At 34.3% G+C, this 144,179-nt stretch overlaps 6 protein-coding genes across 13 annotated transcripts; 2 read left to right on the forward strand and 4 right to left on the reverse strand.

The window, feature by feature from the left end:
• The first annotated feature begins 4,004 nt into the window (after positions 1-4,004).
• On the forward strand, positions 4,005-30,980 carry LOC121419086 (centrosomal protein CCDC61-like). 3 transcript variants are annotated; one of them, XM_041613387.1, is made up of 17 exons: positions 4,027-4,097; positions 20,038-20,041; positions 20,246-20,431; positions 20,819-20,901; positions 21,376-21,536; positions 22,149-22,254; positions 22,908-22,954; positions 23,395-23,611; positions 24,178-24,260; positions 24,783-24,997; positions 25,327-25,405; positions 25,798-25,901; positions 26,577-26,676; positions 27,272-27,338; positions 27,991-28,025; positions 28,383-28,474; positions 29,466-30,980. In XM_041613387.1, the coding sequence occupies exons 3-17, from the start codon at positions 20,275-20,277 to the stop codon at positions 29,558-29,560; spliced, it is 1,641 nt and encodes a 546-aa protein (XP_041469321.1). In that variant the 5' UTR covers positions 4,027-4,097; positions 20,038-20,041; positions 20,246-20,274; the 3' UTR covers positions 29,561-30,980. The 3 variants fall into 3 exon arrangements, with proteins under 3 accessions (XP_041469320.1, XP_041469322.1, XP_041469321.1); XM_041613386.1 differs by lacking the exon at positions 20,038-20,041 and having other exon boundaries at positions 4,005-4,097; XM_041613388.1 differs by lacking the exon at positions 20,038-20,041 and having other exon boundaries at positions 4,014-4,092.
• A 3,301-nt stretch (positions 30,981-34,281) lies between these two features.
• LOC121419087 (putative OPA3-like protein CG13603) lies at positions 34,282-37,060 on the reverse strand. The gene is made up of 2 exons (XM_041613389.1): positions 36,726-37,060; positions 34,282-35,654 (listed from the first exon to the last, which is right to left on the reverse strand). The coding sequence occupies exons 1-2, from the start codon at positions 36,856-36,858 to the stop codon at positions 35,320-35,322; spliced, it is 468 nt and encodes a 155-aa protein (XP_041469323.1). The 5' UTR covers positions 36,859-37,060; the 3' UTR covers positions 34,282-35,319.
• Positions 37,061-37,120: 60 nt separating this feature from the next.
• Positions 37,121-39,481, forward strand: LOC121419088 (glutaredoxin-related protein 5, mitochondrial-like). The gene is made up of 2 exons (XM_041613391.1): positions 37,121-37,546; positions 38,155-39,481. The coding sequence occupies exons 1-2, from the start codon at positions 37,270-37,272 to the stop codon at positions 38,334-38,336; spliced, it is 459 nt and encodes a 152-aa protein (XP_041469325.1). The 5' UTR covers positions 37,121-37,269; the 3' UTR covers positions 38,337-39,481.
• A 3,318-nt stretch (positions 39,482-42,799) lies between these two features.
• Positions 42,800-72,907, reverse strand: LOC121419089 (exocyst complex component 5-like). Its single transcript, XM_041613392.1, has 19 exons — positions 72,469-72,907; positions 53,397-53,642; positions 52,663-52,860; positions 52,269-52,333; positions 52,026-52,054; positions 50,931-51,040; positions 50,524-50,568; positions 50,149-50,202; positions 49,493-49,579; positions 48,982-49,058; positions 48,160-48,369; positions 47,428-47,584; positions 46,827-47,059; positions 46,339-46,425; positions 46,072-46,180; positions 45,330-45,486; positions 44,960-45,018; positions 44,526-44,627; positions 42,800-44,192 (listed from the first exon to the last, which is right to left on the reverse strand). Exons 1-19 carry the CDS (start codon positions 72,490-72,492, stop codon positions 44,106-44,108), a joined length of 2,136 nt encoding a protein of 711 aa, XP_041469326.1. The 5' UTR covers positions 72,493-72,907; the 3' UTR covers positions 42,800-44,105.
• A 1,155-nt stretch (positions 72,908-74,062) lies between these two features.
• Positions 74,063-94,593, reverse strand: LOC121419090. Its single transcript, XM_041613393.1, has 18 exons — positions 93,763-94,593; positions 87,915-87,995; positions 87,183-87,310; positions 86,700-86,808; positions 85,455-85,592; positions 84,903-84,986; positions 84,158-84,259; positions 83,120-83,198; positions 82,631-82,725; positions 81,935-82,048; positions 81,443-81,499; positions 80,523-80,636; positions 79,894-80,064; positions 78,597-78,672; positions 78,051-78,160; positions 77,423-77,569; positions 76,728-76,952; positions 74,063-76,371 (listed from the first exon to the last, which is right to left on the reverse strand). Exons 1-18 carry the CDS (start codon positions 93,853-93,855, stop codon positions 75,811-75,813), a joined length of 2,484 nt encoding a protein of 827 aa, XP_041469327.1. The 5' UTR covers positions 93,856-94,593; the 3' UTR covers positions 74,063-75,810.
• Positions 94,594-99,602: 5,009 nt separating this feature from the next.
• Positions 99,603-118,057, reverse strand: LOC121419091 (fibropellin-1-like). Of its 6 annotated transcripts, none has more exons than XM_041613395.1 (19): positions 117,872-118,057; positions 116,834-116,971; positions 115,794-115,994; positions 115,082-115,207; positions 113,891-114,016; positions 112,563-112,682; positions 111,638-111,718; positions 108,791-108,913; positions 108,305-108,430; positions 107,852-107,977; positions 107,386-107,511; positions 106,917-106,980; positions 106,288-106,332; positions 105,817-105,891; positions 105,193-105,256; positions 104,236-104,331; positions 103,512-103,730; positions 103,172-103,234; positions 99,603-102,595 (listed from the first exon to the last, which is right to left on the reverse strand). In XM_041613395.1, the coding sequence occupies exons 1-19, from the start codon at positions 117,954-117,956 to the stop codon at positions 102,431-102,433; spliced, it is 2,169 nt and encodes a 722-aa protein (XP_041469329.1). In that variant the 5' UTR covers positions 117,957-118,057; the 3' UTR covers positions 99,603-102,430. The 6 variants fall into 6 exon arrangements, with proteins under 6 accessions (XP_041469329.1, XP_041469328.1, XP_041469331.1 ...); XM_041613394.1 differs by having other exon boundaries at positions 106,917-106,983; XM_041613397.1 differs by lacking the exon at positions 113,891-114,016 and having other exon boundaries at positions 106,917-106,983.
• Positions 118,058-144,179: the final 26,122 nt, after the last annotated feature.

Consider the following 144,179-nt stretch of genomic DNA (forward strand, 5'->3'; position numbering starts at 1 on the left):
GTAAAAAAAAAATAATAATAGCTGGGAGAATAGTTTTCAGAACTGAAGTGGCTGGGTAAATGATATTTATATCAATATTATCATTCTAGGCCCACATGAAATTTCCAAAAGTTTGAGCACGTGATTCGCTCGCAACATCTCACAAGGATGCCCTTTTAACAGTATTGACCAAAAAGGTGAATTTTACATCTTCAGATTTGACTTTTCCCCCAAACCGCTTGCTCTCTACGCTCGCAGAAATGAAACGTAAATATATAACTTTAGTGATCACTTAAAAAATGGTGCTCAATTTAGTTACTACAAAACACACAACCTCTTTACACAGATGATAATCTAATGGTGAAAATATCCGTTTGCACCAAATTGCCCCTATTGGCCCCTTTTTTTTGCTTTGCCCCCCCCCAAAAAAAAATACGTTCCGCCGCCATTGGCTAAAACACGCATCGTCTTCATGGCTAACTGCAAAAAGTTCTTAAAATGTCCCCTTTAGATCAGGTCAGAGCTTATATATTTAAAAATTCTCTTCGCGCTTCTTGCTAGCAGTTATTATCTAATTTTAGTTACATAGGCATCTCGCTTTGAAGATCACAAACATATTGCTCATCATATTAACAAAAATATATAGCTCGCGCTCGCATTATTTAAAAAGGGTTTATCATGTTATCACATAATTATTTACTTTATTTTATAAGGATAAAGCTAATTATTGACTGTTAGGACTACCCTTTCAAAGAAACAAACAAAAATCAACTTTAAACTGCCGATCAAGGAAAATATGGCTTAAAAAATTGCCCCCCCCCCCTATTTGACGAAAGTTGGATCCACCGGGAGGGAGGCAGGGGGCATCAAAAATGGAATAAAAAACAGGGGAATTAATATTTTCCAAAATGGGAAAGTTCCTTTTTCAAAAATAAATATGCCGTTTTTCATGTTTTTTTCGAAATAAAATACTCTTTTTAAAGTATACAAGTTAAGTTAAGTTTTCAGGCTGGAATATTGAAAAATTTCAGCTTGCGCTTCGCACTCTCATTCGATTGGTGAAATATTCATCCTAAAGAGGTCACTAAATGCTTTCTTTAACAGGTTCCTTTTCTGGTCAGTATGTTCAAGCTCGCGTTTTGCGCTCGTGTTAATTCTTCAGTTAGATGCACATCTTTTTTAATGACAGCAGAAATCTGCTCGGATTTTTAAAAACTAATTTTCATTTTTTATTGAAATAACCTAAGGTTTAGCTTGTGATTCACGCTCGCAACACCTCGCAATAATGCCATTTTAAGAATAATTGACCACAAAAAACGTTATACAACTTCACCTTTGAATTTGTTTTACCAAGCCGCTCGCTCATTATACTCTCTCCCGAAAAATAAAGCCTAAATATACATTTTGCCATAATAAGAAGTCACTTCAAAAAAGTTTTTCTCTTCTTAATCACTATCAAACACACAATGACTTCAAGCAGATGATAATCTTAAGGTGAAAATATCACCAAAGTGCCAATTTCGTTCGTTCGGCCGCCCTTGCCTTCCCATCCTCATATGATAATTAAACGGCAACAGTGTCCCCCGCCCCCTCCCCTTGCCTCTGCCTCTGCTTTCCCGGTTTTCATTTTTCGGATTAACGAACCTTATTTTGTTTTCGGATTAACGAACCTTATTTCGTTTTCGGATTAACGAACCTTCGGAAAAACGAACCTTATTTCGTTTTCGGATTAACGAACCTTCGGAAAACCGAACCTTATTTCGTTTTCGGATCAACGAACCTTCGGAATAACGAACCTTTTTTCGTTTTCGGATTAACGAACCTTCGGAACAACGAACCTTATTTCGTTTTCGGATTAACGAACCTTCGGAACAACGAACCTTATTTCGTTTTCGGATTATCGAACCTTCGGAATAACGAATCGTCGGAATTACGCCACAAATGTTCGGATTAACGAACCCTTTTTCGTTTTCGGATTAACGAACATCGAGGTATAGGCAATTTACGTGTTTCGGAATTACGAACCTTCGGAATAAAGAACCTTCGGAATTACGAAGCTTCGGAATTACGAAGTGTAACCAGAATATCAACCCTTACCTAACTTAATAGTTTTGATAACATATCAGTATATATACATCGTCTCATTTATAGACCTACATTATTTAATAAAAATTAGGCAATACAATTGATTTATAATACAGTGCAATTAAACTCAATTCATTAATTTTCCTCTTTCAGCATTTTCATATTTACAATGATCTATATATTGATTCTTCGATCATACTCCAAAAATGTTGAAAATGGAGGGGAATGCTGAGAAGTAAAGCTTGTAGTTTCCATTCCCCTCTAAACAGAGAATAGATTAATTAGTCATTGAATAAATGAATGAATACATAAATTAACATGTAAACAAATAATATATGTATTATATACAGGTATATAATGTATAGGCATATGACATAATGAAAAGATGAAATCAACACAATTTTCTTTCATTTTATTATTATTCTTTTTCATGTATACAGCATAAAACGGATATATTTGCAAAATTTTCATGAAAAATGTCATTATTGAAAAATATTCATGAGTTCATAAAATACAATGCAAAATTGAAAATGGAGGGAAATTCTGAGAAGCAATGCTTGTAGCTTGTATATAAAAACAAATTGAAAAACGTATAAATAATATATGAATAAAGAGTTTGCAATATATATTACATTTGTGTAGAAAAGTCAACAAAAATTCTTCGTCATGAAACTTATATTATTGTTTGAAACTTATGAATATTTTGTTGACGTTTTTTCATTACAAAGACACTATTTATGATAATTTTGTAAATGTATCTGCACAAGCATTATATGTAAATTTGTTTTGAGTGCTATAAGATGAAGTATCTCGAAATCAAACATGACAAGTCATCGTCCCACTACAACCTTTTTGTCATTGTTTAATCAATTTCTGATGATGTTGATGAAAATTGTTATTTTGACGTGCTGATTTTGCTTTGATCATTGCATCTTTTATTTTTTTTCTTAATGTCTTTTAATTATGCAACAATAAAGGAAAAAAACTGACTGGTTATGAATTTTTAAGAATGTATATATTTATAATAATGTATTTTGCGCAGCACGACTTCCAGTTACCCTACACCTTAAAAAAAAAGGAGAATTGTATGAGATAACAAAATTTGGTAGGCACTGTCCCATCATATAGCTCGGTGTCAATCCAGAGAGTGATACATGTAGGCCTTATGGGCCTACAATATTTATACCTCACTCAAATTTGCTCTTTACTAACGGCCGCTATACTATACGGAGAGTCGAAAACGGCTGTTCAATTTTATTCAAACCACCTATTCGGCCGCCGTAGAGAAAACGTGACTGGGGTATATAGACCGTCACTGTACAAACGCTGTTTAAAATTGTAAGCACGTTGATTAAACCCATCACAATAACTAACAACTACTGTTTAAACTTTGTAAACAACTGTTTAAACTTTTTAAACAAGTTGTTTAAACCTTTTAAACAAGTTTTTAAACTTTTTAAACAATTGCAATAGAGTGACATGCTTTAAACAACGCCTTATTTTTTCATATGCCCATCGGTTCTATTCGAGTGTTTCAAATCACTCCTCCGGGGATATCAATTTTTACGAGGATGATGAAAGACTTAATTTGAATTGGAGTATTCGTTTTGAAATCTATAATTTTCTAATAAAACAATCGAAAACATAAAATTCATGATTATAAAACCCTACTATATCTGACGCGGTTCCGACGCGGTTATAGCGGTTCAAGGCCTAATTCATACGTTGAAATTTGAAGTTCTGCTATTTTTTTTAAATTCGTATTGATTGCAAACAAAACAGTTTACCTAATTTCTGTTTGCCAAAAATAGGAAATATAATACGCAGACCGTCTAGACGGTAGATCTATACAATAATTTGATTTTTTTACGAAAGAGTTCATTTTTCATTTTTGGCAATTTTTTTTAATAGAACGTCCGACTTTTTTAAAGAAACGAAATTATATTGGCTTCCTCTTAAACCCCATAACATTATCGGGACCAGAAATTCTGACTCTGATTTCAGGAATTTGGCGGCCAATTTAAACGGGTAAAGTGAGTAAAACTTGAATTAACTGAGTTTCTCAGTTATGAACTGGTTGTATTTTTATGATATGATATATTTTCTGTAAGTCCTGTTAATATGTGAGAAGTAATGATAATTGGATAATGTGAATGCGCGATGCACGTCTGTCCTCAGCCGCCCGCAAGCGCGAGCGTGATCCCAAGGAAGTTTGTCCCCGGAGCTCCGGCGCAGGTAGCCTACCGTTACCGTGCGGTGTTATCGTAGTTGGGAGGAAGCTCCCTTGCCTTGACAGTTGAAGTTGAACTTTGAGTGATCCCTTTCAGCAGCTTCAAACCTATCCCGTGTCAAGACCAAGAATGGAGGAAAGACTTCCTTATGTCCCCTCCACTAATTTAAATTTATAAAAAATACTTTCTCCAAAAGATTAAAGGCAACGTACGTCCAAAACACCCTTTCGTTTTTTTTCTTCCGGTTGGAACTTGGGATTCTGGGGCCCGTTTCTCAACACCTGGACAAGTTAGTCATATCTTTATCCACAAACCACTGAGTTAGTTCCAACCTAAACCTGTTTCACTAAAGGCTTCCAAACTAAAATACCTTGATAATGATATCGATACTATCGGTAAAAAGAGCAGACGAGACGTAGCCTTAGACTTTAGTCTTAGTCACAAAATAGCATAATTTTCAAAAAGAAAAATTATGACAAAATTGCAAATATTGTGATGAATCGGGAATTACATCTTTTAAAAATAATAGCACAGGTAAATTTAGACAGCTGGCAGCCGTCTGTTTCGAGGAGTTCTTTAACATTTTAAAAAAAATTTCTCCTCGTACACAGACGGCTCGCTATCGTGCAGCCACCATTAGGGGACTTGCAATGCAAAATCCCCCCGTCGGGGTTCTTCAATTTTTGTCTTTAATGAATAAAAAAATTGACAATTATTGCGACCAAAGTGCAAATTAATATTCCCTCTTGGCATTAATTGCCAAAAAACGGAAAAAAATCAAGTTAAAAGGAACAAAAACAGTGACTTACCTCGGCTGTCACGCAAATTCACTTCCCTGTTTTGTCCGATCTTAAGTATTGAGCCATTGAGTCCCCTGTACAGATCGCGCTAGAACTCTGGTCTCTGTATTTGGTGAGTGAAGCCAACGGAGTTCAGCTGAATAACCAAAATAACAGAGACCGAAGCTTTTGGTCTAACGTAAATTATGCATCATACACCCTTATAAAAAAAATTGAATGGTATACCATTGACTACCATTTATCATACACCATTGATATACCATTGGAATACCATTCGCACAGCACCCACCATACACCAATGGTATACCATTCAAGCCTCAATGGTATACCATTCAAACTAATTTAAATAATTCGGACGTTACTATTACCATATTCATGAGCACCATTTACCATTCATATACCATTGATCAAACACCATTCACCATTGATCTACCATATGGCCACTATAGACAGGTTTACCATTGACCACCATTCACCATTCAGCCACCATTCACTGGCCTACCATTTACCATTCAGCCACCATTCACTGGACACCATTGGCCTACCAATTACCTTACACCATTCGCCTACCATTCAACATACACCATTCGTGTACCATTCACCATATACCATTCGTGTACCATTCGCGTACCATTCACTTTACACCATTCGCGTACCATTCACCGTACACCATTCGCCGTACACCATTCGTGTACCATTCACCGCTCACCATACACCATTCAACTACCATTCGTCGTACACCATTCGCGTACCATTCACTGTACACCATTCACCGTACACCATTCGCCGTACACCATTCGTGTACCATTCACTGCTCACCATACACCATTCAACTACCATTCGTCGTACACCACACACTGTTCACCATTGATTGACCATTCACTTTACACCATTCTACCATACACCGTATACCATTGACCTACCATTTACAGTGCACCATTGGCCTACCATACACCATTGAACTACTATTCACCGTACACCATAGGCTTACCATACACCATTGGCTTACCATACACTGTACACCATTGACCTACCATTTACCATACAACACTGTCATACACACTATACTATTAGTCAACCATTCAAATAACATCATTGGTCATACACTATAGACCACAAGTGTAAATTCAATGGTAGACCAATGGTTTACACTGAATGGTAGACAGTAGAACAACGATGTGCAATGTATAGTAGGCCAATAAAGTACAGTGAATGGTAGACCAATGAGGAACAGCATATCTCTGGGGTTAATGGTAGGCTTAATAATGGAATAAGTATACACAAGAAAAAAAATGAAAACAGTTACTTATTTCAAGAACGTCAATAAAATGTTTTTACTATAAGAAGTTTAAGTACAGCATAAATGGCACAGAGTATTCACAAGTATAGACTTTATAATAAAGCACAAAAGTTATCAATATATATGACTTAGCTACTCGTTGATATCTATACTCTGTCAATCTTGTTATCTAAAAATAAACATGCATCAAGACAGAGTTTGATTGAAAAACACAACAAATGAAGACTAACATTTCCAAGAATAAACCTGTTCTCTCATATTGCTTTTTACATGGATTGAGTACTTGGCAAAACCACTGTTCTGCATACAAACCTGATACTTGTAATACAATAAACTTGATGTTAAATCTGTTATGTGTAATTGCTTTCAACGACATTAATACACATTTTTTACTAATAAGTTCAAGTACAAAAGAGTATTGACAGGTATGGCATAAAAGCACCATATTATGAATACATGTGACTGTGCGACTCCACAAGAGATCAATGATTGCACTCCACATAAATATTATGTTAATCTTCCTATAAACAAATTTACATGTAAGACAGAGTTTGGACAACAAACTAATGAACACCAAATTTCGAAGATTAAACTCAAAATGTGTGATAGCCTTCACATGGTCAAATGAATAAAGTGTACCACACCTAGAAGAAATGAAATATCCCCAAAAGGGGGGAAAATAGTACCCCCAAATTGGTCTCTTTTTTCTTTTCACCTAAAAAGATATATCAATGGCATGTTTCTACATAGAATTGTTAAAAGGTATTACCCGCCTAAGTATCCAGAATCCCGGATAACTGTAGAAACAGACGCGATGCGGTTTATTGATAAATTGCATCGCACAAAATACGGTTTCTCATAACCATCTCTCTGAGAGGTGGTTATTGCCATGTTAATCCGTTTAAATTTTTTGTAAAAACATGGGGCAAAATAGCATACGTGTCTGGCTTAAGTGCGTGAACCAAGAAGTGCGATCTCACAGTATACATATATTCTGGCCGGTTTTTATCTCGCCAGCTGATCGCGAAACGTGTGTACCTGTTACAATGAGTGAGATCTACCATGAATTTTGAAAATTTTCCTAACGAGATGCAATTTTTGACATACCAAAATGCAATGTGAGGTTATAGGTTGAATTTTCCGATTTTCCAATTTCCGCCGTATTTGCGACGCGAAATGCAAGTTAATCAGATTATTCAGTCTGTAGAAAGAGTTTGGTTTAAGAACGATAAGGTTATTCGAGTCCGGAAAAGATAAACTGTTTTTAATGATTTAATGTACAAACACGCCAAAAGTTTATCATAAATACAATAATGATACATTAAGAAATGAATAATATATCACACATAGAAAAAAAAATATAATGAAAATAGGGAAAGAAAATTATTCAATTTGGAACACTAAAAAACAGAAGAAAAATAGAGACCTTTTTTGCAAAAAATATAGAAAATAATATATACAAGATACCCACTTATTTCTTTCTATTTTTGTTGTGTTAAATCAGATGAATAACTCAACTATGTGTGAGAAATAATATGATTATTGTCTTACACAGTAAATCAGTAGTCAATCGTAATTTTTTACAACCGAGCTTGGACAAAATTTAAATTCATATAATACAAAAAATATATAAATTGTGATCTTGTATATTCATGAGGACTTGCAGAGAACAGTTTTACCAAAAAATAACAACTTTAATTCGTCAAAACTTTGTTAATCCTCAACAAATTTTTATGAAATTTTCAGTGTTTTTTGTTGTCTGATGTACACTTTCAATTATATCACATAGCTTTCAGTCTCGAGTACCTCTAGCCCTTCAATCAAATTGGTTGGACGACCGGTTACATTTTACATATAACATAGTTATAAGGAGAATGAAGGGGACCATAGAAAGAAAGCATGAGAAAATGGGAGATTTTGGTAGGGAGAGAATGAATCAGAAAAGGATCATGCTGAAAATTTCATTAAAATCTGATAATAACAAAGTTATTGAATTTGAACAACATTTTGGTAAAAAATTAAGCTAATGTACACATGATCGTCAGGAATATTTGTTAGGCTTATTCTATAAAATGAAATAATTATTTCATATTTTCATACATGTGTGTATGATATGTCCCAAGTATCATATCATTATTTCCAGCAATGCATATCTTCACATTAAAGGTAAAGTCCACCACAGAAAAGGTTGTTTTGAATCAAAAGAGAAAATCAGGCAAGCATCATGCAAAATATTTCATCTAAATCGGATGCAAAATAAGAAAGTCATGACATTTTGAAATTTCGCCTATTTTTCACAAAATAGTTATATACACAATTTACCCACATGCATATGAGAGAATCGATGATGTCCCTCACTTTTTGTTTTGGTTTTCATTGTTTGAATTGTACAATATTTCGATTTTTACAGATTTGACAATAAAAAAATCAAAATAAAACTTTATTTCATAGGACAATGAGGAGAAAATTATAATATTTCATATTTAAAAAACAAAGAAAAGTGAATGAGTGATGTCATCAGTTCCCTCATTTGCATACCGACCTGGATGTGCATGTAACTATTAAGTGAAATTGAGCGAAACTTTAAAATGTCATGCCTTTCTTATTTTTCATCCGATTTTTATGTTTGATTTTTCTCTTTTTAATCAAATCAACTTTTTTGTTAGGGTGGACATGTCTTTGAAATAAATTTTCACTCCATTTTTTATAGTTCTCGGAGGACAAAATGTAAATTAGCGCGACTTCTTGTAATAAAATACAAGTGGGGATATGACATCAGCTGGTTAGTGGTTCTGACTCTCACCTTCCAAACAGAGGGTCGTGAATTTGAGTCCTAGCCATGGTGTGTTTTCCTTCAGCCCGAAATTCATCCACACTGTGCATCACTAGACCCAGATGAAGTGAATGGGTACCCGGCAGGATTAATTCCTTGAAGCTGTAATAAGAAATATTGGATGATAACAATGCAAAGGACAGTATATTAGCTAAGGGTTCAAAATATGAATGCTTGTCGTGTGTGTAAGCTTTCTTTAGAAGTTCATATATTTTTTTATATATCGAGAAATTTGCAGTATACTCTACCATTCAATTGAATGATACCAATTAACAAATATCAACAAAACATTTGGTAAAATATGATAAATAAATTAATGTTTAACCATAGATGGGTAGACAATAACCTATCTAATGGGAGGTTGCCCCAATGATGAAAAATACCACAACAAATGAATACCTGGGGACAAATTGTCCACCCTTACCCCCTCAGCCAACATGCTGATATTTTTTCTGGGGGGGGGGGTGTCAGAAAAGACTTGTGCTCCTCTAAATAGGGATGACATTTGTCCTTTCTCAGGATTTTTTACCATTCCTGACAAGGTTTTTTTTTCCAGCTATGCCACTGCAGGAATACAATCTGTTTTATCTCATGAAGCTTTGCAATTTTTTCTACTGAAGAAAATTCTTACACACCTACCTTTCATAAACTCCAATTGTTTCTTGTACATGGCACGTTTTCTGTGTTCAACACCCGTCGTGTCATTCCCAGATAAGGCTGGACCATCTACCTTATCATCCAGTGTATCCGTCGTCCAAACTTTGAAAATGAAATAAAATCAATTTGAGTGTTGTAAAATCTGCATGTATGTGCAGATACAAGCAAAAATAGAATACTAATATAGTAATAGAAAAAGAATGATCTTAGAACTTTAATGTTAAAGATATTTTTCATGGATCTCTGATTACCAGCCCAGAATTCAGGATAAAGATAAGGAAATGTGATAGTATTCAGCGTAGTTCAGACAAGGCTGTATTATAACTGTGCATGCTTTATACTAGTAAAAGCTAGGTCATCTGAAATCAAATGTCTATAGCAGCAATTTTCAAGAGGGTAATCGATGACATAAATTCCATTTTTCTGGTATTGACAACCGCAGAAGCAGATCCAAGAGGGCACATTTGACCTGTGCCCCCACCTTGAGAGCAATAGTCGATGTGTTTGATAAAAATGTGGCTTTCTTACACAAGTGTTCCCCCCCCCTTCGAAAGTTACAGCAAATATATTAAAAATATTGTCTCATACAAGAGGATCTCTTTTTTGGTTTGCTTGTTATTTAAAGTTTCCTTGGGAAAATGTGCCCCACTACCCCCTTTGAGAAATCATGGATCTGTTCATGGACAATCATATGCCAGTGGATGGACTCCAGACGTTTTTAGGCAAGTTTTGATCAGTAAATAAATAAAAACAGATAAAATGTGATCACAGGACAAACTTAACTTTAAAAAAGGATAAAATTTACTTTAAAAAATTGATATGCCTAGCCCCATGAAAGGATCTAAGAATACCCTCCCGCACTAATGCAGTTTCACACCAGCCAACTCACAGTGAACAATTGTGTACAACGGATAGCGGAGCGTGAACGTAGTGGTCGTGTACATTTTTGCTTATTACATGACGTCATCCAGCCACTGCCGAGAACCAATTTATGAATGAAAATATAGTAAGCATGCGCAGTGCAAGCCTTTTGTTTCCCCACACAGAATTCCACCAAAACAAGTGTGCAATTCCCTATCACCTCGTACCAAAATCGACCTAGAATTTCAATTTCGCATATTTTATATGAATTATGAAAGGTATTCTCGGAGGATCTATTTTCTCACCGATACCGCACAGGTAAGCGAATTTCGAATACTTCTTGCTTTTCCATCAAAATTTTACGAATTAGCATCTATATGTCATTGTGTTCCTTGGAATTTATAGAGTCTATCGCAACGTGCAAAAAGTCAATTGGCTTCCGGGTTTCAGAGCGTCGCGTGAATATGCATGAAATTGCAGAGTTTCGATAATTTTTGATCGATACCGGAGCGATCCGATCACGAACCAAGACCATTTACCGCGTACACAACATGACCTGATATCGTTATTGCTATTTCCGCACGCAGTCCAAAGGAATTATTTTTGGGACCATGTGGTCATGACGTGATCTGCGCGATTGACCGATCAGCGGTCTTCGAATCGCTGTGCGGAGACGATCTATCCGTTGTACACAGTCTATGGACAATTGTTTGTTGTGCATGCAACTTCGAGCGAAACTCCCCACCAGAGTTGTCTACACACATTTTGAGATCAATATTCAATATGCCCACCACTTTTCAAAATATTGCGGATCGCTTGGATTCGCCGTCATGTTGATATGGACCGAAATTATGTGGTCAAAAGATTCGCATGCGGCATGCTGGCAGTTTGTTCGCCACATGTTAGCATGATTTGGTTGCTAACTTCAGTCCATATAAATATTAAGGCGAATCCCAGCGATCCGCGAAGTGATGTCTACGGATTAGATCAACGACGTCGAGATCAAGACTAAATACAGCCGTTCCCAATATTTTGAAAAGCGGTGGGTATATTAACATAGAAATGTGACTGAGAGACCTGTCATGACATTTGGGAACAAGTTTTGGTGATGAGGTATGCTGGTAATCGGCCGGTGCAAAACTGCATTAGCGCCAGTTTTCTCTGCATAATTATTGCAGCCTCTGTAGAAAAATTGAATAGGAATCGTTTGTCACTCCGTCCAGTCACAGTTCCACACACAAAGTGCACATTTTACCATTGAAATAGTATGTGCAATTACACAGCGACAAATTGTGTACAATGGATAGCGGAGCGTGAACGTAGCGGTCGTGTACATTTTTGCTTATTACATGACGTCATCCAGCCACGGCTTATTTCGAAAGGGTGGGTGCTGTCGCGTTAGGGTGCGTCAACGCGAACGCGAAGATTCGTCCAAAGCCCCCCCGGTTTGGCCGAAAGGGTGCGTTGGGAGCGCCACGTCGCGTCGCGTTCACTGGAACGCGCCCTTTCGTCCAAAGCCCCCCCCGGTTTGGACGAAAGGGTGTGTTTAATAATAATGAATAAATAAATACAAATATTTATAAGAAAGCTGAAGAAACAAAAAAGACGAGTGATATGTGAAATTTGCATAGGAACATAAATCATCATATGGCATAAACATTCTTTTTAAGGTAAAAAAAAACAATGACGGCATGCTGCATGAGGATTTTTTCGGTGGAAATGTTTTATGGTATAATATTGATACATGTAAAAATTATGACTGATTTCAAGGTTCTTTCAAATAAATAAAAGTAACTTACCTTCAATTTTATATTTAGCAGGTGTGTATTTATTACAAAGGAAAACATTAGTATACCTGGAGATATTTGGTGTCCCCCAAATTATAAAACTTACGGCAGATGTGTCCTGGAAAGGCAAGGCCAAAATTGATGTCGGGTCAGCATTCACAACGTTTAACTCTTCAGACCCTACCTTACTATATTTTACACTTGAGACCCTGCCTCAGTATATTTTGTGAGATGTGTCTGTTGTGCATGTGTGCGTGTTGTGTGTATAATAATAATAATATGTGCGTGTTGTTTGTATACTAGTAATAATAATAATAATACTTATAATAATAAAAATAACAACAATAATAATAATAATACTTATAATAATGATAATAATAATAATTTTCACGCCAAGTGGCTTATTGCAAGGGTGGGTTTCTGATTTTATTATCATTATTATTATTATTATTATTATTATTATCATTATTATTCTTAGTTGAACTTAAATTCTTTCTTTTCCTCAAATTGTAAATGCTTTAAATGATTGAAAATCCACTATTTTACGTGCAAATTGGCAATGTTTGACAAAATACCTTATATTCAGCTTTCTTATATTTGTATTTAATTATTCATTATTATTAAACACACCCTTTCGTCCAAACCGGGGGGGGGGGGGCTTTGGACGAAAGGGCGCGTTCCAGTGAACGCGACGCGACGTGGCGCTCCCAACGCACCCTTTCGGCCAAACCGGGGGGGCTTTGGACGAATCTTCGCGTTCGCGTTGACGCACCCTAACGCGACAGCACCCACCCTTTCGACATAAGCCTCCAGCCACTGCCAAGAACCAATTTATGAATGAAAATATAGTAAGCATGCGCAGTGCAAGCCTTTTATTTCCCCACACAGAATTCCACCAAAACAAGTGTGCAATTCTCTATCACCTCGTACCAAAATCGACCTAGAATTTCACTTTCGCATATTTTATATGAATTATGAAAGGTATTCTCGGAGGATCTATTTTCTCACCGATACCGCACAGGTAAGAGATTTTCGATTACTTTTTGCTTTTCCGTCAAAACCTTACAAATTAGCGTCTATATGTCATCGTGTTCGTTGGAATTTGTAGAGTCTATCGCAACGTGCACAAAGTCAATTGGCTTCCTGGTTTCGGAGCGTCGCGTGAATATGCATGAAATTGCAGAGTTTCGATAATTTTTGATCGATACCGGAGCGATCCGATTACGAACCAAGACCATTTACCGCGTACACATCATGACCGGATATCGTTATCGCTATCGATACTTCCGCACGCAGTCCGAAGGAATTATTTTTCGGACCACGTGATCATGACGTGATCTGCGCGATTGACCAATCAGCGGTCTTCGAATCGCTGTGCGGAGCCAATCTATCCGTTGTACACAGTCTATGGACAATTTGCCGTTGTGGTGTACAGTGTAGCTAAGTTATAGACCTGCGTAGCCTTTATCATTTTTTAAACTTTAGGACCCATGTTTCACCTCCATTTTATCTCATTTCAATACCAACATCTATCAACAACAAATTATAGGCCTAATTTCAAAGCAATATTTGTCGGCAAGTTTTCAATTTCAGTGAATTAACGTGTGCAGTAACGGTCTATTTCACAATTAAAACTTTGACAGTCTTGACATTAGCATTAACAAATCATTCATTCATGAATTCAATGTAGGCCTATTCAGAGATGGTTTTTGTAAAACATTGACAATAAACATCAGGCAATATGAGCGAATTACTATTCACTGCTCGCCGAGCTAAACTCTGCCAATACAAAGCATAAAAACCATAAGCACTCCCTATCGTCAAAGCCACATCCCGGCCCGTAGAGCAGCGGCCAGCGCCAACGGGGCAGTGACGGTGGCAGTGCAGTGGTCGTGCATGTCGTGGCGGTACAACGACATCTAACATTTTGAGACAATTTGAGAAATAAATCAAAGAAAATTGTTATAGAACTTACTGTTTAGCCTTCTACAAATGACTTTGAAGTCGCTGTCCGAATCTGACCCGTGTTCCTTTAGTTTTTGATGAATTATCGACGGACTTATCAACAGCAAAACGGTAGTAGGCCTACCGGTAGATCGAGTTTTCTTTTTCAAATATTGCACTTGGCGGTTAGACGTTCGCGCGTGCGTGCGAGAACAATACGTATTTATAATAGAGCTACCTGGCAAGCAGCCAAGCGGCCCTGCTCGCCAACACATATGGGGGGGGGGGGATAAATTATGACCAAATCTGGGGGAGGGGACTTCTTCGCCAAGATAAATACACATCCCGATATGGGGGGGGGGGTGAATCAAACCCAAATCAGGGGTGTCTTCTTTTTCCTCTCGATTGGTTCGTGGTTGGAAACCATGATGGCGTGAGATCAATTTTTGCCACTGTTTCCCTTGGATCTTGGAATCTATGAAAAAAGTTTTCGATCCCTTCATTTTTTTCCTTTTCTTTTCTCTTCTTTTCTTTTTTTATTTTCGTTTTTTTTTTCTTTTCTCCTCTGCCTTTTTCTTTTCTTGTTTTTTCCCTTTATATGTATATTTTTTACTCATTCCTCTTCCCTTTCAATTTGCTTTTGTTTTGATTGAAATAGAGATTTCATTCAGTATATTTCTTTTCTGTTACATTGTACTATACCCTGTATGGCGGCAGGGAATTTTGATAGGGGTGGGGGAGCAAGACAATATGGATAAATCATTTCAATCAAGTAATGACCGTCCTATAGAATAGCTCTCCTCTTTATGAACGCCGTCCGTGAGAAAGAATAATTAGGGCCTAAAAATAGAATTAGAATTTTGAAAATATCATTTGTAAAAAAAAGAGAGGAATAATTCATGATTGGAAGCAGCTATAAGGTACAAATGGGTTCGGAGGGGGCTTTGGACGTTGCAGACTGACCATATCAGGGTTTGCGGATGGGAATTTGATATAGGTTGGGGGACCAAGACAACCAACAGTGAATTCATTTTGAGCAAAATATGGGCCGCGGGCATTGCAAGAAACTTTCAATCGAACGAAAATCAATTTCACACTCCAAAATTAATTGAAAGTCATACTTTTCATTGCAAACTTGCAACTGATTTATTGTTTCTTCCATCAAAAAAATCCAAATTGATATGTTTTAGATAAAATTAATGTATATAACCTATAAATTTGTATCTTGGGATTAATTGCAAATATCTAAGTTTGGAACACTCCAGATATAGTTCTCTTCATAAAAAGCGGCCATAAATAAGCAAAATGATTATAAATTAAATAGAATAAAACTTTGAAAATAAAAATATGAAGAACGTAGTTTAGAATAAAAACGAACAGTATACCGTACGATAGAGGAGCTACATTCATGCCGTTCATTAATTTTGACTACCAAGAAACAAAAAGCGAAAGGAAACAAAGGGAAAAAGAGAGGATGGTGATCAATGTACAATTTTCTATTTAGCACGATACGCATCTTCTTCATGCTCCCTATAAAACGTGCATGTTTGAATTTCAAGATTTTAATGGTAAATGATTACAGGGACCTTTCGGGAGCGGCTGTGAAATGATTTGTCCGTTGGTATTAAGGTACAATTAAAACCCTTTTTTCTCAAATAAGATTTCATTGACCGATTGATTTTGATTTTGCACCCATTGCATCAGATTTAAATTTAGAAGGTAATATGTACAATCGTAAAATATACAAATTTATAGTATTGTATTATAACCACTGGATCAATTATATTTAAACACATATAGACCTTTTACTTAATAAGGACAAAGACAATTTAAAAGAATGCAAGAGACCATGTGTACCATCATGAGCGATTACACTTGATTAGGGGAAGCTGCTCGCATAAAAGTCACGACTCAAAAATTTTATTAACTCTAAATACTTTTAAATCTTTGATATATTTTCTTTAAATCTTCGAAATTATGTTATTGGGTAATGCAATTGGGCATACCATTCTCCATTAACACAAATGACATTCATTAGGCACACACCACTAAGCCACTATGGCATTACAATTATCCAACAACTATCCAATGATTATACCACTAGGCACATACTACTAAGACACAATATTGGGCATATGGTATACCATTGATACCAATCATATGCCTAATAATAATAATAATAATAAAGGTATATTTACCCAGGGTAGCCACTTCAGTTCCGAAAACTGTTCTCCCAGCGGGCCCTGCTATTATTACCCGGCTAAGCTAGGCTACCTTCTCGGTGCACACAGCTTTTTTGAGGAATTACTTCCTGCCGGTACCCATTTACCTCACCTGGGTCATTAGGCATATGCCACTGAGACTATTGGATATCACTGAGACACCATTGAGTATATGGTATACCATTCACCATACCAGTCATACCACTATAGCGGCACATACTACTGAGACACTATTGAATATCACTGAGACAACATTGTATACCACTGAGACACCATTGGGTGTATGGTATACCATTCATCATACCATTATAGAGGCACATACTACTGAGACACCATTGAATACCACTGAGACACCATTGTATACCACTGAGACACCATTGGGTGTATGGTATACCATTCATCATACCATTATAGAGGCACATACTACTGAGACACCATTGACCACCACTGAGACACCATTGTATACCACTGAGACACAATTGTATACCACTGAGACACCATTGGGTGTATGGTATACCATTCATCATACCATTATAGAGGCACATACTACTGAGACACCATTGAATACCACTGAGACACCATTGTACACCAATGAGACACCATTGGGTGTATGGTATACCAGTCAAACCATTAGAGGCACATAGTACTAAGACACTATTGAATACCACTGAGACACCATTGGGTGTATGGTATACCATTCATCATACCATTATAGAGGCACATACTACTGAGACACCATTGAATACCACTGAGACACCATTGTACACCACTGAGACACCATTGGGTGTATGGTATACCAGTCAAACCATTAGAGGCACATACTATCGAGACACCACTGACCACCACTGAGACACCATTGTATACCACTGAGACACCATTGGGTGTATGGTATACCATTCATCATACCATTATAGAGGCACATACTACTGAGACACCATTGAATACCACTGAGACACCATTGTACACCACTGAGACACTATTGGGTGTATGGTATACCAGTCAAACCATTAGAGGCACATACTACTGAGACACTATTGAATACCACTGAGACACCATTGGGTGTATGGTATACCAATCATACTATTACAGGCACATACTACTGATACACCATTGAATACCACTGAGACACCATTGTATACCACTGAGACACCATTGGGTGTATGGTATACTATTCATCATACCAATCATACCATTACAAGCACATACCACTGAGACACCACTGAATACCACTGAGACACCGTTGGGTGTATGGTATACCATTCATCATACTAATCATACCATTAGACACATACCACTGAGACACCATTGGGTATATCGTATACCATTTACCATTGAATAAACTACCAATTACCATTAAGAACTTACCATTGAAACACCACTTAAATACCATTCGCGTACCATTTACCATTCAGACCACCATTCAACTACCATTCGGCACCATTCAAATACCATTGGCGATTTTTATAAGGGCATACTTAGACCATGAAGACTGGGGCATTCAATTGCTGAAAAATTGAATTATGAATAATTTATTTCATGACTTAAAAAATCACATGTGGACGTTGAGATAGGTACCCCCGGGATATCCAATTTAAATAGTCTACGAAAGTAAACCATAACGGTTTTATTTGTAAAATTATAATAATTATACAATGTTTTACGATTCCATACATCATCAAAATATAGTTTATCATTTTTTTTATAAATCTTTGATACTGATCTTATGATTTGACAAATTCTATGCATAAATTAGAGATTAGAATTTATCCAAATGTCAATAGGGTCTGAAAACGACAAATACAAGTCAAGATATGGATGGCCTGACGTACAATTTCCGACATTTCTACAATATTGATTCCATTTTTAAACAAGAATTCATTTTTAAAATGAGAGAAATATTGTGAAAATACAGGAAAAACTTGCCGCTATTTTACGTCTCCATCTTGTTCGAATCAATAACCCCCCCCCCCCTCTTTGATAAATCTTGGTCAGAAAAATCACCAGACCTTCAAAAAAGGGATTTATCAATTTCACAATTTTCTGTAGACAGGAATAACCGTCGTTTCTGGGGATTTCCTTAACAATGTCTGACATTTCACTATAATTTCCATTCAACAACGGTAGTATGTTAGTGTGAGCTCGCATGTGTTATCACTTCCTCTAATTCGCCGACTAACTGTCTGGACTTCAATATTCTTTTTAAATCGAATTTACAGTGTAAGGATCTAGAAACTAAATACTGTCTTGAATATATAACAAATAACTAAACATGTGAAAAAATAGATCAAAAGGTATGAAAATGGTACTTTACCAATGTTGACCGGTACTTGTCTTGGTCTCGAGAATCACCCCAAAATGGCAGCCAAAATATGAGATATTTACCAACGAACAGTGAGGGCGTCAACAATTTACGAATGTGATATCGATATTGCTTTCGATAGTATACGATCTGCTCCATATGTCCATATGCGAGCAAAACCGCTACGATCACAAGTAGCAGACGACATTCGATATATTGAGACATTAAAAAGTTAATAACTATAATGACGTCATTCAAGATGGCAACTTGCAAGAAAAACCCTCAGCTCAGGTGACAATGTCTTAGATGAAAGATTTCTCAATCATCCAGAGGATTTTTTTCAATAACTATGGTCCAAGGTATGCAATTACTTCAGTTATTTATATTTCCCTGATAATGGAAACCATGAAACTGTAAATTTCGCTTAAAAATAGTTTAAATCGCGACCTATAAAACGTTAGTTCACTTATTACGTTGACTGTACGTACAGGCCTCCAAGCTCTTCAGCCTATGTATTGGTGATTGGAGCCAACATAGTTTAGTGGAACAACCAAAATACAGAGACTGAAGCTTTTGGTCTAAATTTTCTGCAGTTTTGTATTGTTAAGTTAATACCTTAATGAACTAGCTGGCGAAGAAGATCTTTGATATGTTGATATCCTGTATAGGTAGCCTCAGCATGATCAATACACTATGCATGACTTTGAAAATGAGAATTTAAACAAATTTGTCATGAAGCAGAGACATTGTGCTATCAAGCATTTTCCTTGTCTTTCATTCACATGGGGCATAGTTCTTGATATGATATTTTGACAATAAAATCCATAAGGCAGAGCCTTGACAGTTAACAACAAAAGTTTAGGAAGATCTGGGATTGACAGCCTTCCTGTATTACAGATTCTGAATCCAAAGTGGTTCACTGGTAGGAAAATTCTCCTTGGTTCTTGTAAAATTGGATAGCAAATTGGTATACTAAATTGCACTCATGGAATGTTAAACAGTAATACATTTACATCAGTGAAAGAAAATGTATAACAAGCAAAGCAAAAAAATAATAATAAAAATTTCAATAGGGTAAATAGTATATCTTGATGCAGAGAATTTAGCAAATTGTTGACGTTATTTTGCCTTTCCTCCAGCAATGTGGCATGAATCAATTGCTAACTTCAGCTCATCATTTCGTATTTCTTTTCTTCATATATTCATATATGATCAAAAATTATAAATTATTTGTTTGCCTCTTCTAGATTTTCATTGTACGATGATCAACTAAGGCATGATGCAGGAAGAAAGGGGCGTAGTGAGCTCTCGGTTCACATTCCGTGGAGTTGACTACATAGTCAGCATATGGGTGAATGATGATAATCTACTCACTGTAGAGGTAGAGGATAGATTGACTGCAGACCAATGGAGAGGATCATTTGAACCAGCTTGTAAGTTTGCTTGATTGTTTGAGGAGTTATTACTACCTTCATGGGCGTTCAATGAGAACACTAACAGTGGCAGTAATTTTAGTTTTGTGCTCTTTATCATTCGCAATAACTCTGCATTAATCAGAGAAAGTCATTGGGAAATCTACTTCTGACTTCCCCTGTCAGGAAAAAAAAGGTTAAATTTTATAATTGTAACATTTTTCTTTTAATGAGATGAAATACACAAAAGGTTTTAAAGTTGGGAATTGATAGGCTGTAAGGTTTCTTATCAAAAGAAATAGTGATATTTTTCCTCATTTAAACATTGTTTCACATGCCACTGAAGTCATGTTGACTCATGTGTCATCTTTATGTGATGGTTATATTTTATTATTTTTTTTAACACAGATATTGAAGACTTAACACACAAAACTGGGAACTACAAGCAGTTTTCCATCTTCTTGAGTATGTTAGAATCAGCATTGTTACAGGTTGGTATTGAAGGGTGTTCTTTTTTTCAAAGTTTCTCAAGAAATGGAATTATGAGTGATTGTGGGAATGTGTGAAAACTAATAATGATTAAATTCCGCTTTCCAATATATAGCACTTGATTCATCAGGAATGGGTCTCTCAGGACTTTAAAGATACCCATTAAGATGACTTTCCAAAGGATGCTAACCCACGGAGGGGTCACAACCCTGTTTTTACAAGTTGAGAGTCAGATCAGAACCATACATGTTCTTCAAAAATATATACCAACGTTACTCCTTAATAACCCTCTTACTAATGAGTGCATGAATGTTTCCTTATGATGATAAATAATTGAATGACTAGTATTGGAGTGGTCTTATTGGAAAGAATACTTCTTTTTACTATTTGGGAAGGTGTTTTTCATTTCTCTTTGCTGCTCTGTGGATTGCCCCTGTTTATAGACACATTACCTTGTATATTTATTATTTCTGCAGAACTCTGAATCTGTGAGCCTTGATCTTTTGACCTATGCTGATCTTGAGTCGCTTCGTAACCGCAAAGCTGGTCTTGGTACCCGGACTATCCCAGGGGCTCAGAGGTCTGCACTCAACACTAAACGTTATCTGATTGTCACCTACACTGTGGAATTTGACAGGTAAGAATGGAAATTACCAAATGAGTTACAGATGGGTAATACATGTAGATGATAAATTTGTCATCCTTTGCAATTCCCTATGAAAAGTTATTATCATCAGACTTTTTATACCCATGTGTGGAGGAATAGCTTTGGATCTTGAGGATTCTGATCCAACTATTTATTGAGGAAAATTATCAATCTTAACCCCAATTGATATGAAGGCATTGCGTAAAACTGGCGAACTAAATGTTATTCTTGATTATTAAAAAAAATCATGTGTAACTGAAGTCAGTATGCATATATTTTAAATCACATTTTTACTATTGACTTATTTTGTAGGGCAAGGTATACATTTCCTGCAACTCAAATGTTTTTTTTTTCAATTAATATATCAGATTTCCTGAAAGTTTATATCATATCATGAATACAAATAATAGCATATTGAGACCTCCAACCAAATTCAGTTATGAAATAATGACATACAGTACACAGTTCCACTCATATTTGTTTTTTTGTTAAGTTTGTTGAAACCAATTGCTACATACAATTCATGTTTTGATTTTTTTTTTGATCAACTGTATGTGGAACTCCAATACTATGTAATTTGAAATATTTACTTGTTTCTTTCAGGATCCATTATCCTCTACCTCTGCCCTACCAAGGTAAACCTGATCCTGTGGCTCTACAAGATACTGTCAGGGAATTACGCAAAGAAATCAAACTTCTCAAATCACAGGTATGTCACAACTAGGGAATTTACCTCTTATTCTTTGGTCTGTTCTTTTATCATGGCAGACCAGTGGTTTGATTAGCACAAGTTAACAAATATATATATAAAACACTTCATACAAATACTTCAAAACACTACATAACCACACAGCTTTGCTTGGTCATGCCCTCAAACATTCTAGAAATTTTCTTCTACATGTTACACATTAACTTGCACCTGAGTGGAGCATTGCAAATGTAGATACTACATCTAGTAAATGCCCCATCTGGCAACAATGACCTTGGCCTCTTATTATTTGTTTGCTGATTATTAGAATTGAATGCAACTGCAAACAGCTCAAGGTAAATAATTATTAGACAATATTGTATGTGATTAGGAAAGTGGTTTATTTCCCAAACTGTGTGTGATATGATCAAATCATCCTGCTATACAGTAAATGAGTTGAATTGAAATTAAGCCAAGACAATGTTATTTGTAAAGAGTCATTGTATTGATATCATGACTGAATGTCCAATGCAGAGATATATGAATACCTTATGAAACTATAAACCTAAAACTAACAACAATGGATAAAAATGAAATTGTGCTGCAAATTATTGCATGATTAGTCAATTCTGGAAATAATGTAAATTTCTGTCTACATTCTATTCAATTCTCAGCTTACTTCAGATCGCAAATCTTCAGAACTTGTTAAGCTGACCAAAGAGTAAGTAACATTTTATAAATTCATTTTTGATTTCAGAGTGATCGATCCATTTACACCCAATATTTGTGATAAGTCTGTATATCTCAAGCTGTTTTGAAATTGTATAGCAAGAGGAAATAAAATCTTAGTTGTCAATTGCAATGTAAATCTGTTCACATATTCACTGATTTCATTTTTAAAATTGTATCAAGGATTTCCCCCAGACATTGACATTTTCTTAATTTTCCTAATTATGCTAAGCTATACATGAAATCAAACTGTGCGCTTGATCACTAGATACAGCTTTAGATGGGTTAATTTTTTGTTTGAATACTCCCCCCCCCCTTTCATCAGTTTTTAGTACATAAGATATTCATGATATGATATAATATATTGCATGTATAATTTAATATAGAACACCCATTTAGATATTTTGAATTGCTTTCTGTTCCTTTTGTTAGCTATGAGAATCTCCTATTAGAGAAGCAAGAAATAGAGGATGCTTTCCTTCGATACCGAAGAGAAGTGAAGAACACGTCGACAGGTAGTGCAGCCAAAGAGGTCCGCATTCTCAAAACTGCTATCCAGAATCTAGAGGAAGATTTGGTGAATGAGAGAAGGAAATACCAGAGGTCGTCCAGTAAGAGAAGTCAGAATTACAGGGAGCTGCTGGAGGAGGTGGGTTCCTTGGGGTAATATCTCTTCTCCTAGCCAATCACAGCATGCACAAGAATTTCAGTAGCTTATTACAGTGTTCAGAGAGAGACCACTGGTAAATTAGTAATGAAATTATTCCTAGGGGAATGCACTCAATCTTTAAATCAATTTTAGAATTGATTTCATTCAATATTTCATTCAATAAAACATTGCCAAGTCCATATTGCTTTTAAATGTTTTCTCAATTCAATTCATTTGAGTGGTGTTTCATCAAACTTAAATGTTGTTTTAAAATTTGATTTGGGTTGAAGATTTACCTCATGAAGTTTGGAATGTATGACAACTTCAATAAATCCTTACTTTTGATTGGCTGAGGAGCACTGTTACTTGGGTATCTGGGAATGACTACTTTTTAGTGATGACAGCCTTCATGATCAAAAGCCTTTGAAATGATTGATTCATTATCCCTCTATGTTAGATATATGTTGGTTTATTAATACATAAAATGAATTAACTGATTGATTATATTATGTGAATTCTGGATTCAGAAATACATTATGAAGATCTTACTCGCATAATTGTTACAGGTTGAAGAACTGAGAGCCAGTGAGCGGAATCTAAAAGTGCGAGTCAAAAGTCTCACAAATGAGCTAAGCATCTTGAAAAGAAAGTAAGTAATACTCCCTAATATGAATTATGGTGATGTAGACGATGATTTTCCTTAACTATAAGATATGACAGATGTTTCTTAAAGTTGCTCAGTCATGAGATTTCATGTTAACTGGATCATAATTTGCTGACACTAGACTTAGTGAAAATCACCAGATATCTATAACACAGTGTCCCATTTCTGAAGCACAATATACAATAAGACAAATCTGGAACACCACGGATAGCTTTAGGAATTCCACAACCAAAGAGAAAATAGCTTTGCCTGGAGCAAAGGGAGAAATATGCAGAGCATTCATGGAGATCCACGGTCATCGAACTCAAAGTGATATATATACTAGACAACTCTAGTAGCTTGGTAAGCACCCGAGCGCCAGCCAACATCCGGGCGCAATGATCGAAAAACCTGTTTGCTTGAATAATCTTCATATAGTATATCCTAAATGTAAAATTGTAAATGACACTGTTAATGTGATATAGCACCAAACCCTTATGATCTTTATTTCCTTTACAACCAACCTAGTCCATCAAGGCGGAGTAGCCGTTCTCCAATGGTACCCACCCCATTATCCCAACGTCAGTCAAGACCTGCTGCTAGGAGACCACCATCAGCTGACATAGCGAGATCTAGGCCTCGATCAAGAATAGACACAAGCAGTAGAGAGAGATCACTTTCAAGGGGTCGAAGGTCAAGTGTGTCATCGGTGGGGAGTAGGAGTCGAAGCATCTCACCTGCAGGTCTGTTAGTTTCTGATTATCAACCTGTTGTTTGTACTGAATAAATTGAATTTATGGTTAAATTATTCATCACTTGAAAGGAGATTAAGCACTGTTTCAATATTGTCACTCTGACCAGGGATAATGTTTATTGAAAATTTCCAAATAAGGAAAGAGGGGAAAATATATATTGATCCTTTGTACAACTTTTCATTTCTTTCAGGGAATACTTGTAAAATGCAGTCCAATAATCCTGCTATTTTTTGCTAAAATTAATGTTACTTGTAATCATGATCTAGTCATTTTCATTTCATCTGAAAAAAGTTGAATATGTCTTATCTTATCATCAGGTGCCAGAGGTCCCAGATTTGACCCTACAGCTTACATTCTGGAGAAGAAACGCAGAGAAGAAGAATCCAAATTGAAAAGGTTGAATATATATATATATGAATATTCAAAGGAAAATCCATGTTTGAGAAAAAGTATGAGAAAATAGAGGAATAAAAATTTAGATCAGAGTCCAATTCCAAGTCATCAAAGAAGCACACAAAAAATAAATGCACTTATTTTTTATAATCCTTTTATCTCCATTTGATCATTCCATGAAATTTACATGTAAATTAATGTTCATTCCTAATTCATTGATGATACAATACCAGGTAACTTTGTCTAGTAAGGATTTATTTAAAAAAAAAACACTGTTGAATCACATAGACAATGATTACATTTAAGACCCAGTAATTAATCAAAATGTATTCTTGATGGTTAATACAGTTTGATGATTTGTTTTAGTTTTGTTGGTGTTGTTTGTGTTTCACCAGTGCCAGGTTACAGAACAGTGCAGTGCGGTCCAGTGGTAAATCAAGGTTAGCAGGTTCAGGAGAGAGGGGTAGAACCAGGAAACGGCTATCAGATGGGTACAGAGGTAAGATTCATTACATAATCAATGTTTACTGTACCGATTGTGACAGTGAGTAGTGAAGTACAGTGGAGTAGACCTTCCTTTGGTCAAATAATTATTTAAGACAATGTGATTTTTTTTAAAGAATTGAATTATACAAAATGCATAAAGTGAAATGATTAATATTGGAATGTTTTCTTATGTACTTTTTTCAAAAAATGTTAATGTATATTTTTCTTACTCTTGGTTTGCTTTTATTTCATTTTTTACATATTTTTGTTTTTTTTTTAAAGTAAATTTTCAATGACACTTTTCTGATCATTAGCAACTTGAAATTAAAGTATTTTCCTGAGTAGAAGTAGAAATAATGTTAACAGTTATGAATTTGTGTAAACACAGAAACTTATTGGATTTGTATATGGAATTATTTGTTTTTTTTTTTTGGCAATTTGGAGTCTGACAATCAGACAGTCATTTACATAATGTTGCATAATTTGAGAACCACATACTAGGGCATTGCACATTTGGTCTCAAATATTCGACTCGAATAGAAAAACCATGAAACAATGTAGCACCTACCTGTAACCTTACAAAGTGATTACAAAAATTGTCAGGGTTCTTTTAGGTAATTTTGAGTCCTGCTGGATTCTGAATAAGATCTTGGCAACGAATGGTTCATCTTGAATCTGTGTATCTTAGGGTTTCGTTCAAGGAGCTCATCAGCTGGAAGCAGAAGATCATCTGGGGGTGGAGTCAGTGATGTTGAGGTTCTATCTGATGCCTCAGAAGGAAGGAGAAGGTAATTATCTTTCATCTGTCATTCATATGAGTACAGTACTCTTGTTTTAATCAATCTAGAAAAATATTATTTTGAAAATTAGGGTAGCCATTTATATTGAGCTGCCCTTTTTGACCATGTAACTAATGTTCCATACATTTTATAGGTAGGAGAAATCTGTAAAGAGATGGACACAGACGTAATATGCAAGAAATAATATGTAGGTATCCAAAGACTATAAGTATGAAGAAGTTGAAATATTTAATGGAAAAAAAGAATGAATGATATTGTTTGGTACATGTATTCTCATAGTTTTTATAAAGCTAACCCTAGACTAAGACCAGGGGCCTATTTCAACTATGGTAGCTTTGCCATTATGACAAGTACCATGGTAACCTTGATTCTGATTGGCTGCTGAGCCCTGTTACCATGATAGTTGCCATAATGACAGAATTAAGTTGTAAGTCTTGTATGAAACGGACCCAAAATTTTAATGAAATGACTTGCCAACACATTCACAGAATGAGTTCAGAAATATTTCAGTCCTTCAGTGAAAAGTGATTGAAGATTAGTCATTAGATAAATGAATCTTCATTTGTATTACTTATTTAAACAGGAGATTACGAGAAGTACTACAGCCAGGCAAGACTTCTTCATCTAAAGCATGGTCTAGTCCAAATGTGGTAAGCCGTCTCTGGTTTTAAATCTTTGTATAAATAAATGCATAGCATTGTAATTCATTGTTTATAAAACTATGTTACCCTCAGTATAGTATGACTTGCAGATTAATAATTGTTAACGTTTTTGACCCTGTATATGTGATTAATCTGGGCTTCATCTTTAGAAAGAGTTGTGGCTGATTAAAAATAAAAGTCAAATTAAAATAGAGTTTTAATTTTGCCATTTATAGATTTAAGTCATATAAACCTTAATTTGAATTTTTAATGGAATCAATCACAACCCTTATAAGATGAGCCTCTCAAAAAACTATTAGCTCTTTTGGGATGCTTTAATGCAGAGTGAATGATGTATATGATCCACTCTTGACATGTTTCTTTTTAAAAAGCCTATTATTAATGTCAAATTAATTATGGTCATACCAAGCCATATGGTTAGAAATTAAATAACCTTGAGAACGTGGCCTTGTAGCACGTGAAGTGACAAATACAATCAATTCAAACTAAAAGGATGAGTGTAAAGCTATGGCAGACCATGTCCAAAGATTTTGAAATTAATTGTAAAATATCAGTTGTATCCCTTTGTGTTACATCCAAAATGAATGCTCCAAGGATTATGCTCATAATGTAAACTATCAATTGCTTTTCTTTCTTTCAGCCATTCAGGAGGAAAACTGGAGCTGCTCCCAAAAGATATCCTTTTCATATTTCTTTAACCTACTGATACGTTTTTGAGTAAATTTTATTACATGGTCATATAAGGGGTTATTGAATATTTACCTGGTCTATCTACATCAAGTTCTGCCTTACTATTGACTTCTCCAATATATTATTAGTGCTTATATCACTGAATTGTTCTCTTGTTTTAGAGCATTGAAATGAAGCATTCCATGAGTGATTTTTTATGTGTGTGGTCTCTTAAAATCGATATATACATTGAAACAAGTTATTCATTTTCAGTGATATGGTTTTATTTTTCATCCCTGGCTTGGGTTTCATTTTCCCAAGGTAACCTTACCACTTTGATGTTTCCTTTACTTTCTTCATCACATTAATGAGTACACCTGATCCTGACTATCCATCAAGGAGAGGGGCTGGTAGCAAGACTAGGAGCAGACCGCTCTCTGAATACAATGGCCAAGGTAAGGAAGACTAATTAAAAACAACACCTTTAACAGGCACCTTCCCTTTTGAATTTGCTTACACAGTCATGGTTACAGAGTTTCACAGCCATCCCTTTCCTTTGTGATCTTTATCCAATCAAATTTGATGAAATAATGTTCTAAAGTGTAACATATTTGATAGAGATGACTTGCATATGTCAAATTTCTTGGACTCAATAAATGTATTTGATTTAGGAAGAATATAATTTTCAAGAGTTAATTGAGACATCTTGGCATATGCTGGGGCTGCAGCATCATGCTAAATGCATTATTATACCCTTGTTATTTAATGCCTATTCTGTGTATGTAATAATAAATATCACCTAAGTATGATTTTAACAATGTGGTTATGTGTTACCATATACCCTCATGCAAATAGAAATTTAAAAGAGAGTTTGAGTCATATTAACAAAACATGGGGGATGTTTCACAAAGATTTAAGTATGACTTAGAGTCACACTTAATGCCGATGTGTATGTGATATGCAACGCCCAAAATAATAGGCAATAGTCCGCGTCCTCTTGGCATGATCTGACCAATGTGTCATGGCTTTTATAACACACACAACTAGGCTTTCAAGTGTGACTCTTCAGTCATACCTAAATCTTTGTGAAACACCCTCCTGCTCCTTATTTTTTATAATTGCACTAAAATAAAGTCAAACAAGTGCACTACATACCCAAGTTTACACACCTACAGCCATCATGTTTGGATCATATGCTGGGGACCGTTTCATAAATCTTTTATCATGACAAATTTGCAATAAGAGTTTAAAGCTACTGAAATCATTCAAGTTGATTGGCTGATCATAAAGTTGTTATAGAAACTACACATTTGTTAAAACAAGTCTTTATGAAACAGGCCCCTGGTGTGCACACATGCTTAATAAAAACCTAGATGGGGTTTACTTTAAATTTCTATCATGACTTATGACCAAAGTGATTATTTTTTAATTTTGTTGATTCTGCAGATCGGAGTGCAACCCTGTACAATGATACGAATGAGATGTCGGAAATTGATGCAAGACTCAGTGCCCTGCAGCAGTTTATGAAACATAATTTGTAAAGACTGGATGGCAACCAACCTTGAAGAATATGGAAATCATTATAATATATGTATGGATTTAATTCTGTAAATTGGACAATTATATAGTGATCTTCCAAGTTCTATGGATGGAGATAACAGTTGAATGTTCATTCAAGCGATCATTTATCACTCTAGGATCGCCAAAGATTTTCATTTTTTACATGGGTGTGTTCAATCAATCTTTTGTCTGACTTAAAAAACAAAATGTCTTTTAAAACACAAACATGAAACACTGAAAAAGGTGTGTTCCATGACCTGATTCTTCAGAGTGGCATTGCTAAAAATCTCTTTAAGACATTGGGGATATCAATTACAACTTCCTGTCATTGTTGTGGCATAATACTCTAGGTTGAGAGATGATTCCTGTATCAACGACTGCACAGTGTTTTTGTTTAAATGAAGGATAAACAGGGTTGATAAAAAGAGCTTGAATGCTCTCCTGTATTAACTTTGTTATATGATTATATTTGGAGAAAATTCATTTGTGGTTTTACTTGAACGCACCCAAACCTGTCTGCTTGAATCCTTGTGAGTCATGAAAAAAGAAGAAATAAAACAGAAGGAAATTTGTGATCATGGCTACCTGATGATTGAAAGATTGAAACATACAGCATATTTTTTAATCTCATCAGTCAATTGCCAATTCAACAAAGAATAATGATTTTTCGATTATATAAGAGGCTGAAATTAGCAGCTTATTATAATGAACTTATCATAATTAACTTCAATGTGCCAAAAAAAAAAATAGTGAATGCATGACAATCCCCAAATCTGATAATTTTCTATGGTTCCACCACAAAATAATCCTTGTTAAAGATCTTTCTTTGGCTTTTATTTAATCTTGATAGAAATATGTGAAAGAACATCTATTACATTAGGGTGTGGCAGTGATTCAGTCGTCGTAGGGTCTCTAAAAAATTGTGTGTCAGTTAAGAGGCTACCAATGAAATGGAAAAGAATAGAAAATGGCTATTTTATGTAAGCAATTGATTGTGGCCCTAAGATAGAAAAAAGTCATACAATAAAATAGCATACACCGATCATAACATGAAAAAAAACATAACCCACAATTGGATATACTTGAAACTTTTCTATAGTTGTACATTTAGATGTACACATGTTTACAAAGTAAAGTCTGTATATTGCCTGTCAGCAACTGAGTCTAATATTGGAAAAATTGAACTGCCCAGACTAATGAAAAATTGCAATTTTTCTACAGGGTATATTTCCTACTTGTTTTTATTCTGAATTACATTTTGTACCAGTCCTAATATCACCTAATTTTATGGAAACCTTAATTGCTTCTGAAAGGGGATTCCAGGCTAAAAATAATATGATTTGAACAGAAAAAGAAATATCAGACAATTTACAGTTTTGCATCAATTTTGATGAAACAGTTCTATGCATGTCCTCATGAATATTCAGTGAGCAAACTGATGATGTCGTATCCCCACTTGTTCTCCTGGATTTTATTACATGAAATTATGTTTTTTAAAATTTTCCCTCCAATTAAAAACAAAGAGTGACAAGCGATTAAAGTGCATTCAGTATTCATTGCCACAACTTATTTTATTAAACAGGAGATATAACATAGATATGTATGAAAATATGAAATAATTATGATTTTATGTAATGACACAATATAAAGGAAAGTGGGGATGTGACATCAGCCAAGCTGATGAATATTTATGATGCCATGCATATGTTTTCACAAAATATTGATTAACTTTAAAATTCAACAACTTCGTTATTTGTTGTCAGATTTTGATGAAATTTTTAGCATTTTGCTCAATGAATATTACTCTAATTATTTAGATATGATTATTTCAGCCCCAAGTACCCCTTTAATTGGTATTCTTTCATTGGGGTTTGGTTAGTTATACATGTCAATCTGCCTTAGTCCAATCTCATCATATCACAGTTGTACTCAAGTAAAATTCAATTTGTGCAATCTTTTCCTTGATGGGCTGTTGGCCAGTTTTTTTAAATTTAAATCATAATTTCTTTTAACCACAAAAATAAAGGGTTAGTTTATTATTGTCATTGAAATGTATTCAATATTCATTTTTTCTCAATGCATTTGTTATTCCAATCGGTGTTGTTTGAATAGAATTCAGGGCATTTTTTTTTATTTCAGAATCATAATTTTTTATTCACAAAAAGGGTGAATTGATGTCAACTTTATTTATTGTTTTGTTCTGAATGCTCCCTGAACAACCCCTACTCTCCTATGGATGATGCTTGCAATAGTTTCATCAAATATTTTAACAAAAATCAAAATAAGTCCAACATGTTTACTTTAGCACCTGATGCTCCACCAAATTTTGCATATTCTGGTTTGAAAAATACTGACTTGATCAACCATTCACCTTATAGAAGGTGGACCTATGCAGACTGTTTTGCAGTTAATCTTGCACAGTATTGCAATATTATATTAGAGTCTGTAATGTTCCATTAAGAGTGAATTCATAATTATCAGCAACTTAATGGTTTTGGGGCCATTTAGTATGAAATATTTTATTTGTATATATGTAATGTATATTTGTAAAATAGCATTTTATATGAAAAAAATCTCATATTGTGTGATGTGATTTAAAGTGTAATTACATTTTGTTAATAAAATTGGAGGATTCTTCACTTAAAATCGTAGCTATGATCTGATTAGCAATGTGTCAAGTACTAAAAATCAGGGAAATTGCCTTAAATGAGGGAAAAATCAGGGAATTTTTATCAGCCCAAAAAGTCGAAAGCACAGTAGTGAGACTCTATCATATTTTTTGCATACCAGAGCAACATCCATTAAATGACTTGATATGGTGGTACTAATTAGCTATACATAATTACATGTATTTCTATACTGAAAAGACATGTAATTCACTGCATCAACTTTAATAGAAAAGATGTGAAACTGGGAATGGGTTTAAATTATTATCAGGGATTTTGGTTTTCTTGAAAAGCTGGGAGCCCTGATCTTGTACACGATAAAATCCATCCCTTACATGCATGCCCTTCCCCCCAAATACATACATGTACATGGAATCCATCCCCCCCCCACACACACACACATCGCAACCACACACTTTCAAAGCATTCTTTTGAATCATTACTTCTCATCACAATGCTATGAGGTACAGTGTTAGAAATATTGATGTTACATGATAAATCATGCATTCAAAAAGACTGTTTTGTTTTCATGCACAGATGCTGCATACATTTTTTTTCTAGATAACTTCCAGTCCAATATAAATCATGAATATATCGGAAGTATTTGTGAAAAGAAAACATGGTAGCAATGTAAAGACAACTTCTTTTCATACAGTTAGTTTTCTTACAAAAATATAAGTTATCTAATTTCTTTGAATCTCGAGTAAGTAATGGATCACTTTCACATTCTGCTACATCTTTTGAATAGGTCATAATACTTGTGTGAACCTGCTATTTAAAGAACATGCTCAGACATGACACATTATCTGGGGATGGTTGCACAAAACTGGTTGCAACTCACAAAAACATGTTTACATAATTAACACATCTTTCAATGGGACGTCTGCAAACTTGAGGTTTCATTTTATTTTGATTTACGGGGCTGGGAAGATGCCCATGATTACTGAAAGAAGGCCGTGAAACTGAAATTATTAATCTTCTGAATTCTAACATTTAAAGGTCAAATCCAACCCAGAAAAATGTTGATTCAAATAAAAACATAAAAATCAAATAAACATAATGCTAAAAATTTCATCTATATCGGATGTAAAATAAGAAAGTTGTGTTATTTTAGTATTTTGCTAATTTTTCACAAAACAGTTACATGTATATGCACAACTTAGTGCCATGCAAATGGGAGAGTTGATGTCCCTCACTCACTTTTTCTTTTGTTTTTATTGTTTGAATTACACATTTCAAATTTTACAATAAGGACCAACTTGACCAAATCATAAAATGTTAAAATAATGGTAATTCCACATGTTCAGGGAGGAATGAAACTGTTTCTCAGGACAATGAGAAAATTCGAATATTCCATATCTTATATAATCAAATACAAAAGAAATAGTGACGTCATCAGTTCTTTAATTTGTACACAGACCAGGAAATTAAGAGAAACTTGAATATATCAACTTTCTTATTTTACATCAGATTTGGATGATATTTTCAGTGATATGCTTTTTGGATTTTTCTCTTTTTATTCAAATAAACTTTTTATTGGGCTTGTCTTTTAATATAAAATTTAAAGAAATATTAGGAGTAGGATATAAACAATTAGATGGCAGATTCAAAAATATAATTGCTCTGCAACTAATGCAAAATGACATGGTGATTAAACCAATACCATACATATAATCTCAGAAAGAAATGAAGTAGTTTACATCACATTTATCTTTTAAATAAAGGTTTAACAACACCTTGAAGAGTAACAGATAACTGCCAAAGGAATTCAAAAATTTAAAACATATGGATATTTTTTTTCATATGCATTCTATTAGATGCCAGTATGATATTTGGTAGAATGTTTTTTTTTTGTTGGTGAGTGCACCCTTTTTGCATTATGATTTGTCATTATAGTAACCCATGTGCAGATCAGAGGGCCGTGGGGGGGGGTTCAAGCCAATTAGAACCAAGCCCCCCCCCATCAAAAACAAAACAGGGTGCCAAAAAGTAAAAAAAAAACAATGGAGGGAGAGGGCCCAGAGGGGGGGGGAAGAAACAAAACAAAGGATGGGAGGAGACGGGAGAGAAAAGGGGAAAGAGGGAAAGGAAAAACCAGAAATTTTTTGGACCCCCCTCCCTTATCAATAAAAACATTGCTATTCAAGAAACCGATCAAGAAAAATATTGATAAACATGTTATCATTTTACACTGTACCATCACCTCATGAACAATTCTACATCATTGCAATATTGAACACATATATATTCTAAATTTAGTACTGGTTAGTTGTTAACACTATTGCATGTACATTCATATTTTATGCAGATGGGTAAAACCAGTAAAAAAAAAACTAAATTTGTATGTAATTCAACAAACTACATGTATTTTTTTAATACTCTGTTTTTTTTCCAGACAATTGCAGATTTATGTGCATGGTGTTATATAACTATATGATTGTCTCACATTGCATAACATATTTCCAATTACACTATAATTAGTAATAAAAAATTGCTATCGTAAGAATGGCTCTTGCATTGATTTTCAGAAGAAAGTAGGTTAGCATTAGTTATGACATGATTCAAAATAGTGGGAGGTTTATAAAAATTAGGGTTGAAGTTGTGTTTGAATAGATTCTATATTTGCCTCAAACAGCATGTTTTCTACAAGAGTATTGTCAAGCAGTAACCACTTTAAATTGGTCAGCTCTATTTCAAACTAGCTGATCTTTCAATTCAGCCCTTAATCTTTATTTCAATTTTGCTGATTCTTCAGCCAAGGTATCCACAGCCATGACCTCAGATTAGTTTAAGCCCTGAATAAGTGATAACAACATAGGAGAAAATCAACCTTTCTAGTGAGTTTTCAAACTACAGTTTATTGCTGTTCACTTCACCAAACAGGGCTAAGAAACTAGTATATAAGATAAATCACAAATCCATAACACTGATTGTAGATCAATCTCAAATTGAAAGCTTGCACACATAGGTACAAAACAAGCACCAAATAATATTCATTTATTTATTACTTAATTACCTTTATTTACTATATAAATTCTTTTTATACACAAATATAAAAACATCTACACCTATATTCATTTTTTCTTTGAAGAGGGTGCATATTCTACTAATAATCTATTGAATTCGCGTAACTTTGCATCTTGTTCTTCAATGAGGAGCCCAAGCTCTTGAACCTGTGATTGTAGTTTCTTTATATCCAAGCTTTGTTGGGATTCATGTTTTTCTTCTTTTTTCGATGATCTCCAATATTCAAATGCGATTGTTCCTGTTGCTACAGAAAATAGAAAGCTTTCACTGATGATCTCTGCTCCTAGTTCTACAGCTGCTTCATTGCTTAAAGGTTTCACTTCAGTTGCTTTTCCCAGACCAAGAATTCGCATTCTCAGGTTCACATCCAACCAATGGTAAACTGTTGAAAAGAAGATCAGAACATGGATTAAAATAAAAGTTCATGACACTGCAAATCAAACCATCAACATGAAAAAAAAGACATCTCACGAGTCACGACTCCTTCAATGAGGAACATGTAATGAAATTGGCACAAGTATAGTGAGTGAATGTAGAACATGTACCAACCGTAAACGTGCACATTTACGCATCGGGAAATAGTTTCAATATGCTTAAAACTCTCCAATATCCTTCCAAAGCTAGTGACCATAAAAAATCACATGCGAAGAGGGTTGCGATCAGAAGCTGATATCCTTCTTTGAAAAAAAGAAAAGGAAACTGATCTTGGAGTAAATATTATATCTTTATTTTTGTAGGTATATGTGAACTGATGGTGGAAGTTTGATGAATTTATGAGAAAATTTTGTATTTGTAAATTGAATTCATGAAGTGTTTGGTAATAAATACAATCCACTGACATACAGCAGACGACTCTAGATAGACTTTGCTCAAGTCAAATAATCACCTACAATGTAAGTCCTGACTAAGTCAAAGCGTTTAATTTTTCAGATCACAAGATCCAGTATTACATCCAGGACAAATTTGGCCTAAGTTGGAGGTAGACCCTAAGTGCACATACACTTAGAGGGTTCTATCAAAGTCAAATTCAGAATCAAATTTCTATTCTGTGATCCCAAAACTCAATTGCCAGAAGTCAAAACAAAAGGCAATCTATTAATTGTTTGAGGGCATGGATCTACATAAACATAGAAAAAGAGAGAGAAGGGGGAGTTTAGTTTTCATATTTTAATTGAAAATAAAGTGATTGAATATGAACACGTCATTGATGATTGAATGAAATTGAAATCAATTTTCAATGATGTATTCAAGCAATCACTTCATTTCGATTAAAATATGCATCAAACCCTGAAAATAACCCCCCCCCCCTCTTTCTATGTTGTGTAGAGCCACGCCCTCATACAAATAGATCTCTCAGTCTCAATCACAATGCATTATTGCCATATATCGGAATAAGAAATTCATTTTGGTCTTTATTGTAGTCCCATATACTGATATTGATGACATTACTTACACTGGGCAGGAGGCATGCACACATATTTCCTCATAAATGGACTATTCTTAGCCATATTTCGAATAGCTTTGGACATAGGTTTGCTGATCTGCTTCACTGCAAGAGTTCCAAGTTTTATTATCGGAAAAACCATTTTTTACAAGAAAATTACCACCTTTTCTCACGCAAAAAAATTGCAGAGCCTCATCTGCTGAAATGTTTATGTTAGTCTTTTTGCTGTCATTTCTACATTTTTCTTGTACATTTTTATTGATAAGTCAAGTCTCTGAAAGCATTTCAAATTAGTATCCGAGTGTTTAAAATAGTAAGCTTAATTGAAAATACAAAAAAAATAATCATGATAAGATAATGATAAAGAAGGTGGGAAATTATTTTTAAATATCACATTTCCACGGAATTGTGTAAATAAAAAGACTAGTTTTCCCATGCCTCAGAAATTGCGTAATTTTTCATGATCTCCGTTTCGTCATAAATTCTATCTCTTTTGCTTCATCAGTTCATATTTTCATAATTACATCACCAGCTTTAATCATAGGAAAAGATCATGTCGCTGTTTACTCAAATTATTCGGCCGTCTTCCAGGCTTTTTCGTAGTTTCCAGGCGACCGGTCTCCCACACTGCCAGCTACGATTGCTTTCATCGGAGCTGAAAGAGCGGATCGACGGGCTAGTTCAGGGGAAGAAGGTAGTCGTGTTTATGAAGGGTGTTCCAGAGCAGCCGCAGTGTGGATTCAGCAATGCTGTTGTACAGATCTTGAGGATGCATGGAGTGGACAGCTATGAAAGTCATAACATCTTAGAGGATGATGACCTGCGGCAAGGTATTTAACATGGCAAATAGTTGCTTCCCCCTTTTTCCCATTTTGTCGTCACTGTTTTTCCATACATGTTGAGTTTGAATATTTTTTATTTTCTACAAGAGTACTATCATGACTATGAACATTAAGTTAGATCTTTGTTACACATTCAAGTTTTACTTTTAATGAATACAAATATAAAGATTTTTAGAAAGTTTATAATTCTCGTATAGATACATTGACATTTGGCAATCTCTTTATTAAACTTAATTTAACTTGCAACTCATCAGTCATTAGCTCACATAAATTAAAAAAAAAGTAAAACGTTGATCGATAAAGAGAGATTGATCAAATTGATATTACTCAGTCATACATGCACATGCAGTTATATTTTGGTTGAATCGATCATAACCTGATAATACTGTTGGCCTCAAATCCAGTCATTACAAGAAAATATGAAAAGGAAAATTGCTCTTTTTTATTGTGATAGGGAATTTTTTTTAAATGAAGAACAGGAATTAAACTACTGGAGACTTGGCCAAATATCAATTTTTCTTTTATTAGTCTAGATTTTTACAATTGGATATAAATGTGCTAAAAAATATATACTATTTAATTGTTCAACCATACAGGTATCAAGGAATACTCAGAATGGCCGACAATCCCTCAGATTTATTTGGATGGTGAGTTTGTAGGAGGATGTGACATCATGATTCAGATGCATCAGACAGGTGACTTGATTGAGGAACTAAAGAAAGTCGGAATCACATCAGCGTTACTCGATGCACCCAAGGAAGATGAACCATCAAAATGATACTTAAATATTTTGGAGGATACTTTTACTCTTGGACAATTCATGAAAACTGGAAAATCCACTTTCAAGAAGCCATAACTGATGTGCTGTTTAAATAGTAGGAATAACAGTGATAGTATATAATCATGTTTTTTTTTTAAGATTTCATAATGCAGGTTACTGGTATTCATTTTACCTCTGCAAAAGTGTGGGGGCATCTAGCTCTTAGTAAAGAAATATGGAAACTCGCACAAGTGTTTATAGTGATGGCAGTCTATGGGCATTTTGTTGCCTTAGATTTGAGCTCTAAATGAAAAAAAAAATGAATTAAAAGTAATCCTTGTTAAGTCACTGACCTTACCTTTGAACATTGAGGGGGTGGGGCAAATAATCCCTGGAGGTGTTTCTCCCATGTATTGTATTGTACACTGCAAAGGGAGAGCACCCCCCCCCCCCTCTCATCTGTAAGGTAGTGCCAACTAATTGGATGAGATATAGCCTAATGCTTGGTGTATTCACTTTCATAAAAATTTAACCATTAATATCAATTTTGGATTCGAGATATTATGATTATGACTCAAGTCTTGATTTTTTTAGATAACTTGTGCTTTTAGGGGCTTGTAACACTTTCATCTCTGGTGCACAGCTATATTAACTGATTAGCTGTCTTACTATATGCTTACTTGCTACAGGCTGTCTCGAGAAAATGAGATAATAGATTTCATCATGTGAGGTGATAAATGAAACATGTACATGTATATGAACAGTGTAGAGGGTGATGGTGTCATATTTGTATGAAAGTTCATATTTGTATGAACGAGTCTGATGTTGAAATGAATCATCCAAATTCAATATCGAGGAAGTATCTCTACAAGGTTCTAAACTTGCCTCTTGTCAGAAGATTAATATTGAAAGTGGAAAAAAAAACTTTAGCCATTCGATGAACTACCATATTTAAATTGGATGGAGTGCTTCTTTGCTGTGAGTAGATAAAACTCCAGATTATTCTTTGAGGCTCAACATAAAATTTGCACCAAACTATCATTTTTGTTTAAGCATATTTATGTGTTCCTGTCAAGCAGGATATGGATTGTTCTATACAAACAAATTTGTATTTTGTGAATGAATTCATAATATTAAATGGACATAAACAATGATATTCAGTTGATTTCACATTGTGTCAATGGTTCCTTTGTTCCTATATATTACATCATATAGATGAGAATTCAGTCAAACTTATTTTGTCTAAAGAACCCCCCAAAATCATGTTTTTCATCTAAATGAGTCATAAAAAAGGATATATCTTATTTTAACTGATTTCCAAAGGAAAATTACAAAGATGATGAACTGGAAACATTTCTTTAGTTTCTTCATTTTAATATTGCACTTTGCTCTATGTTTTTACAATACACAAATTATAAGTACATGTACATGAGACATTCATGCAAACTTGAAATAAAGATATTCCTGCTATTTAGTATAGAAATATTACAAATGAAAATCTCTGAAACACAATTATAATGGGTGATATTCTCAAGTATACATGTACATGCAGACTTAACATGAAATGTACTATAGTCAAAACCTCTATGACAAGCTATGTTTTATCTTTAATATTCAAAACTTGTGGCATAGATAAGTATTGTACCAAAGAATCCATTGAAACTACCATTTTTAGTCCTTATGTCATTGTATAGGTAATTTTGGCTCCTTTCCACAGCAAGATTGAAATAATATACTCCACAAAGGTGTGGTCAAAGCTACGGTAATCTACATGTATGGTTAACTTACATGTAATACTATGAGAATACCATCCATTGAATTTGTCAATGAACCAAGAATTACTGAAAATAAAGTTAGTAATCATGATCATATAGAAAACTCTGTAAATATCAAATGGTAAATAAATATGCAATTATAGCATTCAGAATTTGCCTCTTGAAGAGGAAATCGAATAGGAATATGGGAAAATTTGATAAAATGGGAAGGGGATTCATACCATGTACATAGATTCATACATTTTTCAAATTCATTGAAAGAAGTAAAAGAAAACAAGGAGGGGGGGTGGGACTTCAACTATAATCAACATTGAGATCATACCAGTCCAAAACACACCTAAAGATACATACAATGTGTAAGACTTGAAAGTAAATTGGTGTGGTAAAAAATTTGTAAATACATGTATGGTCACATTAAAAAAAATGTAAAATTGGGGGGGGGGAGAATGATCTGACCCCCTCCCACCTGGTCAATTTAAGATTAAATTTCTTGATGTAAAGTAATATGTTTTTCTATTTTCTTTTGAGTGATATAATCCATATCATCATGGATATACATGTATGGGTAGATTAAGAAACTTACATGTAGCAAACTTTAAGTTAATGATTTCAAAGATATATATTGCATCCCAGAAAAATAAAACCACATATTTTTTATATGTTATTACTTACGCAAATAACAAGTCTCCTCTTTTATATACAGTAAGTATAATTTAGATAATTTCTCATTCACGCACAAATGAGTAAAGCAATTTGAAGAAAAAATACCAAAATGTTACATGTACATGGCAACCGGTATCTTGATTTAAAAAAAAGCCACTATTGTTGATATCTGCTCTTTTATTTGATACCTCAATCAAAGAAAATTTCAAGAAATAACAGTTCTTTCTTCAAGATATTGTTTGTATTTCCTCAATTTCATCAACATATGTGTCATGGATTCCCTGTCATTATTGTACTGTTAACAAAAGACTAAGTATGGCTGGTCATTAACAAAAACCAAGCGACGTGAAAGTCTGAAAGCTAGCCTGTAACACATTCTCATTCAATAAAAGTATTGAAATTCAAGCACTATTCTTAAAGAAACTGAATTAACAGAATGTGTTATTTCTTTACCATTTTCTTCATTTGAATTAAAAGAAAATATTAAACTGTTTAGACAATCTTTCAAATGACATTTTGGTATCCTGTCTTCAAATTGTTATCATTCACTCATGCCAGTATTAGGAATCATCTGATGAATGATAGGTCACATCTATTGTATTTGTGACTAACTTATGATAAATCATTGATAATTTTTAGTTTGAGTAACTCTGCCTAGTTCCTATTTTGCATAGATATGGCACAAAGCTTGTAATTAAAGTGGAAGGGAACACAAGTTAAATTTGACCTTCAGTGAGTATATATTATCCTTGCATTTATCTTTGCACATAGCGGATCAAAGGGATATATTATGTAATTTCGTTTAAAACCATCATTTTCCGCTATATAAATCCTTAATTCTTATACTCGTTAATCACTCCATAGTTTTATCCTGTATAATAATGTTCATAGATTTCAACGTAATTTTGATCAGGGAGGCGTTTCGCAAAGAATGAAATCTAGATAGAAGTCATACATCTACATAAGTTTCCAACATCCCTGTGATATTCAACTTTAATCTCATAGGCTTGTCTCATCATCTCATGATCTGTCCAATACAGCAATGCATTGCTTACCTTGAGTAATTGTGAATTCAAATATGATTTTTAATCACTCTCAAATCTGAGTGAAACACACCAAGATCTGATTACAAATTTCAACAGCACAGTTCTTAAATGTTATCACAATTATCTAAATGGAATGACAAAAAAAATTGCAAATGGCAGCATGATTACATAATTCCACATATGTTCAAAAAAAGGTGTACATATTTTTAATTTGTATAAAAATTAATACACTATTCAAACTTTTTTCATTTACATGACTTTTCAAACAAACAATGATCTAAAGCATGATGTACACTGACTCACAGTTATTCAAGAAATTAATTTTATTAGCACAATGCTAGTCTGTCTTCACCCAAAAAGATAAAATAACATGTTGATAGTGAATATGGTTTTCACAGGACAATTTGAATTTTTCAGGTTAATACTCCTGGGGGGTGTTTCACAAAGATTTAAGTATGACTTAGAGTCGCATTTAAATGTCTAGTTGCGCGCAGTATAAAAGGCATGACAGCATTGGTCAGATCATGCCAAGAGGACGCGCACTACTGCGTATTGATCAATAAGATTGCGCGTTGCACATCATGTACGTCCGACACTTAAGTGCGACCTAAGTCATACTTAAATCTTTGTGAAACACCCCCCTGTTAATACATATATTTCACATGCAGTCTGTGGCAATATCTGATCACAACCTGAAGACAATTAACATGAGGCCACATGTCCTGCAAGTCTTTGTGTCATCAACATCTAGAACGGTTACAGAGCATGCTGAAGATTAGAAGAAGCCAGGTACAAACTATAACATCAAATATTATATCTCAGAAGATTAGTTCTTTAGGTAACTTTCCAGTAGTTTAAGCCTGCTTCTTCTATTTTCCATCTGCTTTCATCTCATATGGTCTAATGGCCATTTAGCCCACTTACTACTTTGTCCAATTTCCAGTTAACTCTTTGCCCGCCACGTACACTACCCCCCCTGCGCTACATTAATTTTGGGGTGCCGTATGCATTGTGTGCGAACTGTGACTTGAGTCGTCGTTGGCAGTCCTCTTTATGTGCCGCGAGTCATCCGTGGCGGGCAAAGAGTTAAGATACATACCTATTTCATCTTATTTCCACTTGGCCTAAAAACCACTATGTCTATAATGGTTGTATGAACTGTTTATGAAAAAAAAATTAATCTGACGAAGTAAAAAATAATAGGAAGACAGAGGAAAGTAGACCAACTGGGCATACAGACTAAATGGGAATGAGACTAAGTGGGTATTGGACTAAACAGCAACTAGACCACATTGACATTATAAAACCAAATGGATTTAATGTGGAGAAGGTTTACGGTTCACCATGTGTAATATGAAGAAGGGAAGGAAATAGAGGCTGAAAGATCGAAATGGAAAGACGAGGATGAAAAGAGGAAATTAGAAGTATCATTTTCTTGAAAGTGAGTAAAGTCCTGAAAAGGACTGTAAACCAGATGAGATGAGCTGAATGTGGCTTGAGTAGCGATGGTTTGAATAGTACCAGGATGAAGTGAAGAGAGGTTACTCAATGTTTCGGGCAGGTTGACTGTCCGTCTTCCGGAGTGAAGGATGCGCAACGTGCGTGGGGTACTCTTTCGTCATTTCATCCTTTCTCGTCTTTCTATTTCAATCTTTCTGCCTGTATTTCCTTCCCTTCTTCATATTACACATGATACACTGAAAACCTTCTTCTCGTTATAAACTCCACCATGCAAACCTACAAAGATCATCTCAAATGGATTTAGCTCTATGGTATCTGAGAAGTAGACCAACTGCTTGTAGACCTAGTTAATACAAATCGCTCTTCAGGAAAGGCTACTGAGAATGCAGAAGCTCAGGAGAATAAGACAGATGCAATCTTGTTACTGTCATCTAGAATGTTGCAACTTCGGGCGATGGGTTCTTCAGGAAAGACTACAGAGAATGCTGGTGCTCAGATGAAGCCTGGTAAAGTCCATGTTATAGTCATCAATGATGGTGTTATCTCAGGATCTGGGTTCTTAAGGAAAGCCTAGAGAGCACCCTGAAGATCTGAAAAAACTTGCCATGATAAATGCTGTTGTCATCGAGAATGTTGCCTTCTCAGGCGCTGAGCTCTAAGAAATGCTAGAGAATGCTGAAGCTCAGAAGAAACAGTCAGGTATAATCTATGCCATAGTCATCAAGGATGTTGCTATATCAGGAGTTTGGGTTCTTCAGGAAAAGCTACAGAAAATGCTGAAGCTCATCAGAAGAAGCCAGGTATAATCTATGTCACTACCGCCAACTTCACCAAGGATGTTGCTATCTCAGGAGCTGGGCAATCTTTGCTGTCTTGAAGTCAGATCTCAACTGGACAAAGGACATAACCACTGACTTGTCTAATCCAGCCTGGAAGAAAAGGAAGAGGTGCAGGTATAAAAGAGGATTACTTACTTTACAACTTTGTCAAACATATTAACATTTACAAAAAAGCAATAATCATTTACATATTCTAAACAGCAGTCAAACTGAGAGAATATCTATCCAATAATGTAGGTGGATCTATTGGAATGATAATCAGATTTATTCCTCCACATCCCCATATAAAAACAACCCCTCTCCCTAGAGCACATATCAAAATAATAATTTAAAAAAAATTGTGAATTTGTCTCTTGTAAGATCTATAGACCACAGGGATATATTCAAACTTTAACTTTCATAATATCTCCATACATTTCTTACCAGCTGTTCTCCTGTGATGACTTGTCTAAGATTCTCTGGAGCTACAACTAACAGGTTACACAGGGCATGGAGCATCTCAAACAGTGTGTTAACCACTGGAACCTTTGAGAGTAATGAAATTCAAGGTCACATTATAATCATCAAAATGAAAGCATGAGCGATTTAAAATCATCTAAACAAAATTAAAGAGATCAGAAATAATGAAGAAGAAATCACGGATAGAAGAAATGGGGAAAGTGATAAAGTAAAATACCATTCAAAATCTTCAGACAAAATATGCAAAAAACAATCTCACTTAAAATCATAATAGGATGAAATATCATTCTCTTGTTCATACAACTGATTTTTATTTAATTCTCAGCCTATTTCTTATTTTCGGAATGTGTTACTCTTGGGAAAGGCAAGTTGTCTTTGCATATAATAATAACATTTACCTTGAAATTCTTGACTAGTCTTCTGTATTCATTGACATCACAGATTACTAACATTGCACCTGTATTAGAAGAAATCAAACAAATATAATTCAATAATAAAAGAGAAAGATAAAATAAGAATTATAGAACACTACCAAACACAGAATTGGCTTTTGAAATGAAATCTGGAATTTTATGCAAAACCTTTAGTGATCTTTGAACAGATCTTAGAGCAGATTAAAGTGAATCATGCTCAATAAAAACACTTTAAATATGAAGAACAAAAAATATATTAAACATCAAGAAAACACCAAAGCAAACAAAGGTAAATATTATTGGATGTCACAAGCAAACATCCTTCCTTTAATAGTGATCATTGTTGACAACATACCCATTGAGTTATAGGAGAATTGTTGAAGATGATCATAGACAACTCTATGGAATCGTATACCAAGCTCTGCCAATGTTGAGTTGATGTTCTTGCCATCCATGCATCTCTTGATGGTTTCAACCTGCTTTTCCATGTAGGAAATCACTTTAGCACAAGCCTACAAGTATAACAATAACAACAATAAATATGAAATCTTTCATATCAATATCACTTCAAAGCTTCACAATGTGACCTTATTAGAATGTATGGAGAAGAATAAGTATTCACTGTCCATCAATAACCTGTTTACATATCAGTGTGAAATATATCAGAGGTAACACACTTTTGGAAATTATAAACATAAACAATTTTCAAATAACTAGGCTTTGAACTGCTAAAATATAACTCAAAATTTTCCCAATAATCCAACAAAGAAAGACTGTATCAGTAAAAATTCCATCCAAATTGTGGCGAATACTTAATTTTAAAATAAACCCTCTTACACAAGTACAATTGCTGATTAACAACTGCACATATTAACCTTACCTCAAACATGTAGAAATGATTGTGAAACATATTTTGGCTTTTCATACAAAAGTGGTTCCTTAGCCAAGTATTTGTAAATACACAAACAGCTACTAGAATATGAAACTTCTTAGAGCTGATCTATGCATTTGGCCCTTAGACTCCACAATTTATTGTTGTTTATTGCCATAATATTAAATGCTGATTGATTGGAACAAACAAGATATGTTTGACTTACTGGAGAGAATGGTGTCATCATTCCAGCCTCTGCTTCAGGTCTAAAGTCCGTCTTCTTCTGCTCAGTTGATAGCAGGTGCTTGAGCCATCCACAGATGGCATTTAATAACCTAAGAATTCAAAGACAACAAGAATGACAGCTCTGGAAAGTATATATCAAACATCAAGATTAAAATGCACACATTACTGCATGAAGATATGAATTCCAATAGGAATGACATACTTGAGTAGTTAAAGGGTTAAGTAATGATTGCCACAGAGTACTGACCTGTCCACTCCTATTTCTAGCTTCCCTTCCATTTGTTCCATCAAAGCTTTCTTCTTTGCCACACACTCTGTATGCTGCTCAGTGGAACTGTAAAATAGAAAGAAAGTGTGACATCACATAACTATCTTACAACATGTTCTGTGTTAATTCTTGAGACAAAGCTGTCATTGTGGAATGATAATGGTAGTGATGATGACGATGATGATGCCGGCAGAGATGATGTATATAAGGACAAAATAGGAGGACGAGAAAGAGAAAAAGACGATAAGGATGGTGATAACGGTGCAACAAATTATGATGATGATGATGATTGTTACCAAATTCCTTTCATTAAATTCCTACAATTGACCAACTTTTTAATTTCATCATATTCATTAAAATACATAATCACCACTTCTTAGAATGAATTTACATTTTTATTTTAATCATTATAAATCAATATGCCACAAGTTGCAGGAAGTTTATATTAAAAAGCCCAAAGAACTCACCTAATGAGAGGTACCAAGATGTCACTGAACTGCTTCTCTAGAAGATGGAAGATGGCATTGGCCTGGCAGACAATCTCAAAGAAGTAGCTTGCAGGAGGGGCTCGAGGTTCACCCATTGGTATCCCTGTCAGACCCAGCTCCAGGGCATAGTCAATGTGCTCATTGCACATGAAGTCAATCAGGATACAGAAAATATCATAGGCATTCTTGGCAAGGTTGGATTGGTTCGACAGCTGCAGAAAAGAAAATGCAATTGAGAAAATGACTGCCATTATAGAGGATCCTATGGAAGTAAATGGTGATTTCACCCTCATAACAGACCAGAACGCTCCTAAACTTATCAATCTCAATCAGAGTCGATCAAAAAAAATTTCCAAGTGAAACAATGAGAACTGAAGTCTAGTAAGCAATGATTACCAGATTACCATTTCAGAATGTACCTCATGCAGAAATATCTTATCTTTAATCAGAGACATGGTGACTAAAGAAAAAACGACGATATGGACAAATAGGCAAAATTTTAATAAAGATTCCAAAGAAAGATGGCCTCCCCCACTAAAAATTTAGTTCATAAAAACATTTCACAGAGAGTATTATTTACCAGTTGACATCTCGTAAAGCTCATTTTTGCTTCATAGAGGAGATTTAGAGCCAATTCTTGTGAGAGGAAAGTCTCTCCTTTGTAGTCTGCCACTGGAGCTGCTCCTACGATGTTTAGTGGAGCCTTGGTCCTGATCTTGTTCTGAAGGTCTTGAAATCTGAAGAAGTGCATAAGTAAATTAGTTCTTACTTACATCTGATTTTAAACAAATTTCAGGGTAAAATTATGGAAGTATTACATTTTTCCTTGTTTGGAAACAATAGGTAATCATGGCTACTATATCATTTTTATCTGTATCTATCTCCTTTTACAACTGAATATTAAACAGTAGATATGACGGCTTTCATATCAATTTATTACTCTGTTTAAAGCAACTTGTTTTTGTCTCCTGTGAATTTTACTATATGGACAAACACATAAACCACTGCTTGGAGTAGCAACAATAACCAAAAAGCCATAAAGATCCAACTCATCTGTCAGCTGGATGTGCTCCGCCTTTCTTAGGGCACCACACCCCTCATAATACATATCAAAGTCTTCTGTCATCTTCTATCTCAGGTGCTTGGTACCCCTCCCCTAATGCAGCACAAGCCCTGCATCAAACTCACCTGTCTACAGGCTGTGGACCCTTCTTTGTGTGACCAAGACCCTTATAATACATATCAAAGTGTTCTCTTGGGTGCTTGGTTACCCTTTCCACCTAATGTAGCACAAGCTCTGGATCAAACTCACCTGTCAACAGGCTGTGGACCCTTCTTGGTGTGACCAAGCCCCTTATAATACATATCAAGATGATCTGCCATCTTTTCTCTAAGATGTTTAGTCTCAGCGACATTGTACTTGTTAAGGTATGCTCCAAAGATCTTCTTAGTCAGACGGCTGAGGAGGTGGGCATCGGATCCTAGCCGGTATTCAGCCAGGGCACTTGTTAGCCTATCTGTCCTGTAGAGAAAACATGAGGAGAATCTTTACTTATGAAAGGTCTTCTCCACAAACAAATCTGAAAAAATGCATTACAAACTTGGCTCAGTTTGCTTGTTTTGGAGGTATGACATACATGACCGTGCAATGCATGGGAGGTAACAAGGACAGGAAGAGGGTAAGAGCTGATAAGCATACTCACATTCACAAGAGAAATTTCTTAATCCAGTGACCTACGACCTGCTTCAACAATCGTTCCTAGCTTATGATAGTCATGATGCTAGGATTAGTATTATGATAGGCCTGGGTTTAGGTCATGCACAGCTAGATGACAAGGACTACTGTCAGTGATTTCTCTAAATTCATTGTCGGCTCGAGATGAAAATGTTTCATGGGAACAATTTTTGCCACAGTAAGATTCGTGGAAGCCTTATGCAAGGTGTGCTTGTGATATTATATATTCAGAGAAGATTTTTTTAAATATTGAAATAGGCAATAATCATATAGATCACTAAGAATGGATTATATTCAATAATTCGCAAAATGAAACAAGCAATCAAGTTAAAGTGATCATCTTCGGGATTGAGTCTGACATGAAAGGAAATAAAGTGAAAGGGTTTCAATAATACTTACCTCACATACAGATGTTGCAGGTTTTTTAGATAGTGTTCTAAATCATTCTTGTCAGCTAGCTTGCCCTTCACATGTGTCTATAAGGATATAAGGACAATCAACCATTCTAAAATATATCAAAAAAGGTATGTTATGACAGCATGAATCCTTTTTATCAACAAAATCTAAGATAAATTAAGACCTTCTCATATTTCTAATTTGTGAAGAAAATCTTCTCTCTCTTAATACAATATTAAAGATATGTTTTAATTTAAAAAGAATTCTAATACAGTGCTTTTTACAATGAGAAAAAGTTCCCACTTTAAGATGTGATAAAAATTATGCTCATTCCCGAACCCTCTGTCAAAGAAAGATTTATATCACAATCAATTATCAAACTCAGATGTTTACAAACAAGCAAAAACAGAAAAAATTCTACTCCTGCTCAGATTACAATCATCAGCTTCTTACTTTCACACCCTTATGACATTCCATTCATCTTTTCACTCATTGAAGAGGGATCATATCTCACCTGTAACTTATCTTCATAAAGGTTGACCACAAACCTCCCCATCACGCTCTCAGGACTACTGAATACATCATGAATTAAGGCATTAACCTGTGAAGAATTTTTTAAAAAAGGAAATATTATGTTATGTTAATCACTTTTTATTCAAATAGCAAGTACAACATGGATTGGGTATACTACATTTTTTTCCTCCCAAAGGACATCACATTTTTTCTTAAATTTCTCAGCAATAATGCAATTTCTTTCAGAATCACTTCGCCCAATTTCTTTTCATTAATGCAAAACAGACGCTTGGGTGAATGTTTTATTGGAATTTGAATTCATTACCTCAACTGGCATTTATTTTTAAGTCCCAGTTCATGATATATAACCTGATAGTTTTAAAGCTATGATGGCATTTTAAAAACTTAACCTTGATTAGGATTTGGTGTTGATAACACAACCATCAGAAAGTCTCACTTCTGTTACGCAGGTAAGACACATGGTATGAAAGTTACTGAATATCTTAAAGTTAAAATTACTCCACATGTAATGCACAATACCACAGTTCACTACAAGCTCCATGTTTTCTTTCAATCCAACACTAGAAAGAAAAATAACTACTCTAAACTACAAACAGTAACACTTCATATTCTTAATTAAATTGTGAGAATTCTCACCTTCTTGCACAGTGGAAGCAGATCTTCACATACGTCTTGAAGAATGAAACAATTCTAATATATTGAAACGACAAATTTAAATATAATTATTCTTTCTTAATGATTATCAAAAATTAAGAGAAGTAATAAATACATGTGAAATAAATATATTTTCCAGACTAATTTTAAGAAATTGCCATTTGTTATTTACTTGAATATTCTGATGCAAAAAAGAATTCTAAATTATCTGTGGAAATAAATGGAAATGGAAAATAAAATATGGAGATTTTTCTTTTCTTTGCAATGTGAAAATAAAGCTGAGTTATTTATTAGTTCAGCAATACAATACATAATAAACATAATACAGTAACTCTCCTGGCAATAAATGATATTTACCATCTGACTTTCCTCAATGAAAGCATCCACACATCGATTGTAACCCTGCATTGAAAGAAAAATAAATCAGATGAAGGTATTGAGATGCATTAATGTAAATACAATAGCATGCACATTTGACAAAAGTCAAAATATCTTAATGCAACAAAATGAACTCTGCCCACATTAAAGAAAGGGCAACTCAAAATATAATTTCAACCTAAAATTTGACTTTAAATGGGGAAAAATACAATGTATGGAAAACGGACATTAAACTAATGGCTAAGGCAATGGCTCAGGCTATATAGGTTGACTTTAAATAGACAGTGGTCTAAAAAGATGTGCTTTGGTTGAATTAACTATGATCTACCAGTCAACAGTCATATTAACCTATTTCCTGCTGAATTCAACAATGATTTAAATCTTACCTTAAAATGAATGAGAATATTTGCTAATTCTTTCATTCTTTCAATGTCAGCTTCTTGGAAGTAATGTCTGAAATCTTGGATTAGATCCTCCTCTATCTGATTATATTTCTCTGTAGGAAAAAGACAGCAAATATTTTTAATTTTTTCTTTTATTGTTTTCATTGAATTGCCATTGTATAATATAGAGTGTAATTAGATCATTCAATAGTTTTATTCAGAATCATGAATGGCACAACATACTGTATTTGAAATTATAATTTTCAGCATATTTAATTGTCTATTATTAATTATTCTAATCATTTCATGTGTGATTGCTCACATTCAGTATAAAGAATTTGACATGTCATCTATTTAGGTGAACAAAGGTTCCATAAATTTCCTGCCCCTACTCTACTCCAGTTTACTTCCTCTGCATTTCTATCAGGATTCCTCTCCACAAACTTTCAAAACTCATCTTAAAACTTACTTCATATTGCCAATGAAATCATTTTAAGTGTGTAACTATAATTCAGAGTTTTCATAATCATATATCATATGTTAAGTTTCAAATAGTCTTGCTCTTATCAATAATTTCATATATTATCCTTTAAACCAATTGGCTTTAGCTTCAGACGACCAGTGTATTTTTATTTTAAATCGAGTTGTAAATCTTTATTTATAAAGATGTAGATACACAGAAAACCTATGTTTATCTGGTAAATCAATCAATCACACTTCTGCCTTCTGTTGATATCAGATTAAACATTAGATTCAAACTGACTGAAAGTGACTATCCACACACAAAATAACAATTTTTCAAAGACTAGAACATTTTCTGAATTTCTTATATTTGCATATAAAGATGAAGTTGAAATATACTTCAAACATAGATATGGGTTTAAATTATGCTATTTAATTGATACAATTTAAATCAAATCATTTGAACTAGCAATAATTATTGTTAAACATCAGTAGATAGTTGTGCTCACATTTTGGCACTTCATAACTCAGTCATTTATAAATTTGCTTTACAAACAGCTTTATGAAAATTACCCAGGTCTATTGATACATAAAATACATAAAGGATATAACAATATGAATCTAATCTTCACTCACCTTGAATCTTTTTCTTTGGCTTATCAAATCTGGTGAAGAGAATGTACAAAATGAACAGAAAAATTTAAAAAAAAGTCCCCATATATTACCACTAGGTTCAATTTAAAACATAATTTGTAATAAACAAAAGAAAATAGTTCCTGTTGCATTTTGTTCTCACATTCTCATTTTCGCCCCATCAAAAGTGATGCTTTGAATGTGCAACTGATTGTAGATTTATGTGTTAACAGGCCTTGAACTTACTGATCTTGTGGTAACTCTTGGGCAATTAGTTGTAGCTTCTGTATAACATCAGCAGCTTCTTGGTACTAAAAAAAAGAGAAAAACACAGAAAATCCAAAAATAAATTGAGGACAGTGCTATCATGACATCACATATTTAGCCTCAACAGAGAATTTTTTAAATAAATTGATCATCAATAAATATATGTTTGACATTTTAGCCCATTCAGGACAATGGACAATTTGAAGAGTTATTTGATCAACATTAACTCTTCAAATTGGCGACGGTATTTTTCTTTTTTTCTTGCTGAAGTTTATGTACCTGAAACGAATAGAAATTCATATGAAATATGAAGTTAGAAATTTGCAAGTTTGTATGGAGAAAGAGTTATAGAAAACGCTGTATTCTAATTTACCTTTTCTGGATCATTGAAGATATCAGCTGTTGGTCCAAAATCATCCATGAAATCTGCAAAGTATTGGATGAGTTTGAGTGCTTCCTCTGCCCTTGACCTGGGTGTGTTAACACCCTCTAACTGGTCTCCTAGATGAACAACTTTGGTTGCTACACTGTTGATACGCTCATCTAGCTCTTGAAAATGTAGAAAGGCTAGCTGTGTATGCCGAGAAAGAGATTTCACAAAGAGATGTATGGGCGTAGAGTATGAAAGAAGGACAAAAGACCATGATTTTACTATCAGAATATTGGAATGCCAGGTATTGAGAGGTATGGACAATCATAGAAATGCTAATATCAAATGGAAGCAATGGCCTGATATTCAACCATAATGAAAAAAACACATTAATCTTTTTATCTTTTCTATCATTCCTCAATCAGTCAAAAATGTCAAAAAATGTGTGTTTTTTCTTCATCTACAGTAATTTTTAAGGTTGTGACTTTTCCACTTGGACCCAAGGTTAGGCTGGGATACTGGGCATTATACCATTTATGACCCTACCTCAAAATCACATAATTCAACAGCAGATTTCTAGTCAAATACATGTCCTAACCTCATTTCTAAAAATCACGTAAGGTGATATATAATAGACCCAATAACATTGTTGAATATAGTGATTATATTGCTATATCATGATATAGCAATATAATCACTACACTGTGCAACCTCTCCTACCATCTCCACTTACTTACCTTATTATGATCCTGAAGCTGTGAGATACGTTTAGCATGCTGCTTCATCTCAGTCTTCATACCATGTTCTAGCTTTGTGATCTTCTCCTCTACCCTGGCAGAGCTTAGCTTCAGCTCCTCAATGGTACACACAAATGCATTGAGCATCTTCTTAGGATCAAAGCTGCCTGGACCATCCCTGGTGTCCCCACCTAAAACACGCCAGGCAAGCTGCTCCACGTGCTGCTCAGGGTCAAAATCAGACTTCTGTATTATGAAGAACAGAATTTAAAAGACCTTAAAGAGAGTGTGGTGTTATCATGTATGTATTTTTAATGATACATGTATGGGAAATACATACAAAAGGGAAGTTTGAAGAAAAAAGTGAAAAATAAACTAGATTCGCTGTATGCTGTCCATGAGAGCACAAAGTTGGAAGAGCAGCTCAAGCAATTTTTGTTTGACCTACATTTTTAAAAGTCTGCAATTGTGATTTCAACAGCATGTAAAACTATATTGGTAGGTTTGATTTTAAAACCAAGACAAACTGCCTATAACTAAACACTTGAATTGACCATTAACAAAAATCAGTCAAAAGAGCTGTGAGAAATAACATTACGAAAATACCACTAATATCTATTGGAGACTGGGGATGATTTCTGAAAAAAATGTTTTACTTCAGTTTGTTACTTCAATAACATGGTTAGTAAAAAGATATAGAGGAAATAAATCCATTTTGAAACAATTCCTACATGTAGAAATCCTAAATGATCTTGGAATTACTTTAGATCCGGGGTGAAGAGGAATAACAAAAAAAAAACAGAAGGGAATTGACACTGTCATGATCCAGATTTGCAGCAAAACTTACCACAAAAGAAGTGAGGTCGGTCATATTTCCCAAGCCTCCCATAACTTTGTAACTTTTTACACTGTTAATCCTTGACTGAGCCATGTCAAAATGAAGCATGTAATGTACTGGATTGATACCGATAGAATGTATTCACCAAGAAATATCGTAAGACTCAAGAGTCGCCAACAAGATCTGAATATTGAAACTTGTCCCTGAATACTTTGTGGACTGGCAAGCAGCAATGATAAACCTCAAAATATGTTGGTTTGGTCCGCATATAAAATACTGACGCATATGCTCGCAGTTGTCTCATCTTTTGTGTGCTTTGTATATTGCACCATTCCCCCCCCCACCCTCACCCTTTATCTTAATCTCTCTTTTTCTTTAGGAATGTCTCCCTGTCTTTCTCTCTCTCTCTCTTCTTCTCTGTCTCTCTTTGTCTCTTTTTTTCACTCTCTTCCTCTCAGAACATCCTGTATGAGCGAGTGATCACCACGGACTTTGCATTGATCATGAGTAAGATGAGTGTTGACCTTGGGCCTGGATGTCAGTCACTAAACATGCAAGACAGTGTCATGACTAATCTCTCGTTGAACTTGATCTTTTAAAGGTGAATTCCAACCTGATACAAATTGGTCAGTAATAAAAGTGGATGAATAAAATGACAAAAACAACATAATTATATCAGGGGAATGACGGTTGCAAAAAATCCTCAAACGCTTCTTACTTTTTTTTTTTACACATGTCAAGTAATATTCTTCCATAAATTGCTGTATAAATAATATGGTTCATCTCCATTATTACCCCCAGGTTTGGGGAATTCAATTCCTAATCCTCATTCTATTGGGTACATGTATCAAACTTCCCATCCAATTAAGAATGAAGCAGAGTACAGCTGCAGCTCTATCTTTTCAATCAACCGACTATTATAACTTGACTGTATGTACAAAACAATTTGTGCATCTGTTATTGTTCTGACATTGAATTACATTCATGACTTTTGAAAATGTAACTCCATATCAGATCCTTGTCATCCCTGAATGAATAAATAAGTCAAGTCAGAAGTTGATCAGTCAAATAGTTCTAGTGTTCAGAAGAACTAAAATCGGAAAGACAGAAAGGACAGTATGAAAAACACATGCAAAGCATCCTATAACCAGCTATTTTGGTAGACATACAAGTAATAATAATTACCGGTATACACATCCTTAAAATCAGTTTTATTCACACATATCCATGATATACGACATGCATAACAAATGTGTAATATAAATTTGTTTAAACCCAAACAATCTCTTTAACTTGATAATGGCTCATGGACAGAGCGTGCACAGCTCTGAGAACTATCAGGTGAAACTTTGAAAATCACTTTCACCCACCCCCACATGTGTGAACAGCACCCCCAGAAGCACAGGAAAGTGTATGGGGAAGGGGTGGGCAACCACAGGAAGGGGAAGTTCAAAAGAGGAGCTAGAACAGCAGGAGTTCATCATCATTCTAGAAGGCTTGAATCACAGGAGTCATTTTAAACCTTGATCAAATTTATTATCAATCACTCACTGTTCCAGGAAAGATGTAACCTGGTGAGCTTATGCTGAGCAGCGCCAACAGTATTTTTATTCATTTATTACAATGTACACCTGAGCCTAGGGTAAGACATTTGTGAAAATATTGTATTGAAATTTTTATTTATAAATCTTTTATGTGTGGGTATATACTTTGATGCCTTCTTTGTTAAACGTTTTTGACATTGGTGCCCCAAAATGTAAAGTTGAAGGTCTGTACCAATTTCAATCAATTTTGTATGATCTTCATGTACTGGATCAGTTTGCAATATTTCATATTCAAATTTTGTATTATTAAAATCTGTATTTTAACCAGGGGCTTTAACTGTTTTCTCAATGAATGATGAAAATAAAATTGTGCTTTTATTATGAAAATCATACAGGCATGACATGAGATGATTTTTGGTCATAAAAATATTTTTAGGATGTAATGTATTTTATGCGAGTACTGTAAAATTTGACACAAGCTGAATGGCTTAAGCCCCTTCCTGAATTGGTGGTATGACTGCTTACAACCGTTGCGATTGTGTGCAACATATATTTTGACCAAATGACTGCAAACGATCGCAAGAGCGATTGTGAAAGCCCCTTTAAGGACATAAAGTATGTAAACATTCATGGTAGTGGGTCACCTGCACACACATTAGCTCAATCTCAGAATTACATGTATACCTTTTCCAGGCATGTTTACAGCGATCTGACTGATATCTTCTTGACGAGAACATCTACCAGGCTAAATGGAAGGTAAGGTTGTATATTTTTTTTTTTACTCTCCAAAGGCCAGTAGCCTTAAGATGAGCTGGCCCTGAATACAAAAACTTCTAAGGCATGAGAGTGAAGACACAAGTGTCAAAGCTCTAAACATTAGCTATCTGGCTGCTACTGCATAAATATAGATAAATAATGGTAGTAAAATACGAGCTGTGATTGGCTAGATTGGTGCCATGTGACCTCATTTCAAAAAGTTGTACAATATAACTTTTGACTTTGGAGCGTAAACCCCATGTTACATGAATGGGGAGAATATCGATTAATGGTAATGTGCATTTAGCCAGTAAGCCCTGTGTCTCTGCATTTACTAAGCGCATGCAACGCGTTGAATCTTAATTTTTACATATATAGTGACGTCACCTTTCCCTGACCAAAGCAAGAGTGTACCTTATGGACAGTACATTTTTGGATGGTACGTGTCCAACGGTACAAATGTTTGACATTCAGCCTCCCAATTGCTCGCGTACAACAAGCTAAGTAGGCATTTTACAATTTATTATAATAAATAGTAAACATTCTGTCATACAATGTTACTGGACTTTATTTACGACAAATATAAAATTATCCCGAGTGCAGGTTTATTTTTTTTAATTTGCATCATGAAATTATACAAATCAATATAGCTTTGTCGTTGCATGGACAGACTTTACGCTCACCTTGCAGTAAGTCAGTCACAGTTTTGTTGGAGTAAAATTACTAGGAGAGATCTAACACAGTCCTAGCTATAAATTCACATATGGCTTCCCCTTGGCACCCCAAAAATGGTGTCTTGACCAAATAAGAATGACCTCCTTTGATAATTGGAAGCATAATCTTGTATCCTTATTTTAGACATAATTTCAGACCACAATATATATGCACATGAATAAGGCAGTCACAATCCCTGGCTCCGTGGAGGGTAAGCATACGTTAGTGAATGATTTTTAGGGGGAATTGATCTCACATTGTTCAGTAAGTTTCGTAGAAGCACTTGATTTTATAAAACCTCGCCTGAAATTCGCGGGAATTTGTTGCAATTTTGCATGCGCCGTGCCTTCAATTTTCCTGTACACGGCAGCAGTAATGGCACCCATGGGTGAGTTGGCTCGCCAACGTTGTGGTAGTGAAATGTGCTGGGTATTCTACAGTTAAGCCACATTTGTGGCATTATCGTGAAATAGGAAACCACATTTCACTTCAGTCTTTTTTAAGTCACTCACAGTGCTTTTTTAATTACATGTAAGTCACTCACACGATCAAGAACATTGTCAATAACTGATTAATACCTCAATTCATTTGTACGTGCTCATATACAAATGGATAAGTGGTTTCCTAAACATGCTAATACAACAATTTAGCCATATTTACAGTACTCTGTACTCTAAAATTTTTGTTAGCTAAGTTTGGAGTCTTTGGGCATTCCAATTCTGACTCAATTACCCTACATGTACATTAGTAGGATGGGGGGGATCGACTTTGGATTACACTAAAATATGAATTCAATACATGTAGTTGTAATCATCTTATTTTTTCTCTATATTTCCTAACATTTTGTACTAAAAATTGTTGAAACTTCGCTTGTATTAAATTTTTCCAAATTACTTTCTAAAACTGATCGTCCGGACACACAACTGGGCAATTCCATACGTGTCGTACGGGACATTTAGACAACTATTTCTAGTTTCCTAATCCTACATGTAGCCGAATACTTGAGCAATAAAATATAATTTTTTGTCAATGATAAAGCTATAGTGCCTGTGGGTAGTCATGTGAAAAACTTATAACCAGAACTAAAAAAAAATTGATTTTGGGTACATTATAGGTGAAAATGTTGTGTCGTATGGGACGCAGAAATATCCCATACGACACGCAACATTTTCAGCTCTAAATTTTTCACTTAAGTATGGACAACATATATTTGTTGGTTGTCATTTTTTTGCATGTCTACCCAGTAGTACCGTAACTAGTAAGTATGGCAGTGTATCCTATTGCAGGACACCTTTATTTCAGTGCTTTAAAAAACAACTAGAGGAAATACAATCAAGAAAAATTTGCATTTGCTATTCCAAATATTATGAAAATTATGAATATGATAAAAATTTACCAACCATTTTCTTTGCATCACTCTTGCCACATACCCCTCTACGAAAAACAATTATTTTTGTGCGCGACAAATTACATCATGATTCCGGGCACGCACCAGAGGGGTAAAGACATCCTTGATTATAATGATGTAAGAACAAATTTGTGTGATTTTTTTTCTTCTTATATATCATATCATGAGTAAATTCTAAGTTTTTGTATGCTTTTTTTTATATTGAATCTGAACAGATGTTGGTAATAAATTTGTGTATGATAACTTATTTCATTTTTTCTCGTTAGCTGCATGTTCCATGGTATTTATTATTATTGAAAATAAGCATCTTTTGACATGACCCTTTTTACCACCTTGACCCATACAGGCCTATTATACTGCCTTAAAAATCCATGTCTCTCTTTCAGTGTCTGTCTCTTTCTCAATTATCCATTTCCCTCTAGTTTTCAGTTCATCTTCTCTAGCCGTTAGCTGAATGTTCCATGGCACTTTCAAATATGATGCTCGTTCGTATTGTGATACTCATCAAGTTATATCGATGCGCTGCCAATCGTCGACGGCTCCAATCACGGTAAACCTTGCGCACGGGTACCTTGAGAACTAGCCGTTGACAATCACCCACAATGCACCACACCTCATCATTTGATCGAAAGAGCGGACAAGATTGAAATTCGGCAAATCAGGCCCATATTTCCGTTAGAACATACATCAATTGTTAATGCAAAACTATGTTATGATATTTTAAGCATTTTCTGTCATTTTAGAGATAAATAAGGTAAAACATTGATTTTTTTCTCTTTGTTTTTGCAATCTTGTTCTATGTATTGCTCTGTGAAATTGAATTGCGGAAGTCTTACTAGTCTTACGGTAAGAAATTGTTTTCGAACGCAGTAATATGCGCGTCCGGAATCATAATACCGTACCGGTAGGATGGGGGGTCGGTTGTCCGGACACTTTATCTTTTTGAAGCCTTCTTTTTTTGTCTGTGGATTAATACACTAAAAATACGAATTCACTACTCGTAATCATTATCTATTTTGTTCTTTATAATATTTCCTAACATTTTGTACTAAAATTTGATGAAACTTCACTTGTAAAATTTTCCAAATGACATTCTAAAATTGATCGTCCGGATACATGACAACTGGGTATAGTGTCCGGTAATAAATATGTGACTAAGTATGGTAGTGGATCGTATTACCGAACACTTTTCATGAATTTGATCATATCAAACACATTATTCCAAAAAAAAAATCACCAAATTTTCACCATAAATACACAAATACCTACAAAATATAAACATGCAGAAATTTTGCCGAAATTGTTTTTCATTTTTACGACATCAGCTTCCAATCGGACCCCTCTTCACAAGTGAAATATTTTGGTCACTTGAAAAGGTATCGTATTACCGAACGTGTGTTTTCTATGGGAAAAGTTGGGAAAACAACAAAGTCACTGATGAGCTATTTTGACCATATTTTATTGTTTTGAGGATATAAAGACTTCGAAATCTTGTTTTTGATAATTTTTCATCAGTTTTCTATTTAAGTTCCCTTTGGAAGGAATTTGCAAAGGTTTGAGCGTATTTGATTATTTTCTGACGCATATGATGCGCGCGTTCGGTAATACAAGGCCGGGGTTCCCAAGGCCGGTCGGTAATATAATCACTCACTATTACAAGATGCAAAATTGAAGTTCTTCTTTCGTTTGGACAGTAGAGTGAAAAATGAAGTGAAAATGGCTGATTTTTCTAGCATGGAATCGCCCGACTGGGTACCCAGTCAAGTTTACATACAGTCATGACAGTCGATCCACTGACTAGATCACCTCATCAACAGATCAATGTTTCATTCATTCCAAGCCAATACGGTACCGGTACCGTACGGTACCAATTCAATGGGGTCCGGACAGCCCGACCACTGGACAGCCCGACCCTGGACAGCCCGACCCGCTGCCCTGGACAACTCGTCCCGGTCGAGTTGTCCAGGGTTGGCTCTGAATCGGACAACTCGACCACTTGAATTCTTCTTCAAAATTTCATGAAATAAGATTTCAAACTTTACTTCAAAAGTATTTTCCCGCATAATCCATGTTTCTTCAATACATTCTCGACAGAAAATTGACATTTCAGTGCATTTTGAGCTATTTTGAAAGAAAATAAAGCGAGTTCCCTTGCAACGAGAAAAATCCGATACCGCCGGCGAGCTGTGTTCGTGCACCTTGGCAAGGTCTGCAAATTGAGTTGATTTTTCCGTCACTTGAGATATTTTAATGGTGAGTGTGTGCTATTTTGTATTTTCCTATTCCATTTTCATATTTCCTCTACTTATTTAAAGTTATTGCATTGCACAAAACTGATACTTAATGCAATCTTTTTTTAGATAGTTCACCTGGAAAGGACACCGATGCGGTGCTTCGCCTCGCCGGCCAGCTGGCTGGGCGACCGGCTGCGCTGTGATTGTGACTGAGTGAGGCAGTCAGCTCAACTAGCTATCTATGCGAGGTCAACTTACTTATTTTAGTTAATTTTCCGTCTCTTGACATATTTCCCATTTTCCAGTGGCGAGAGTGTGCTACTTTTGTATTTTCATGCTTCTTTCACTTATTAAAAAGTTTTTTTTATGTCACTAACAAAAGGAAATAAAATAGATTTGAAATTATGTCTCAGTAGCCGGCCTCTGAAAGTGTCATTTTTGTTCTGAAATAGGCCTAACTATTACAATTTGTTTTATTGTTTTCTAAGTTTAGAAGAGCAGGGTGGGGTGCACAACTGACAATAGATCGGGTAAGTATAGTTATCAAACTTGAATAGTTTATTGAAAAATGAAATGTATTCTGCCGAAAATGAAAAACTTACCTTTTTTATCAAAATCTAAAAACTTGCTTTTCGTTAGCGAAAAACTTGTCTCTCATGTTTTACCTGTCGGTTACTGTCGCAGCTTTTTTTAATGCAACTTCCATTGGTAACAACGGGTCTTCTGGAGGATACAAGCACTTGGGTTGGTACCTAACCTACACCAGGGATGAGGAGAAGAGGTTTCAGACTCAACAAGCGATGGCCTTTCCATTTCCTTAATGAGCAGAAATAATACCGAGTTCCAATGACTTAGGCATCAGAGCGGCAGTCCCTTGATGGATGAGGTAAATACAGCTTCTTAGATACAATAAATCAATTTTTGTGCACTTCATGCAGGCATGTCAAAGTTAAATTTCTGGGGGTTTTGGGGGGTATTTTCAAATTCTTTTAAAGAAAGAACAATTGAATTAAACAATAATTTTTTTTTCTTTTATACATTGTTTGAATTGAACAAAAATTTAACTTATTTTTTCTTACATACATTGTATTCATAAAAAATCAAAATTGCTTCTTCTTAAAAATGTGAGTAACCACTACATTTTTAGGTTATTAGTTGTAACATTCTAAATTAATTTTGGGTATGTAGAGGTTACGCTTAATTCATGTGGAACATTTATGTCATACACATCTTCTAGATGATACCAAGTATCGTTCAAGTGAGCTTGAAAGGGAAGTTCACCCTGACAAAAAGTTTATTGTAAAAACAGCAGAAAAAATAATAAAAAATATTGCCAAAGGTTGAGGAAAATCCATCAAAGAATTGAAAAGTAATAGAATTTAAATTATTTGATTTGTGATGTCATATGCGAGCAGCATTTCTACAGTACATATAAATAAAAGGTAAAAATCAAGAAATTGTCATTTTCTCAGAAAATTGAAAATGGTTTTATTCTACCTATTGTATATCAAAAAACAAAACATTTCACACCAAACATGAAAGTAAGTCATAAGGAACCATTGAAGAAATTAAATTCATACATTTTATATTACATAACATATGGGGCAGCTGCTCGTTTATGGACCCACAAATCCAAAACCTAATATTCGAATAACGATTTTAATCTTTTCCTCATACATTCACCAATATTTTTTATTATTTTCTGCTATTTTTATGACAAACTTTTTTTCAGAGTGAACTTTCCCTTTAAGATTGAATTAGTTGCAATTAATTTAACTTTAATATTATTAAAAAATGTATTTGCTTCTAAACTGAAGGTTGAAATGGTTTGATTTGTTTCAGTAGCAAAAGAGGTGCAGAGCTTCAAATAGTTTAAATTACTTTATTTTATTTCTATCTTTCCAGCTCTTTGAGACCAAATAAAAGATGAGGAAGGGTTGAAAATCCCTCCAGCTAAGTTAGGGATCATGTAATTGCCATGGAAACCAAATATAGTAATGTATAACAGGTTGTATAGTCATGAAAGTGCAATTGTTGGATAAATGTTAATTTATATTTCCACTAATGTAATTTTAAGATTGTCCTTATTGCAGTTAGCTTTACATAAACACCAAAAGCAGAGGATATTGTTCCCAGTTGGAATTGTGTCATATTTATTATCATAATAGTATTATCATAATTTTGGTAATGTAATCCTATTTGAAATTTTGAACCAGTATTTATTTTATGTGGGATATAATATGTTTTATATACACTGAAGTTCAATATGTATTACTTGTTATTTTAGATCTGATCAAGTTTACCTTAATGTAACTTAATAAAACCCACTTAACTCCAAAGAAGTAGTTTGAATATTTGGTTCTTGCACTATTGTGTATCCCTTTTCTCGCTGAATATTTACCTTTTATTGAGAGCTGTGGTGACGGGTTCCATGACATTTGCTCTGGCAAATTCCACACCATAATCTTATGAACAGCTTCAACCAGTAAGGTCTAAATCTAAACTTAAAACCATATTGCAACCCTGAACCTCTATCTTAAGGGGCTTTCACAATTGCTCGTGCGATTGTTTGCGATCACTTGGTCACAATATATTTTGCACAGAATTGCAACGGTGAAGGGTCGTAAGTAGTTGCGCAACCAATTGTGAAAGGGGCTTTAGACAAAATTAAGCCTGGGGCAATTGTCACAGGAGCAAATGTTGTGTCACATGGTAATCAGATGGAGATGATTGGAGAGATGAAGATGGGGGGGGGGAGGATGGAGATGGTGAAAGGTGGGATGGCCATGATGAGGAGTGATGGAGTTGAGATGGGTGTGGATGATGAGTGGATGGATGGGGATGATGCAAGGATGGATAGAGATGATGCGGGGAGGGATTGAGATAAGGTTTAGAGATGAGGATGGAGGTGAGGAGTGGAGATGATGAGGAGTAGAGATGATGAGGTGAATGGAGATGATGTGGAAGGGTTGACAGGAGTAGGGGGTGGAGATGAGAGATTGAAATGAAATAGGGATGGAGATGCGAAAATGGTTGGAGAAGACGGGAATGGAGATAATGTGGACGGAGATGTCAGGAGGCGTGTTGATAATGGGGGAATAAAGATGAAAGGGCAGGGGGGGTGATCATCATCACAAACATCATTGCCTCCACCAACTTCATCATCAATATCATTACCATCATCGTCATTATGACATCATCATCACCACAAACTTCATCATTATCATTGGCGTAATGAGTGAAAGATTTTGAGGGGTAAGATATGGCCCATCATGCCAAAGTTATTTTTTTTTAATTGTGAACGGGTAAAATTTTTGACATTTTTATTAGACAAACTCATTTTTTGATAGATTATGACATCATACTAAAACTCTTCTCTCTTTTCGTTTCTCTTTCATTCTTTTTTTTGGGTATTTTATCTTCTTTTTTTGCCCCCAAGATCATGATCCCCCACCACCTGTATTCCACTGTTCATTACCAACACCATCTACTATCGTCATAATCATCATCAACACCACTAGCTTCATTACCATCATCGTCATCACTAACATCATCACCTCCACAATCATCGACATTACCATCACTATCATCACCACCTCCCATCTCGTCACAATCACCAGTCCATAATATTATTATCTTCATCACATCATCCTCATTACCACGACATCTTGATCATCATGATTATTTCAACTGTGATTTTATACACAGATACTAGTACTAATGTCACATTCATCTCTTACCCTGCCTAAGATGGACTTTACATATTCTCACCCAAAAATGACATTTCAATCATTGTTAGTAATAATCAATGAATAGGATTTATATCTCCGTTATCAAATCAGCGCGTGTTGAAAACGCTTTGAAAATGGAACCAGATAATAATGTATGTCATAACTATTAATGAGAATTAATGAAAAGTAAAATATCAAGATTCAAACTCGCAGCTAAAGAAGTCATATTTGCGTTTGACAAAAGGAATATTTCAAGCTAAAGCTGTTTGTTGGAATTCTTGTAGAGAGTTGGTATGATTATCTTTAAAGGGGTGGTCCAGGCTGAAAATATATCTTAATACACAGAGTAGAATTCACTGAGCAAAACGCTGAAAATTTCATCAAAATTGGATAACAATAAAGTTATTGAAGTTTAACGTTTAGCAATATTTTGTGAAAACAGTCGTCATGAATATTCATTAGGCGAGCCGATGATGTCACATCTCCACTTTCTGTTTTCTTACATTATTACATAAAATCATGTTTTTTTTTCCATTATTTCATACTTGTGAGAATAATATGTCTCCCTTATCATGAAATAAGTTGCAGCAATAAATATCTAATGTACTAAATCAGTTGTCAATCCAGTTTTTCTAGTTCTTGGAGGGAAAAATTTGAATAAACCTAATTTCATATAATAAAATACAAAAGAACAAGTGGAGATGTGACATCATCAGCCCACCTATTCATGACGACTATTTTTACAAAATATTACTAAACTTTAAAATTCAATTACTTTGCTATCTGTTGTCCGATTTTGATGAAATTGACGGTATTTTGCTCAGTGAATTCTACTCTATTTATTAAGCTATAAATACTTTCAGCCTGGACCACCCCTTTAATCAAAAAGTGGCACGAATATTCATCCTTGGATAAAGACATGCAAGATTCATTTTCTAAATGTGTTGGAAACGGCATTACCATGGGAATAACAAGACGGGGTATTAATTTCCTTCAGTTCAGTGGTATCCCTTTTCTGCACTTTTATTCCTTTGCATTATTTTCCCTTTTTTCATTTCTTTATTTGCGCCCCCTGAATGTGCCCCTTAGATACGACCCTGACTGACCTGGGTACAATACTAGTTTTATCTACCATATAGATCCCCCCAAAAATATCAACTTTTGATATGGCTGCCGAATAAAAAATATATCACTTTTTGTCTCACCTGCATAGCAGAGTGAGACTATAGGCGCCGCTTTTCCGACGGCGACGGCGGCGTCAACATCAAATCTTAACCTGAGGTTAAGTTTTTGAAATGACATCATAACTTAGAAAGTATATGGACCTAGTTCATGAAACTTGGCCATAAGGTTAATCAAGTATTACTGAACATCCTATTAGAGTTTCATGTCACATGACCAAGGTCAAAGGTCATTTAGGGTCAATGAACTTAGACCATGTTGGAGGAATCAACATCGAAATCTTAACCTGAGGTTAAGTTTTTGAAATGTCATCATAACTTAAAAAATATATGGACCTAGTTCATGAAACTTGGACATAAGGTTAATCAAGTATCACTGAACATCCTGCATGAGTTTCACGTCACATGACCAAGGTCAAAGGTCATTTGGGGTCAATGAACTTTGGCCGAATTGGGGATATCTGTTGAATTCCCATCATAACTTTGAAAGTTTATGGATCTGATTCATGAAACTTGGACATAATAGTAATCAAGCATCACTGAACATTTTGTGCAAGTTTCAGGTCTCATGATTAAGGTCAAAGGTCATTTAGGGTCAATGAACTTTGGCCGAATTGTGGGTATCTGTTGAATTACCATCATAACTTTGAAAGTTTATTGATCTAGTTCATTAAACTTGGACATTAAAGTAATCAAGTATCACTGAACATCCTGTGCGTGTTTCAGGTCACATGACCAAGGTCAAAGGTCAATGAACTTTGGCCGAATTGGGTTATCTGTTGAATTACCATCATAACTTTGAAAGTTTATGGATCTGATTCATGAAACTTGTACATAAGAGTAATCGAGTATCACTGAACATCCTGTGCGAGTTTCAGGTCACATGATCAAGGTCAAAGGTCATGTAAGGTCAATCAACTTTGGCCATGTTGGGTTTTTTTGTTGAATAACCATCATATCTCTGTAAGTTTATTGGTCTAGTTCATAAAAAGTGGACATAAGAGTAACCATGTATCACTAAACATCTTGTGCGAGTTAGAGTAGTTTTCAAAGTCAGCACTGCTGCTATATTGAACTGCGTGATGCAGGTGAGACGGCCAGAGGCATTCCACTTGTTTTTTTTTTTGGGGGGACCTACATATATATGGAAGTCAATAAAGCCAACTTTCAAATGACACCAAAATGTGTTGAGCGAGCACTTCCCATTTAAACAAAGGGTATGAAAATTAGGCTGGGCAGGAAATAGCCTTCCAATTTAAGTCAGTTTTTGAAAGGCAAATCCGTTAGAACCTGCAAAGTTAAGGGTGTTGTGATAAATTAATGATCAACCGTGGCCAGTTTTGATTGTTAAAGCAAATTTCATGAATTATTAAATTGAACTTTAATGCACGAGTGAAGTTCAACACACATTGTATTTTTGGGGGCAGCATTTTAACTTTATTATGTGGATCTCAGCAATGTGTTCATGGGAGTCGGGAGAATAGGGGTGAGATGGAAATTAAGTGGGAAAAGTAGGTTGATGGAATAAGGTTCAACAGAAAATTTAGCCCCCCCCCCAACCTCCCTCTCACCCGCCCTCCCCTTCTGTTGAGAGACTGATTGCTATGCGTATGAATTCCAGAGCAGAATTTTCGGAATTTAATGATAAGTTCCGAAAATTGGGGCATAAACTTACCTATCAATCCTTTTGTCAAAAATTTATCAATAAATCAACTCAATCAATGTGCAATATGCTTGATCAAACATTCATTTTTTAATAAATTATTTGATAAATCATCATCGGCCTAATCAGTCAATTTCATGGTAATCATTTGGCACCCCTAGTTCAAACATCAATCCCCCCTTATTTCAAACATCAATTTTGCACTCCTACATGGATAGAACATGGCAGGGGATAAGGTTTTAATATCAATGACACCCTTAAAAATGTTATGAGGGAATGTGGTGACCGGGGAGAAAATCTTTGAAGAATTTGAATAGTAAAAACTTAATTGATTTTAGAGCACTTGATGACATGAATGGAATAGTACATTATTACATAATATGGCCCATATATATAGCGATTATTTTTCTTTGTGGTCGAAAAATCTTGGTAGGGCTTGAGCGATTTTTTTGGGGGGGGAGGGCTTTAATCACCCCCCCCCCCCAAAAAAAAAAAAAAAAAAAAAAAAAACGCGCCTGAAGAAGAGAAAAAAGGAGGGAAAGAAGAAGAGAAAAAGTGGAAAGACAGAGCGAATGAAACAGTGGAATGGGGGAGAAAGGAAAAAGAAGGGAAAAAGGATACAAGACAGAAAAAGCGAGAGAAAGAAGAGGGGAAGAGAGTGACGGTCCTACTTTAGGCCTTTTGAGATAAGCTAATCGTGTTTTTGAGAATGAAATTATGATTTTCTTAAACCTTTTTCTGCAGGACTATCCCCACAACATATTTATCTTGGTGCCCCCTACAAAAGTTCAAGGCCCCCAGTGCACCCAAAGCTAAATAAACCCAGCTACTTCATGCACTGATGAGATCGAGTCAATGGATTGCATCATTTCCAAGAGGTTCTCAATAATATTCCTGAGATGATGAAAAGGATGTTGGTGGCGATGGTGATGATGGTCATGATGATGATGTTTATGCTGATGATAATGATGAACATTGGTGATGACGGTGACGATGGTGGTGATGATGATATTGGTGATCATGATGATGCTGATTATGATGGTGATTATACTGGTGATACGATGACAATAATGATGGATGATGTTGTGATGATGATGGTGGTGATGGTGCATGGCGATGATGAAGATTATGGTGATAATAATGATGGCGATGATGATAGTGGTGATGGCGATGATTATGATGGATGAGAATGATGTTGGTGGTGATGATGATGATGTTGGTGTGATGATGATGGTGGTGATGGCAATGATTGTGATATTGATGGCGGCGATGTTGGTGATGATGTTGAATGATAATATGATGATGGTGATTAAGATCATGATGGCGATGATGATAGCGATAGTGATGATAATGATGGCGATATAGCGATAACGATTGTGGTGATGATGACGATAATTAAGATAATGGTGGTGATAATGATGGCGATGATGATAGCATAGTGATGGCGATGATGATGATGGTGGTGGTGATGGCAATGATTGTGACGATCGTGATGGTGGCGATGATAGAGATGATGTTGGTGGTGAACTGGTGATGATGTTCCATTCCTCCTCTACATCCCCTCCTCATCTCTGCTCCTCTCAGCTTCATCTCTCTCTCTCTCATCGTCATCCCCTCCATCGTTTCCCTCATAATTTCAATCCCTCCTCTCATCATCTATTCCTCTCATCTCAATCCTTCCTTTCATCTCCATGCCTCCTCTCATCATCTCTATCCCTCTCATCTCCATCCCTCCTCTCATCATCTCCATCCTTCTCATCTCCAAACCACTTTTCATTACCATCCTTTTCACATCACCGTCTCCATCCCTCCAATTTCAACTTCATCTCTCCCAAAATGTCCACTTGATCACCACAGCACTTAATAGTGAAATGTTCAGCAGAAAAAAATACATGGGAGTAATAGAACCCAATATTCACAATACTTTTTTAGTAGACTCTTTATTTTCTATGTAACAATGTGATAAACTTGATCACAACTAAAATTACGAAGTAACACATAATTTTCTGTTATATCTTACAAACAGTATAGCAGCCTAGCATAACAAAAACATGGTCTTGTTATGCTGTTGAAAAAAACATACATAAAGAAAATCAAATAGTGCACCATTCCTGGTATATTTGTTTACTATTTACATATTCACAAATTCATGTGTGCCCAGTCATACTTTTGCCTCTTAGTATTAAAAGCAATTGCCAGTCCAACTTCAGACAAATAATTCCTGCTATACTTACTTAAAGCCTGCTATATTTGTATACTATTTGTACATATTCAAATATTCATGTGTGCCCATACTATATTTGTTGATTTGTAACTCCGATTGAGAATCCTCTGCTTTGGTGTGAAATGAATGTAACAATATAGACAATCTTAAAACTACAATAGCAACCATACAAATTAACATGTAATAATTAATTGCCCCTTTTGGTTTAAGAATATACATTTCAAAATTTATTGCATATATATTTGATTGCCATGACAACTAACTTAACCCTAACTTAAGTAGAGGGCTCTTTCAAGGTTAAGTCCACCCCAGGAAAATGCTAACTTGAATACATAGAGAAAAATCAAACTAGCATAGTGCTAAAACTTTCATCAAAATCGGATGTAAAATAAAGTTTTGAAATTTTAAATTTTCGTTTATTTTTCACAAAACAGTGATATGCGCAAATAGGTAAGTCGATGATGCCCATCACTATTTCTTTTTTTTTTTGAATAATAAATATTTCACTTTTTAAATAGATTTGATTTGACAATAAGGACCAACTTGACTGAACCATATTAGCATTAAACAATGATAATTCCACATGTTCAGGGAGGAAGTAATCGTTGTATTACTCGACAATGAGGAGAAAATTAGAATATTTCATATAGTAAAATACAAAAAAATAGTGAGTGGATAACATCATAGTCTCCTCATTTGCATACCAGCCAGGATTTGCAGATAACTGTTTTGTGAAATTAAGCGAAACTTTAAAATGTCAAAACTTTCTAATTTTACATCCGACTTTGATGAAATTTTCAGTGTTATGCTTGTTGGATTTCTCTCTTTTTATTCAAATCAACTTTTTGTTGGAGTGGACTTGTCTTTTCAGCACTCCCTTAAAATTTTGTTTTATAAATAAAAACAAGCTAAGTACGGTTTGCAATCCATGTTGTCTGAACTAAGTCAAACAGCTGGAAAGATGAAATGAAGTATGAAATGAATAATTGACAAAATTATTGTAATTTCAAATATTTGAAGATCTGCAGTCTGCACCTCTTGATAATAAAACAAATTCGACCATTTTCAATCTTCACCTTGTCTTGAACAATTTAGAAGCAAATATAATCAAAGTTAAGTTAATTTGCTAAACACACTAGAACCATACCTGGTATCTTCTGGAAGATTTACATAACATAAAGGATCCACATACATACCCAAAAATTAATTTGAAATGTTTCAACTTATACGAAACCTATAAGTAAAATAAGTAAAATTTTTGTTCCATTCAAACAATGTATAAAGAAAAAAAAGTAAATTCATTATCTAATTCAATTGTCCTTTCTTTCTTTTAAAGAATTTCAAAATACCCCCCAAAAATAAATTTCACTTTGATATGCCTGCATGAAGTGCACAAAAATTGATTTATTGTATCTATAAAGCTGTATTTACCTCATCGATCAGGGGACTGCCGCTCTGATGCCCAAGTCATTGGAACTCGGTAATATTACTGCTCGTGAAAGAAATGGAATGGCCATCGCTTTTCGAGTATGAAACTTCTTCTCCTCATCCCTGGTACAGGCACAGCCCAAGTGCTTGTATCCTCCAGAAGACCCGTTGTTACCAATGGAAGTTGCATTAAAAAAAGCTGGCACAGTAATCGATAACGAAAAACAAATTTTTAGACTTTGATAAAAAGTTAAGTTTTTCAATTTCGGCAGAATACATTTCATTTTTCAATAAACTATTCAATTTTGATAATTATTAATACCCAATCTATTGTCACTTGTTAACCCCCCCACTGCTCTTCAAAACTTAGGAAACAATAAAAAATTGTGATAGTTATTTAAGAACAAAAATAAACAATGACACTTTCCTACAAAAATTGTAAACTTCATAACTAGTTACATATGCCGGCTACTGAGACATTTTCAAATCTATTTCCTTTTTAGTTACTAGTAGTGACATTAAAAAAACCTTTTAATAAGTGGAAGAAGCGTAAAAATACAAAAATAGCACACTCTCGCCACTGGAAAATATATCAAGAGACGGAAAATTAATTAAAATAAGTAAGTTGACCTCGCATAGCTAGTTGAGCCGACTGCCTCACTCAGTCACAATCACAGCACAGCCGCTCGCCCAGCTGGCCGGCCGGCGAGGCGAAGCACCGTATCGGTGTCCTTTCCAGGTGAACTATCTCAAAAAGTTTGCATTAAGTATCAGTTTTGTGAAATGCAATAACTTTAAATAAGTAGAGGAAATGTGAAAATGGAATAGGAAAATACAAAATAGCACACACTCACCATTAAAATATCTCAAGTGACGGAAAAATCAACTCAATTTGCAGACCTTGCCAAGGTGCACGAACACAGCTCGCCGGCGGTATCGGATTTTTCTCGTTGCAAGGGAACTCGCTTTATTTTCTTTCAAAATAGCTCAAAATGCACTGAAATGTCAATTTTCTGTCGAGAATGTATTGAAGAAACATGGATTATGCGGGAAAATACTTTTGAAGTAAAGTTTGAAATCTTATTTCATGAAATTTTGAAGAAGAATTCAAGTGGTCGAGTTGTCCGATTCAGAGCCAACCCTGGACAACTCGACCGGGACGAGTTGTCCAGGGCAGCGGGTCGGGCTGTCCAGGGTCGGGCTGTCCGGTGGTCGGGCTGTCCCGGCAAACAAAAACGTCACCGACATACCGGTAGGCCTACGTCGCTGTTATTTTTAGTGTTAGTGTTCGGAACTCGCACCTAAAATAGACAAATATTACACGTTTTACTGCATCAAAAGTTCAACTTACAGCAAATTCTTTTAGAGAAGACATCTTCCTTTAGATTTAGAGGTGAGACGAAGAATTAATGATGTTTTCAACGATAGATTTTCACGTCTGCTTCTCACTCTCAAATGCAAGCAGAATCCCGGAAGACATTTGCCAGGGGAGCACTGTAAAGCTTTGCCCAAAAGAGGGAGACACTACTGAGATGTGAGGCGATCGAGGTCAAGTGGTCTGCCTGATCCTTTAAGGCCCCCGGGTTCAGACCTCGCATTTATCGACTACAAATTAGGATACCCTGTGGTATAGTGTGCCCATAATTCATGGCGCTGGGAAGCAGGGATGCTGGGGTGAAGCACCCCCAAGATTTTCTAGGGGTGCTAGGTGTTTTATTCTCCATCATGGGCAGAAATCCCAGGGGGGACGTGTCCCCCCTACCCAAAATAGTAGGGGGGGGGGCACAATATCAAATGTCCCCCTACTATTTGTGGTCTTATATGATGGTAAGAAATACATCATTCAAAATCGAAATAAAACATGTATTTTAAGACAAGATGACATTACTTTGTGATAACCTTTTTTTTTTTTGCTTGTCAAATTTTCCAGCCACTTGTCCCCCTACATTTTGGGAAAGATTTCCGCCCATTTTTCTCCATAGGCAGCACCTCCAGTAATTCTGGTAGGTGTGGGAAATTGAAAAATAATTAGTAGTGAGACCCCTCCCCCCCCCTTTTTTTTTGCTTGTCAAATTTCTCTTGGACATAATGAGCTTCGTGTTGTCGAAGCCTTTTTTTTTTGTTAAATTGCTTTTCAAATTCTCTGGACCTATTAAGTGAATTTCCAGGAGTCGGTAGTCTAAAGAAAAAGAGGGAATAATTTATGTAGTGAAAACCCTTTGTTTTTTTTTGCTTGTCAAATTTCTGTGCAACAAAATGACCTTCATTTTGTAGTATAACCTTTATTTTCAAATTCACATTGACACCCCCAGTAAAAAAATAATTGCCAGGGCCCTGCCATAATTTATTACTGAGAATAAGCATCTTTTGACATGACCCTTTTTACCACCTTGACCCGTACAGGCCTATGATACTGCCTTAAAAACCCTTGTCTCTCTCTTTCAGTGTCTGTCTCAATTATCCATTTCCCTCTAGTTTTCAGTTTAGTCTTCTCTAGCTGTAGCCCCCTGTCGATGTCTTTCTTTCTTTCTAGATTTTTCTCCATGCATTCATCCGCACCCTTCCTCTATAAACCTCACTACCTACCCCCCCCCTTATAGGATAAAACAAAGTAATAAGAAATTACAAAAAAAAATCAGCATTCAACCTTCTTTGCCTGTTCTTCAATAAGTTTATTTTCTTTTTGGGGGGATATATAAGCATGAAAGTTTCTACCATGTTTTTATTGATATTGATCCACCACGTGGACTATCTATCAAGTATACATGTACATTAAAAAAAAGTATACATGTACATACATATTTACGTACTTATATACTGTACTTGGTAGATAGTCCATGTATCTTCCCCCCCCCCCCTCTCTCTCTCTCTCTCTCTCTCACTCTTTCACACTTTTCATATAAATTTTTACTGTTTTTAGTTGTAATGCAACTAGCTCATCATCAATGAAACACTAACAATTCTTTTTTATTCATGTTATTTATTTACAAAATACAATAAGTTAAAATTTAAAGTTCATGTAGTATGATACAACATTACAAAATGGTGATCAAAGCAATACATACATTATCAAATTAGATTTGATTGAAATAATTTGAAAAATGGCCATGATCATGATGAGTGTATAAGGCAATAAAAATAAATCATCAATTTTAAATTGGTGCATGTGTAAATTTTCATGTACAAAATATAAATTTGCATCACAAGATTAACACACAGTGATACATGACAGTGTATACTCCATATCAACAGTTTTTTACAAATAAAAATTACATTTCTGCCAGATCATAAAAATACTTTGTATTTCATGAGTTAAGGACACTTAAGTCATATTGAAGACTTGTATGACAATCATACAGAATTTCTTGATAAAGCTAAACTTTATCAAGAGCCACATACGGATTACAAGTTGAATTATTCAAGATCCTAAATCAAATATTCTTAAAATTTATTTGTGACATAAAAAAAATGATTATAAATGTATAGGCCTTAAGGCTTCAAATCTCTGTTATTGATATCCAATGATGAAGACAGGTTGAAAGTCTACTCTCTAAATTTCATGGATTAAAAATAAATCCAGATGTCGGGTGTAGATGAGTTTTGAACAATGACAAGCTGCCACTTAGATCCAGGTGAGGCATTTTTATTTTTAAATTGAGACATGCCTCAACAAAATAATTGATTTAAGAATACCTCTGTTATAATTTCCAAGATCTGATTTTTTTTTACTAAATCCAATCATGGATATATTGTCTTTAGAACATTAATTTGTCATAATGCAAAAAATAACAACAAATATGCATTCATACACCTGTAGAACAGAAAGCAATATATATATAAACATAATAAGGCTCTATGGAGATGGTCAAGATGAATATGTGAAAAATAAAAAAATATATGCATCTTAACAAAATTCAGAAAGGTATCTATTTGCACTACCCATAATGAATGAAGGAGGGAAAGAGAGAGAGTAAGAGAAAGAGTAAGATATAAACATATTTTTTTTTTTAGTGAATAAATAAAATCACAACATAATGTATAGAATCACTAGATATATATCTGAGGGGTTAATATCTGTGCATTGTATGATCTCTTTACGACACAATTACTCAAAATGGATAATCATCTATAATTTAGGTTAAACATACAAGGATATTGTTAACCTGAATACAGATTCTGGTCCAGAATCAGCAATGATTTGGGATTTTATATACTTTATTATGATATTCAAATATGAATTCTAACTAAGAAATGCTAGATAGGTCATATTTTGTCAATCAAATGCAGATGTAAGGGCACTTTGTAAACAAAAAAAGCATGCTGATTGGTGGGATTGCTAGTGCATAGTATTGCTTGGGTTAATATAACTCTTATCTCAAAATCACTTATTTACTGTGAAGAAACAGATGACCTACTGAACACAAGATATATCCTGTCTAAGGTCTCTCTCTATCTTACAAAATGAAGATACAACATCATCCCAAAGAAACCACTCTCGTTATTTCCGGTGTTATGGCATCAATGCTTTGTAACTTTGTTGGATATTTCAATTTTGAGCTACATAATTTGTCATTTCAGGAGCAATACACCTCTCTGAAGGTTACTTCATTCAGCAACACATACATTCTAGATATGGATGTGATGGCTTTCCATAGTTTTTAAATAAATAATTTCAAATTCTTTATGCAGCTCATCATGATAAAGTTCCTTGCTCTTGATCCTCTTTGGGTTTCATCTCAATCTCCTTTCCATATTCTTCCACTTTACCTTCTTCCTCCTTCACCTCTTCTTTCACTTCACTCTCTGCTGACATGTCCTCTGATGTTTGTTCTGTAGCACTCAGAGACTTCATCTCTGCTTCGGACCTCTCCTCTGGTTTTTCCTCTTTCTCCATCCCATCTTTGTTATCATTTTCATCTTCACCCTTCTCACCCTCTTCCGTGGGTGCATTCTCAGGAGTCTCTTTCTCTGCAGATGCCTCTCCTTGGGACTCCTCATCCTTCTCCATTTTCTTCTCTTCCTTCTCTTCATCCATCTTGGCTTGATCTTCCTTTTCAGTAGTTGATTTCTCCTCCACCTTCTTCTTGGTCGGTGGTTGTGCTTTTGAGGTTTCTTTTGAGGGTTTGGCTGGTTTGGGTGGAGTCGCCTTTCGTGGGGGTGTTGTGGTTTTCCTGCTGATGGCCGATGCCCCTACTCCAGTCTTGGTTCCAGGAGCTTGTCTGGACTTTCCAGAATTTCCAGGAGAGTTGGTAGTCTAAAGAAAAAGAGGGAATAATTTGTTTATCATGATTATGATTTCAAAAAGAGATGGAACTAGACAGCTTCAATATTAAGCTCACAAGCTTAATTTCTTGTAATAATCTGATACAGAAAATCATCATTTTAAATGAAATAAGAAGCTTTCAAATACCAATCATGTAGTAACCTTCACAATAATTATTATGGAATGGTATTTAAGGAGTATGGACAATAGGATTACAATATGATATTTTCATGAAAGAAGATTAATGAGTATTTTTTCACATCCCCCTGTCTATTTGCAGGAAAGTAAAAAGTTTGATTCACCACAGGTTTAGAAAAAAATACTCCTCTAATAGACTAATTCATTACCTGTTTAGACTTTGCACCTGCTGATCTATTTGGAGAACCTGGAGTGCCCTTTCTGGTGTCATTGCTCTTTATGGTACTCTTCACTAGGGGGTTACTGGCAGGTACCTTGGCACCGGTGTTAGGTGTAGGGCGTTTCAAGGGCCTCTGCTGGGAAGGTTTAGGAGGTCCACCAGTCTGCTTTTCAGCTTCTTGTGAGTCAGATCCTCCTGGCTCCTCTTCTTTAGTCTAGAAATGAATTTAATTTTCAAATAGGTTTGGATTAACTTTTATCACATTTCTGCATTAAATAGAATAAGAATAAAGTAATTGCCAGGGTTGCTTCTTGAGCTTCTTGTGAGTCAGACCCTCCTGGTTCCTCTTCTTTAGTCTAGAAATGAATTAAATTTACAAATAGCTTTGGATTAACTTTTATAATCACATTTCTGCATTAAATAGAATAAGAATAAAGCATTGCTGGGGTTGCAACAGTTTTTATCAATAATTTTGAAAAAAAAAAAATTAATGAAATCTAGTAAAGATTTTTTTTTTTCTTGAAAAAAATGAGGCCACGTACTGCATCAGGTCAAAAGTGTTTATAAGAACACCAGTCAGTGTTCTGAGAGACCCACACTCTTAGGTGTTAAAATATACCATGGAGTTTGGACATATATGTGTCACAAATCACATCTCATACTGGTAGAGAGAATAGAGCTTACTTGGTCCTGTTTTTGAAATGCTCCATGGACCTGGACCATCTGGACCAGGGCCATCTTGAAGGAGGCTTTGCACTTCTGTTCAATCGCTTCCATCAAGGTCTGCTGATATAGTTTTTTGTAACTCCGTCTGATGTATGGAAGGTCCAGCTGCACAATGAAAAGAAATTAAAAAAAATCAGTATCCTTTTCTCTAACTATGCGCTGCCATTAAAATCATAGATTGCCTTCATCTGGGTCTGTTTATAAAGCATTCTTTAAATCCAGGTCCACTTGATGTATTGAAAATCAAGCTATAAAATAGCACAAGGGAATTAATCAACACATGGGGAAAATATTCCATCTGGGGTACTATATTCTGTACAATTATATAATCAAAGGGCAAAATTTTGACCCCAAGATGAGTCAACATGGAAGTCATAAAAAAAAGATAAAATGAGAGTGAGAGGAAGAGGCATGCTCTTCTCTTTTCTACAGGCTGGTGCTTTTTTGTCTCGTTTTCAGTTTGGTCAATGGAAATAATCACACTCTTGTAGTTCATGATAGATTGCAATTTAGGGTAATTTCGATTGCTGTTACATGTAATATAATGAAATGACAATATAGCAAATCATATATGATGCAAGCCTACCTCTGATCGGGTGATGATGATTCTAATGAGTGTCATGTCATCTGCTTCTCCAGTCAGTGATGCATGGATACGTTCAGCAAGGAATTGAGTATTGCTATTCATACATTTCACTGTAACAAAAAAGGTCATATGATATATATATCTTATTTAAAATATTCATACATTACATAAACATAGCATGTGTCATCTTCTTTGGCAAATTTATTTGAACAATGCTCATACCTGAATAAATGTACGGTATCCAATACATCTTTGTACAAGATGGGCCTGGTGTATAATTCTTCTTAAGTCAAGGATGAGCCAAGCATTTTAGCATATGGAAAGTGATCTATCCTTAATCTTTTCACTACCACACATGTATCTTTCAACTTTTCAATAATTTCTAAATAAGCCTAATCAATTCTACATAAATATGTTAATACTGCTAACGGGAACTAATGACACATGATTCGCAGAGGATAAATGATTAGCTAAAAAGTATGGGAATGATTTTATATAAAGCTAGCTAAACCCAAATCATTTGTGAATAGGTTCTCAGAAACTTACCTAGACAGAGCATTGCATCTCTAAAATCCCCAAAGAGTGACTTTTCTAATTCTTTTACCAGATTTGAGTTGGTTAGCTGTAGATTTAAACACAAAAATAATGGGTATATGTTAGATCATATACATTTTCTTCATAAAAGCAACAACCTGTCTCCCTCAAAACTGAGCGGATTAATCACAAGTTTGTAAGGGTTAATGTGCCCATTAAAAGTAGAATATGATATACTCTTTTGGCAAATCATATATGTTTGATAATATAGATATGCTAAAACATTTATTTAGAAGACCACGCTATTATAACTCTTGAGGAAACAGTGTGTTGCCTATTACTTCTTAGTCAAGCACAGTCATTTTAAAAAATAAATATATAAATCAATTAACTTAATCATCACATCAACAAACACACATAATCATTCATGATTATGACAATGCCTCACAGATACACATATTTAGTGGTCATTTGAGTTTGAAATATGTAAGAATAGTTCTGAAAAGAGGTTCTATAGAATCAAACATTAAAGGATTTTTTTTTAAGTCTGACATTGAAAAGGTAAGTGGCAGAGGTGAGTATCCGAGGAAGACTATAAATGAGTGAGCAGGATACACTGAATACAATGAAGCGGACTGAGAGAAAAAGAGCAATAAATACTTGCTATGACAAAACATGACAACTGCCATATAAACAGAAAATGAGTTCCCAATGTCTTTACATGTACCTATTTCTTCTTCAAGCAAATTTCACAGAAAATACCCACCATGCTGTGAAACATATGACTGGTTAATCACTATGCTAATATGTAAATGACACAGTTTGCCCTTTTACAGGAAATTATACTTTAATACTTACTAACTCATTAAAAAAATATCCAAGTTAAAAAGGTAAATACAGCCATCCCATAATACTACATACCTACATATCTAACAAACTGATTAATTCCATTAACTTTCATTTTATGGGAGGTTCTGAAGAAACACACTTCGATGTACCAATAAATTCATTGAATACAAGAGCTGGTATTCTGAAAATGACTTTGTGTTATTTTAATTATTGTAGTGATCAGAAATGAGGTAAACTATTTACTTAACATTGTGTACTTTTAACTTGCATGCTGGTCTGTGGGTGCAATTTTTGTCTCTTCAACCGATCAAAGTATGCCTACAAAATCTGTTAATTTCACAAAATTTACAACAATAACGATAAGATAAAAGACAATCTGATTTTCCCAATAAAAAACCAAGCTCTGTAAACTCCATTAGGAAGAATCATTATTAAATCAGTGCAAGGACCATTCACTTACTTTATTATACTGCAAGAGAACCTCCCTGAAATGAAGCAGACTGGATGATTGGAGAAGTTCAGACATCTTCTCACTCCTGGGTGTCCATCTTTCATCTCCCGCATCCCGGAGTGCCTCAGCGTCTCGTAAAGCAGTCTCATCATCCACATCAACATTCTCTACTCTAACACCCTATGGGAGGATGGTTAAAATGAATACTATTAAGGCATTCAAGTGCATAAACATGTAATGAAATTACACCAAGAAGATTTAGGAAAAACATGTTCTAATATATAAATCAGGGCTGTATTTACAGCTGTAGTTTCAAGACAATGAAATTATTATCTAAATTTTTTAAGAATTGATTAACTATCTGAATTCATTAATATTTTCATATTCATATGTACATAAAAAATATCTACCAACCAATGATATTTTCCATTTACTTTGATGTATGTTTCATGAAGTCATATTTACCATGTCTTTTCATGACTTTTCGGTAAATAAAATTTCTCATTTATTTAACTCTGATTCTTATAGATCATTTTATAGATCATGATGAACTGGTATTACAATAGTCCTGTCAGTATCTCTTTTCATTTTTGTTCAATTATTTCTTGAGTACAAAATTAATTTTTGGTTTTACTTACCTTTGAAAGAGCCAAAAATAAGTTCTTGAGTTTGCCTTTTATTTCTGCAGTAATGTCATCTTCTAAGGTGACACCATACAACTTGTTGTACGCTTCTCTAATTAAACCAATAGCCTGCAAAAATAGAAAACCATCATATCACTATCATATACTAGTAAATTATCATAATTACCATTAATTCTCAAACATTGTCAAAATGTTGAACATGGAAAACTGCCACTATAACATTGTAAGAAATGTAGGTGTTGTAGCACCACCTTTAGTGTCAACCAGGTGAGGTGAAATGGTACCTGGCAGGATATTTCCTTGAAGGCACTGAGCACCAGTGACGGTAGCTCACACTAAAGCTGTGGTAATAAGAGCAGCACTTTGTGTCCTCAGGCCAAAAGTGCTTGATAAATTTAGCTATCATCATTATACAATGATTGTAATATCAACTCTTGTTGGCAACATGTTGAAATCTTAAAATGTGTTGTTAAAGAGTAGGTTCAATTGTAACTATTAAGAATGTAGTTTCGGATTATCATTACATAATCATGATTTGGTGGCAGCGGTGGGATTAAAATCTACTGAAATGACTGATGCCTAAAACAACCTTCACTAAAATAGTCTAGATCACTCCCACCATTGCAACCATCATTATTTTCATCCTCACAGACATTATGGATGTCATAATCATGACAATTGTTGATATCATCATCAGCAGCAGCATCATTACTATCACCAATGCAAACTCACCACCACCACCAACACCGCCATCATCCTTGTAAATACCATCATTACCAAAGACAACATCATCACCATCATCATCATAATTATCATCTTCATCATCATCATTGTCAATACCATCGTTATCAGCATCATCATAATCATCATTTTCATCCTCACCACCACCACCATCATCATCATCATCTACTTACAGAATTACTTCTTGTGCAGAGTACCTCAATAATAGGTTCGACTAATGAATCATCACCCTGTTGAATAAAAGAAACAGGAGGTAATTTCGAATTTGATGTCATCGAACAAATGTTTTGACCTAAATCTTGAGAGTTCCTATCATAGGACACACTTTCTAATATTTTAATAGAAATTGTATATCAAGTAAAATGAATTATTTTCATATGAAAATTTCATATATAAAGATAAACACAATTTTTCTTAGTAAAACTTGCATGTAAAGTCTGCTCAAGGGATCAAGACATGTATATAACGATTTTTGTGAGAATGGTCTTTATGAAGACGCTCCTATAAGACATGTTTTAATAATAATCAAGAGAAATAAACTGGTCTTTATAGACATGTACTGGTAGTCCTTTTATACAATAGGTCGTTAAAGCAGATGTGAATGTATTCTGCTTTCTTGAAAATCATCTTTCAATGAGAAAAAGATCACTTTTGATTCAATGTACCTTGAGAGCTCTTCGTATCGTCATGGCATCCAATTCTTCTCTGGTCGTTAGGAGGGCTTCAACGATATCATCATACTCTGCATTCAGGTTATTCTTCAACTCTTCCTCCAAGGTCTGCAAACATAAAAAAACAACACTTATTTTAAAGATGGTGAACAGCCTCAAGCATTTTAAATTTAGAAGCATTTGATAAGTACTGCATACATACTTCTCAATTTCACAATACTTTCCACTTGCATATGCAGGGATATAGAATAACATATTCCAGAATAACCTAAAAAATTTCAAAACATTTATTCTTCAGAAACTATCCAGGGGAGGGGGCACAAACCCTCTTTTTATGACTTTTTTTCTTTCCATATTTCGCTTGTCAATTTTTTAAGGGAAAGTGTTCCCTATGAAAAAAGGATAAAATTTATATTTCATTGTTTTTATTTTTATCATTGTTTTTTAATGAGTACCACCTTCTGGTATATTATAGAACCACCCCTACCCACAACCAGCATTATTACCTTTATAATCACTTTCACTACCACTATATCATCATCACCATGACAATCACCACAATCTCTATACCACATCCACCTTCATTACCAACATCATCACTTTCACCATCATCATTCATACTACAGTCATGGAGATTAGAATAAAGAGAAGGGAAATAGAGCTGTGTGAACACGTACAAACTCCACTTACCAGACCGTAATTTTCTTCAAACTTCTTCATGGTGTCTTGTCGCTGTTGATATTGACGTTTGGCTAATGTCTGAACCAAGATCTGTTCCGGATTACCTGCAGAATATAGACATATGGATATTGTCATATCTATCAATTATAATTGCAGAAATAGACTGAAGCACACTCCCATCACCCTTGCAGAATCGTAAGGCTTCATTTAAACTCTTCAAATTTCTTCTTAACTCTAAGATATCAAAACAAATTTACAGAGATTTAATATGTTGTTTTTAAAACAATTACAAAAGTGAAAAGAACAAGCAATTAATACGTTCCTTCAAAATCACACTCCCAAGAAAGACAGTCAGTTCTTGAATTCTTAAGTCTGGAGTTACCAAAGTTTATTACTTAAATACTACACAGTAAGCCAGCAATCTATTCATTAATGATAACATGATTATTATTATCATCGATTCCATATTTTGTCAGTATATCTGTTTGATATTCTTACCCATTCCCTTTGTTGCTTTGAAGAGTTTTGCAGCTTCCTCCTTCTGATTGTATGTTGCAATCCTAACCACCGAGTCTTTCTACAAAAATAAAAGGATCAAGAATCACTGGTAATAAAATGTAAAGTACACATATTAAATTGTATGAGGCCGATAAATGACAAACAACCTTCCCAATCAGGCTTATACATCATATTTCCCTTGGAACTCTTAGAACAAACAGACAAGTTGCATTTATAAGTTTGAGAACTATAGCAACTAAATGTAAATGGATTCAATTCCCTCTGTGAGTGGTACTCACGGGAGGAATAAATATATGGTTAAGGGCAACAAAAGGCTATTCACTTTCAATATCAACATGCTATTCTTAATTTTCTTTATCTATTGAACACAATGGTAATTTACTCTCTGCTCCATTAGGTTTATTCAGTATATCTATAATAATAATTTTGTTCAGACTTGCACACAAAAAGTAATTACATTAAAGGTAAATGCTAGTTTTGGTAATGATATCAAAATGAGTTCGTACAGAATCCAATGAAATGACCACTAAAGTGTCTGTTTGTATAAATAAAACGCATGTGCCAAAGGATTCTGGAAGAAATTGTGTAATTGCTGAGAAATCAGCAAATAAGCACGGGATTCGGGTAGGGCGTCGGGCCCGACGCCCTGAGCAATAATTATACATTGTCCCACGTGCGCTTATCTGTGTTGGGGATTTTTGGTGTGAACATTTTTCAGCGTAGATTTCAAGATTTCACAAAGTCCAGTCAATGTAACTGTACCAGATCTAGATCCTCGATGATATACTTGCAATTAAGCCTTGTTTTACAGACTTTCTCATGAAATCAGTGTTAACTGCAACTACTGGAATTTCTCTTTAATATATCATAAATTGTTGTTCAGAAGCTGTTCATTACACCTATTTTAAAAAGCTCAGCAAATTGATTATTGTTAATTCAATGGTGACATGTGTTTGTGGAATTAAAAAATAAACATGGAACCTAAATTGTATTAACATCTTAAAAGCAATATCTCACCTTTTTCTTCTCCTCAGCCTTTTTCCTCTCTGGTCCAATCAAAGGAAGTTTTGTGGATCTTCTCTTGAGTTGCTGTCTTGTCGATAATCTCTTTGAAACACCCTACACATGAAAAATATGTATTTCATTCATTTATTATTATTCATTTTATATCTATTTCATTTCATTTATTTTAATTTCTCAGTAAATAAAAATGTAGTTTACATTAAACAATATTTATCATAGGGAAATATACAAACATTACAGAGAAAATGGTGAGCCAGCAGAGGCAATTGCAATTTCAAAGTCAAGGGGAAAAGTACCATAATAAATTAAACAAATTCAGTATAGAGGGAGGAGGGGCGCATTAATGTGAAGTAAATTAATTAATTCATCCATAAACATTCGTTCAATTATCTCTGAATCCTTATATTTAGCAATTTTTTTTTCTCCATCATTTACCATATAATCATATGGATTATCACACGTTCTGATATTAACAACATAAATTTAAAGAAATAAACAAAAACGACAATTACAAATGGATTCTTGTATCACATTTACAATGACAATACAGTAAGCCATATAAGAAAGTTTGGATAGAGTGACCCATTAAAAACTATTGCAAATATGATACATTCATTGTAGAGTATTTCTTAACATAAGCTGCTAAAATCTTCTGGATTGTCTATTGTTTCCAAGAATGCAGCACATATTGATTAAACCTTGGTATTGATTCAACTGTCATTCAAATCTCGTGACTTACCACTTTGGCTGATGTTAATTCTCTGACTTCTCCTTCTACTGGCTCCTCTATCGTCTCTTCAATGTCACCATCAACAAAAGTTTTCTGAAACATAGAAATAAATAAACAATATCATGTTCCAACTAAAAAGTGAGCTTTTAAATATTGATACTTTAATTACTTATTGATACTTTAATTACTTATTGATACTTTAATTACTTATTGATACTTTAATTACTTACTAACTAACAAGTATTTACAGATATCACATCTGCACTATTAATGAATGAATGGATGGATGGATAGATGAATGAATCTTTATTTTGTTTTGTCAACAACAGTAAATCATCATATTACAGGTAAAAATCTAAGACCAAAATGTAAATAATCACAGAATAATATTTACTACTACATCATTATGGTACATTGCAACATGGATTAGAAAAGAAAGAAAAGAATACTCTTTTTTACCCAGGGGAACCACTGTTGAAAGCTGACCTTCTACTGGCTTTGAAAAAAATTGTTTTATTATAGTCCTTCATGCCTTGATAATTAAATTATAATTAAGCTCACCTCTTTGTTGGCATGCCTGTCCTTAGCATAGAAGACAAATTTATCAGGTTCATCAACACCTCTGAGGTCCACCTCATAGTTCTTCGTGGCCTGCGCCTTCTGAGCTAGGAAGTAGTTATGCATGAGGTAGTCGTCCTCCTGAAAGTGATAGGGGTGGATGAGAAGGACATGCCATGGAGATTTAACAAATGTATATTAATCCAATTCACATCTGGGAAAGACTTATGTAACAATTTGAGAGATGTGATTAGGTCTTGAACCTTGAACACCTGCATCAATTTGTGACTTCCCCATATACAACTCAAATTACAGGCGCATGTCACTACATGTACATCCAACTTGAAGATCAGACTGGAGAATTGTACATTTCTGAAATTTTCCAAATCAATTAAGACTTTCACTAATCAAACTTTAAACTTGATAAAACAAGGAAATCATTTCTTTAGTATATTTTTTTTCATGGTACTAGTTTACAGGGATGTGGCAAGGAAACTATTAGCAATCAATTGTAAATATCAATTACAAATTTCCCAATTCATAGATCGCTTTCAATTCCTTAATAATTTTTTTTTCTGTTGCAAGAAGAAAACAAGTCATTAATAGCAAATTTTCAAATAATTGCAAGACTTATGACAGGTGTTGGGATATTAATTTATTTGCAATTGACAGCCAGTTAATGATATTCAGAGTTAAAATGAAATCCATGCCATTTTTACCAAACTCTGCAAATAGTGACTTTGTTACCTATATAAGCTAAATATGACCCCCCCCCAAAAAAAAAAAAAAATGACACTGGTTCATGGGATCATTTGCTACTTTAATACCTCTAGGCAAAAAAAAAGGGAAGTATGGAAATTATTGAGTTGCGACTTAAATCTCAACTGTGAAACTCATTGCTCGAAATATAAAGGTTGGAAGCACAACCTACTATATCATCAAAACTGTGACTGAATAATCTCATGGTTTAATAAACACTGTTAATGTCACATATATGCACAGAAAACCATTTCCCATTTATGAACATTAGAATTTCATTATAACTTCAATTGAATAAAAAAGTGCAGGCCTACTGTCCACAATAGAACAGCACAAACAGACAAACAATTGCATTACTATTGCTCATTTTACAACTGACTAGTTAACAAAAGTATTGGTGATTGTGGTCTAATTCAAAGCATGTTATTTATAGTATTTGTTGGAAATGAAATATATTCTGAGTTCTGGAAACCTAATATTAAAACTCACCATCTTGTCAAAATTAACTTGAGGTTTCACATTATTAAGACGTTTAAGTAATAAAGCATTTTCTCGATCTATTCTCTCCTGTTCTCTGTTCTTATATGGAGCATGTAACCTGTAAACAAAAAAGAAAACATACTAAAATAAGTAATCAATGCTAATATCTATAACTTATGTAACTGTCCTAAAATTGTAGCAAATCATTTCTATATTCTTCATATAATATTGATAATCATTTCTTTTTCTCAACATATATCAATTCGTTCATAGTCATTTTGTCATAAAATTTAATTTTAAAGAACATGAATATTTTGCTTAAAATATATAAATCAAGCACTAGTCTTAAGTCACAAAAATGTACAAAATGTAACAAGGAGCATCTTTATTAATACAAAAATATAGAATATGCTGCTTCAAATGAAAACTTCATACTTTTTTATCAACTTCAATTATCATTATCATTATCAATCTTTAATATGAAAAACTCACGTTTTGGGTTGGGCTTCATATTCAAAATTCCAGTTATCAATTTGGCCACCAGATCTGATGATGTTTGTCAGCTTTGCTAATAAGATGCGATTCTCATGATCAATCTGGGCTTGCTTCTCTTCTTCAGCCTGAAAATAAATGAAAATAAAAATAAAATGAATGCTCACCTTTAGGAAAGAGAAAGTGAAGAAGAACTTTCTACATGTTTTACCATTTGATTCATTGCAACAAATCCCTATTACAATAATTATAACCTGTAGAATTAATGTCCATGCTACAGTATGAAGGAAAAAGGATGAATATTGGATAATAAATGCAAGATGAATGCTTTCTATGGAAAAATCAAAAGTAATCTAATCAAATTCACAACATACCAGTACTGAAATCTCAGAACCTACCAATACCTGTAACTTAACTGAGCAAATACATGCATTACACAGGTGTCACCAAGAAAGCCAGGTGAAATGCTATGTTTCTTTAAAATTGAGGTTTAATTAACATTCATAGCATATAATTGTTTCAAGGAAATCACTATGAAAGCAAAGTGGTAATCACATGTAAGTCTTGAACCTTGAAAATAATCTGTTTCAGCAGCTCCAAAGCAGCGCTACATGCATCCATAGTGAACTCCACCAAAATAATAAATTTACAATGTTGCATTATTGAAGATTCAGCCTTTTTTCAATGTGATTTTTCTGATCTCAACTATTTATAAAAGAAAGAAACCAATACCTGCAACTTCTTCATGTTAACCTGTAGATGGGGGTAGACCTTGGGAGAGGTGGCATCGATCTTGGTCCTCATGCCATTTTTCTGGGGAAAAAAAATAAAAAATAAGGTACATCAATATTGTCATTAAATTCTGTGAAAACAATCCGAAGGTCAAAATGTCTAGATGCATCAATAACATGTACATGTAGTGGAAGAAAAGTGAACTCAAGTAAATAGAATGCATAAGCATGTATCCATAAACAATTGAAACTTTGGTGATTAAAATGTGTTTTACAATTCTCTAGACAGTCACCTTTGTTATGTTGTATATCCAACTGATTACCCTTCCGATCTTAAACAAAATTATTATCAGAACTAATACAAACAGATCACACATCCTTTTTTAATTACACTTCATATCCTAATACTGTACCAAACAAAACTCTGATAACAGAAATAAACAAAGAAGAAATAAAGTAAACATTAAACGACAGACACATTTCCTGTTCATTTTATGTCATTTCTTATTGATCTCTAATAATGAATACATGTACACTGTACTATTTAAATGTACTATTAATTGGTCAACTGAACAGTATCTATTTATTCCTTTTAAAAGTCGAATCACTGAAGTATATACTTTTCCTTTAGAACATACAGTAGGCCTTGTACCACACCTTAAGTGGATATTAATCATGTAATTACAAACGACTCACCATATTTCTTGATGTTAATTTATTTCCCTTAACATTAAAATTCTTCAATAAAAATGTGTAACCACGCTTCAGACTTTGATGTTTCCTTCTTGTCATTATTTTGATAGAATTATTCATAAGTTTCAAAGTGAAATCAACTAGTCACTGTTGCTAGGCAACCTGAGAGCCTCATATGCAGTTGCTCAGAAACAACAGAAAGTGGTTTGAGTGTAAGCGATGTTATACCGTATATGCACCTGTATTATATTAGGTTACAGGAAAACACTTTTTCAATTCACACAAAATGGTTCTTTTTATTATATTCAGACTTATTTGAATGTACAAAAGATTGAATAATAAGTGTATTAATTCCATTGAAGTATTTGAGCTACTATCAAGACTATAGCCCGCCCAGAACTACTGAAGATATTTATATCTCAATAAATAGAGTAAAATTCACTAAGCAAAATTCTGAAAATTTGATCAAAATGTTGGGATGTGACATCATCAGCCCACCAAATGGATATTCATGATGATGTGCATATAACTGATTTCACAAAATACTGATAAACTTTAAAATTAAATAACTTTGTTATTTGTTATCTGATTTTGATGAAATTTTCAGCATTTTTGCTCAGTGAATTTTACTTTATTTATTTAGAGATAAATATTTTTAGCCTGGACTATCCCTTTAAGATGACCTCTTAATTTACCCTGCTATAGCTGTTCATTCCCTGTCAGATATAGAATTATGGTTATGTTTTGATATTTTAGATTTGGCTTTAAAAGCAAATTTACAGATTTTCTATCTACATGTATGCAATTGTACATGAGATGTCATGGAATCAGAGATTTAAGTCTCATAGAGGTAATTGGAAAATTATTCCTTCCAATATCAATTCTTTGGATTTAATCGGAATCAACAGATTCATCTGGTTTTGGAGGGTGCTTTGCAACTTTTTTTTTTGCAATGCCATTAGGCTCCTACCCCTGCCACATTTCCATTCACCCTTAAAAAATCCAATGTGTTCAGCTGACTTTTCTTTATCTGTTCAAGACACATAATTTTCAGCCTGTGGAGTACCCCTTTATACATTCCTATCACCCTATCTGCAACCCCCACACACATCCAGTGGCGCCACTGAGAGAAATATCAAATGAGGATTATTTCTTGTGTTTAATCTTATTTCACTCTTCAAATGTACTGTCTACATGTACTATGTTTCAGAGAATTATAGTCTACATAAATTGCAAGTGATGTGATTAAAAATCCTTACTTACCAGCATGAACAAGAAAATATTGTACCACAATACAGGAATTACAAAGTAAATTGCACATGCTCAGCCTTTTGTTATGAGTGATTTATTACTATTTGATTTACTCAAATTGGATTAAGAAGGTGTTTTATCAAATCAAAGCTCTTTTCACACCCACATTAACTTACAATGCAGGGTACAAAAATGTCATCTTCACAAATCTGTAGCTTACAGATGACCATACATATATATTTGTACACATATTTCATTATGAAAGCACTCAGCATCCTCAAGTGGCCTTCCCTACTCCCCCACCACAAAGTACAATATCTTTTTTTTTAACCCACAGAGTGTATTGTTCATGAACCTTTGAATATTTTCTTTCTTTTGAAAATTACTTGGTGTGTTAAACTTTCTTTTCAACATTTAATCATACATGTCATTTCAAAACAAATTTCACAAAAATGACTGTCTGATACTAAAAACAAATTTTACACAAACGACCGTCTGATACTAAAAATCCACTCCATTGTTCATGTTTCCAAGCAACGATAGCTGCAGCAAAACTATTCCATCCACCTCATTTTTTCAAAGTCAAGTATAATCATTTCTACAGGACAAAGTGCACACAAGAAGCTTGTTGCAAAGATGAAGTTGTCAGTTTATCAATCATATAATGCCATATGGTAGTATTTATTTTGTGCTCACTAGAGGCATCACATGAAATAAGTTAAACATCTAATGATCTCCTTTTTTCTGCTCTACATGTATGTAAAGAATCTCTCTTTCTAATCAGAGTAAGTTACATACAACACTTTTAATATGAAATAGCAAGTTTAATCACTACATGTAAGTCTCACCATGATTTATATCATTTGAATGAATAAAATGAACCCTGGTAAACCTTTCAATAATTCATATTAAAAGGTAAATTATAAATAAAGCTAATTATGACATCAACAGCTCTTTTAAGAAAGGGGAAAACTAATGATCTTTTACAATAAAGTACTAAAAAAAATGAAAACATTCCAAGACAAAAACCCAGAAGTAAATGGCTTTCTTAAATTTTAATTTCAAAATTTGATACTTTTGGTGTTATTTCTTCGGATTCCTCGATACTCTTGATGCAACTATGTACTTCAGATTATATCTTTGTTTGGAGGGGGGGGGGCATTTACCAATTTATGGAACCAGTGTTACAGAAAGTCAGATACACTGTGGCCTACATGTACTTCTACCTGTACACATACATGAAGCTAATACACAAATATAAAGAGTTAGCATATATAGTTCTGGGTTTCACTCAGCAGATATACATACTATGTATACCTCCCACTAATGTTGTATTGATTTTAGCATTGATTTTTAATATATTATCTGATTCAGTGTCGATGAAATTGAAAACAGCTGCATTAATATGTGTATTAGGTAGAGGACTGCCATAAAGTCATTGCTTATTCATTTCCAGATTGATTATATCTGATAGTGACTGATTATGAGCCTGATGACTTCTGAATTCTGTGATTCCCGTTGACTTTGCACAGGGACCACCCAGTTCCAGAAGGCAAAGGGTTACATGATATTAACTCCAAACTGATCATTATCAATATCAGTTATACTAGATCTCAAAAATATATAGTGCATAATAGCTGCTCATAAGGAACAGATAAAAAAACTAGGCCACATTTAGTAGGAATGAACTCTTTGGAGACTCTGAGACAAGAAGCATGAAACGGTTTTATTTTTCTCATCACCAGTTTAAAGGAGAATGAAATCTTTGAAACAAGAAAACAGAAAAATCAAAGAATAAGAACAAAGAAAGTTTGAGAAAAATTGGTCAAATAGTGAGAAAGTTATGAGCATTTGAATATTGCAATCACTAATGCTACGGAGATCCTCTCATTGGCAATGCGACAAGGATGTGTGATGTCACATGTGAACAACTTTCCCTTTGATGGACTACAAAATACCCTCAAAATGTCTCTTTTTGCTTTTTCTTATGGTGATACAAACTCTTTATCCATGATGTATTCTTTAAAACTCTGTATTACATGCCCTCCTATAGAAAGAACACATGATGTACTGATAGATGTGATAAAAAAGGCAATTTAAGTGAAATATATATACTAAAGTAATGGGGAGAGTTGTTCACAAGTGACATCATACATCTTTGTCGCATTGCCAATTTGAGGATCTCCATAACATTAGTGATCGCAATATTCAAATGCTCATAACGTTCTCATTATTTGTCCAATTTTTCTCGAATTTTCGTTACTGTTTCTTTGATTTTTCTGTTTTCACACAACCTACCTTTAATTTGGTGTGTGGGTAAAGGAATGAGAAAAATAACTGATGCCTAGCCTTAAATGAACTAGGCAAATTTTTATGATATTAATAACATAATATTGTCAGCAACAATATACAATGCATTCCCCAAAATACATCCACTCCATTGCATATTTGCAATGCATTAAAAAGTATTTTATGTCCGTTTGGTATTGGGTTGCAGCAGGTGAAAATGTATTGTGAAATTATTTGATGTCCATTTATTTGATGTTCATCATTTGATGTCCATCACTAACAATACTCTACAAGAGGGATAGACTCTAATGGAAGAGGAATATATATTAAGCACCATCACTACATTTGCAATTTTGTAATTTCTCTTATCCAAGAATATGGGGACAAGTACTTGTATATTTGAAAGTTTACCCCTCCCCTGTATGACATGGATCCCTGGGCTGTACTGTACATGCAGGCCTATACATGTATGCTACTGACTTAATATGCTTTATAAATAAGATTTTTTTTTTCTTAAGCTTTGAAATTTGACCCACAAACAAGTCAGAGGTGTACATGAACACTGAATTTTCCACTGTACCTTTAGTCCTTTACAAATTGCTTCCTTTATAGTGCCCAATGTAATCCTTGATGATCAACACAATAATTAGCTGACCAACTGAGCCCTGTTATGAGATTGGGCTAGGATCTATGTAAATTGTGTGTTACACTAAAATTGTATCATGATTGGTTAAACTGTGGATCAGCAATACGCAGCTCTGACAAAGTCTTCTGGTGAATTAATAGAATTATGAATATGAAAATTCTCAAGTCGTCAGGGAAAGTGATAAACTAGCAAATGAATAATAAGGGAACCATGGTGATGTCACATACTCTTTCCCATCAAAATAGGTGAATGCATACTGTACATATGTACAGTATAGTGAATTCCAGTCGAGATCCTGTACTAGTAGAGCCTGATATTTCTGGCAAATGTAAGCATGTGCATAATATCCACCAACAAACATTCATTTTTTAATTTAGATTTTGGCTGTTTTTTTTAATAAAATTTGAATCAGTCACTAATCATATTTGGGTTGATATTTCTCTAAAATAGATAAAGTCCCTAAAGTTTGAGGTAGGCCTCCATTTGTTTAAAGATAATTAAGTACAAAAAAAACACCTTTCGATTTGCCACACCTTAACAATGCCACAATACATCTACACTTAATCCTGCTGCACTCTCAGAAGGCAAATTATACTGGGGAAAAAGATTGATAAACAGAAATATCCTACAGTATATAAGCAGAATTTTGCCGATCATAATTAAAAAATATATAACTTTCATGTAATTCGACTCCATTAATGCAGTAACAAAGTCAGTCTTAAATGTTTTAAAGCAATACCCAAACTAGACCATATTTTTATGTTGTAGCATCATTCTTTTGTTTCATTTCCATCTCTTGCTGATTTGGAGGGTGAAGTACATGTATCTGAATAATGTACCACTCATTTGTTACTTAAACAAGGCGATAATGTATTGTACCAACAAAGCAACAGATGTATAAAATAAATAGATGTAGGATTGGAAATCTATTTTCTCAATAAATCATATTTCCGTTTTGTAGTCAACTTACCTTTGCTACATGCATCTGATATGTCCTCTGATTCCATTTCTTCTGTAGGACATTGTTGGCCGCACGAAAACTGCTTCCAGCGCCAGCTGACATCTTGATATCAAATCAGTCTCTGGCAGCAATTAAATTTACTTTGTCAATGGAAAACAGCAACCTTATGAAACGTTGTTATACTTATGTTCGATCAAGAATCAACATGAATTAAAATTAATTTGTTAACATGCATTAACACACATACAATTTCTGATTCCATACTGATATACGATCGAGTGCAATGATCTGGTCCTCATAACGAAAACATTTTAATCCTCTGCTCTGGGTCTTTTTTTTTTTAAATTAGGCTTACAATAATTGAAAGCGCTTGGTTTCCAAAAGTAAACTGATTTAGACAAAATGAATTCCCAAAGTGTGTTCCAAGGTTATTCAATATTCAACACTATACATGAGGCTGGATGAGAGTGAAATTCTGTCGTTCACGTTCGATGCATTGACTTCACGGCAGGTGTAACTGCATGTTGAAAACTTCAAAGAAACAGGGTATCGTCCCACTGCTGCCACTGGTAGTAGTGGAAGTATTCCAGCTTATTATCCGCCTTCGATTTTCAAAAACATTGACGTAAAAAATCATCCATCTGAAGAAGTCTCCTGTCTAACACTTCACATTTAATCAATATGTCTTTATTATCTTGGATCAACTTTTTCAGAAGAGACGGCGAATCAATTCTCTTTACGCCCTATCAATGTATATTGTCCCTTCGGCAATTTCAGCAGAAAGTTTCTATACACTTTGACGTTGTATACAAGCCGTATTCGTGGTCGCGTTGATGCGCGCTTGTTCGCTCCGCATGTGTGTCGGAGTGCACCCCTGCACTTGTATACAGTGCGCTATGGTTACCAAAGCTGTGTAAACAATTCCCATTGAAGTCTGTGCTAAGAGTTCGAGGGGTGCAAAAAGGAAGGAGGAAACGTTTTCGCCGTATCGTGTTTCGGATTTTTTTTTTTTGGTTGACTTCTTCTACCCCCGGCTAATCCTTTACTTCGCAATATCGCCTCAGTCACTGCATTCTGGGATTCAGATTCATGTTTTCAAAACCAAGTCAGTTCCCTTTTTAACAAAAAATGACCCCAAAAATAATGATACAAGAGAAATACATGCCATTCTTAATGTACATTCAACTTTATAATAAAGGGGCTCAAAGACTATTTTTAGACTCCTAATATTGTAAATATATAAACAAAGGCTTTATAATATAGGACGTAACAGGGATAAAAGGAGACTAGAGTTCTCAAGTCTCTTTTACGAGATCCAAGTTATCTGATAAAGTGACAATCACGGGGTGTTACTGTATTTTTATTTATTCATTGACAGAAACAATTTACTTCGGCAAGTTTGAGAGGAAAATAATATTCTATAGTTCTGCGGATTCATTTTCATATAGGCAATCACTTAGATAATAATGTTCCGTTCACTTTAAACAATGTTGATCTCTTGATGTCCACATTCCTCTAATCTCACTTGTACTTTCTGTCATCCTTTTGTCAATCTTCTTTTAGATAATTATTTTGTCATTCTGTTCTATCTGCAAGGTCAATCAACCTTCATTCCCCATTTACAATATAATCACATTCTCTGTTATTATGAGTTCCTCTGTCCTTTATTTTCGTATTTTAAAATACCACTCAAAGCTATTTTCTGCATCTGAAATCAACGCTAGAAAGTTTTCCAACGATAGGCCCATTATGATCATCAAATATTCTATTGGTAAGTTATATAAATAATATATCGAATGCAAATGAGTTCTTAAAACGTTTAGCTGGCTCCCTTCATTTGTTTGTTTAGTTATTTATCTATTTGTCTCTATACTACAAGACATGTTTATTTGATCTGAACAGCTCATATTTTCTTTCACCATTTGCAGGGGAATGGAGCGATGTACAATTACTTCATTTTACGAAAAAGTGGGGGAATATGTGTACCATCTCAATGCATCAAAACATGAATTAATAGTTGATGAATATTAATATGCCTAACTTTAAAACAAGTTTTTAATGACAATAATTTTTTCGTGAGAAAAATACAGTTTGAGTCGTATAGATTATAGATTAATCTGTTTGAGTTTTTAATCTAAAATGTTTGGGGCATTAGCCTTAGCGGGTAGTTCACAGTAAAAAAAAAATTAGCACGTTGTTTAAGCCTGTCACTTTAATATGTTGTTTAATTTTTTTGTAATTGTTTAAACTTTTTGAACAACTTGTTTAAAAAATTTAAGCAGCTGTTCAAAAAGTTCAAACAGTTGTTTAAAAAGTTTAAACAGTAGTTGTTAAAGTGACAGGCTTAAACAACGTGCCTAAAATTTTAAACAGCGTTTTTACAGTGTTGTTTCATAAATCTGTTTGTAAGTTAAGAGCGACTTGAAGAACGACTGGTGATCCTTTCTTGCGGTGAATGGTAGATTCATTGACGATGGTTTAGAGCGTAAAAATGATCACCAGTCGTTCTTAAAGTCGCTCTTAACTTACGAACAGCATTATGAAACGAACCCCCGGAATGTGTCAAGTGGACGCGGTCTAAACTTGAGTATAGGCCTATATCACGTTAATTTGAAGGAGTAGAAAATCCCAAATTAAATTGACAGAAATTAAATTGAATGACATTAAACATAAATTGTAATGAAACAGGATTTCATATATATACATAAAACAGCTGTAAAGTAACAAAACTTGCTTTAATGTAACGTTATATAAACTATGGCATTGCCCATGAGGTGGCGCCATCATGGTACGGCATTGAATTATGAAGTCTTCCCGACTGAACGGAAAAGTGTTTTCCTGCCGACTAAGATAATGAGAGAGGGAGATGAAAAGAGAGAAGGGAAAGAACCAAAGAGAGAGAGAAGAGCGAGAACCAAATTACGTTAATACATTTTATTATGAGTGATGGTAAGAAATATACGTTCAGTAATCTTCCTTTTGGAGAAACTTTTGATGGTACGTGATATTCCTACTTTGTCTTAATGTGTAGAAAGAGGGAATCAAACATTTATGCCTACCTTTTTTTTTTCCTTTTTTTTTAATTCTGTTTTTATTATAACAAATTGAAATAAATCACAAAATTTACAAATGATTATTAGGTGATTGCAAATCACATAAACACAAGTTAGTTACACAAAAAAGACAAAATAACAACCATAACAATAAAAAAAACCTACCCATTTATCCTCCCCCACCCCCCAAAAAAGGAATGTGGCAAAGTGATGACTTAATATTAGTATTATCTAAACAAAGATAGGTGATTTGGTAAATAATGTAGACAAATCATGCCTACCTTTTTCTTAATGAAACTACTAGTATCAAATCGATGGAAGATGACCCCGCACTACATAACCAGTCTTTCATTTTCGTCAAAGCCCTTTACATGATAATTGTATCACCACCTTCTTCTTCTTCTTCTTTTCTTCTTCTTTTTTTCTCTTATTCGATAGGCAGATCCACGGGGCCCGCATTGGCGGACTAAAAGAAAGGAAGGGGGAAGAAAGAAAAAGAAGGGGAACGATAAGAGGAGGAAGACGAGTAGATAATATAAGATCAGGGGATGACTTTGTAAAAAAAGGTTTAAAAATCTTTCTTTGCACTATATAAAATTTTCGCTCGCGCTTCGCGCTCGCATTGCCTTTAAGGTGAATTACATATCTTGCGAAATATGGAGCTTAAATTATAAAATTTTTAAGTCAATACACAAAGCATATTGCAGCTCGGAAATTATTATTCATTATTTTGTTTGATTTATTAATAAATTTTTAAGAAGTGCTCTGTAAAAAATTCTGTTTTATGGTATAAATGTTCTTTTTGCTCGCGCTGCGCGCTCGCAAAATTTTAGTGGTGAGTTATGTATATCTCAATATTAATTCTATAACAAACTACTTCAAATCCAAATTTCATGACAGTTTTTCAAAATTTCGGCTTGCGATTTGCGCTCGTATTGATTGTTGAAATTATATTAACTCATGCATCTTATTCATAATTACAAAAGTGCTTTAAATGTCCAGTTTTTAAGCCATAATATTAATAGATTTCGTGCTCTCATTAGGCCTATTAGATAGATGATTAAAATGTTAATTTAATATTCAAACTGTCCCTTTTTCAGAATGGAATATCGACAAGTTCCATCTCGCACCTAGGAAGGAAAATAGGAAGATAGTCATCATTTTCATGCATAGTGACATAATGTTCTTAGAATGTCCCAGTCCTATGTCAAAACTCAAAGTAATAATATTGAAACATATCAGCTTTTTTAACTTATCCATATCCACCTCACAATTTTCCTATAAAATGCATAAAATACAGAGCTTAAATTGACCCTTTTTCAGATCGGAATACCTAATATTTTTAGTTCGCTCTCGCTTTATTGACTTTCATGATAAAAAGAGGTATTTAGAATGCCCAGATTCTATATCGCGCATTTTTATTTAGATAAGAAGTTCATTCTTTATTCAAATCATTATCCAATATATCAAATATTTTCTGCTCGTGCTTTGCCCTCGCATTATTTATGTAGAAAGATTTCCAATTGTTCAACATTTACATGATTTACAAAACATGAATAGAGTGTCCCATATTTAGTTATAAATCTCGATTTTTTTCCGCTCGCGTTTCGCGCTCGCATCAATCGTTTAGTTATATACGTATCCTTATCACAATTACAAAAAGTGCTTAGGATTAATTCTTCAGGTAAAAATGTCAAAATTTTCAGCTCGTGCTTCGCGCTCGCATTGTTAAATTGTTGAAATATGTAAGGTTTCAATGGCTAACTGCAAGCAGGCGTTAACAGATCCCTTTTTAGCAGATCAAAAAGTATATTAAAAAATTCTGCTCGCCAGAATGTTAAATTTGAGGAGAAAAAAATAGCTCGCGCTTTGCGCTCGCACTATTTAAATAAGGTATATGAGATTATCATATATGTATGTTGATTTATAAGAATAAAGTTTAGAAGTGACTATTAGTACAACCCCTTCAAATAAACAAACGAAATCAACTTACAGCTGCCAATCGGGGAAAATATGGCTGAAAAATTTCGCCCCCCCCCCCTCTATTGGCGAAGGCTGGATCCGCCCCTTTTATTATTACTATTATTAATAATACCATCATTATTATTACTATCATTATTATTATCATCATCATTACCCTCATTCTTATTATTAGCTGGTTGGTATAAATTTACAGGAGGAGACTTGTAGGGGCTATGCAGTTTTGAGAAATTGAAAAAAACATGCTGTTACAAATTTGAGTCACATTGTGTGAGCCTGTCAGTCTAACAACTATTGTTTAAAGTTTTAAAGAAGTTGTATTAAAAACAAGTTGTTTGAAAATCGAACAGTTTTTAAAAAGTTTAATTAATTTGTTGTTAGAGTGAAGGGCTTGAGCAACTGTCTTATTTTTATATCTTTTTACTGTGAAAATGTCCGTTTTCGACACTACCCTTTTAAAATGATTTTGAAGATTAATCAAGAAATAACGTAACTACGCGCCTAATTCCTCCTTCTCTTTCTCCTTCATTTTATTCCTCTTCTTCTATACTTCTTCTTTTTATTTTTTCTTCTTCTCCTTCTTTTCCCTTCCTTTCTTATTTTTCTTTTTTTTTCTTCTTCATCTTCATTCTTCTCTTCGTCTTCCTCTTTTTATGTCTCGCCGAAAAAAAAGAAATACAGTATATTCATACATCACTTTCTCTAAAATATCATTCGATCGACTTGTGAAAAATCAAATTACATGAAAATCCGAGACTTAAGCTTCTTGTATTATCTGAAACTAAACAAAACCAATGATTACATAGACAAAACATATTACATTTTATTTCGTATAAAACAGAATTTATTCAAATCATTTCGGACAGGTACCCAAATATACAGATTAACGTGTAAACTTCATAATTGGAAGATCTCATAATTAAATACAATTTGTACATATCATTCTTCGTATATGTTTATTTGCAGGTCTTATTTCTACACATAGCAAGCAAAATAGTGACAACTTTTATTCAACTCGGCATTAAGGGTGGTGCGGGAATACAAAATGCAATATGAATAAAGAATACATTATTTTGTGAGATTTTATCTTCATTTTCTTTTGGCTAACAAAACAATATCAAAATTAGAATGTGAAATTCATTTAACAACTGTTATGGTTTCACTTTGATAAATTTTTATATGGAGCTACACCACGAAACCTCAACAATTATGCTCCTAATTTTCAAAATAGTATTTAAAATGCTAACAGATTAAATCATTTACAAATAAGACAAACGCACATCGATAATTTACATATTTTAGATGAGAACAATATAAAATAGTAGTGTTGTATAAAATTACAACTTGTGAATTGCACATTTCATTTTTTCCAAGAAAAAAGCAAAATATTATTGTAAAAGCTCCAGTGCCATTTAACATTTACTTAAGTTGAACAAGATAAAAAAGAACTTTCAGAAAATCACGATCTCACTTTTCATCATTCAAATTTACAAACAAGACTCATTAAAACTTTGTGCATGCTTTTGATATCAATACTTTTTTTGCAAGTGCGTTTTATCTTCTAAATTTGGGACACATTAAAACGTAAACATTAAATTTTACAACTGATATTTCGTTCAAGCATTTCTTGCAGCTATATTTAATGCCCATAAGTGTTAAATTTTTATTGATATTATTTAGCATTATTATATGAACAAGCCAAAGTATTGAGTCGTATCCACAAGTAAAACTTTTGTATATTGGCCAGATCATATGTAAAATAATTATTATTTTATGTGATATTTTCTATATTATTGGATTTATTCAACAGCAGTACATACATTCACAAATTGACACAAAACAGTTATTAATTACAAGGAATTTATGATTTAGGCACATATTTTACTACATATTTACTACGTTTGAATAGCTTTTATGCAGAGTTTGACAGCTCTCCACCAAAAATCAACTAGGTTTGTATTTAAAATCAAGGAAATTGTTAAATATTGTTATTTTAGTTCGATCTGGATATTCTTATGAATGACTAAAACAAACTTGGAAATGTTTTAACTGAAAATCTACATACCTTTTTGTATCAAAAGATAAAAAATGCAGATTTCTTTTTTATCTTCATTGATCCAACCGATACTTTATAATGGTTGGAAATGAAAGGTATGATGCCATCTGTTTATTTAAATAGTGCAAAGTTTAAACACTTTCAACAAAGTTGCAATACAAGTAATTGGCTCAAGTGGAAATCTCAATTAAATTTTGAAGAATCATTAGCATATTGACATCTTAAATAATAATAAAGAAAATTCATATAACACACCAACAAAATTATATTCTGTATGTTTTCGTCACAGATCTTGAAAAGGGGGATAAAGAGGGGATAGGAATATACTCCCTTTCCTTAAGATGATTAGCTAGAAAAGAGTTTGAAACGGAATGTTGGCAAGAATAACTTTCATAATCAAAAGCAATAAATATAATCTTATTAGCAAAATCCATCATCCATCTTAGTTATTAGTAATATATGAAATGATAAATACATGATACAATAATATATGATGGATATACTATGATGTATTATATCATTTGAATTCGAATTTCGTATGAGTTGAAAAGAAAAATACATGAAATTGAACTTGTTCATCAAATCGGTTAATGATGCTGATTTGTCAAATTTCAGATGTGAATAATACTAAGAAAATATTGAGATATTAATGTTCAAGAACATCATAATGACATAGAGAGGAATGACGTCAGGGTATTGATGGGTGTGGGGGCAAAATTACTTTTCAGGTGACTTCATTTTATACCGTGAATGAAAAAATTAGGCATGACACAGTATTGTTTTTTTAAGACTCCTCTTCATTCTTTTGACCTTGTTTTCACCTTTTGTATTTGTTTTTATCACTTGAAATATCATAAAGGTTGGTTGCCCGTGGTCTCATAGTTTGTTAAAACATTTATTGCAATCAACTCTTTTCTGTCCTTTGGTCTTAGGGCACACACTTTGGTCTTATGGCAGCAGTTGTTGTAATCACTTGACAATGACGATATTGTATATAACTGTTTCCAAACTCAATCAAGGATATCCAAGAAAAATATGTTGAAGTTGCTGTAAATAGTTTGGAATAAAGGTAGAATGAATGTTCTAGTTCATCGTGTTTTCTTGCGGCAAAAGAGTTAAGCATTTGGAAAAGATGGCGATAGTGTGGCAGTGGTGCTTCTGTCCCAGAGTATTTCCTTATGAAGAAATAGCTTGCCACAATGATGAGTATAAAATGCCCAGATATACACCCAAATAACTGGAGCACATTGTCCAATAGTTAACTTTAATCCATACACTGGTGTCTATTGGTGCATGACACCAAGGAACATGTTATTCACTCATTTCTTTTAATATCACAGCTTAGTCTTATATGTATACACAAGAGTTTCTCTCCTCGGGATCTCAAATCCATCTTCTATGTCCACAATATGAAAACACCTAACTTCTCCCAAACAAGACGAACTGCAGCGTTTAGGTCCACAATGTACAACTATGGCAAGAGTTTCACGAATACAAATTGTCCTTGTCAAGTTCTGGAGACCATTCTCGATTGTTTCTTGAGCATTTTTTTTCAGGAACGGTCAGAAGACACTTGATCCTCCATGTTCTATACTCTGGCTTCCATGTTGATGTTAACATCATGTTTTCCGGCGCCATTTTGTAACCTAATTTCAGCTACTTCTACAGGTACATCTCTCGCTGGTGGACACGGCGGGACAGGATTGTACACGTTCTTATGGTATTTTATTGCACCTCCTGCCACATTATTTGACTGCATGGACCATGATAGGAAGGGGGATAGAAAAAGAAAAAGTGTTATTAATAATTGAAAATAAAGATCATAGCATCACCATAGGCCTTTATCACGACATCCATTGCACCAAATATTGAAGAACACTTTGCCATCACGGGTAACTTCCATAGAAACCATAATTTTAAATGAATGTTGAGCCTGTTACCATGGCAATTGCAATTGTTGGTAAAGCTACCGTAATTGGGAACTAAAGCTAAGCAATAGGGCAGGATTTTATCATTCTGAGGAAAGATAATAATAAATTTAGCAAAACTGTATAATTACTATTAAAGATATCAGCAATCATGTTGAAAAGCTTCTTGAATAATGTTGTCATTATAAAATGAGTGGTTTGGCAATTAGCATATTAATATTAATTTATTACTAATTTAGAATGAATTAATACAAAAATGAAAAAAATGTACTTATAACTATCAATTTGAAACACTATCGTACATTCTATTTAATGTGACACCTCCCAAATAAGTAGTACATAAATCAGTGTTTACTCTATAGTGTTACTCACTATTTAGCAGTGATTATTATAGTACCTACCGCATTTGTATTCTTGTCTTTTCTGCAATAAATCTGTTCTTTCCTTGATCTTCTTTTGTAGACCTAATATGAAAATGAAATATAGAAGATTTAAAGAGACTTAATTCTGATTAATTTACACTGAAATGATAAAGCAAATTTAACTTAAAGGCTGTAAATCAAACAAACCTGAAAAGTATTTAATGTTTGCAGAGATCAGCAATGGTAAAACAGATGGTGGAAAATGATTTAATCATATATTATTTCGCCTAAAATTGTCAACATTTTGTCACGAATAGAATATCAAAATCAATTGTTTTTATCCCTGTAATAAAATGAAAAGTTTTAGTTTTATCCTTACCACAATAATTGCTATGCCAAAGAGAACTGCAAAGACCAGTATTGTACTGACAACAATACACACAATTAGCAATGTTGTACTAATGAACTGTTGACCATCATCTTTATGAGTGAGATTGTTAGCGTGGTTGTCACTATCTCGACGTTCGATGACCACCGTCCGAGAATTGATGGAATATGAGGCTTGGTTGTAGTGGAATGCATATGTACCTGTCACAAACTATGTTTTAAAAAAATGGCAAAAGAATATTAATAACGGTAATTTTCATAAAATATCAAATGAGGCTATTTCTCCTACTGACTATCTTAAATGGTCAAAAGTATTGTAATACTTTAATTTCTTGGTGATGAAAAGGTGTTTAATAGATTTGTTTGTGGCAAAGTCATCTAGAATAATACACTCATTGAATACAATTTTCAAAGTATTATTAAATGAATTTCATTTACTATATTTACAAGTATTTTAAAGCCACACTCCAGCCACCAATCGCAACACCACTAGCAATATAGTTTCCTGTATTCACGTATATTATTTGATTGAAAAAAAAGTTACCACATATATATATATTTTTTTAGTATTTGAATGAAAAGTGTATCATATATACAAAATATTATGTAAATTTTGTAATACTGTTTTATTTTTTGCCAAATTATGGAACATAGAAATAAATTCAATTAATCAATCCACCAGTACGCAAGTACTTAGAAATGCAACATTTTCTTACCTGTCTTAACATATCTGCAGCAACGTTTTCTATATCAACCTCAGAGTCTAGTGTGTCTTGTAACTGGAACTGTACCTGAGCAGGATTACCAGATACCTGAACGATGAATATTGGAGATCATAAGAGATAGTTTTGAGAGTATATCAATGTAATCAGAACAATCATTGTTTAAAAATGGTCAATGATAATCTACGACTTTGATTCATAGAAATAGACAATTCAATTTCTCATTAGAAGTGTTCAGTGCAAAGTTATTGTAAACTCTGAAAGCAGTGTCCATAGCTCAGAGTGAAAATTTAAAGAACTTCTGACCAAACCAACGCAATTAAGCACGAAGTCATATTCATTGTCTCTTAAACAGTAATTAATATTCACAAATATTTGATATTATCTAATCAAGGAAAATGAATAATTTAGATTAATAAACATTAAAAAGTTTATACACAGTAAAGTTTATTCATTTAGTAAAATGACTGGAGTTTCAAGATAATTTAAGCTAGAAAGCATTCGAGAGGCCACGTAAAACACTCAAACTCAACATGCTCAAAGATTATGTGTATACAGTAATGTAAGGAATCACTTAGAATTTAGGAAAATATGTATCTATACTAAATGAACAATGATTTGATAAGTAGCTAATACTGTAAATTGCAGTTTTAAGAACAACATCAAACAGTGCTGAGATTGGTGTTTTGACAAAGGACCAGACCTTTGATATTTAAGTAAATTGTATTACAATTCGTGAATTTTTATATGAAAGAAGAATGTTAGTTGGAAGAAATTAAATGTTTATTAATTGAACTGAAAAAAAATGCACCATGATCTTTGGGCATAACATCAAATAGTGTTTAAATAATAGAAACACAAATAGGTGTTAAACGACACCACATGGTGTACTCTCCTTATCGCTGTTTTACAGTGACAGAACCATGAAATAACAGAGGAAATTGAACTTACCGTTAGTACTTGAATCATGTTGACATTGATATCAAAATATTCAGCAATGTCTTCTTTGAGTGTACTGTAAAATGATTTTAAAAAATATGGGGTTAATTAAGTTAATGTTATAAATTCTTCTGTGTCTTTGTATATGGACACTGGTTGTAAAATCTTAGCACCATAATATTGCAGAAGTGTTACAAGATATTAGTCAAAATTTGAAACGTTTTCCCGAGCGTTCATACTGTTAATACAAGGGTACCTCCAAAGCAAATTATTACACTTGCTACTAGACTTTGCTACTCTAGATAATGCCTATATATCCTATTCAACCGTCAAGAGTGCAGAGATATTTATGAGAAACTGTAAAGGAAATTAATAAGCAAAGTTGATTCCCCCAAAAAATGTGTGTGAAACTAAAGCCTTTTCTATATCATTCAATTTGTTTAGCATTTCAAAGTTATCGAGGAAGTTCACTTAATTTTCCATTCTGAAATGAAAAGAGATTATATGAATGAGGAAGTCTTGAACTATTCAAATTTTAATACAAATGAATGAAGTTTTAATAAAATGTGAAAAATATCTTTTAAAAAATTCAAATAGAATCTTTCGCTATATAAATAAACACACATAAATACTCACTTTGAAAATTCCTCCTCATCATCGTCATTTTCATTAGAATTGGTATTGGCAAAGGCAAATGAAACCATGAATTCACTGAAATATATAAAACAGAAGATAAGAATTAACATTCCTTGTGCAAACACGGCTGAACAAAATGTCTTTCATGTCAAGATTAAAAAGTTGTTTAGGATGATTTATAATACATTTATTATTTTACATCATGGATATGTTTATGAATATTTTAAAATGAAAATAACTCCTGTTTGGGGATTTACAACACAAATAATCTATGTGTAAAAGTATTTGGAGCAATGATTTTTAACATAAGATATTATTTCAAATGTTGAGTTATGTAAAACGTATAGACCTACAAAGTGGACATTATAATGATTACATTCTTGGTTGATTTGAAAAAAATGTTTCCTATTTGGGGGTTGTATTTTGAGAAAGTAAAACTGTAATTTTTTATTTTAAATGTGATGTACTTACCCGCAAAATTTGTCTGTACAGTGCCATGAACCTTGCTGACAATGACTTTATACAGAAACAAATGAAACATGGTTATTGCTATATTCTAAACATAGTTGTAATATCGCACTTCATTAATGGACCAAAGTTTCCACAAAATATTTTAAAATCATTTAAACTTAAATCTCAATTTTCATTCATATGCCAATATTACATATTGGCCAATATTTATGTAAATATCACATTAATATATATCTTGTATAAATTATACAATTATACAATTTATAAATAAATTGTATTGAGAATCATTAAAAATTTGTACAAGTTACTTTGTTACGAAAATCTGACATGAAAAAAAGGCTGTCAACCATTCATCACTTTAATTTTTACAGGGATGGGGGCATAAACTCACTGTTTGTATGGCCCTAAAGTGTCCCTCATAATTTGTGTTCGAGGAGCCTGTTGCAAAAAACTTTTTAATTTAAAAAAAGTCAAAAATTCATGTTTGCACAATCCAATCATTCGCTTCAACACAGAAAAATTGTGAAAGAGTATGACCTGAGTTCTCTCCAGTTATAAGTTGTTGCAACAGTTTCCTCTTCATCTATAAGTGTACAACCTATATTGATGGTGAATAAAACACAACTTACCACATATTACAATCTTCCTTTCTTTCACTGCCTTCTTGATATGTTACACCTTCAAAAGTACAGACTGCTACAAAAGAATTGTAAAATAATTACGATTGAATGATTATCTAATTAAATCAATTGTTGATTATTATATAAAAGAATTTTTTGTTAAGTACTCATTTTTAATTTAGGAAATGTGGATAAACAGCATGCTACATTAATTTATTTATATTGATATATACCCTGAAGTAATAATAAATCTACACCTACATAAGTGACAATGGGAACCAGACAAACCAGAACAAATTGTTTTGTTCTTACAACATATGGAACAAATTACATATCGATCTTAATACCACTAACAAAGTTTTTTTCCCCTTACCATTATTACTACCTACCCTGTACATCTCATTTGTAGTGCATAAGGGCTTTCATGCACTAAAAAAGAAGAAAAAAAACAGTGGAGAGAGAGAAAGACAGGACTTACCATGAAGAACAATTTCACATTGCGTTCCTCTATATCCTTTCTGACAGATGCAATTATATTCTGCAAGAGCGCCCCCTTCAGCCTCACAGGTTCCTCCATTATCACAAGGGTTGCTTGTGCATGGTGCTGTGAAAATGTGAGAAAACGAAATTACCGTTGTAATTTAAAAATAAAATCATATGAGGCAAAGAGAGAAAGAGAGCTAGGAAAGAGAGAATGGGATATAGACAGGTAGACAGACAGAGAACGAGAGGAGAGAGGTTTAGTGACAGACGAAAGAAAGGTATAAAGAAGGAAAGAGAGAGACCAAGTAAGAAAGGAAAGGTCGAATCATCAAAAATGCCATAGCTCATATTCATATGCTTAACTGCTGTTTTATAATAGACACAAATTCCTTCCTCGATGAGAGTGGTTTACAATGGATAGAGCACATACTGTGATGGTTGAAAGGATAATATTTACTTACAGATTACAGCTATTTCACACGTTGGTCCCTCAAACCCTTGATCGCATAAGCATTGGTAACCGGTTGACGCCGTGTCGTTGGGTTGACAGGTCCCACCATTGAGACACGGATCTTCAGAACATGGAGCTGAAGAAATAGTTTAGATAATCAAATTAAATACAAGTGCGACACGATTAATGCTAGTAATTGCTGATCTACACTTTATTTACGATAATTAAAAACTTTAGGTACATTACAATAACTGACATTCTGACACGATTGTCACAATAACGAAAATAAACATGGAATATAAAAAGTATTTTATACTGCTGAAACTCAAGTCCTTTGATATATTGTTCCTTAAAATTTATAAACTACACACAAATTCACTTCATATTTTGGTATTGAAGAGTAGATAACAATTGTCGCATTACATAACATACAAAAATTGTAAAGAGGATAATATTTGCTTACAGATAACATATACTTCACACGTTAGTCCCTCAAATCCTTGATCGCATAAGCATTGGTAACCGGTTGACGCAGTTTCATCTGGCTGACAAGTAGCACCGTTGAGACACGGTTCCTTCGAACACGGGGCTATGGGAGAAATTTGAGATAAATAGTTTCTCTTAACCTTTCTACTACGATTGTTGGCTTCTTAATTATCAGGTGAATGTGATTTACTTCAATCTTCTGTAATTATGTTGTTTCACCTTCACTAAAGGAATGTGTGTTTAATTGTGTAACAACTTTACAAAGAATCACACAACATTCATTGCCACCAATATTTTTAAATAAATTTGACATTTTCAGAATCGCTTGATGGTGCACTGGTTAAAAATTGATTCAGAGATAACGATCGGTAAACTGTCGCATTATTTTAATGGGACTTCTGACACAAAGTGAAAGGAAGCTATATTTCAATAAATTATTAAGTTTTTACCATTATAAACTTACGTATCATATTTTCACACAATAATCCTTGGTAGGTTTCTGTGCATTCACAGGTGAAGCCAAGAGGGGTGCTCTGGTTGTGCACGCAGGTTGCACCATGCTGACAAGGTCCTTTCACACATGGCGCTACATAAGAGGCAAAAACGAATTAAAATAACATCGAAAATTAACAGTATTATTCACATAGGGCGCTACATCAGAGGCGAGGCGATCATATAAACATTAAATTCATCCATTCCAAGAAAGAATTTTACTTGTAGAGCGTCAATATTTTAATTGCCTAATCAACATCTTTAAAATAAGTTTCTTTATCACTTGTTGGATCTTTATCTTTGGAAATAAGTTGAGGTTATTATAATATGTACTTTAAATTCATAAATATTCATTCCTGTTTTGCTTTTTGTGCATTGTGTTTAAACTCGATTATCATGGTTATTTTCCTTCAAGATCACCATGCTGATATAACAGGATATTTATGGTGCTTTGTTCGAAAACGATTACTCAGTTATGGTTAATTATTAAAAGGATGCAGGGAGGCGGATGCAAAGTCATTAACCACGGTCTAAAGTTTACCGCGAACTGTCACTTATATTATCTATTGCCTCCTTAAATACCCAATTAATCTTCTGTTTATAAGCAGTTTAATTCTCTACAGATTTCGTTCAGCAAGCACTTTCACTTTCACGTAATATACGGTTTTCATGAATTATTTTAAAATATAAAATCGGTTACATGTATACTGTAATGCAATACATGATCTAACTCATCATAACATGAATGATTATATCTTGAGCCAGAAATGATATAAAATTTATACCAATGCACTCATGTTTGTTAAAGTGTTACATATAAAATTGTACTGTTGTTATACATTAAAAAAGTAATATTGGCCTTTCCTCCCTGTAATTATAAATTTACAAAAGAAGAAGCGACATAAATAAGGTCTATTAAGCTCCACAAATTTCAACCATTATAGATATTTGAATACACGATGGGAAATCATATCAAGCGTGTAATAATTGCTTTAAAGTGATTAAATGGGTCACTTAAAGATTATAAAACAACGTGCTTCCTCTTTCGACTAATTTCAAGCAATGATTATGTTTATACCATCACGCGAGCAAGGCTCATTAGACTTTTCAGGTCAATTGGTAATCTATGTGAGTTGTTTTTTCCTTATTATCTAATGAATGACAACTTCATTTTGAACCTCGAGATTCCCCAAAGTCATGAAAGTTGCAACATTACATTTCATATAAGTTATCTTTTTTAATATAAAAAGTATATATGTTTAATATCCAATCATTATAAACATTAGTGACCTCCCAGGAGGTGATGGAATCCACGAACATTTCCATGCATTTTAAAGTAAGTATTATTCATCCCTTTTTTGTTTTTTCTTTGTTATATGACCCTAGTTATACTTGAGCAAAGGATTAAACGGTTTGGGATAAGTGATGAAAACGTTATGTACATGGTGCCACTAGATATTATAAGGTAATAAATTTCAATACAATATAACTTGCATAATGCTCCAATGTACAAATACTATAGCATCCCAAATTACAGCTATATTCATGTATTATGTATGAATATATATATATACGTAATTATATCAAGCAATCTACAAGAAAGACTAAACAGGCTAATACTAGATATGTTTAATGAACCGTTCTCCAAACTCATTTAAGAAAAGGGATTTATTCATTCAAATGAACATAGCAATAATGAATAAATAAATAGAGGAACGTTCAAGAGATAAATAACCAGCTTTGAATTTGAACGATCAATAAAACCGTAATAATCAACAAATATATTGTTACTCTTCGTGTGTTTACTCGATCCAATTCTTTGGATCAATCAACTAAATATGTAAACGATATACTTTAAAACAGATTTCAATTTCTGTGCAAAGGTATTGACGTGCTGAAAGATTGTTAAAAGATATAACAAAGGGGAACATTTGCAACCATTAAAGGTCAAATCCACCTCAGAAAAATGTTGATTTGAATCATTAGAGAATAATCAGACAAGCACAATGCTGAAGATTTCATCAAAATCGGATGTAAAATAAGAAAGTTATGACATTTCAAAGTTTCGCTTATTTTTAACAAAATAGTTATATGAACGAGAGAGTTGATGATGTCACTCACTATTTCTCTTTTTTTTATTGTTTGAATTATACAATATTTCAATTTTTGAGAATTTGACGATTGAGACCTCCTTGCCTGAAGCACAAAATGTTAAAATAATGGAATTCCACGTGTTCAGAGAGGAATGAAACTTCATTCCACATGACAATGACGAGAAAATCAAAATATTTCATATTTCAAACAATAAAAAACAAAAGAAATAGTGAGTGAAGGACATGATCAACTCTCTCATTTGGATCTAGCTGGCTCGTTCATATAACTGTTTTTGTGAAATGAAGCGAAACTTTGAAATGTCATTTCTTTCTTATTTTACATCCGATTTTGATGAAATTTTCAGTGTTATGTTTGTTGAATTTTTCTCTTTTTATTCAAATCAAATATTTGTTGGGGTGGACTTGTCCTTTACGGATGCCCAGCTAAGAAGGTTCGAGGACGGCGCCATGTTGGTGGTGGGAGGGCTGAATGTCCCCATTAATTTTTGTAAGTAATAAAATAAACTGAAAAGGGGAGGAGAGAAAAAAAAATAAGGTAATAAAATAATTAAAGAAGGGTTTTAAGAGTGTGCCATGAACCTATTTCAATATCCCTTTTTAATGAGAGTCAAAAAAGAAAAATTTGCATTCAGGTTGTTGTCACCCCCCCCCCCCCCCCACCAACCTGGCGCCACCTCTGGCAAAGGTTAGTATACCAAACTCACACATGCATACGAAACCACTATCCAGTGTTAAATCTTCAATACAAGTAGCAGATGCATTACAAGGCAAGCTATCACAGGGAGCTGAAATGGCAGGCACAAGAAGAGGAGAAATGTCAAAATTCATTAAAAGCTTTTTTTTCTTATATACACACGTTCATTCATCTGTTCTAATCTTACAGCCATTAGCACGCAAGACAATAATAATTCTGATAATAAAGTCTATGGAAATGTACTATGTATATGGCTAACTGACATTTGTTTGATAGTAATGGGACAAGGTAAGTACATGCTAACAAGATTGAATATTATCATGATTATATCATTTCATTCCTGAACGGAAAGTACGTTAATAATTCGACGTGTAGGCCTTCATGTAATAACGATATGAAGAGCTGTTTTTATATACATGAAACTCTATAAAGGAACTAAAAGAAATAGTGACAGACACCATTATGACGGTGCAACCAAATAGGCTACAATAAATGTATTATTGTAAAGGATTTTTTTTTCTTTTCAGTAGAAAATGTTGTAATCTAAACAATAATTTCGAAGTTTAAGAAAGAGTTTAATGAAATTACTAACTAGTATTCCAAAGCTACACCTTCCGTGTAATCGGCCAAATGAGAAACTTCAAGTTTTGGTGCATTTCACAAAACAAGAATATTAGTATATGCTACCAAAATAAGAGGAATATGAAGAAGGGTGCTATATTCTTTATAGGACAATGTATATCAATCATTGTACGGTTCCAATATGTGGGACAAAGATTTAAAAAAAAGGTCACCGAAAGTGCCGCATGGTTTTGGTTAAAAAATAACCAGAAGAACATAATTTGAAATAAGGAAAAGCTGTTCCCAATTCCCGCCACGGCAAATTGTATTAAATATGTATTTATGTATGGGAGAGATTTGACACGCTAACTTACATAACAAAAATAGGTCACATTGCAAGCCACTATAATAGGGAGGGCAAATGCACGACGCTGTTTGATCACGTGACTTCTCACAAGTGCCGCCATTTTGGCATGTAATGGTCTGACAAACATCTGTAGCTCATGAAAGATTAGACAAAGGAGCTGAGTTAAGAGATTAAGAACAAAATATTTCAATGCATGGTACCGAAGAAATTCAGGTTATATTAGTCAATAACATGATAATTACTATAGTTACATAGTTACATGTATTCGGTAATAAAAAAATGAAATAAAAAGTAAAAATATCAGTGAGTATAGTGATGACAACGGTGATGATTTGATGGTGATGATGATGATGATGATAATGATGATGATGATAATGTAAATGATATGCCAATGGATTCCAGTTTTATGTTTATTTGTGACTACAAAATATATAATATCTATGCGTAAAAAGAAATTGATGATGTAACTGTTACTACTTTGATAATAATAATCATTGTATCATATTTTAATTATATGTAGTATGTCGTTATTGATTTAAACCCTGATTTGAAATCGTAATTAGACCCCCATACAGCAAACCAATCGTATTACCATGTATTATGATATAGAAGTATTTCATAATTATTCATCAGATATAGATTAGGTTTCTGCCATCAATATAAGAAACATTAATTATCTGTTAGTTATACTCTAGGTTCAACAATTGGATTGGAAGGGATCAAGAATATCACGGAAATCAACAAGAGTGTCAATGTACCAGTCGGAGGCGTTACTGTATTCGAATAAGAGTGGAGGGGTTGATTGTGCTCGGTACAGCTGGGGAAAACTAGATTATTATTCAATATAATTTCGCGTTCGATTAGTACGTTGAGGTATTGTTGAGAGGATCGTGTACGGTGAAAAGCCATCGATTGCGACCCGAGGCACAAAACAGGATTGTGTCATTTGGAACTCATTCACATTCATTAACCTCTTTCTATCACCGTATCAGATTTATTGGACAATGATAAATGTGTGTATGACACTCGAACGTTCTTGATAAGGGTCGATCATCACAACGTACCGATGCCTCCGATATTTGAAAAAAAAAATTTAATTTCTGGTAACTCTTTGAAATGTTCCCCCACACCCTACGTTCGAACTAACAGGGACGCCTTTGACTGATGTCAGCAAGGCAGATTTACATCCAAGTGCAAGGTGTTAGTTAGTTCATACAACCATCTTTGTCATCCATCCATGCAACGGCCTGTGCACTAATCTACCATATCTAACATTAGCACTACTGGTTTCTGAGCCAGCCAGCCAGGCATGTGACGTCATCGAGCCTCTCTTACCTGTGTCAATCTCACAGTGCTGGCCTTGGAATCCAGGCATGCAATAACACAGAGCTGCCCCTCCGAACGAGAAACACGTGCCTCCATTCAGACACATGTTCGCCACCGATCGGCAAGGATCGTCTCCTGGGTTTGATGGCGAATGACAGCATATGAGGTAATTGAAATGGGGAAGCGCACGGGAGGGAAATGTGGGAAAGGGATGGTTTTCACAAAAGCCCCTCTCGAAATTTCCAACAGATCTGCTTGTTACGAGCTGGACCCCGAGCTCTGAGAGTCGACATGAAATGAACTACGAAATGTTCGCATCTATCACGAGTTACTTCCAAGGTTTATCACGATCTGTCCCGAATTAACTGGGATCCAGACTCGGTACACAGATGCTGTTGGTATGAGAGAAACTTTTGAGGGAAGGGTAAAGCATCATGACACTGTATAAATTGTGACTACGGCTTCTACTATATCTAAAAAGCTCACAATAAATCTCATGCACACAACACTATTCACGTCAGTCTATTTTGGCGATCAGTACAAATCATACAAACTGCACTAAACATTAATTACATAAAAATGGTATACAGTATAAGGGAATGTTTACAGAAGTGGTAAAGTGCATACATGTGTACTGCAATACTAGCTGGTAACAACTGATTAAGTTGGTGCAACTGAACATCTAGAAGCGGGACAACAATAACAACTAGTGCAATTTTGCAGGGTGTGATTTCTGTGTATCCCAGCTTTCGAGCATCATGAATTTTAATGTGCCTATGTTTTTTTTATTGCTAAAAGCGAACTGTGATTCCAAACATTAAATCCGTATCCATCGAAAAGTGTACTGTTGCGCATCATTTATTCATCAAGATTCATTTTCAAAGGTAAGCCTAATGTAGTGTCAAAAATGTTACCTGGTTGATAAAAACATTTTACAAAATTACATCCCCAAAATGTCTTTGTATTTTGTTCATATTTCGGAGAATCGTCTTTAAATCATCAAAACTGAATGACATTACTACAAAATGCACGGTTATATGTAAAATGACCATCTAAGATGAAAAGATATGTTATGCATTTAATATATTTTAATTTTTAATTATTGTTGCAAACAAAGGGAACCAACTTCTCTATCAATGTCAGGATTATAAGATAAAGGAATATAGAAATAAGGAACACTCACAACAATCGATAACTTACTTTCAACAACAATATCACATGTTTCTCCTTCGTAGTTTGGCATGCACTCGCACGTGTAGTAAGGCTTTGTATTTCTCGTCGAGCAAGAACCTCCGTTTAGACAAGGGCTAGGGCTGGCACAAGGAGCTAGGATGGATTATTGGAAAGATTGATAATATAACGCAATGTGTGGTATATTAATATACTAGTTAACATGGGTTTAAGAAAATTTAGCTTTTATAAGGGAGACTGAACCGAGCACTCCATAAGAATGTGGAGTAAATTACTTTTCTATTCTATAAGTTAAATCCTTGTTGTCCTATGAAAATACGACACCATTTGAATGCATTGACCATAAAATTAGCACCTATTTAAATTAGACCACTTAATATTATCATCGTTATTGAATTATTAAGTTAGTTTACATTGATAGCTTAATTCATAACAAAATTATCCTTTCTTTGGAAAGAATAGACTGACAACTGTATTCTCACAATAAGGTTAATAGAAGTGTCCCGTGATACAAGTTAGCGGTACAGGGATTTCTCCTTTTTTTTGTTCTTTGGTATAGGGGCATCCTAGGTTTTTTCATGTTTGGAAATAAGGCAATATACTATCGAATTTATTATTCGGCTTTCACTAGATATCGCAATTGGTTAACCCTCAACATTAGTACCTTGCAAATGATATGCTAAATTTTACAACAAAGAGTATTGAACAATTTCATCCATACCTTCACATCGGTATCCCCCATCTTCATTGATGCAGACTGTCCCGTTGGTGCAGGGGTTCGGGCCCCTCTCTCCGTTGCACTCGTTCACATCTATCTCACATGCTGTCCCCCTCCACCCTCCGGGGCACATACATGTGAAACGGTCCGAAGCTGAACTCACACAGGCACCGTGAGCGCAGGGATTATCATCACATACAGACGCTAATGTAAGGTAAACGAAAGAGAACCGTTCACACTTTAAAGCAAAAAACTGGTTATATTTCACTAAAAATAAATATTGTAAAAGTCCAAGCAACTTCAAAGAAACGTTAAGACGATTTGCCAAGATAAATTATTCTTTTAGCTGAATTAACAAATATGATAAGGAACGCTACAGTCAAATTTTAAGAGAATTAGGATCGTACAGAATAAATAATACAGAATAAAGTAAATACTGATTAAAGTAGTGCCGATTTTCTGTAGGATCCATTTATTCAAGTAAGCTGGAGATAAGTCCAGGGATAGTAAAATAGTAAATACATCAATCAATTAATGAAGAAAACAATTTTACTCTTTTTTACTTTTTTTTCAATTTCTTGAAACACCATATTGGGGTAATCGCTCCCTACTTCCTACAGAGTAATAAACAATAGTTTACAAGGGACAGGTTTTAAATAGTCGTGAGCAAGTGAAGCTAGATCTTTCAAAGTGAAATACAATTTATGACAGATATTAACATTTAATATCCAGAAAATGGTTTCACATTTTTTTCTTTCCTTTTTCTTTCACCTTTTTCCACTTCATATAGAGTAATAAACAATAGTGTACATGGGCAAGTTTTTAAATAGTCGTGAGCAAGTGAAGTAAGATCTTTTAAAGTGGAAATACAATTTGTGACAGATATTAATTAATTAACATTTAATATCCAGAAAATTGTTTCATATTTTTCCTTTTCCCCTTTCTTTCACTTGTCCACATTTTTTTTTTGTTCTCTGTCATGGAACTTTTGGGGCTGTTGCCTCCAAGCCCCCATACCAGTGTATTCTATGATTAAGATTTACCTGTATTTGATACTGGTATTTCACATCTAAGTCCTGTGAAATCATTGGTACATCGACACTGGAATGCTGAGGTATATTCGATACAGGTGCCTCCATTCTCACACGGATGGCTAGCACATGGAGGCAGCACAGCAGCGGCTATGGGATTTGAGATGGGCAAAATTAATCAATCACTTTAAAAGTTATCCCTTCCCAGTACTATGTGTTGGTCAAAATTAGGGACTTTTAGTATAAGTGTCTAGTGGAATAATTATAACCAAGTATAATGATGACTACTGCGCCTGAAAATAGTTTAATGGTAGACACAATACGAGACAATAAAGAAAACATTTTTTTTTAAGCAACAAGACTTGAGAACTAGACTTGCTAGGGTATAAGTGAGATTGTGGGCCTTTCTTTAGAGAAAAAAGGGTACAGGAACATCTTTCACCTCTTTAAGACTAGATATATAATTATGTTACAATTAAATATTTTTTTAATAAGGATATTCCTACATCATTATTGTTATAGACAGTTCCTTACATTATCTTACACGAATGTCCAAACAAATGTATTATTATTCTATTTCCATTTAAAGCAAGAAAAATGGCATGCATAGTGACAATCTTATCAACTGAGAAGATGCAAAAGTTAAGTGTAGTAGGTTTCATGGTACACCATGTATCTTTCTTGGTCAAGTGTTTGTCCTGAAAAGGACAACCCAAGGACCAACACTTGCCCAAGAAAGATACATGGTGTACCGTGAAACGTACTACACTATTCTTCTACGCCATGAAAACCTTTCAGAAGTAGCATGCAAAAGTGTTAGTCACGCGGAAACTAATTAAATTCCCAGCAAAATTGTCTCCGCGACGATCATTTAAATGGTAAATGATCGATTTTCGATTAGATTTAAAAATTGAATTCAATTAAAACAACATCAAACACCTTTAGTTGCTCAAAAGTGCAAGAAAACTTTCCTATTAATATTGAAAATGCAATTTGAAATGTTCTATAGCCATATTAGTGCAAAAATTTGCCCGAGAAGGGGTAACTCACGTGTACTGGTTGAAGTGACTGTGTGGAATGTTGCAAAGAGAAACGTGATACAAAGTATACAGAATGTGTTAGTTTGTGACGTCATGATGATCTACCCAGGTGTGTGAACGACTCGCCTGGCGTCCAAATATATTCCTCCCGTTTTAAGAATGCAGAATAAACCTGGATGAGAGACAGAATGAGAAAGGAATTTAGTAAGTACATAACGTAATTAATCTATCACGGGGTCGAGCAATGCAATACGTTTGAACAGAACGATAAACTAATATGAATTTTGAATTATCACGTGGGTCGTAGTATATTAAAGTACTTAAGCATCAATGGTAAAATTAGTTTGTAGTCAATCGGATTTCCATTCCAAATTTCAAGTATAATTTTTTAAATCAACACAATTTTGTAAGTGGCATGCACTAATCCATGAAATACTGAAGAAATGTTTATGAAGGTAAGATCAATTAATTTTTTTTCTTCAGTGTAATGATCAAATTAACATTTTGAATATAGATCTAGATCAAACACAAAATTTTCACCTTGCAAGCCCATTGATTTTTTAATCGGGTTTTAGAAATTCAGAACGGCAAAAGAAAGGTCAACAAAGTATAAAAACGAGTTATAACATGCAGTAGGGTACCATGTGGATATCAAAGGGACCAATAAACACGATGTTTATACAGCAATGTATCAATAACTGTGAGCTTAAATATTGATCCTGCCCGGTGCAAACGAATCTAATTACTACGGTTACTGCATTAATTGTCGACCATTCTATCAGAACAGGCTCTTTCATCAAACCTTCCTTTAAAATTTTATAATCGAAGCAACACTAGAAGAATCCAGGTGGCACTTCGGAAATGTGCCCCCCCCCTCCCTGGAAAAAGGTTGCATATTTTTATAACCCTGTGAGGAGAAGCTTCAAAGTCTAATAGTACCCCCTTTTCCAAAAAAAAGCAGGCAATTTAGGTCCTCTGGATTATATAGAATGACAACCATTCTAAAATTAGTTTTGCGGGAAAGAATATGGTGCGATATTCCCCTACATCTTTTAATTTTCAAAATTGATCAGAGAAAAAAAATCAATCAACTTTCTATGCAACCTCCCATGTACATGATGTATGAGATTCTGACTCCGCCCCTGTAGTACATGATATTTTTCAAAGACTTTCCAATGGCAATAGGAGAGGAGGTGAACCAGTAGATCTTGTAGAGTTAATAATAATACTACCCGGAGGTGATGTATAGAGGAACGGGAAAGGTCTCAGTTTGTGAAAATAAATTCTATGGAAATAATTTCAATGCCTCAGTAGGGTACGATCAGGGCGTGTTGGGGAGAATGCTCTCATGAATTATAAGGAAAAACAACACTCTTTGGAAGAACAGTTTATTGTAATCTAATATGTATACTTTTTAAATCATTGTTAACAACAACGGGTGACAGGTAGTATATCACAACCATTCACAGATGTGCCATAACAATAGATTTAGTAATTTTGGAAATGTGAATAATTTAGGTGCACTGTGGATACATAAATTATTGTGAACCTATATAAATTATGGTCGCGTATATCAGGTGAGCAATTTGTTGCTCGTTAGTATTGAAACTTCCATTTAACAGATTTACCTTCAGCAGTGCAGTACTATCAGTAGTAGTAGTAGTAGCAGCGGTAGTAGTAATAGTAGTGGTAGTTGTAGTATAGTAGTAGCAGTAGAAGTAGTAGTAGTAGTAGTAGTAGTAGTAGAAGTAATAGCTGTAGCAACATTTTGTGCATATCATTAGAGCGATTTATCCCCCCGCCCCTCTCTACATTCAGTTCTCCTACTTTCTATCTAGAACAACTTTATTAATCACTGAAATAATGTTTATTGATACGGTACACATACAACTTCGTAAAAAGTGAAGAAAAATTCATATCTACCTGACTTGAACCATTCTTGAAAATTGGTGACCGGAAGAACGAGATATTTGAACAAGCAAATTTATCCCTTTATATCCCTCACGCCCAAAGGGTATGGTCTCTTTTGTGCATCAAGGTCCACTTAAACTATTGTCTGTTTATGAAAGCGTACGTGCCAGATTATATTAAATAATTGAGTAAAGTTTCATATTGGGAAAACGAAGGAGCATAAGTCATCTGTAGTCGGAGCCCGAACGAAAATAACCGGTATAATACTTAAGCATTATTTGGGGGCATCATTATCATTACATAGTAATAGCGGACTGAGTAAGAATGATTAATCATCATTTAATATAATGAATATGGTGCAATATCCAGGAAAACATATCTGTGCAACGTTCATCATGTTCACTGGTGAACATGTCTAAAGAAACCGGGAGCCATATCAGAAAAAGCAAATTACAAATGATCACATGTAATTGAATATGCCTATTGGCCTATAGCATATTTCAAACTTGCAATGCATTGAAATTCCTTAAATGTCTAAAAATAAAGACTTTATCCCTGCAAATGAAAGTTTGCATAATCAGTGAGGAAAGCAGAACAGACATTTAGAACAATTTTTGTTATCCTTCAAAAAAAAACAATGAATTGTCGTCGCATTAATCTGAAGAGAGCTGCATGCATGTGGCACATCTTCAATCAAAACACATGCTACTGAATCTGAAATTGCCCGGAGCAGGCAAAGAAAAAAGGGTAACGATGGATCATCTGACATTAAAAAATAAATAAATAAATGAAAAGAAAATGTAAGAAGAGCCGGAATTTAGGTCATCAATTCTTCTTCATTATCATCACACAATTTTCTGGTGGCGGATAATCTATCAAACACGTTGTTTACAGATTACAGTAAGGCCGGATGGTGAAATTGGATTGATTGAAACGATTCTAACATTGCATGCGGTGGTCCATTGCTGAGATCAACTATCTTGTTCTATTGCTTCAATTTTTAGTATCCATGATATATGATCAAATCCAAATTTGCCTATGCGCACTATTTGGCTGATGAAGGATGATGAACATTTAAAAAGAATGGAATTGGGAGTTACATTAGAAGCATCTATATGTGAAATTTCACATCTCCTTTTTAGCTACATTTCATGGCCTTTGGAAGCGGGGGTGCTGAATCACCGTTAAGCACCTGGGGGTGCTGCGTGTCACCATAGGCAGCACCCACTGGAAATCTGGTATGTATGCTAAATAAGAGAAATGGAACCCAAATCATCTTCATTTAAAAGCGACCCCCCTTTTTTTATCAAATTTTCGTGACCAAAATAACCACCTCTATTTTAGTGAAAACCTTTTCTTTCCTTCTTTTTTTTCTTTCTTTCTTTCCTTTTTTTGGCTTGTCAAATTCAACCAGCAACCCCTGTTAAAATCATACCCAGGACCCTACTACATTTCTTAGAATTATGAACCATCGAGTGAATTGCCTATTCCTATATACAACGTCATTTTTATATACTTCAGAACCTCTGTGGTTGACATTTTCGGGGGGGGGAGATCTTTGTGTCAGGTGAACAATCTATCACGAAAGAATATTCACAAAGCATACAATGGCTTCTATACAAAAGGCATTTATAATACTACGGTCATATCGGCGAAACCAAATCCAGGGGCTATTTGCAGAAGAATTTGCGTTTAAACGCAGATTGAAAAATCATCCTCAAGTCCCTAATATGCACATTTTCATTGATTAAAAGTCATTGATTTTGTGAGTTACGTTTCTGTGTCTGCAACAGGCCCAAGATCGACGAAATCGACAATCGGTCAGTTTGGAGTCTGTTACGTTTCTGTGACTCTCTAGCTATCACTGTCACACTTCATTGAATGATTGCATATTGTAATATAGATAATTATATAGGTCGCCATTATATTTCAACAATATAAAGGCTTGATGATGAACCTACCAGAGGACATATTCTGAGAACTGAGGTTGATTGAAATATTGCCGAAAATTGATACCATGGGATGGTTGACACACATTCTTGAAATTGATCAAAATTTTAGTAGCGAGGGAATCATTCCCTCTCTACCCTCTCAATGGAGTTCAGTGCCCTGTGTCTAGGGCACTGAACAGTTACTCTCGGACCAGGAACAGTATTTTGGACTATTCTGCATTCTAGGACCAAGAAGTTGATGAACTCACAAATACAAATACTATCATATCTGAAAATCTTTTCAAAATTTAATCAACCAGGTCTTCATTCAATACAGTCAAATGATATTGGATCTCACGAATAAGATTAATCGTTCACTCTTACAAGGGAAATTGTACTGCAAAGAAATCCAGGATTGATAAAATGGACATATTTAAAAAAAAAAGCAAATGAGATGAAATTTACAAACTTTAATTGATTGCAATATACATATTTCATAAAAATGACCTTATACAGAGGCATGTCCCAAGCTCGACCGTATTACAATGGACCCTAAAATACAACCAATTCTAAATTCTGAATTGCAACACATATCCACCTAGTGTGCCATTGAGACCACTGTTCGATTTTGCACCCACTTTTCCCTGGGCTTATTTTTGAATCGCGATGCAAAGGTGCATGACATTTGCTTCCAAGAAAATGTTTGTTGCGTCTCGAATATCAAAGAAGTTATTGTATTTTCAGCACATTTTTTTCTAAGCAGGGTACTGATCGAACATTAAAAGTGAAGTATAATCCAAAGAACATTATCTTTATGGTATTTGAATGTGTAAGCCGCTGCAGGGCAATGGAAAATGTGAGGTGTGTGTTCAAATCAAGGAAATGCGTTTCAAAATTGAATGAATTGTTATTTGGGATCAAACGATATAGATATCTTTGTGATCTTACAAATGTTGGATCGATTTATTTTTTCCAGCTATATAGGAATATCGCTTCTGTCTTTATTTCTCTTGAGATACATCTGATGCGCCGGTGAATGTGCGTCCGACCAACGATGAAGATTGAATAATGTGTCATAGTCAATGTTACCAAATCCTACCAGAAATCCGGTTATATGTACAACTATTGGGTGAAAAAGAATTATACAATGGTTATTTTGACCAACTACCGTAAGGATGTATGTACATATCATTAAAAAAAAGCGCAGAAACCCTTATCCATGCATTTATTAGCAGTAGGCTTGATTATTGTAATGGATTATTGTTTGGTTTACCAGACTCACAAGTCAACAAGCTGTGATGTTCAGAATGCATGTGCAAGACTTGTATCCGGTTCCTCAAAGTTTTCCCATATTACACCTGTTCTGATTCAATTACATTGGTTGCCAATAAGGCAGAGAATTGCATTTAAGATACTTTTGCTTGTTTACAAAGCACTGTATGGTCAAGCTCCGAATTACTTGTATGCATTAATATCATTTAGGTCACATTCATATATGCACATAACTTACGAAGTACACAGGATAAGCTGCTTCTAAAGCTACCTTATCACTTGAGAACAAAAGTAACTCTTGGGGATCGTGTTTTCAGTTGTGCTGCTCCAAAGCTTTGGAACAAATTACCCCTGGAAATACGAAAAGCACCAACTGTTACCATCTTCAAACATTTATTGAAGACCCATCTTTTTTCAGAAGTTTTTGGTTAATTGTATTATATGCATAATTGTTTAATTTGTTTGAGCAGTAGCATTGTTGGGAGCTCTGTTACACTACAGCGCAGTAGAGTATATTTACACAGTGACTGCGCTATATAAATGGTCTAATTATTATTATTATTATTATGTTAATCATGCGTTCGTAATGTTTAGGACTGAAACAAAGTTATATGGTTGGCCTAATCTTTAAATTTATTATTAAAAGCAGTTTCCACTGGAGTAAATGCAATTGAATCCTCGAAAATTGGAGTTCGTTGACCTTTCATCTTGAGGATTGAAAATGAAGTAAAAACTAATTTATTGATTATTGTCGGAAGCAACGCAATCTTTCTTTGGTCCTTCACACTTATCCCGTTGTATACATTTCCACATTTCCACAAAGACTTATAATAGTCACCTAATCACCTACGTAACAATGGATACAACTGGTATATAGAGATGTTCTTCGATTCGGTTGGTTAATTGACAAGACTTGTTCCAAGCACAATGATAATTGTAAAGATAAATCGTTTTCTGATGAATGAAACCTTCTAAATCAAATACGATTCCTTACAGAAAATGTCCTAGTTTTCTTCTCGATCGATGTGATACTATAAAATAGCCCTAATGAAGTCTTTTCATCCCGATTGACAATATCATCCAGGTTGTTGTGTTTTCACATTATTATGACATTTCTTCACAATAGCTTTTGTGTCTCTTTGCCTTTCCATTGATTCATCACATGTTTGAACGTTTAAATTGTCTTAGTTGACCTAAGGCAAAAAACAAAAAATAGGAAAACCCCTCTTATGAAAGGGTAAATATTCGCCCCATTATTATTTTTTCTCTCTCTACACACAGTTTATAAAGAGTGGCTGCTGCATATTTTATCACGTTCATCACGTTGATAAATACCTATCTAAAACCAACCTCTGGCATCATTCAGCAACCAGAAATTATGGACAAAATTACATGTGACTTTATGGAAGTAATGCAATACATAAGGGATGAGAAATGAACTAACGTGAAATTCTTTCAGTTCACAGGTAACGTTTATTTCATTTAAAATCAAAGTCAAACTATATCTTACACGATAACAAAGGTTATAAAGGTGGTGTGGGGGCAATCGTTTCTTCTTTTTTTCAAATAGTGTATGAAGAAAAAGAGAAAAAGGGGATGCAAGATACGGAAGACTGTAGTAAAAAATATTATCAAAAAGAGAGATTCGGGTCGCACAACTCTGTAATCATGATAATATTCCTTTTATTCAGCCATTTTCTAAATGACCTTAACTCAACTTTAAACTTTAAATTCCTTTGTCCCCCCCCCCCCTCCCCCATCACCATAACCTGACCGTGCACCTGCTTAGATATGAATAAACAATGACGTCACACTCAGCTAAAAGAAAATAAGAAAACCAAACTTAATTTTGTTCACTTAGATTGCCTTAACTTCTCCAGAAGATCAGCCACATGTCTTCCTATAACTTCATTAAACAGACATAATCATTTTGAGATGACCTTTCATTAATAAGATCTTAGGTACCGGACCGACAAAGTGTAAAAATACACTGCCTCAATTTAGATAGTATTGGGTTTCAAAAAGATTGATATTTTATTGATATAATCACGCTTCATGGCGATGATAGTAATTGTGGTGATTATATATAGCCTATAGGCCCAAATGAGCGTAAAAATATAAATGATTTTCTGAATATGAAGACAAACACACAACCAACTCGAATGATTATATCACATCTTAATCTTTACGGATATTTAAACTAGCAAGTCCTGAGTAACCACTAGGCCTATTCGTTCAATATTTCAAGTTAATATTGCTTTCAGCCAATGCCAACGTTTTACAGAGAACATAGTAAACAATATAAAATAATCTGAAATCAAGACTTCAGATATGCTGAATGTTGGTTCCATTAAGTAGATCTTCTTTTGGGTGATAAATTTTCGAAAAAAAAGACAAATGAATACTTATTACAGTTGATATATAAACTGGGTTCTGAAACAAATTTTGCAGATATAACCAATGACACATCTATACTTTCATTTCAACAAGATATTACTCAACAGCTGTCGACAAATTGAGGAACAAAACTCCTCTCACTTCATTAAAAGAATCCCTGGGTTATGACATATTGAAGACACTACCGTGAACTCCCTTTGCGCCTGTCTGAAAATGTTTTTGATGTACTTATGACGTAAACGAATTATTAGGGAAAGCTGAAGAGCGCATTTCCTTCAAGTGATTTGGTCAAGGGTTATTTACAGTCGGAACTGGGATAGGACGTCCCCTAAACTCTGATAACCTAACTTGATCTTTAGGACTCTTTTGAAGTTAGATGAATGCAAATTTAATGACGAATGAAACAAAAGTAAAATATTATTATTGCAAGTTAGGAAGAAAGTTTGAAAGTATTGCTTAAGTAACATCTGAAAATGTCTTGCGTTGATTAAACCTGCCCCCCCCCCGCACACACCGCGCTAACTACTAGACTGGTGTGAATATCCCTATATTGGTGGAACAAAATACATGTTTTATGTATCTACTCATGTGATTTCATTTTATGAAATATTACTTCATAGATAGAAGAGGAACAAGGAAAAACCCATTTTACATGCACAATATAAAAGACATCCCTCGAAGGCACTAATTGTGAATTAAAAAGAAAAGTATGATGAATCAAGCATTCTATATTAAAGTTCAACAATTTGGACGATTTTCATGTATGATGAATTAATTCCCTCAAAAACCCCTGAAAAGAACTTAAGAACAATGAAATTATATATTTTTTTTTCGGTGAATAACATTTGTTTCTAGTTTTCGCTGATTCCAGTCAAGAAACAATAGCAGATCCCTGCATGGACCCGTCCAATATACACTGACAGCAAGTTATTATTTCAAACGGTATATCAACGGCGTTTAATTCCAAAAATAGAAATAGATCAACCAGTGTTAATGATGATATATTCTATCATGGCATCGCCGAGGTAGCTTACTGATTCTTCGTAAGCACCAACCAAATCAACCCCCTCACCTTTCCCCGCACCTTAACCGTTCCCTCATGACATGACATGGACGATTTCATCTCTCATCACTCGAACGAGATCACTAAAAATGATTATCATTCTGCAGAGGAGAGTGACGTTTCAAATAAAGGTCGCCCCTATGCCCTGCATCATCGAACAGGTCGTGTTACACCACTTAAAATGTTATTATATTTCGGACATGGAATGAATCACGTTAGGGGGAAATGTTCATCACGGATAAACGCCACTACCTGGGGCGGCGCTAAAGGGTGGCTGTAAGGGTACACGATGGCACCCCTGTGAATTTTTAATGGCAGAAAAAGAAAACAAAAATATTTACAAAAGAAATGAGTCCATTTGCACTGGCTGACTAAAGGAAAAGCTCATTATTATATAAAAAAAAAAGAATTATATGCTTTGATACTTATAAAATCCTTTGAAAATATCTTGGCAATCGAGAATGCTAATTTTTTCTTCTTTTTTTCAGGAAAATAAGTGTCCTATTCTGAAATCATCATTTTCTCCCTCGTCACGAAAATTCTAATCTCTTCGTGCGCACATTGTTCTCTCGTATTTTTCGGCACTAGTTGTCCCCCTCCCTTTGGATCAAAGGCCTAATACACCCCTGATTTATAACACGTGTTTTGTGCTCTTCATACACTTTGTTATCTTCTTAAGGTGTCATGGCTTCGATCATTAAAGGACACGATGTTATCGTCAGGTGGCAAACTCGATAAAGTTTATGAGAAGGCTTGTGCCGGAAGGGCGTTATAGGGGCTCGAGAGGGGCATTTATCGATCCACATTTGAACAAGGGGTTTTATCAAAAAGCACTAGAAGTCTGGATGCGGATGCTAATTACCGATTTCAGTAGATTATGAAAAAAAAATTATTGCACTTTGATGAAATGTTTATTTAATATTCAGTAATATTGAAGTTGAATTCTAAAATAAATTTAAAAAATGTGGAGTTAATCAAACATAAATGGACAAGCCAAGGTTTACAATGAAAGGTTAAAATGAAATTTAAAAAAATTGTATGTAATAAAAAAAATCCTATGATTCTACACAAAAACAGCAAAATTTATATATTTCCTTCTAAAAATTAAGGTTGTCATCAATGCTTGAAAATTGATAATCCAAGAATTTCCAAAGTCAAATATGGATATTTTAAGAATTTCGAATGTGCAAATGTATATATAAATCTAATATCTGGTAAGATATTGAATATAGAACATGAAGAGCTAAACAATTGAATTATCATTCATTTGCTATTCTTTTCGAGCAATTCTTTATTGTCAAATCTGATTGTAGACTTTTATTGAAAGATCTCTATCAGAACGAAAAAACACATCAAATAAAAAAAATATATATTGATGGCATACATCATCATCCTAATGCTCTTCAACAGAATATCTATATCATATAACAAACATAGTAAACAATAAAATCTGTAAATGTTGCAATAAAAATGTTAATTGTAATTTTGCTTGTTGTAATTTTTCATGAAGTTTCTAATAAAAATATTATATTTGATTACAGTGAGAAAGAAGGGTGGTACGTAAGGAAAATAAAGGTGAGGGATTTTGCTTGGTGTGCATAATATGAAACTATCAAAGTAGATTGGATACCAAACATATAAAAAATCCAATTATTTCCCATACTCTCTCTCTTCCGATTTTCTTTTAAATACCAGACTATTTTTTTTTCAATTCGCGGTAATGAAAGGTTTTTGTTCTCCTTATGAGCTCAAAAATGTCTTATCAAAATCAGGTCAGATGCTATTATTTAAGAAACGTGTGTATACACTTGCATCCTTCATTAAATCCATCACTGAATTAATGTCATTCATTCTCGAATGCGAAATAAAATGGGTTTTGTTATGACTACACGCGACTTGTTCATGACCGGAAAATCACTTGTAACGAATCAGGTCAGACTATTATTTGGTATATCCTAACAAATATGAATCATGGAAGTTTTTCATCTTTTGTCTCGATATTGATCGGCCGGAATTAAAATGGCAGATTGAGTAATTTCATTAATGGTTCGATCGATATCCTAAATTGACGTGGAGAAACAATTCTTCTTGAAACTCTATAATATTTAGTCAGGTGATATGGATTTAATGAAGGCGATCTTTATTTAGGTTATATATACAGTTGTAGGAATCGTTCTGCATTCAACGTACTATTAGAAGGAAGGCAATTCAATTATGCGAACATGATGGGGAGCGGAGGAGTATCTTGCATACCGTTCTGCTGCGAGAAAAACAACACCCAAAATGGTGTCGCCTTACTCCAAAATATCGATTCGCTTCAGGTAAACGGCTGAAGATGACACGAAATGTAATGATGGTATACGACCCCTGGGCCCGGATGTTAAGTGCTCGCCACCCCGCCGGGCTCGGGGGAATCACATCCTATAGGTTGGCGAAGATATTGTTGCCATTTTACGAGAACAAATTAAGGGCAAATTACAGAATTATAACTGCACTCTCTCATAGTCGAAAAATAGAGGTTACAAATACAAGATTTGAATTCACTCCCTGTGCAAATTGAAAGCTTAGTAAATCAACAATTTGATAGCTGGTTCAAAAACCCGAGGGAGCTGTTAAGTAAATGGGGTTCAAAGTGTACCATAGAATCGATAGAAAAATATGATATGTGTATTTGAGCTTGAGCGTAGGCATGGCAAGATATGTGCAATTATGTGGCTGAGAAGCTGTGACTCACCCTTTGGTATAGGGAATTCTATGTAAATTTATATAGGGAAGAAGAGTGATGTATGGAAAGGGGTATGTATGTATTTAAGAATCTTGAAGCGAAATCAGAGGTACCCATTTCAGATTGACGTCAGCATGACCAAACATGAATTATTTCTTCTTGACATAATTGAAAGAACATAGATAAGAAGAGGTAGGAAGGGAAAGAGACAAGTATAACAAAACAGACGCAATTTACACCACATTGAATGCACAATAAAGAAAGATTCAGGGGGTCACTAGAAAAGGAAATGGCATTACATATAGGCCGACTATGTCTTCAGGCAAAGATTTATTTTTTTTTAATTTTCAGACAAATCTATAAATACAATGAAGCTCCCGCCCACGAAAAAACTGCGGATTTAAAAATAAGAACGTGTGACCCACATAAGAGAAGAATAGAGATAGATATAAGAAGATGAAAAAAGTATAGAATGTAAAGATCAATGTTAAGTGATTACTTACTTAACATCTTCATTAGACGAACAATAGTCATTTTGACATGAGTTTAAGTATAGTTACGAGTTTATGATGCCATTAGTTAATAGGTATCGAACCATTGCATTAACCAAGCTGTTAAACCAAACTACCCTAGTGTTATTCAGGAATATCATTGTATTAGATGTAAAAATGTGTTAAATCTGTTTGTCAATTTTGCTTTGCTAAGTATACGATACATTATAAGCCCAAATAAAAGATGTTAGATAATATCTTCGACACAATTATAAAGTTAACCTTACGCATATAGGCCTATATAGCTCCTGCAAGAACACACAGAATTTCCGCATTAAGTCTGGTGCTCTTCTAAGAAAGGTTCTTCGTTGATTTCCTATGTCCAAAGATATATACAATGACATTGGCATTTTCTTTTGTTTTTAATACTAAAGACGAGGGCAAAACGGTTGAGGATAAATAAGGAAAGATGAGTCATCAAGAAACATCTCTAGATCTTTATCAAGTCCAAGAAATACATTCTAGAGAGAAAAAAAGATCGCTTTGCTCCTTAAAAGCAGGAAGGGGCACTGTCTCGCTTGGTTCATCTTTCGCTCGTCAGCTATTATCTGGAGGGGAAGATGTACCGCTATTGTGGCATTCATCAGATTTCCCCTATTTCTGTCAATTCACATTTTGATTTCTCCCTGTCTCCGCTTCGTTTCGCTTTGCTTTATTGAAACCCCCGTTCAACTTGATCGCGTCAACCTTGAAGTTGGAGGCGCAGACTTGGAAGAAAGAACGGTGCAGCGGTTGTGGATGGTTAAGGGGTGTTACCCATCCTCATTTAATGTTATGTTAGAAGCTGAATAAAATTCAGAATGATGATGATAGTAATAGACCAACTATTAATAAAAGCAATAAAGCTCATATTAACGAACTATTAATAAAACTCATAATAACGACAACAATGATGTATTACAGTTATTGATAATCAGTGTAAATTATGTGACTATATGGATTGCAATTGTATCATATGAATGGAGAATTCTGATCAGTTCATTGTCAGTATTTTGAATAAATCGCACTTGAAACAACGATCTTGATTGGACATTGCTATTTAATGATTGCTTTCAATATCATATTAATACCAAGTCCACATACAATACCATCATAAAAAAAATATTCTGTTGATATTTAAGTGAGGAAAATGAAATAACGATACATTGTAAGCTGATGGCATGGCGAAAACATGAAAAAGTATATAAGTTCAACTATCTTCTCTGAAACACCCTAAAGAAAGCTGACAACTGTATGAGAAACGGCAATAATGAAGGCGAAATCAAGTGCATTATTTCCTTTATATCGTGATCATATTACGGGTTCTTTTAGGAGGATTTGACATTTGATGGAAAAGTAATATCCTTATAAACTTGCAGATAAAGAAACCTAAGATCGCATCTCGACAACCCAAAAATAAAAATTAAGTGTATACGATAAGACGTCGCCTATATCCAAATCAAACTTTATAAAAAAGACATAGGGTTTTATTACAGCAAACACTTCCACTCGCTTGGGAAATTTGCAATTTGATTTTTGGTGGCATATCTTGGCATGGCGTCTCCACTTATTGTGCTTATGGGTATTTTGGTGTATGAGTACATTGAGATTCGCCTCGACAGGCAGCGAGGAAAAATGACTAAATCATTTGCTGTTGATTCAACAACGGCGTCAAAGACATGAAGGAGTGATTTATATAATCGTGAATGTATCGCTTTCTTCTTGGCTAAGGATCGGAATAAACATGAGTGCAGTCAGCCATGGGAAATAATTATAATTAATTCTTTTTATGCGACATTTAGTGTAAGGAGATATCATACTGATGTGGGGACAAGATGATCGCATTAAAGGATCGCATCATTTTCGCACGAAATTGTAAGTTAAGAGACTTGAGAAATCTCAACGGACCTATACTCGCACTGATTACTACAGAATATAGACCGAGATGAAATAATCAGATCGCATTTTCTATCTTCGAACATATCAAAACGATTATCTACAATTTCTAAATTCAGAATTCATAGCCAATAAAAGCTTACTGTATAACAAAAAACCCTTAATGTTAGCAAAATTATAGTCACAACCATTTAGAGTGTAATACATTATTAGTCTAAACCCGTTTGTGTTACTAATTACTAAACAAATCGGCACATAAATTTTCAGCAGGTTTATGGATTTTTTAAATTTAAGAATACCAGAAAAAAATCGATATTGTCATTACGATTTCGCAAAATGCTATTATCTTAATGGCTTAGCGATAGAAATATATTAATCATTTTGTTTGTCCCATCCATATAAAATCAATTTACAAATATTGCTTTTCCTAAAGAGAAGATTCAGTGAACGTTTATTATGTTCAGTCGTTTGCATATCGATTGGATTTATTTAACACATGAATTTTAATGATATTCTTAAAAGCTGGCATTAAAAAATTATCCCCTATGATAAGCCCTACTTTACATAAATTTGCGGCTATTCTCGCCTCAAATTTGATAATCTTGAAGATAATAAGAAAAAGTAAAGGATTTTTTTTTCTCGCTCTCTCGCTCTCTCTCTACATCTCTCTCTCTCTCCCTCTCTCTCACATCTCCTCCCTCTCCCTCTTCTTTTATTACTTTCTTGGAGAGCCCTAGAAAGTACGGGACACCGGCTGACGACCGCGGAGGCGTATAATCCGAATGTATAATTCGTACTTCTACCAAATCAGATGGTTGTCAATTGGCCTTCTTGTATATAGATGAGAATGAAAATGTGAAGGATGTGATATGCACTTTGGGGAAAGATGTTCTGTCTGAAGATGGGGCAGAGTAGGATGTGCCTACAAAAATATAAACGAATGGATGGGGGCGGGGGCTTTCCAGGATTTTGAAATAGTTTCACTGGAACTTATGCCTGGGCATCGAATTTCTGCTATTTCTAATACTATTTTTGAGGTGGTGTAGGTGATTATAAATATTGGCATTTTCGTTACCTTGGTCAGTGTTGTTAGATATTTTATCTCGGACTTTCTCATTCATCAAGTGAAATAGAGACAAAGGGATCTACATGATACAGTGGTGATGTGATGTAATAAGGGGAAATCTGCTTCAAAACACTACCAGTGAAATGTATAGTGTATATCTTGAAAAGAAAAACCATCAAAGAGAAATCGAGGCAATATAGGTCCCGAGATAGCTTACCCGTGCAAATTTACAATGTTTTGGATTTCGACCCGCCAAAAAAATAACCTATACATAAAGCACCGGGGCAAATAAACATTGCTTCCTCTGACGAAATTTATTCACAGATCTTGCAAACAGACGCACCCCCGTGAAACTAAAAGGTGATATCAGCAACAGATTTAGACTACGATAAGAAGATTCGCCTGTTTTATCAGGTCAATTGTCTAGATTTGACGTTTAAGTGAAAGGGGCAACGATTGGCCCTGAAAGTGGGAGCGTTCCCAATATCACAAACGCTGTAACCTTTCTGCCATGTGAACATTCCGGCTAGCAACAGTTTTCGATCTAACCTAGATTTACTAAGTGCACGCTGGATATGACATTTCGAGAAAGAAATCGCATTATGTCTGAAAGTAAAACGCACGATAAGAGATATGCAGAAGACATTACTTATTTACTGAATCTTCTTCTTTTCTTTCTCTTGGTCTGTTGTTTTTCTATTTCCTTAGCTCACGCCTGAGAATTTCATTGCATCATATTTCAATCCCATCGAGATCTTGATTTATTCTAAAGGTTTCTTCAGATATAAAATTCAAGTTTTTTTGTTACAATCGTATTCATAATTCTCTTCTTTATGACTTCACCTTAAAACCTAAAACCAAAATATTCACAGAAGTTTCATCTGAGTATCAATACCTTTTTAACGATACTACAGTGCGTATCAAAAAAAAATTTACACTTTGAAAAAGAGCTGGGAATTCAAAAATATACAACATGTGGGTATTTTTTTCACATATAATATTGGTTTAGGTCTCATCTTTCCAATGAAAGTAAAAGTTTTGACAGAATGTTACAATTGAGTGAGCACTGTCCATTTCTGTAAAGCTCGCAGAAATCTGTTTGCGCAGAAATGCTTGTTTTCACGCTGTGTCAAGGGGAAAGGGCAAAATCAAACTTACCCTGCGAAACATTTCTCATACATTTCCCTTGCACTTTTAGTCAATTGAAATAAAACGGATATATTAAAGCATTTTGTAACAATTTTGCCACCCAAATTGAAATTTCAACATTTAGTGAGCACAACCTTTACCCTTTTTGTGCCAGCTGGATCTGAGGACATAACTGAATCTGAACAAAAGTTTACATCAGACATCTCCAGCATTGTTTTTCAATGAGTTTTTATTATTTGAAGTGGGTTTACATTTCATTTTTCATCTAATACTTGTTTTTCCACACTTTTCCCAAGCTTGACAATGATTTACAAAATTAAAATCAAGCCTAAGCCATTGCATGTAAATCACATCTCAGTGTAAAGCAAATAACGTCTCGATAGCCTCGGTGTATGGGGGAGTGGGATGGGGCGCAATGCACTCTTCGAAGTGTTCGTGGCAAGGAAACAAGTTTAAAAAGGTAAAATATATCTTCAAATCAATTTATCTAGCTAAATTCCACGTTTTCTTCATGATTACAAGGTCTACTTTTATTTGCTTAATTATTTCAAAGTTCTGCGCAAATCATTTTTCACTAAATTTTCAAAAGCAAGTGGTGCTTACTCAAGCGGAAATATTTTTTTACAGTTATGTCGTCATTTGCTTAAATGGACCTATACTAATGTTAAAATGTGGAAAAATCTTCAGGAAATTATAAATGTATAATTTTACAGGATTTATTCAAAGTGTAAACTTTTTTTTGATACGCACTGTAGATTTATGGATTATAGAATTTAAGGTATAACACGGAGAGAAGAAATTGTTCAAACTATATTAACATATACTTCATGTAATTCAAAACAAGGAAGTAACTTGTCTAATTCTTCCTCGTTTCCATTATCCAACATCATCGTCAATACTCCAGGGCCTCGTAGCACAAAAATATGCAATCAATTTAAAATTTCAAATACTAATTTTGACCTGTTGATAAGTAACAATATGTAACAATAATTTTATGATTGATTGCAAACCATAGTCGCCATGATCGGATAGTATTGACTTTCTGGTCTGGTGGTAATGGAAAAACTTGACAATATCAACTTCAGGTTGACTTGGTCTCGTCCAAGCAGTACAGTATTGACATCATTCTACACTCTCCGTGTTACTGTCACAATTCATTTCGCCATATAACCCAGTCACAATGGTCATGTAAGGCAATAGGCATTGTGACGCCAGGCACTGAGCGGTTGTTTTCTTTGCATTTATTCAAAATCATTGAGAGCATGATCATTTTACTGCTTCATATCAGTAGGTTTTAAGAGCTATTCAATTTTAGCTTCATGCATTGTTGACCTGTCAAGCTTAGCGATTCCTCCCAGGTCGATAAAGCAAGGGAACATGTCTTTAATACAGGTATATTTGTTACGGGCCCTCCCATATATACACTCCCACCTCTCCGGTGGATATATCACACTCGATTAAAGGAACAGTTTTCACAAAATATTATACATTATTATATTAATAGCAGCGTCAGGGAGACGGACGCATTCAAAAGGAATTATGAATACCGAGTCATCATCATTTATTTTTTTATTATAATTATTTTCTTTTTGGTATGAGTAGTTAGGGGTTTCTTTCTTTCTGTATTAATGTTGTTCAATATCATGTTTAATTCGATGTGGTTGGGCCGTGTAGGTTTATTCCATTTTGGCTGCTACCCTGTAAGTATATAGAGTACATATATGTTTGTTATTGTATTGATATGTGTCATATTTGTAGATTACATTGCTTGTTTTTATGCTGCGAAAAAGAACTGAATAAAAAAAAATTAAAAAATATATTATCCACGTTATGAAAGATCAAAAAATCCTTTTTACATCTCTTGATTTGCTAGAAAATTAATAAGCATAGGCTTACAGGAAATATGTTACAATATCCCCCGCTGTGTCCCGAAAGGAATAACAGTATACAAGTGTAAAAGACACAAATGAGTACATGTAAAGTTACTACCATCACTTTTCATCGCACACTTGTATAATATGGAGTTACTTAAGGATTCTACCGAAATGCAATATTTTCCTACAAAATTGTGATAGGATTTGGCTTACACATGTATATAGCGAAATTCCAGTAAAATGCTAAAAAGAAAAAAGCAAGGAGAGTTCTCACTTTTTTATCATTACTTTGTGAAATTTTTTATTAAAGAAATTGAGGTTAATAGTGCATCTCAAAGTATTTAAACTGTTTGTTTGTTATGCATAGATTTCTTTCAAATTAGTTTGCTTTACACGGAAAATCATTCACTACTGAATATGTGGTCGGAATTATGGATGAAATATCAAAATTTATCACGAAATCAATCAATTGATAAAATAAAAGTACACATTTTATGGTACCCATTATGCATTTATTTAGCCTTACCATTAATAGCTTCACCCATTAATCAAACTTCTGTTTTTTCATGAAATATACATACAAAGGACTAAAATAGTAAGGGGATTAAAATACAATTTCTCAATCGATATTTACCAAGAATTTGACGATATATCACAAAGATGCAAGAATGATAAGAATGAAATACCATTCAATACGTATCTATCAAAGTAAATAATACGATATGAAAAGATTTCATCATTGTGCCTCGTCAAAGAGAGAGGTCATCGGCAGCATATTCAATGTATAGCCTAATATCCCTGGATATATGGATATCAGCTGTTGTGTTCATCTGGTATCTCAGTACGCATCCAGTGGGTTACAAACAGACTTAATCTGCCATCAAAGTCATTATCAATCTATGGGCGTCTTTAAGGGGTCAAGGAGGCACCCCTCCTAAAATATCTGGTGATTTTTAGGAGCCCATTCGATATGTGCCAAGACCTCCTTGTTTGTATTGTATACAAGACGGAATATTCAGAGAAAATAATGTAGGTTCTTGATGTGTAATGAAGCGCAACCAACAGTCACTGAAGGTGTCTTGCTATATGATCGTTTTGGTCTATATAATCCGAGATGATCTTAAGCAAGACATTAATCATTAATCAATGCTTATTAAGCGATTGATTTAATTGTAGCTTATGAAAACCTTAAAGGTCAAGTCCACCTCAGAAAAATGTTGATTTGAATCAATAGAGAAAAATCAGACAAGCACAATGCTGAAAATTTCATCAAAATCGGATGTAAAATAAGAAAGTTATGACATTTCAAAGTTTCGCTTATTTTGAACAAAATAGTTATATGAACGAGCCAGTTACATCCAAATGAGAGAGTCGATGACGTCACTCACTCACTATTTCTTTTGTTTTTTTATTGTTTGAATTATACAATATTTCAATTTTTACGAATTTGACAATTAGTACCTCTTTGCCTGAAGCACAAAATGTTAAAATACTGGAATTCCACGTGTTTAGGGAGGAATGAAACTTCATTTTACATGACAATGATGAGAAAATCAAAATATTTCATATTTCATATAATAAAATACAAAAGAAATAGTGAGTGAGTGATGTCATCAACTCTCTCATTTTGATGTAACTGGCTCGTTCATATAACTATTTTGTTGAAAATAAGCGAAACTTTAAAATGCCATAACTTTCTTATTTTACATCCGATTTTGATGAAATTTTCAGTGTTGTGCTTGTTGAATTTTTCTCTTTTTATTCAAATCAAGTTTTTGTTGGGGTGGACTTGTCCTTTAAGATAACAGAATAACTTAACAGATAAGTATAACAAAATAGAGAAGTAAACAGTTCTTAGGTGGGAAATTCCCATTTTGTTATAAAAGCTGTACTAAACCTGTCTAATTCTTTCAACTCCCACCTTTTCCTGAAAAAAAAACTGCTGGGACGCCACTTAACAGACCCATCTCAGCCACTTAAGCAAGTTAGACTTGGCAGTCAAAGTATGCACATGTGGGAAATAGCTACAATCTTGTGTGTCTGCAGTGGCAACTGATATACATGCTCGGTATTTAATTCATTCGGACCACGTTTCTAATGCTGTGTTGGGTTACTAAATGGCTTAGAAGTTCTGGGAATACCCTGGAATGATAAAAGATGAAGTTTCAGGGCTGGTAGGTGTGGGGAATGGGATGTTTTCAGTTTAAGTGAGTGAAACCTCGGTCTCCTTGGCTGGAAATAAAGTAACCATTAACTTAAATCTCCAAGGGTCTGGGCGAAACATTTGCCCTTTTAAGAGAGATTCATTTTAATCAATTTTCTTTTTTGTCGCCATGTACACCATAGACGGATTGTTTGCACGAATGCAAAACCTTTTTTAAACAAGGGATGACAAATGTTGAAGGGTGTATAATACAAACCATTCAAATCAAATCAAACAATCATGAAAACCTTCATTCTGCTTCTGTCATACTTTCCAACAACATTTTTACCATTCATGTTCAAAATATTCAAAATGCTGAAATCAATGTACCTATATCGGCTTCTTTTTTGCACTATTAACCTTACTTTGCGCAAAGTGGCGGAAACTTAAGGGGCAATCACGATTACATCATTAATTTTAAGCCCAGGCCAAAACCCGAAAGGGTGTTCAATCGGGAAAAAATATTTCAAACTTGGAAATTAAATAATCAAATAGTAATCCACCACGATGGTTTTTTATTTATTGAATGGTTGATTCGATTGTTGTTTTGGTTGAGTGGTCATTATCATGCGTGGCTATCGTTGTTTGGGACGATCATTGATACGATGCTTTATTTTCCATTGATTTTAGCCGTAATTATCGCAGGTTCGATTCTTAAATCCAAGTCCACTACGGCATGAAAAACTCCTGATATCACTGATCCTGAACAAATAGAAAGAAAACTTTTCTTCTTAGTTCGTTCTTCATTCAACGAACCAGAAGTGTTTTTGAACACCGATCCTTTTCAGAAAAATCGTTTAGTTTACTTGAGAAAAAAAGCTGCTCTTCGAAGCCGTACATTGATTTAAATAGAGAAACTGCTTGATATCATTTTGCTTTTTTTTTCAAACTATTTTTCTGACATTTTTGTAAGCACAAATTTTTGACTTTTTAAGTAATGCATCATGACATCATATGTTTTATCTAAAAACACATTAGTATATTGCACATAACAATTCCGGATGAGGAAAATCAGATAAAACCGTCAAAACATCTCTTTCTCCATATGAAAGTTTGTTGGACATCATGCTACTTAACAAGAATGTATTTTATTATGAATTATCTATACATTTTACCCCTTAAATGAAAAATTAATTATTGAAGAAACTTTGGGAATTTTGAAACGTGAAGATGGGGAGAGGGGTGGCAGAGGGATGAGGGAGAGAGGGTTAAGGAGGTGTATAATGGAAAAGGGTATAAGACATGGAAAGACTCATTTAGATATTGATAACAGCAGGCAACTCACACAAAGCTTACCATGAATTATGCAGTCGTCTGTGAACGGGAAGAACATATAAAGATTTAGAAAGTGAAAGGAGAAGAGATTAAATGCAGACTAAAAATGGGGAAATGCAATGAAGATAGAGAGAGAGAGAGAGAGAATCGATGGAAAGGAAGGAGAAATGTGCACATTCCCGTGGTAATTGTGTAATCGGTGACACATATTACAGCAGTGAAAACACATTACATTTGATCAGGCTGTTGAGTCGTGTTTATTCTGTCTCTTTCTATATTTGCCGTCTTTTTTGACTGGCATAGAGGCGGGCTACCAATGCAGAAGGAAGATAAAAACCCAAGGGTAAAATGCTTGTCCTATTTTTGCGATTGGGCGGTCATTGTGCATGTCCAGATAAAGTTTCGCATTCGCCGCGAGAGCCCAATGTTCTTAGGGGAAAATTTACACTGGAGCGAATCCTGTCCCATTTTCCTATCTCCTCCGCGCGTCCCGGTAGAGTTTCTAATTCCCTGAGAATTCCATCCGAAATGGGCCAGAAAAACACCAAAGTACAAAAACTGTTTGATTCAGTTTCAAGCCCGTAGGTTTGCTTGAACAAAGGAAACCTAGTTTGGCTGTAAGATGAAGAGCAATCCCCTATGTCGTGTCTTAAACGTGAATACAGGCTAAATACGAGTTGGTGATCAAATTACTCACATTAGAAGAAGGGATAGAATTAAATCATGGTCACATCACTTTACTATTTGAATGAGAGAGAATGGTGCTCCCCTAGATTTAAACTAATCAAGAGATTAGGTGAGCACTTCACGAAGCATCTCGGTGATTTACGCTAATAAATTTGATCTCAAGAGTATCAGCCAACATTGCCAATCAAATTCGAGGCTTGTAGGTAACTCACGACATTAATTTAGAAATTTCGACAAAAAAAGCTTTATCAAAATTAATATTCCCCTGAACATCTTGATTTTTATTCTCCTTTTCGATGACCTGCTTCTACTTTTCATTTTTTTATTTGAAACGTTATACATAAAGCAAACAAAAGCTTATTCAGGTCATTTTCGTGCACAATGAATATTATCAATTTTTAGTTTTAAATGCTGACTGCAATTTGCAACTGTAACACAAAAATAATTGGTCAAATACGATCATGCTCCCATGTGTTTATATTAACCATTCACAATTTTTGGTTGTTCAAAATTTTACATTTCATCACAAAACGTGTGTAACGTGGCCTGGTGTGCGAAAATTCTTGATTATCGTCAAGATGTAGACTTGCATCTGCTTTGCAAAAAATACAGGACAAATTTCCTGTAAAGTTCCGTTTTATGTTGAAAAATAGTTTCCTAACTAGCGAAAACTCTTGGGGAATTGTCTTTAAGGAGTTAACCCAGACAAACAAATGCATGTGAATTCGAATGAGTTAAATATAATTGAATGGCTTCGAATCAAATACTTATTTTTGACGGAAAGATATTAGCAACTTTATCAGGTGTCGAAGCTGTAAGGAGAGGGTACATGGGCAGGTACCACATGCAGCAAGTGTTGAATGGCGAACAAGAAATGGAAAAAGAAATGGATGAAAAAATAACGCTTGAAAAGTAAGATGTATTTCACAGTTCTCCAACCAAAATTCACTTAACATTTTAATTACACTATGTAATTATTGGATAATAAACTGAGTTGCTCATCATGACTACCGGTAATTCGTCTGGCATCCGCCCTGGATCAAAGCCCTAATATCTCATGTTAATTTTTGTTTTAAAAAGATATTGTCGTTAAGCGTATCATAATGTTAATTAACAATCACCACTTCATTATGAGAACATACACCCGGACCCCCCCCCCACCCCCACCCCCGAGTCTGGTCTACACATGCCACTGATGGTAACGCAGTGCACACAATCATGAGCACATCGGTGCTGCCCCCACGCCCCATTTTGATTTGATATCATGTGATTTAATCTTGGTGTCGAGTGATCCGTTCAGTTCCATACTTGGTAATAATTTACGGGTTAACACGAGGAAATATGTAGTGATGAGCTAAGCGCCCTATCGTGGGTCGACCCACCCTCTTGGGAAGCTGGAATTGGGAGGAGTGCCCTTTTCTACTTACATACACCTCTAAATGCGTCCCAAATTGCGTACGAAATCATAAGCTAGATCAATATGATTACGTTGGCAGGGTTGGGGATCATATATTATAATTATTGAAATTGTCATTCAGTATTCTCTCTGAGAAAAATGACCATTATCTCCAAATAAAATTAAGTAGAAACCCAGTATGATATGACTATAAAGATATAAAAAGAAATGTATTAATGTAACACCTTATTTGATTAATATTGTTCTACACAAGGAATGCGATTCAGCGAGTTTTATGAAATTATGAAAGGTTGAAGGATTTAGGAAATGCTAAAAAAACATCTCAAGTTTTATTTCTAATTATTATGTGAAGAGTTTTAGTCTCTAAACAAAATACATGCAGTGTACTTTACACATAATTCTGTTTATCAATATAGATTCACGAGATGATCGAGATCTTTACATGTAGCACCTGGGGAGCGTTTCATGAATGGACTTGTCAGACGTTTTATCCGACAACTCCCATTTAATCCGACAGTTACCATACTAACAGTACTTCTCAGCCAATCAAAATCCAGAAAAGTTGTCAGATCTGACAACTTGTCGGACAAAAATGTTGATGAAACGCCCCCAGATTTCGTTTCCATGCTTATCTTTATTTTGATTGAATGTGTATCTCTAACCATACATTGCATTGAAATTCTTTAAAATCAATAAGATTACTCTTTTTATTCAAATGTCATATTAAATGCCGAACTGCTATGAACAACAATCCCAGACTCCCAGTAGTTACGAGCGATTAAAATGTACAAATAAGATTGCATGACTTATTGACCTCACACGTGCTGAATACTTCAAAATTACAACAAAACATCCAACATAAGCAATAATTTATCTTTTTTGATTGAGAATTCCGATTAACAAGTAGATACAGAATTACGATAATGCTCAAAGTCAAAGCGAACGTGTTTCTAGAAGCACCAACCGCGGACACGCTGGAAAGTGTATTAGCGTCAAATGAAAGAGGAAATAGTGTATCCGAACGACTTTAATCTAGGAGCAGCTCTACTACATGGGGCAGTGTGTGTCGCCTCCAATAAATTTTCAAGAGATTAAATAAGAATTGGGTCAAATAGAAAGGGAATATAAAGATTAAAAAAAGAGAACGGAAAGAGAAACAATGTAACTGTGTAACGCGTTTCTATACAAAAATCATGCATGCATCCCGTGCTGGATATTTTCACGATTGAAATAGGACCAATGCAAAAAAGAAGTCTGGAATTAGAAATAATCCACGTATACATTTATCACTTAATTTATTTTTTCAAGTTTCGTCCTTATTGTACTCACTGACTTGAATAAAATTGATTCTATAAGTGAGCAATTTTGACTTCACTCTTTGGCATGTGTTTTTCTAGCTCATATCATGTCATTTTATCGATGAAACGTGCGTGGACACTAATGAACTTATTTGATTCTTTTGATAAAGTTATTAAATCAAGGCGTTAAAACGTATGATCAAAAGTATAACACCTTTTAATCACTTAAAATCAGTCAATGCCAATTAATCAGAATCAAACCATAAACTTCAATTTCGAGCAGAATTATCAGACAATTTTGTGACAAAAAATAAAAATTTACAAGATTCGGAAGAAACTTCCTCTTACCAGTGACTATGATATGAGAGGAAGGTGGACTGTAAATTGAATTAGACCGTGCTAATAACAACAGGAAACGTTTCTCACTTTTGTATGACATTCGTAGATGATAGGCAAGCAATATGTGACATGTGATGTACTGGTATGATGACAGGCGGAGTTATGAATCACACATATATATTGGCATCTGGAATGATATAGTACACTCATATACATATACTTCTATAATGTGTTACATGTAGGCCCTATACATTGCTTCATACAAAGCGTAATTGTGTTGGTTTTTTTTCAACTTATCACAATATAAAAACAAAATATGAAATAAATATTATGACTCTACTTGTTACAAATTTTACGAATCGTTAATTGATGATCACAGACGGAATTATTAATCATTATATGGAAGACGGACATGCAGATAATGGCGTAAAGAATGATAAACAGGACTATTAACTTTTTTGGAGGCATCTTTTATTTAATGCAACGCATTAAGTCAATATAACTATACCTTTTTTGTCTGTGTATTATGTAAAATCGTTTGATTTGCCTTCATGGACCTCTATTCAACATTGAATACTATTATTTTTTGCACAGCGTGTATCGCACAAGTCGCATGTTACTTTATATAAACATGATGATCAAGCATTTTGAAAATGTGGGTATTTTTAATAAAATAGAAAATAGAAATTAATATCAAATTTCAAATATCCATAATTATGACATCAGTATATTGAATTCGATTCCGCTACGAATCGTTAATGGGTGAGTAAAAAAAAAGTATGTTAATATCTCAAATTTTTATGAATGATTGAGACCCATTTTCAAAGAAGCCATACTTTGTTAGAAACCACACAATGCGCAAGCCAACTGAATTGTACAAGTACAAGATATCGGACTGGGGACCGGGCAGCAATTCACGAAAACTCATACATCCGAGAAGAATTCCGTTTCCTCTCATTCTGCGGTAAATGACTCGTCAAAAATAAACATCTGAGATTTTGACATCCAACTCGATAAAATGAAAAGGATTTCACAACAAACAACGGAGCATCTACGAGCAAACACTGAGAATGATGAATTTGCTGACATTCTTTTTATTGTGTCATTTTCAAACGATATTATTCATTGGAGGTCTCAGCAACGTGTGAGATAAGTATATTACAAAGTCATTTCATACTTGAAGGTCATTCCTTAAGTTTTAAGCAAATTTATTCTATACAATTAGTATGAAATAAATGTTTTCAGAGACGTGCTCCGTGTATTGCTGAGAAGTACACAATTACGA

This window comes from Lytechinus variegatus, chromosome 7 (assembly GCF_018143015.1).
Source record: "Lytechinus variegatus isolate NC3 chromosome 7, Lvar_3.0, whole genome shotgun sequence".
Lineage (NCBI taxonomy): Eukaryota > Metazoa > Echinodermata > Echinoidea > Temnopleuroida > Toxopneustidae > Lytechinus > Lytechinus variegatus.

Excerpts from the sequence above, each read along its gene's own strand:
- LOC121419091 (XM_041613394.1), bottom strand. The coding sequence starts at position 117,956 with ATGACGTCACAAACTAACACATTCTGTATACTTTGTATCACGTTTCTC. Across the intron at positions 114,017-115,081 it reads ATGTGATATTGTTGTTGAAA|GAGACGATCCTTGCCGATCG; the intron begins GTAAGTTATCGA and ends CATCAAACCCAG. Across the intron at positions 102,596-103,171 it reads AAGACAAGAATACAAATGCG|TCAAATAATGTGGCAGGAGG; the intron begins GTAGGTACTATA and ends TGGTCCATGCAG.
- LOC121419089 (XM_041613392.1), bottom strand. The coding sequence starts at position 72,492 with ATGTCTTCTCTAAAAGAATTTGCT. Across the intron at positions 45,487-46,071 it reads TGATGACACCATTCTCTCCA|GCTTGTGCTAAAGTGATTTC; the intron begins GTAAGTCAAACA and ends TTATACTTGTAG. Across the intron at positions 44,193-44,525 it reads TCATCACAGGAGAACAGCTG|GCTGGATTAGACAAGTCAGT; the intron begins GTAAGAAATGTA and ends CTTTTCTTCCAG.
- LOC121419086 (XM_041613386.1), top strand. The coding sequence starts at position 20,275 with ATGATGCAGGAAGAAAGGGGCGTAGTGAGCTCTCGGTTCACATTCCGT. Across the intron at positions 20,432-20,818 it reads AGGATCATTTGAACCAGCTT|ATATTGAAGACTTAACACAC; the intron begins GTAAGTTTGCTT and ends TTTTTAACACAG. Across the intron at positions 25,902-26,576 it reads GCTATCAGATGGGTACAGAG|GGTTTCGTTCAAGGAGCTCA; the intron begins GTAAGATTCATT and ends TGTGTATCTTAG.
- LOC121419087 (XM_041613389.1), bottom strand. The coding sequence starts at position 36,858 with ATGGTTTTTCCGATAATAAAACTTGGAACTCTTGCAGTGAAGCAGATC. Across the intron at positions 35,655-36,725 it reads GTGCATGCCTCCTGCCCAGT|TTTACCATTGGTTGGATGTG; the intron begins GTAAGTAATGTC and ends TCTTTTCAACAG.
- LOC121419088 (XM_041613391.1), top strand. The coding sequence starts at position 37,270 with ATGTCGCTGTTTACTCAAATTATTCGGCCGTCTTCCAGGCTTTTTCGT. Across the intron at positions 37,547-38,154 it reads GGATGATGACCTGCGGCAAG|GTATCAAGGAATACTCAGAA; the intron begins GTATTTAACATG and ends TCAACCATACAG.
- LOC121419090 (XM_041613393.1), bottom strand. The coding sequence starts at position 93,855 with ATGTCAGCTGGCGCTGGAAGCAGTTTTCGTGCGGCCAACAATGTCCTA. Across the intron at positions 84,987-85,454 it reads ACAGGCATGCCAACAAAGAG|AAAACTTTTGTTGATGGTGA; the intron begins GTGAGCTTAATT and ends TCTATGTTTCAG. Across the intron at positions 80,065-80,522 it reads TATTTTTGGCTCTTTCAAAG|GGTGTTAGAGTAGAGAATGT; the intron begins GTAAGTAAAACC and ends ATCCTCCCATAG.